Raw genomic sequence first — 109,691 nt, 5'->3', positions numbered from 1 at the left:
AGTCAATGAGTACCAATTGTAATACTTGATAGTCAACTTCAGCAGGCAATTGATGTCCTCTACTATGATGTTGTTTCAACTTGAAAATCCAGTATACCTTGCATATCCCAGGAATACCTCAGACAGCAGGTGAAGAGAAAGGTCAAGAAGATTAGCCAGTTTAATCAATGGGGACCTGAACAGAACACCACCAAATAAGATGTCTTTGATTGTTGAATCTGAGGTATTCTTGCTTGCTCACTGCCTCAGATATAGTGCCCAAGTGATCAAACCATGATATTGTCCATGGTAATATGAAGTTTCAGTTAAAATAGTCAGTCATCTCAGAAAACCTAATATCTGCTATTCAAATCTTGAATGATAATCATGGGTCAAATTTCATTTTTGTTGATCAAGTATAGGAACAAGTGTGTAATGTGGGGATTTATGAGCATGTCAGGTTTGCAGTGTCCACCATCCACAAGCTATCAATGTATGAACTCTACTTTTTATCATTCCATTCCAATAGGTGCTTTCAAACTAGGAAAAAGTTGAAATGTTCACAAGAAAAAATGTGAACTGTGTAATTGCAATACATCTGATACATCGCTGTAGTGCAATCACAAAGTTCGACTTTGTATTTGGAGGGGGCCTCCCAGGGCCTCCCTCCTCCTCCCTCGTAGGGCTTCACAATTTTGAAGGAGCAAAAAAGCATGTAATGAAAAACTGTGATTGCACTACAGTCTTGTATCACATGTATTGTAATTACACAGTTGACGATTTTTCTCGTGAAAATTTCGACTTTTTCCTAGTTTGAAAGCACCTAATGTAAGCTCAGTTGATAAACTCACTACCTAAAAGGGACTACAGAATCTGACTTTCTGCATATCTGGTAGGGTAAGGATTTGAATTCATAAAACATCTGTAAAAATTGATTTTGATCATGGTGTTGGAGTGTTTTATAAAAACATAGGTTTGCCAGATCATTATTCTCAGATGTGATGTGATGCTATCAACTCATGCCCTATTGGATTTCACATCATTGTAAGATAATATCAAGTACTTTCACAGTCATCAAATAATAGTTTCATTTCGAAATGTTGTTGATTTCACTTGCCTGCATATTGCTTTGAGAAACATTATGGCACAGTAGCAAGAACCAGCATGAAATGAAACTAGATTATAAAACACACACTCTTGACTTGGGGAAACTAGTAGTACATTGTTTGAGGTCACTGAAAATTCTTTCTTCTTGATTTGAAAATCAAAATTCATACCACATAAATCAACATATGATCAAGTTGATTGTATCCAGACATTTGTTTTTCTTAAATTCTTTTCAATTCATTCAATCCTACCCTTCTATGTAATCCATGTTTTGTATTTCCCTAAAAAAACGTTCACCATCAGGATGGTATTGTATCTCTCTGGCTTATCTTATTGTGTAAGAAACCACCCATTCCAAGCACCCAACTTTGCATCTGTAAGATTTTCACTTCAAATCCCCCCTTTGAAGGTGTATGGTATAACTGACATACATGATCTGATTTGTAAACCATCCATCTCTTAGTTTTTGAACATTCACATCATCAACTGAAAGTTATGTTGAAGTGTTCAATCGACTTGAACAAGTGCATTATAATGAACAGAAGAGTAAATACAAGTGTAATGTTATAAGACACATTAGAAATGACATCATACGTGAAATTGAAGAATGACATCATTTAATCACCCCAATGTAATCAAATCAACGAGTACTTATAACTCACATTGCTTAATTCATCTTACTTCTCTTTTCCCCATCTTTGGGAAGAGAAGTAAGTAACATTTCACTTTTTAATAAATCTTCAATCGAGTTAACTGTTGTCTTAATTTCAATTTCAATTTTTCTCATATAGATCTACATCTCTTAGTTTTCTCCAGAGATCAGCTATCAAATAGTGATAGCTTAACTAATCTATCTGAACCTTTGTATAGGTACCAAATTGTTCTTTTCATCTCTTTCAATCTTACCTCTAAGTTTCTAATCTTTGTTGTTGTGGTTATAGGTCAGAGTTATCCTTTATAAGTTTTGTCGGTGGTTGTGATCTAAGTGCTGAAGCGCACGCTTTCAGGTGAATACAATTATTATCTTTGGGAAGAGAAATCTTCATCTCTTAGTTTTCTCCAGAGATCAGCTATCAAATAGTGATAGCTTAACTAATCTATCTGAACCTTTGTATAGGTCAGAGTTATCCTTTATAAGTTTTGTCGGTGGTTGTGATCTAAGTGCTGAAGCACACGCTTTCAGATCATTTGTTACTAGTGATTCCAAGACATTCTTGAGTTATCTTTCCATAACTCTTCTGGAAATGATTATTTTTTGCTTTACAATCTGATTGAAGAAAACTACCTAACTTATCCCAATTTAGCAATCAATTTCAACAATCTTTGGGATTGAAGAAATGAGATGGTCAATATATACAGTCGATTTCAGAAAGCTTGGAAACTTTTGCCCGCCAAACTTGAGCAAATTGGCGCGGAATTCTTTCCAAGCTTTGTGAAATTGACTGTAGATCTATTTTTTTCAGAAAGCAACAACACAGCAAGCTGATAATCACAAGATCATGACAACCTAGTGTGATAAAACCTTGGTTCTACTAACATGGCTCACTCTGACCTATGACTATATACAACATTGAAGTGTTATGAAAACCCCAAACATTTGATTTGACCACACTTTCATGCATGTTGATTCATTCATCACATTTCTTGCGTGTTGAGGATCAAGGGTTTACTTACATTTAACCTGAGCTATTCTAGATCTTCAAAGTAGAGTTAATCATTTAAATGCCCACCAGAAAGTCTTCATGAACTCAACTCAATTTCGATTTGAAAGAAACTTTTTGCTAGGGGATCCACACATTAATGTGCTGTAGCAAATAAGCTGCAAGAGTCATCTGATACATTCATTGCCCTGCTTTGTTTGAAATTTTTTAATCCTATCTGACTCTCAGATGAGGATCTATTCCTGCCCAGTGCCATACATATAAGAAGTATATATATAGACTGATAGCAAGGGGCTTGTTGGGATCACACATCACATAGAACACATCTTTGGGAAGATCTCTTTTGGATTGTCTCGCGGGATTTGTCCAACGATTCAAAAGCCGTCAGTTTCACAACTCTGGAGGAGATTCGATGATTTTTGTCACCGAAGATTTCCAAGACCCTTAATGCTTCAAGATCGCTCATGGAGTGGGTCGTTCTTGAAAGGTTTCTCAAAACGATCATCTACCTGTCATGACTGGTATGTGAAGTGGGTTGCTGAGCAACAGGAATTCATTTGACACATATACAACACCGAAAATGAAGAAATGACCGAAACAGAGCAAGATAAACTGAGTTTTAGTTTCTTTTTCATGAATGGACTGATCGCTTTGGAGATACATAGATTCTTGCCCATTGTGGACATGAAATTGATCTGTTCTGGTGATAGAATTCATGATCCGTGGTGTTGGTTACAACGAGCTGAGTAACTGCCTGCCAAGATTAAAAGTTTGATCTTTGAGAGTCCGAAACAAATGGTCATTGTAGTCGTAAGTATGGATGATGAGGATTTGTAAGTTGAAGTGATGAGATGATTTGTTTGTTTGTCATCTTGAGACGAAGGTTCTAGTTTGTTCGATCGATGAGACGTAAAAGCTCGGGATGAAAAGCAAGTTAAAAATCTTACAGTTGAGGTTTCAGCGGAGATGATCAAACGTGAGACATTGAGTGGCTCGAGGGCTTGGGTTTTTCTGAGAAAATGGACAAAAGAGTTTAGTCTGATTGAAATTAAGTCTAAATTAGGTAAAAAACCCTAGGATTAAGCTGGTAAAAGACTTCAAATTCTAAACTCAGCCACTAGCTTTTCCCATTGAACCGTTTTGTGTCTTTTGAATTTGAGATTCGTTTGACAACACAGCCGCTGCTCATCCAGTTTACCATTTTTAAAAAAAAAACCTCAATCAACTTCAACTCAACTCAACTCGTCAGTCTCAATCAAAATTCACTTTTTAAACTCGAATCCTTTCTTGACTGCTGATTCCCTTTTTCTGACAACTTCTACTCACTTCACTCTCCTTTTTCACATTTCTCATCCTTTTTCACATTTCAAGTTCAACCGTTCATCATACATCCTGAAGTCAGTTCATCTTCTACTCAACTCATCAAATCAATCACTCACATCTCTCTCTGTTTTTTCCTTTCATCTCTTTTCAGGAAATCGGGTTCAAATGGAAATTTTAAAACCGAAAAATCAATCTAGTCTTGGCGCCAGTATCGGATCTGCCCTCAGCGGAGCAGCCGGTACCGATGGCGCCATCCTCAACTCCAACCCTCGATCTGCTGATATCACCATCCTCAATGAAAAAACTGAGTCGTTGACTACGTTGGACGACGGGGCACGGTATTTGCCCTAACGTCGATTTTGAAAAAATGCGTAAGTGATCCATTCAGACCCAAACAATGACTTTTTCCTTATATCTGAGTACTCATCTTTTCAATGTTTTTTTTTCTTTTTCTTTTATCCTTAGCTCCCGATCTGGGAGGTCGCGACCGACATGTGAGAGATGTCACCGCGCCTTTTTTCCAAAATCCTAGTCGTACCCTTTTTGTCAATTTTCCAGTTTCGTCACCTATTACCCCCGACTCGACCCCACCCAATAGTCATTCGCTCCTCCAAATGAAGTCTAATTCAACCAGTCCTTCGGTTGAAGATATCGGCCTTAATATGTTTAATTCGCAATCTGTTCATTCTATTCATGCCAACATCACCTCGACCCCAATGCTTTCTCCTAGTCCAAGTTCCGATAGTTTCTCATTTGATTCGATGGTCTCAAGCTGTCCGGATTCCAAATCACTTGATCATGTGTTCCCATACGGTTTGAAGGAAGTCGAAGGTATCCATAACATCACGGCTACCCTTCCTGGTGGTCTTCAAGGTGTATTGGTCGATAAGAACTCTGGAACTCGATCGATTTACATCTTTGGTCTCAATGCTCCTTCAATGTCTAAACAATGTGTCAAGGCTCTCTTGGTGGAGATCCTCGATCTTGCTGACGAGAAACTTGAAGCAGATGAAGTGATTGTCGTACTTGATAAACATCAATCTGGAATGAGAGAGTTATTACAAGGCTTGTTATATGTTGGTGGAAATGTGATTCGTAATCAGGAGGATCCCGTTGCTGACTCGGTGGTATTGATTGGAATTGAACTTTGATCCATTCTTTGAGTTCATCTTATTCCTTTTTTTCAATTCAAGAGGGGTATCGGTTTCGATTCTTTTTTTTTTCTTTTTTCTACAAAAAAAAATATCAAAAAATCCAAAAAAAAATTACAGCTTCTTTTCTCCCTTTTTTGTTTGTGCTTTTTCTCTTCTTTTGAAATCTCATATGTAAGTCAATCCCAAATCATATGTGCTCCTCAGTAAAGAAGGATTTGTTTTTTTTCGTTCATCATCGATCCTGATCATTAGCCAGTTACATTCTCTATAAGATCTTGACTTGTTACCTGTTTCGAAACATATGAGATTGTAACTTTTGATGAATGAGTTTTTACTTTCCTTGGCTTTTATGCATGCTTTTGATGAGCAAGATAGGATCCTTTGATCTTGTGATTCTGCATCCTTTTTTAACTATGAAATATGATTACCTTTGTTTGTGTCCAGTTAACTTGTTAGGATTCACAGGGAGACGAATTCAGTGGTCATCAGTAGGATGAGTACAGCTATTCTAGAAAGTCGTGTCATGGTGACACTTTTCGAAGCTTTTTTCCCCCGGCGCCACAGGCGCGTACAGGCGATGCGCAGCGCAGCGGGCTGAACAACCCGTCAGCACCAAACCCCGTCACAGACCAGGCATCGGCCCCCATCAACCCATCAAAAAAAAAATTCTGCCGCATGGAAAAATTTTCGCCCAGACCATTCGTCACACCACCTGTCCAACAGTTCGTTCTTCTTCCTTTTAATCCATCAAACTCAAACCTTTGTTCTGACTCTTCCACATCCCTCTTCTAGCAATGCGAGGCCCACAACGTGGTCCATATGAAGTTAGTATCAAGGTGCTGGCGGTGCAGCACCTCCGCGCAGGGAAAACAATCGATCAAGTCCGACGTCTCTTGATCTCCCCTGTCAGCCGGCAAACAATCTCTCGTTGGCACTCCTTGTACCGCCGTACTTATGCAGTAATTCGTAATCCTGAAGATTACGAGCGCATCGGAAGAAAAACCGCTTTGAATGACGAAGATAGAGATTTTATGTTGGAGTTACTAGCCGGCAATCCTGCTTTGTACTTGGACGAGTATCGCCATGCAGTTTATCGACGCACCGGCGAATGGGTCTCGTTACAAACAATTGCGAGTGATCTGAAGGATCGACTCCACCTCACCGTCAAGAAAGCTCGAACCGTGCACCCTAACCAGAGTCCTTCCAAGAGAGCGAGGTATCTACATGCAGTAGGAGCTTTGAACCCCAACATGCTTGTTTTCCTAGGTCAATGTGTTTTTCACTTATTTTAAATTGGGGTTTATATTGTGAACGCATAGCTGACTTTGAACATGATCCATCCAGACGAGTGCTCAGTTCAGGAGAGACATCTCGGCAGGCAGTTTGGACGCGCTAGACGAGGGGAACGGACCACCCAAATCCCTTGGAGTCGTGGGGGCAAACGGTTCTCACTCCTACCGGCGATTTTCAAAGGCGGCGTATTAGCTCTGGACTGCCAAGAAGGAAGCTACCTGCGTAGAGATTTCGAGGGGTTCCTCAAACACCGTTTGGTAAGCTTACTTTGAGTTCGATTTTCCCTCATCTCGCTTATATTTATTGACTGGTCAACCGCATAGTTTCCGTTGATGAATTCATACCCCGAGGCCAACTCTGTCTTAGTGATGGACAATGCAAGGATCCACCACGGGTGCCGTATTGACAAACTTGCGGCAGAAAGAGGAATCCGAATTTTGTACCTCCCACCTTACTCGCCAGCTTTCAATCCGATCGAGAATGCTTTCAGCGTGCTCAAATCCTACTTTTGACGCACCCAAATCCTCATCCAAACCGCGGCTGAAGATAAAGAGGATGTCATCATGGATGTTACTTGGAACTTGTTCACAGGTGCCCTCATGCACAAGTTATATGCCGTATGTGGCTATTGGATTTAGGGGTTGATCTTTGATTATCATGAAATTGCTTGTAGCCAAACTCTTTTGCTTTGTTTATTTCGCCTTTCATGTTGAATATGAAGAATTATGATCCGATCAAAAAGACTTACAGTGAGCAAACCCCAGTGACAAATTTTATTGCCTCAATAATGAGATGATTAACTATCGTATATAGACTTTTCCAAACCCAAAAAGATCTTTGTAAAGTGGCAAGTGAACAAAATTGTACAAAAAAAAATTCCATTCCCAAAGACATGAGAAATAAAGAACCAAAGATATTTTTGATATGCTGCAAAAGACTTAGGGAAAAAAAAATCCTTCTCTATAACGCGCTGAGATATGAACACAAAGGTTTTGGGCAGAGGCATTAAGTCGGCCAAGAAACTCACAAGGGGACATGGTCAAGAGGCACGTGTGTTGAGGGCTTTCAATTTTATAACCGAGATGGGATCAAGATTACTTTGGACATCAAAACGCTCAAACAATTGGTAGCGATCACAAAGATTGACTTGAACATCAAACCACACAACCAATAAATAAATAAACAAGAAATTTAAGTAGATATCAAAACAGAGAAACCAGACGCCAGAAACATATCATCTTTTTAGGGGGAACATTGTTTTTTGGATAGCGTTAACAAACATTGAAAATGAAACTTTAAAAATATGATCGAGTGGCGAAAAGGATATCAAGTGGTATCTCATCAGGATTTGAGATAATGGTTAAATTTCGGAACAGCCTTGTGAAGGTCATCGGCGTGAGCAAAGGCGATCCCCATACTTCGAAAGCTATCAAAATTGTAAGTTTGGCGGTCCAAAAGTCTATTAAACGAGTCAATACCTTGATCAGACAAAATGTCGCGAGTCTTCTTCTTGTTGGCGTCTATGCCCGCGAAGATGAGGAACTCTTCAAAGTGCGGGTTCCCTGGAGGCGGGGACAATCGAAGGGCCTCAGGTGGGTCTTGGAGAGGAGGTGGTGGAGGTGGTGGAGGGTGGAACGTTGCCGGCGCGGGGACTGGCTGATTGGGTTGAGAGGGGGGGTAAGCAGCTGAAGGAAATGGTTGACCGTAATAGTTGTGGTGGACGACGGTTCCAGAACTGGTACCGGGCTGAGGTGGTCCTGATAAACCGAGAAGAAGGTTCTTTTCCTTCTCGTAGTCAGCCACAGGAAACCAACGGAATTCCGGTCGCTTCGTCGGAGGGTTGACTTCATCAACCCCAGGTACCTCGTCAGCCTGTTAAGTGGATGGAGCAGGATGAGTAAAGACTTATGAATGATAAAATAACATGAAAAAGATAAGAAAGACATTCACTTACCCAATCATTCGCCCATGTCCGGATGCGCGCAGTGTTGAGAATCATACAAAGGTCATGATCTTTTGGATTGATAAGGCGTCCGATGTTTTCTCCAGCTTTGAAGTCCTTTGAAAACCGTGTGAACAACTTTTCATTGTAATGTTCGCCGAGGTTCAAGATGCGGGACTAATTGAGAAAATTAGTCCCGTTAGCTTGACTACAAGAAGGAAAATAGGATTCTGGTTACTTACACCTACCAAGGCGTCCGATTCAGGGTGAGGATCCGCATCTGAAGAAGGAGCCTTAGCTGCGTTCTTTTGGAAGTTTCGATTGGCGTTTGCAGTAAGCTTGGGATTCTCGTGTAAGATCTTGCACCCCATGACCGTGCTGCTAGGAACCGAATACGCAAGGGCCAAGAATTCGCTGCAAGAATCTTCATCTTCAATGGCCATTTTGACAGCCTTATGTTGACGAGAACCGTGGATAAACCCTTGAATTTCGAGAGTCTGGTCAGGGTCACACCACGCTGATTTAAGAGAGTCAGACACCCAGGGACGATTCTTGGCGCAGGTTTGAAATAATTTGAGCTTGAAAACGACAAAGGGAATGTTTTCATGAGTAATGACGAGTTTATTGGCGATCTTCGGGCTGAAATTCTCGTATTTGGGAACTGTGGACTTGAACCGGCTAGGTCGGGAGGCGCCAGACTTCTTGCGTTTCTTACTGTTAGAAGGTTCAGGTTTGGGTGGAACTACAGGGTTCCAAAAATTAAACAAAACTTGCAAGGTACGATTTCTGTCGGGCATCGAATCGTTGTCGTCGCTAGGTTGTGCGTCAGTATCAACATCTTCATAATCAGTGTCCGCATCGGGAGTCCCAATTGGACCCACTTCGGCAACCGAGCCGGTGCGAAAAAAATCAAAAGATTCTACAAAGTTCAACGGGTCAATTTTACGATGCCGAGTTTGATAGAGAGAAAGGGATTGAGAGCAGTGTGATAGAGAGAAAACTATTGAGAGAAAAAGCTCTCACCATTGCCTTCATCCGGATCTTCACGGTCCAGGTCAGCCACAGTGGCTGCCCTCTTCGTCGAGGATCTCGTCTTGGTGAGGGAGTTGGTTGCGGTTGACAGGGTGGAGGCAACAGTGGATGGGGTCTTTTGAGGGGAGTCAAAGATTAGAGGGTTTATGTGGGGGTTAATGGCGGAAATCGATGAAGATTGGGAACTAGAGGCAGAGGGGGGAGCTGGAGCATCGTTCCACTTGGCGATCAAAGACGGCGTGATTAAAGATTTTAGTTGATTAGAGCGTTTTAAAGGGTCCTTGACGGGCGACGTCAGCGGAGATTTTCCATTGTTTGTGAATGGAGCAATCGGTCCACCAGAACTGGGGAAAACTAAACCACTCCTAGGTAATGTCGGTGTGGATGTTTGGGCACCCATCCTACACAAAACAAAGAAACTTCAGTTACGTCTTTTTTTTGGGGTCCGAAAGCTGAGGTAGATCCCATACTCACCGAGGTCCACCAACACCCATGAGGGCTTGTGAATAGGTGCGATTACGTAGAGTACGGGACAGGACATCGATTCGGCCATCGGATGACCTGTAAACAAATCCATGTGAGTGGAAATGGCCAATTGAAGAGGAAAAAATGAAGCATTGGCAGGAAAGCAAAAAAAAACAAACGAAGGGATGTGGGAAGAATTTTTCTTATTGTTGACCATGCTGCCAGTAGTGATTGAAAACAACCTGTGTTTTTTGACTTTGATTGGTTTGTTAATTGGCTTATTGGAGGGGGAACAGGTCGGGGACGTCGTCATTTTATAGGTGCCTGGGGTTCGGCCTACTCGTGGTTGAAGTTTGCAATCGGTTGGCTTTGCTTGAAAGGTGCGGTGGGTGAATCAATGGTCGACCAAACATTGGAAAGCCGAACGGCGTTCGAATGTTTGGTTTGGGGTCGATATATCGCTGGCTGGGATTGGATCGATGTCTTGCTGAGCTAGTCGGTGGGTCATTGAACAGTGGCAGCACACACCGACAAACAAACCCACCGAATCGGTACCATGATGGCTTCGGATTCAGCCGGTTATTCATTTCAGGCTGCCCATTCGAGCTATGCTGCGCTCCGCGTCAGCTATATTTGGCCTGTATTTTGGGGGAAAAAATCCAAAAAAAGTGCCACCATGACACGACTTTCTATGAGTGGTCATGAAGCGAGATTCAAGCAAGTGGACAATTCAACATCAAGTTTTTTGGTACAATGACAGATCAGAGGTCCAGAGTCTTTGATCCATACTGTCACTGTGGTTTGAGTAGTGATGCTAAGTACAATTCACTTGGTTTGAATCACTTTTTTTATTGAAGTTGATTTTATTCTAATCCACAATTCAAGAAGTGGCCAATTTGAAAAGAATCTCCAAGATTCATCTTTTCCCAATTGTTATGAATTGTTGACTTGGTGTGATTGATTTTTGTGAAAGTATCCGACTCGAACTTGATCTTGAATGCTCGGGTCGAATTCGATACCATCCAAGTTAAGCTGAGGAAGTTGAAGAAAGTAAATCAGATGAGCAGCGATGAGATCCAAGACCAATGAACCATTGCAAACGAACTACTCAATCAATCCTCAATCAACATCAATCCAAACTAAATACTCTCTCATCTCACTTTCAATCAAACCATCAACTTCAAAATGCTATCAAATCAATCAAACTCGCTAAAAGTTCATCAAACTGTCCTTGGAAACCACCTTTCGAATCTGCCATCATCTTCATCACTCATCAATTACCAAAATCAATCTCAGAATTCTCAAAATCATCAAAGATCATCACTCCAATCGGTCCATTAAAATCTAATCAACTTTCATTTCAAGAACTTATCTCATTAGAACTTGATTTATACAAACTTCAACAACCATCAGATCCAACCCTACTTTCTCCTACTCACCGACTACAAATCATTTTATCAAGTTGGCAACTCTTACATCATTATCTTGGGATCTGTGATTCTCTTGGTCAACCCAATCTGATTTCAATCAATCAAGCTATCCGAAGATTCTTGAAACCGATTCATCTTCACCTTGCTTCAATCTCACATCATCAGTTTAATTCATTTCCATCACAATCACATTCTCCAACTAGGATCTCAAATTATCTTCATAACTATCTTCAACATTATGCTATCCTTCACGATCGTCATCATTTCAATCTCCAATCTCTTAATCTACACAAATCCATCTTGGTTCAATATTTACTTATTGCTCTGGAGATCAATCATAAGCCATTGAACCATCAACTCTTGAAAGTCTTGGAGACTCCAAACCTTTCTTTCGATCTCAAAACATTCATTCATCTTTGGAAAGTTCTTCTTAACACCTCGCCTTATCCTTCTTCACCTTTACTAGACTGGTTCATCCATCATCTTCCATCTAATCCATCCTTACATCAAAAACCGAACCGAACTATCTCAAGATTATTTGCTTCGAGTTTAGGAATCTTACTCAATACGCTTCGTAACTCATTTCGAAAGCATCAAATAACAGACCAAGATTTCTACCTCAGATTAAACGAAATGTTAAATACAATCCGTTCAAGTTCGATTCAATCTCCAGAAATCTCACATCGAAGAATCCAAATCTTATGTTTACTTCCAGAAACAAACAAACTCTCTACTGAAGATCTACAGTATGATGATCCGTACTTAATGTCCACTTTATTTAGGACATGCAAAATAGATGAAATCGAATCTGTTCTTAAGTCTACTAACCAACAAGTTGATCATCAAGAAGACCAAAGAAGATCATTGGATTTGATGAGAGTCATTGCACGGTCCCAGGGATATTTAGTACACAAGAACCGGATCGATCGACAAGTTTCGTTGATGTCTTCTTCGATTGAGACTTCTGAAGTTGATGATCCAGGTTTGATTCTTTCCTTATCACAAGTCTTGGTTGAGAAACTCAAATTATCATCAGAAGATGAAGGAGCGTCAGATGAACAGATGATTCAAGACTTGGATCAACTCTTGGCACTTTCGATGCCGTCTTCTGATACTTTACATGGAGGTGTAGTAGAAAAGAACCGATTGGATCATCGAAAATCACAAGGACTCGGAATCTACATCCACTGTATACTTTCCAAACCTGAATCTAAATCAGGATTTCCGAAAGTCTTAAAGGTTTTAGAAACATGTGATCCTAAACTCTTACAACCCAACTTATTAAAAGACGTGATTACTTACCACCTTAAATTCTCAAATGATTACTCAACCCATCTTAAATTACTTGAAGTCTTGAAACCTTGTTCGATTCATTTAACCTTCAAATCGATCTTTCCCAACGACTTATCCCTCTTAATCCTAAACAAAACCTTCCAAAACTTAACATCTCCCTTACCAACAACTTGTAGTTTTTTAGAAATCCAAAACAGATTACAAGATTTTTGTTACTTTTTGAATGCTTTTGGGTATCCTATTAGAAGGTTTAGAGGTCAAAAGTTATTAAGATTGGTTTTTTTGTCTTTGAGAAGAGTTTCGGTTGAATTGGATTCAAGTCAATGGAATCGATTAGAAAGACTTGTGAAACGAATTCAAGAAAATCAATTGATTGGAACCCTTCAAACTGTTCGTCATTTTTTCCTCAATCCAATTCAATCTGAAACTTTTATTTCATAAAATCTAATTCTTTTTTTGTTTTTTTTTCATGTGTAGGAAGAAGAAATCAAACAGAAAAGTATTGAAGAAGAAGTTCAAAAAGGATTTGAAATGTATAAAGAACAATCATTGGTTTATGCTTTAGCTACTCTTCTTTCTGATAAACTTTCTGGATGGTTTAAGGTTCATGAAACAGAAAGAATCGGTTTACAAAAAGAAAAAAAAGAAGCACAAGAAGTAGAAGAAGAAGTAGTAGTAGAAGAAGGAGGAAGAGTTGTAGTAAGTAGTCAGAAAGTCAAATAATCAAGTTTTTTGGTTTGTAGATTATTGGTTGTTGTTTGGTTGAGAAACTAGAAATTGGTCATATGTTTGTTGAGACGGTGGTCTTTTTTTCTTGAGGTATTATTATTTTTATAAATCATTGAAATTCATTTTGGATTACATACTAGCATTTATGCTATCTTGTTTCTCCAATGATGTGGCAATGAAATTTTGGAGTAAGTCGAGATCTTTAGCTTGACAACAGATATCGACTGTATATAAATCCATAGATCAGTTTATTACAAGACCTGGATTGAAAGGGGTTTGAGTTATTCCCTGAAGACTCGAAAATCAACTCCAACGGTGATCTGTGAAGAAATTATTAGTTTCTTAAGGCCTGCGAATGTGGTTCATTGTGCTGTGGGCGGCTTATGAGGTAGACCGTAGCACAAAGGTAAGAGAGAGAAGTGAACAGAGAGCACTTCATATGATAAACACATCGCTGGTACATAGCCTTGAATTGCATTCACTAAAACAATGCTCTGCAGAACATGGCACAATGATTTCCAAACATATTGATATCATGGTGTTTGATTACTAAGTATGATAATAAACTAATAACCATACTTAGTATTAGGAATAAATGTTTACAGTATCTTGAGATGAATCAAGAAAAAATCATGGGATAGGTAAATGAAGAAAAAGATTCAACTGGATGGATTTCAAGTAGATTGCTCTTTTTGAATCCAATCCAACTGTAAAATGATTACGAAAGAGTTTATTAGTACATTATTTTATGTATACATATTCGAAAGAAAGTTCTCGAACTTACCCAAGATCCTTTGTAGTTTTTAACACTTTATTATGTAGTTGAAATGAAAAATGAAAATGAAACCAAATCAAATCAAAAGGTCAGTTAGATTGACATTAAAGAGATTGATTTCAATCAAAACCAAAACGAAAAAAAGAATAACAAACTTTTTAAATCCTTTAAGTTTAGCAATTTCCATAGCAGTATGAGATCTATGACCAGATCTACAATAAAAGATAATCTTTTGATTCGAATTAGGTTTAGGAAACCCATTAAATTTAATAAACTCATCTGAATGTAATTCTAATGATTTTTCTAATGAAGATAATGGTAAGTTTACTGATGATGGTATGTTTCCTTGTACTACTTCTTCAATTTCTCTTACATCTAAATCATATCAATTTATCAATATAGAAATAAGTTTTTGATTTTTTGGGGGGAGGGGGAGATTAGGATCTGATTGACTGACCGATTAATAAAACATCCTAGAGATTCATTTGATTAGACATTTGGTTCTGATGATGATGGTTTGAATGATCTGAATTGGATGACTTACATCACTAGGAGTTAACGTTAATGGTTTCAACTCTCGATAATTGATAATTGAACTTTGATCCTTTGATTCAGATTGATAAATACAATTCGTACTCATAAACGTTCTTACATTCATCATATCTCTTGAAAAGGTTCGAGGTTTAGAGATTCGGAATCCGGATTGCAGAGTACTTGACTTGGTGAGTGGTTTGATTGATGAGAGTTGGCGGAAGGGTGTAGTGATTGATCGGGAAGTGAACATTGTGATTGATTGAATGGTTAAGATCGATTGAGCTTTTCTTCTTGTTAAATGATGATGTCAGTGGAAGTGGCGTTTAATTTGGAAAGATGAATCATTGCCGGGTAATGTTTTGCAGTGACTACCCGGGTAAGCACGAGCTAAGACCGATTCGGGACCGCATACATTCACAAACACATCAAGTGCACAGCTCAAATATCAGGATTCACAGGTGAATTACTTTCACACTCACTAGCACAACAAACTACTCATAAAGGTTATGAAGGTCTATTTAAACATTTTATCTAGGGGTGTAAGTAGTATATTGACCTTACTGGAAATCCATCACTAGAAGGCAAGAAGCAATAGAGACCAATAGTCCAAGCTTTCTGTATAAAAGATATGATTCATAATTATGAAAGAGAAACCTTGAGGTCAAGACCAACTTGAGTGAAAGCACATAGTGGTGAGAAATCATGCAAATCATATATATCTGAACAAATGTGATCATCATCATGTTAGGTGATGCCAATGGAAACAGTCTGAGATATGCTTTGCCAAGTTTATAAGTGTATTATGAGTAAGATTTGTGAGCCTTACAACCTTAATTTACATGAAATGTGAAGAAAAGGCCTAGGCAGTGAAGATTGATTAGGCTTCATGAAATTGTCTGATGTGAGATTTTGGTGTTAAACTCATACAAACCTCATAGATAAAATTTAAACATGTGAGTTTGTTTTTACAGGGAAAACTTGATGTTTGATACTTGAAGTTGAAAAGAAATAATGCAGATAATGATCTACACAACAACCTGGACAGATGGGTTGATGAAGAGTTTTAGTAATAAACTTGAATGAAGACAAACTGGCAGAATGAGATTTTACGCCTGACCTGCAACTGAGCAGGCAATGAACATGATAGGAAAGAAAGGTAATCTATCACACTAAGATGAGTACTGTCTGGTGATGATGAAAAAAGAGAGAGAGAAATAAAAAGACCTACTCTTAACCTTCCAGTCCCACACAGTAAGGGAGGGACCTGGAGCTCAAGAGAGAGCAGGTATATAAGTCAGAATTGTGCACAATAATGAGCAACAGACAAAATCAACTGACTGCTGGCACACATTCAAGATAAGCAAGTTGATACAACCAGGAAACTAGCACTAATACTGATGACTAAAACAGGAAAATGATAAAACAAGAGAAATACACACAACACCGAGACAGCTAATCTACCCGTAGCTGATAGCGCAAGATAGTGTAGCTAGAAACATGCCGCAAAGCTACAGCTAGCAGGAATTAGCATGAATGAATCCCAGCTACCCTACGCAGAGTCCCAGAAAATCTCCAGCTAACCAAATTTTGGCCCTGTAGCGTAGTGTAGAGGCACAAAACTCAGCTACAGTAGCTCGTAGTGTAGTGTAACTTGACAAGTTACACTATCATAAAGGTCAGATCTGTGTTAACTGCATACAGTTACGCTACATACAAAATGCATGGTAGCGTGTTGTAGCGTAGCTGTCTCAGCGTTGATACACAACTACCATCACCATTATGTGGCCAACCACCTTCATGTTAGTCTAGCCATGATGAACTTGACCTAATTTCATAACACAGCTTTAACATAACAAATGTTATGGATGTAATCTATGTGACAGTGATTGATATTACATCATAGTATGTAGTTTGCTAACTTTCTCTTCACTGTAACAATATTCTTATAACATTATTAGCATTAGTTATTGATATACTGTTAGTTGTTGTTAGACTGGATTGGTTTCTCTCTTCTTCACCTTTCCAATATTGTCTAATTGTTTCTTTCAGGTAAGCTCACTAAATGCAATTGACCTTTCCAATATTGTCTAATTGTTTCTTTCAGAGTGAATCCTTCTCATCAACAAACTTTACCATAACAGAAGTAGATTCATTTTTACTAATAGTTGGTGAAAAAAAACACAATAAGTGTGTTTCCTGTTGTTTAAATTTTTGGGTGTGATTCAGAATCTCTTTGATACACCCATATTGTAAGAACCTGAAAAGTGAACTGGGTGAAAGGTGTCTAGCTGCTTATGAATAGATTGCAACATGAGGAACCAAGCACAAGGCCCTCTCCCATCCTCAAGAGTCGAGTCAGACTCAGTACAAGCATACATGGTATATAAGGCTCATAACACATATTCTGTGGGTATTTTTGATTGAAACAATATTAATGGTGGTTTTTAAACTTGATCAAATCAATTTTGACGTCTGAATAATGGAGTGAGAAATTCCAAATATATATTAGTCAGTTGGTAGAGGTATAGCTTTGAGGGACTAGACCCATGGAGAATGATTGTGAGTCATTTCACACATCAGGGGTATTACTTCTGGGACACCTCCAATTTTTTTTGGATGTCACTTGTTGACCTTTCTTGATAGCTTTGAGAGCCCCACATGCCCCCGTTCCTGTTGCATTGCTTCTGTCTTGCCAGAAACACCTCTTAGCCCAGCAGTTAAATGCTGTTGTGACTTGTCTCACTCTTCAGTCTACCCAATTCATCCCACCTCATATGAATCAATGTGGTTACATCAAATCAGAATGAACATTGAACAATCAATATCAATTGGAATTGAACAATTGATTGAAATTGAAGTTGAACAAGCAATTGAAATTGAAGTTGAACAAGCAATTGAAATGAACAATCAGCTAGGATTGAAGAATAATCAAAATGGCACACTCAACTCCTGCAGCTTTCTGTCTCATCTTTTAAGAATGATTTGTCTTTGTACTTTGAAGTTAACAAACAATTGGTTGAGATTGAACAATTGATTGAACTTGCACATTTGAGTGAACTTGAACAATCAATCAAAATTCAACCATCAATCAAGATTCAACAATTAACTCCTTTGACTCCCCTATCTCATCTTTTAAGAATAATTGTTCTTGTATTTTTCTCTATCCAAATTCACAGATGTCTTGTTGAAATGAAACAAGACTGCTTTTTTTGATACATCAGAAAGAAGAACTTGTTTGTATAATCAAAATCACCTTTGAAGTTTTTATCTGTTACTCGCAAAAGACAAAAATGTTGTACACAAAAATGATCAGAATTAAATTTGGTGCTAGATAGATATTAGAGAAACACAAGGTAAATCTGAGAATGAGCACTCAAAGTTTCCCACATATATGGGGTGATGATTGGTGATACAAAGGCAGAAGGACAGGAGCTAAAAGTACAAGTCAAGATTGGCAGGCGGGTGTTGAGTATGATGGTGTAGTGTTGAAGGTGTTGATCAAATTGATGCAAAGTGATGGGACATTTGAGAAGTTATGAATATACAGAGGCAGATTTTTCTGGAGTCCAGATGAGTCCAGATGCCCAAAAACATTTTGGAGGTCTCCCAGAAGTTCCTGGATGTCACCTCTGGACACTTCTGGGACACATCTCTGGAGTTTTGAATACCACTATTATTGGTGTTACTTAGCTTCTACTGATAGGTGAGCTACTTTCCCAACAATAATAGCGTGAACAATTACGGTACTCAAAGTTGTGTATACTTTGCTGTGCATAGTTTTCTTTTCTTTTTTCACAACTTCACACAACCAGGGAAAACTATGTTTTTGGCTTAAAAGTACATATCTTTGAGCTTCAATCAAGAAACATACTTTTTCCAAGTTGTTTGTAGTTGCAAAAAAACACAAAAAAACTATGCACAGCAAAGTATACACAACTTTGAGTACCGTTAATTATAACAATCATAGTACCAACACTTGCACCCCTAATGTGCCCTCTTTATTATACACACCACCAAATTGTCAATACAACTACCCTTGTTACAATTTATTGCTGATGGAGCTCACTAATTACATGCTCCCACCACCTCCCCCTAGCAAGTCCAATTCCCATTGGACCTGTTTACGCTACAGCAAGAACTGCAATGTTATGCTCCTCAACCCTCTATCCCTCCCCCAACAACTGTGCTGTCACCTACACTCAAAATGACCCCTTTGTTAGTTACTAAATCCCAGATTGCTGGTCTTTTTTGCAAACCGTGTTGTGCACAGCCACATCCACTTCAAATAATTATGCATCCTTTAACCCTAACCCCAACAAGCTTTCCCTGTTGACAATTCAATGCAACACCTGGCACCCCACAGGAACAGTCTCCTTTTTTCCAACCCTTGTATGTATGACAGCAGCCCATTCACCCAAAACACATCAGCAGTATTACTGCCCTTGAGGCTTCATGGATATCATGATATCTCTGTAGTGCTGCCTTCAATCTGCAGGCTACGCCACACGGTAATGTCAGTGACCCAGCCTGTTCCAGTTTCCAATGTTTCCAATGTTTGCCAGCGGCTTTGGCAGATCATAATCAATGGAGCCAAGCAACACAAATTACTCCATCAACAACAGAGCCATCTTCCTGACCAAGGAGGCCCTTGATGGCCTTGATGTGGTATTTGACTCCAAGCAGGAGCACCTAACTGAATTTCACAAGATCCTTTGGCACATTCACTCCCAATCACATTTCAACAACCCCTCTGATATGCTCAATAATCACAGCCCTCAGCACCTTGCCAAGATACACACTGGGGCCAACAAAACTCTTGTCCCACCTCAGGCTCAGGGTCTTCAACAGCACCAAGAAACCTGCAAAGCAGCAGCAAGTATAGGTTGATGCCTTCCAAAAAAGTGGTTCATTTCTTGCCAATTGAAAATTTGCAAGGCCATGAGTACAGCTCTCAACATATTTTAAAGAACTTCTGGTGGTCACTGGAGCTCTATGTTCATTCATGTCTTCTTGCTCTAACACTTTCATTTGTTTCTCTGTTGTCTGTACTCTTTGAACCTTACAAAGTGTTCTCCCTCTCCTCCCTGAAAGCAGTCATCAAAAATACTTATCATTCCCCTGATTCATTTAGAGTTCTTTACTTACAAGATTCAATTCCAGTTGTCATGTGCTAAATTTCCTCAGTTCACCTCTTATACAATTTTTTTGCATTCCCACAAGTCTTGATTTTCAATCAACACTCTTCTATTTGGGGCTTTCTGGCACGGTTTTGAAGATATTCCCAGAGCTTGTGGAGGTACAGAATAGTCCATTCAATAGAGAGGTTGGAATCACAGGTGCATAATAAATTTTCATACGTCTGACAGGTGATGGGTGGTATTACCAGGTCACCCAGCATTTGGGAGCTGATGCCTCAGAAGGGAAAGTGAAAAGAATTTTCACATCTCCTTCACTGCACTCCTTCAACTCACAGATGCACTTGAGATTTCTGTCATGTTTTCACTTGGCTGCTCTCATTCTCTTATTTCTGATAATGGAACATCTTTTTAAACACCTGCTTGCCATCCCAGGGTTGAGGAGTCATTCCTCCTCAGGGGTTATAAATCCTAGCAAGAATATCATTCCTCACAGTTACTAGATAACCTTTGCCCCCCCACCCCACACATAGTAGGATGTTGGCCTTTGTAAGGGTTATGTCTTGCTGTGGTTGGGCCTAGGAGATACCTATGTATATGAGAGACACCTACTTCATTGATACTGCTCTACAGATGAATGGACGAACTTTTTCCCTTTTGGTCATCTTTTCATTTACAGCGCTGATGCGCGGCCCGAGCTGCAGACCCGCCAATGCGCGGGTGTGATTAACGGGGATTAAGACCCCGGGCACAAAGCTATAGCCCGAGGGAGATCTCTTTCTGGATGCGTATATTTCCGGTATCTGCCGTCATCTCTACGTTGAGTTCTGGGGTCAAGTATAACGGCGTGCGGATTGGAGGTACAGGATGATTTGGAAGGTAACCAGGGGTTTGTGGTTATGAGCAAGAGATGATTTCATTTGTTGAATATGTACAGCAAGATTGAGGAAAGAGCGGTTAAAAGTTTCAAGGAGTTGATTAAGCAAGATTGAGCACCGATGGGATTGAAACCAGAGTAATTCTCACCAGGGGGTAACCGACCTTGGGCTTGTGAGCATGGATGGATATACAACACATGTAGCAGGGCGTGAGTGATTTGAAGAGAGGGAGTTGGAAGAACGTGTTGGGTTGGGCAGGTTTGAATGAAAAGTCGATGTTGAATGAACGATCGATGAATTAACCACTAACTTACCATCACTTAAACAAGAACATAACTACAAATTAGTCAATTCACTTTGAAGAGCTTTATGTGTATCAAAGGTCAGGTTTAAAAGAGACACTCACTTTCAGTATCTTCCTAGGATGGTATCACCACTTTTAATCTACAAATTTTCAAATAAAAAATAAATAAAATAAAATAATTTAAGATAAAAAGTCATTTGCTTGATTTCCTAATTAGATAAGCAAAACCATCATCATCATCATCAATCTGTTTACCATCAATTCATCAAATCGAATCAAGTCAACAAGAACAACCAATCCACTTTCTCACTTCTCAAAATACTAAACTACACTTCACTTCTCATTCATCATCCATCGCCATCATCATCATGTCTAATTCAACTGCCAAGGTGATGACCACTATCAGATCAAATGTTAAACGAATCATTCCTCAATCTTCATCTGATGAGGATGATACTCCTATTCATCTGGTCAGTCTCTTATTCGTCATCTAATCAAAACCAATCATTCATTCTCATGCTAGATCTCTTTGTCTTTCTAGGCTAAGCGAAACAAACCTACAACTAACAATTCAGATTTCCATTCTGATCAACATAATCAACCCATCTCAACTAAAATCAATTTATCAAAACCACCAAATTCAATCATATCTCAATTACCTTCAAAACTACCATCACATCAACAAACTGAAGAAAGTGATAGCGAAGAAGATTTACCGATTGCAAACACTCAACCAAAAAAACGTACAAGTAAAACTTCAAATGAGTCTATCGATGGTAGTAGTACTCTTACCACTAATACAGATTCAACTAAAACCAATTTAAAAACTCAAGATGAATCGGATTTATCTGAAGATGAACCAATCATGAAACAAAAATTACCATCCTTTAAGAAAATCAATCAAACTACTCAACCTTCTAGACGATCTATTTCAAATTCAAAGAAAATCAAACGTGAACCTTCTTCTGGGGCTTCTTCTGACGATGATGCACCAATTGTCAGTAAAGCAATGCCTACTAAGAAACCTAGATTGAGTAAATCTATCCAACCAAAGTTTGTTCATTGATTCATCTATGTTGTCTTGACTTCATTTCAGACAAACCCTATGTTGACCGAATCTATCTTTTTACAGGATCGAAGAACCTGATATAAAACCAGTGATAGCTACTAAACCGAGATCAGCCGCCAAGTCGAAAAAGAGCAAAGATATAAAACCTAAGGTTGAAGATTTAGATTCAGTGGCACCTATCCCATTGGCCGACAAAAAACCTATCAAAGCTAAAGCAAAGGCTAAACCCAATACAACAGCCAGTGCCTCTACTAACGCAGATTCTAAGCCTAACAAGAAGGGGGCAAAAGTCAAAAAGGAAGAAGAACAGAAAGGGTATGCTACCAAATCTTTACTTATGTTGTTTCAAACGAGCTGGCTAAGTAAGACTGATATCCTCTGTATCTGATTTGAAAGTACTGACGAAGAGGCTGAAGACGCAGAGTATAAATGGTGGGAACAAACCAAAGATGATGACACCAAGAAATGGGATACATTACAAGTAGGTCTCGAACGCAATCGTATCACATCATTGGATTATCAACTCATTCAGTGAAATTCCTTTGATCAGCATAACGGAGTTCTTTTCCCTCCTGAATATGTACCATTACCGAAACATGTGAAGATGAAATATGAAGGCAAGAGCGTAGATTTACCGCCCGAATCGGAAGAAGTCGCTGGATTTTTTGGTGCAATGCTTAATTCAGATCACTGTCAGAAGCCTACGTTTTGTCAAAACTTTTTCAATGATTTCCTCGAGGTTCTCGCACTTCATCCTCCTGTAAGTCTTTTTGCATTGGTTTTCATATGGTTTTTTGTTCTGTTCTGATGTGTGTTTAACCCAATAGAGAGATCGAACAAAAATCACTTCGTTTGAAAAATGTGATTTTACACCAATCTTTGAATATTACGATGCCGAAAGGGAACGTAAAAAGAGTTTATCAAAAGAAGAGAAGACGAAATTAAAGAAAGAAAAAGATGAACTTGAGAAACAGTTTCAATTTTGTTTATTAGATGGTCGTCAAGAGAAAGTAGGGAATTTCAGAGTTGAACCTCCTTCTTTGTTCAGAGGTAGAGGTGAACATCCTAAAACAGGTCGATTGAAGGTTTGTTTCCTTTTGACTTGAAACTTCAAAAGTGAAGAAAGAGATGACTAAATATGATTGATTCCATCTTGAATAGAAACGGATCTATGCTGAAGACATCACAATCAATTGCAGTAAAGATGCACCCATACCTATTCCACCAGCTGGTCATCAGTGGGGATCGGTAGTACATCTTGATAAAGCGAGTTGGCTAGCGATGTGGAAAGAAAACATCAATGGTCAGTCGTCAATCTTTGATCCATAAAGTCATTGAAATCGAAATTCACATCTTCCACCTTTCATTTGCATGACGGGAATTGACTTGAACGGGAATAGGCGCATTCAAATACGTCTTCCTAGCACCTGGCTCTTCACTCAAAGGTCAATCTGATATGAAGAAATTTGAGAAAGCTCGACAACTGAAACTCCATATCGAACGGATCCGAGCCGATTACCGACAAGAATTAGAAGATAAAGTTATGGCTACAAGACAAAGAGCAACAGCAATGTATCTAATTGATGTTTTAGCACTTAGAGCTGGTAATGAGAAAGGAGATGATGAAGCGGATACAGTTGGTTGTTGTAGTTTGAGATATGAACATCTCACACTTGAACCTCCTTCGACTGTTACCTTTGATTTCTTGGGTAAAGATTCAATTCGATTTTTTAATACGGTTCAGGTTGATGAAGCCGTCTTCAAGAATTTGAGGATTTTCAAAAAGGAACCTAAAGCGATTGGGGATATGATCTTTGATCGACTCACTGTTTGTTTTCTCGTCCTCATTTCTTCGCTTTCTTACATGAACTCGAAAGCTAACGTGATGTTTTTTTCTGGTGTGCGTTGACTTCAGACTTCCTCACTCAATAAGCATCTTTCAGATTACATGCCAGGTCTAACTGCGAAAGTGTTCCGTACATATAATGCTTCATTCACATTCGAACGTGAATTGGAAAAGAACATGAACGAACTAAAAGTACCAACTTTAGCCGAAAAGATTTATGCTTATAATAAAGCCAATCGACAAGTAGCCGTCTTATGTAACCATCAAAAGAGTGTTAGTAAAGGACATGAAACATCAATGGAAAAAGCGTATGAAAAGATCAAAGCAATGAAATATCAAAGAAGAAGACTAAGGTATCAATTGATATCTAATGAAGGATTTGAGAAGAAGAAACACAAGAGATTTTTAGAGGATGAGAGTGACATCGATGAAGATTGGATGGAAGCACATGAAAAGGATTTAGGATTAAAAGAAATTGAGAAAGTAACTAAGAGTAAGTTGATTTTGGAGGATTTGATAGATGTGTATATAAGCTGATTGGTAAAGGAAAACAAACTAATCTGGTGTTTGTTTGTTTTTCCGAATAGAATTTGAAAAAGATAATTTAGCATTAGAAAAAGCCGAAGAATCTCCTATGGATGAAAGTGAATTAAGATTAAGATTAAAAGAAGCAGAAGCACATGAAGCTATGATTCGAAAAGAAAGAATTAGTAAAAAGATTGAATCAGTCAAAAGTAAACCGATTGATCAAATCATTTTAGCTATTGAAAAGATTGATACTAGAATTGAAGCTGCTAAAACGGCTTGTAAAGATAAAGATGAAGGAAAAGAAACTAGTTTGGGTACTTCTAAGATGAATTATATCGGTTTGTTTTGTTTCTGTTTGGGTCTTTTTTGGTTTTTGATTTTCAGATACTGATTTGATCATTGGGTTTTCTTCTTCTTGTAGATCCTAGATTGACTTATGCTTGGTGTCAGAGGAATGATGTACCTGTTGAAAGGATGTTTGCTAAAACTGTAGGTAGAGCATAGAGCTTTTCAAACTGAACAGAAATTGAGTGGTAGTAAACTTTTGACGACTTTTAAACTGATCCATTTTCTTCGTTTTTTTGTATCTTTACACTTGTTTAATCTCTTTGTTCAGTTACGTGAAAAGTAAGTCTTTCTCGATATCTGTTCATTTAGTTGATGTGGATCTTTAATTTGAATAGAAAACTGACTTTTGAAATGTTTTGGGGTTTTACTTTTTTATTAGGTTTACTTGGGCAGCTTCTACTCCAGGAGATTGGAAGTTTTAGAGAGTTTTACTAGCAGTAGTAGAAGAAGAAGAGATATAGTTTTGAGATGATTTTTATACGTAAATATCTGGTTTTTGGTTTGATTTAATTTTTGGTTTGTTTCAAAGGGTGATTATAGTTTTTTTTCTCTTTTTCCTTTTTAATTGATACTTTTCTTGAGATTTAGAAGGGAGGAAAGGTGTGGAGAAGAGGATCTCGATCTGTTGATTTGGGTTTGCGTCTGTGTCTGTGTGTGGGGGGGGGGTTTCTTTTGAATGAATGATAAAAAAACACTCACTTGATGAGAAGAAACAGAATTTAGGTTACATTACTGATTACTAATGAGATCCATCAATCAAGAAGAAAGGCAAGATTGATTGATTGATTGATTCTATTGGTTGTGTTCTTTGTATTTTTAATTATCATTTTGTGTGTGTTTTTTTTTGTGTTTTTTTTTCTTTTTCTAAGAGAAAGTTTTTTGAAGACTTTTTTGTTTGGAATTCATTTGATTACAAAAAGGATTGGATTTTCTTGCGTGACATTTTAGAACTCCTGTGGGCTTAAATGTAAGTTTCATTATAGGATACGAATGTGTATGCCGCGAGGGTTTTATTTACACACTTTTATCATGAGGCTCAAGCATACAACATATGAAGGTATTTATAAGCAAAGTGAGACATTGTGATATAAGAAAAAACCAAGAGGATGAGATAAATTTAAGCAGAAGAATCACAAGAATGTGAGCAGGAGGGGAAGGGAGAGTAATTGAGATTGGATCACAATGGAAAGAATAGGGGGAAAAAATGATCTCACTTTTAGGGCGAAAGGTGATAAAAGATCTAGATGAGCTCACTGTCATCTATGCAATAATGATAAAGAGAAAGTACGCACTCATATATCCCATCTAGTTGATATGTATTAGGAGATGTACAGACTTGCTCAATTCTGTATCTCCACTAGAATAATGAACAACACAGTCTCATAGAGTAGTTTGATAGCTTTTCTGATTTGACTTTTTTCCCGCTACGATTCTACTTAAAATCAAAATTCAGGGGGGAGGTGAAGATTCAATGAGGCTCAAAAGTTTGGATGTATTTTGATATCTTGTTCAACTTGATAACGTGATCTTAAAGAACAGTTTTTTTTCGTTGTTGTCTATATCCTTATGATGGCTTAATATTTCTCATCTTTTTCAAAGTTAAAGTATCAAGTCTGATGAAATTTGAAGAAGTTTGGGGTGTGACTCAAGATTCCAGAAGTTCAAGAGAAAAATAAATCTGACATCTTGTTTTTGTGTCGTAAAACAGCATGCATATTAGGGGGGCTCAAGTCAAAAAATTTTACTACTTTTAGAGCATCCACTATCATGATGGTGATTTATCGTAAGTTTTGCGTTCCTGACCGCGAAATTTAATCACGCGTGTTTTACCTAAGTTGGTAACCGCATGAAATCCACTACGGATTGATGTAGTGTCTGATTTAACTACGATAAATCACTGTGAATCAACCAGATCCACAGTGGTTTGATTTTGCAATGATTTATCATATCTTTCTCACAAATCCCATCCGAAAAACCATCCATCAGATGCCCACTACAAGTTCCTTGAAGAGACACATCGACTGTCTTTTGAAGTCTTCAAACCACAATGATGAGGAACATCAAGAATTTGAGCAACTTGTCTAGAAATCTTGTTTTATAGGCTTCACACACCACCTTCACCATTTCAGACTCAATTCCAAACAGATTGAGCTCGAGCTCAGCCTACTCAGCAATTGACTATTGTGCACCTCAATTCTTAAGGTGTCTCGCAAAAGATTAAGATATAGGGTGATGTTGTGATTGAAATCGATTCAATTCAAAGTGCAATGTTCCGAGATGTGATATCTCGAAGTTGAGATTTGAGGATGAAGTTTGAAATTTGAAGTTCAAAAGTGAGGTTTTGATGTTTGAAGTTTGAGAAATGAAGTTTCATATGCAGTTTGAAGTTTTGGGAACAGTAGTTTCGACTTGATTTCCTACGATAAATCAAGTCGTAGGCTTGCGTAGATTTGAACACACGGAGAGCAAGATTTGATGCAGTCGTACGGACCGCAAGTCTAAAACAGGTCCATAGTGGACCTGTGTATAATTTAGCGTTAAAGTTACGATAAATCACTTGGTTACCGCACCCATAGTGGATGCTCTTATCGTAAATAACTTTTCCCAATTTCATAAAATTTACGCAAAATTTTATGAATTTGGGAAATGTTATACAACATCCCAAATTTTTTTAAGCAGCAAATTTGCGTACATTTACTGCTCAGAAGGAGATCCGAAAGAAATTTTTTGGTCCTTTTTTACAAATTGGGAAAAGTTTTTACAGCACGGTACCGTAATAAACTTTCCCCGATTTTTTAAGAAAAGGCCGCAAATTTTTTGACTTGAGCCCCCTTATTGTGTAAAAGATGAAGAAAAAGTCTGACAACTGTTACAATGAATACAAGTATTGAAAGTTGCTAAAGAGAAGAATTTTATTTGTCCATTGTCTATGAGAAAAATTGAGAGTTTGAGAAAAGGAAAATATAAATCAATCAAGTAATCGTGATTATCAGATTCATCATATCATTGTCATTTCTTTTTTCGTTATTCCATTTTGAAATTCAGTTAAAATTACAATGGAGCATTTTGAGGTGATTGACCATGAAGGTTGTCACTAAAATTTTGGTCAAGAAATCACATAATAAATGTGTAAGAACGACGAAGGGTTTCTTGATCTTTAGAAAGGTAAAGATGAAAATTTAACTTACAAATCCCAAGTGAAAGTTGAACTTATTAGCAAGTTTTGACTTTCTTCTTCAGTTGGAGAAAATTTATCGAATAACTTTGAATGATTAAAAATAACTCTAGTTAGCATCAATTAACCCAAAAGATCACTTCATCATCAACAGCATTATGAAGCTTACATCCTTTGTCATCCAGATTTGGAAGCATCCCACCTCTGGTTGCCTGGTCCAGAAATTACAGCCATCTAACACTGGAGCATATTGAACAGTTTCGGGTTGATTTTGACGTTGGATGTAACTAAAAGTTAATGAAAGAAAATCAGTTTGTGATCATCTTGCTAGTAAGTTTATACATTCCGAGTAGGCGGAATGGAATTTTGTTACTTACACTTGCTTTCCACAGTTACCAGTCGCAGCACTGAAGTGATTCCACATGGTCAATATTGAATCAAGAAGAGTCTACTGCAGCCGTAGGTAAAAGATATAAGAGCTCACCCGTTTAACCATCCGGCTGTCTGAGGGTCTGATCCATCGACCCAGTTTGATCCAGACCATAGACATACACCTATCACATTGAAAAACATATTCTTGGCTCAATATCCAGTTTGTGTAAAATTTGTCAATTCAAAGATTGAAGCTCACCTGACGTGGTGTCAGTGTTGTAGGGACCTGAAGTTTCAAAGGAGTAAAAATCAGCATGTATATCCTTCTCCTTGCGTACCTCTTGGGAAATCAGTCTTATAGACACTTACCGCAGATCTTTCGTTTCGAGTTAAAGTTATATGGAAAGCAATGGGTTAGTATACCCTTTCATCGAGATATCCTTCCACTATATATTTCGACTTACCCCATCTCCGCCATTTATGCTAAGTGACTAGAGTTGCAGAGAAAAGATTCAAAGTGTCAGAGGATTGATTAGATGAAAATTTTCGTATATCTGATAAATCACTCACTCCATTGGTACTATCATAGCGACGTCCAAGTCGTCTTCTTGAGGGTCGAGTTTCAAACTGATTGATGAGAAAATCAATGATATAGAGTGCGAGTTCTATCAGATGACATTAATCCTTTTATTGAGAATTGTAAACCAATCTACTCACAGTTCCAATATAGTTTGCTGTATTTCCAGAAGTGGTATTACTGCTACACGGTCGGTCAGTAGAGGTTTGGACGCAACCATCTTTCTCAAGGAAATAATTATAACATAGTGTGTGATTCATGACTTGATGGGTGAGTGTTTGATTCACTTCGACGGTCGTCGTGAGGTTGCTAGCCTCCCAATCTGAGAAACTGGCGTTGATGACTGTCGTACTGCATAATGCGTTATTACTGACGTCTTGAACCGAATCGTTCCCGTAGGTGATTTCATAACTGGTTACATTGACTGCTGTGTCGTTCATGTTGGCGGCCACGCATGTGCCCTGTAGGGAGGTGTTGTTGCCAGCATCAGCAGGTGAGGTGTTTTGAGCGGTAGTATCATCATTCGACCAGTTGTTGGCGCTGTCATCGACCGCAACGCTATCGGTGGTGGTTTCAGTGCTGACAGACTGAGCTACTGAAGTGGTCTGGTTGGCTTGCGCGGGTATGCTCTCAGGAGAAAGTGAGGTGTAGTTGGCAGCGTCAGCAGGTAAGGTGGTGGTGGCATCATCAGCCGACGAGATGTTGTGAGCTCTGACTACAACTAAAGATAGGAAAAGATAACTGCTGAGTGCGAGGTACTTCATATTGTTGTAAAATAGGAATTTTGAAGACAAAATAGAACAAATGATGTTAGGAAGGTCGTAAGCGAGAGGAAAGATGGGTGAAGAGGATTGCATCAAGGCAGTCTAGCTGCCTCTTTTTATGCCTTTCCATTCTTTCATCTTTCATTTGATTCCATGAATTGCATCCAAACTTCGGCTGGAGATATCGTGACCAAATAAATACTTCATAGAGCCAGCTTTACAACATTTCATCATCCAATCGCAAAAATTCAACCCAAAATAAAAGTAAAAAATCAATCCTTGAGGCGGTGCTGAATAGAAGACTCAACATGGATGAGATGTTATCTCGCATTGAAGCTTGGCGTCTTGGCTCACCATCATCAAGGATATGATGATCAAGTAGAATTCTTGCTTGCGGAGCCTTTCTTTCAATACTCGGGTTAACATTTCTCGGTCCCGCTCTCTGACTTGATTGATGTTCCCCTCTTAATATTTTGTATTATTCTCCTCACATAACTCATAATACCAATACCCGAATCATGCGATCGGATGCCACGGCATCTTATTCATTCACGGCCCAAGATAGGAGGGATTCGTCATAAGATAAACAAAGCTTCGGAGAAGGATTAAAAATATAAATATCCTATAGATCCTAGCCAAATATTAATTCCTCGAAAGGCCGCGTACAACAAGAGTGAGTCGGCTGGATCGAAAAGCACAGCCACATGCACTGCATCCGATTCCAGATCCTGCCAATGTAGAAATTTGGATTCTGATTCATAATCCAAACGATTAGACCACAAGATATTTTGAGGGCCAAGACATGACAAACGCCATCAGTGATAATCCGTCTTCCTCGTCATGTAGGGATAGGTATATGACGGCTACCTCAGTCACGGCGGTATCCTTGATATATCAGACTGAAAGCTTCAATTTTGTGATGCGCGTCTGTGTTGTTGATAAAAAGTTGAGAAGTGAAAGGAAAAAGTGAAGAAGCTTCCAATAAGGCTGTCTACTAAATATCTCTTCTTCTCCTTCATATTGTTTCGTCATCAGGACTCAGCCGGATCAATTTTGAACCCATTGGTTTGTTTCCAGAATCGTCCCAGATTGAGACATCATGACTGGAGCTCCCGCCTATTCTGCTTTGCAAGGATTTAGATTCTGCATTGTGACTTTAACTTGTACTAGCTTGTACTGCGGGGAGAAATTCTACTTCTGTAAAGATCCTCCAGCTTTTGTTCTTCCCAGAATCCCAACGCGAAGACATCAACCGAGCACTGGGCGCTGTATGCGTGTATGGACTGCATGTCCGATGCGCGTCGCTGTGGATATTGGTGCGGGATCCGATACGTGCAAGCCCAAATGACGGGGCCGCTGAATGAATACAGTGTCAAGTCATGTAATCCATTTGCGAGTATCACATCTGTCCGCAGCCAACCGCTCCCACCCTGACGGACTTCGAACCCTAATCCCACTCGCGCGCCATTTTGCCATCAACAATCCGCCCTCGACGACGTTCATCGACCTCAAGACTCGCAAGGCAACACAACTTTCTTCATATTTCCGAAAATGGCAGACCGAGCTGAACGTGGTGGTGAACGTGGTGGTGACCGTGGTGGATTTGGCCGTGGTCGTGGTGGCCGAGGTGGTCCTCGTCGTGGTCCTCGTCGGGGTGCCAAGAGGGACGAAGAGAAGGAGTGGTGAGCGCTCTTTTCGATGTCCAGCCGTTCATCCAGCACTTCTGGCCTAGTATTTATGCTGATAAATCAAATGAATCGGTCGGTGTGAAAATTTTCCAGGGTCCCTGTCACCAAACTTGGCCGACTTGTAAAGGATGGCAAAATCAAATCTATTGAAGAAATCTACCTCTTTTCGCTTCCGGTCAAGGAGTACCAGATCATTGATATCCTTCTCCCTAACCTCAAAGGTGGTTTGGTCTCCTCGCTCACCTTATGAAAGTATATTGACCCATTTTGGTTTTCGAATTCAGATGAAGTCATGAAGATCATGCCTGTCCAGAAACAAACCCGAGCCGGTCAACGAACCCGTTTCAAAGCCTTTGTAGCCATCGGTGACTCTGATGGACACTTGGGTCTCGGTGTCAAGTGCGCCAAGGAAGTGGCCACTGCCATTCGAGGTGCCATCATGATTGCTAAGCTCTCTATCATCCCTGTCCGACGTGGATACTGGGGTGCCAAGCTTGGAGAGCCCCACACCGTTCCTTGCAAGGTTCAAGGAAAGACTGCCTCCGTTTACGTCAAGCTTGTCCCTGCTCCTCGAGGTACCGGGATCGTTGCTGCTCCCGCAAGCAAGCGTCTTCTTCAATTGGCTGGTGTCCAGGATGTCTACACTCAATCCCGAGGAAACACCTCGACAATGGGCAATTTCCTCAAGGCGACCTACGCTGCGGTACGCCACCTATTATTTCGAGTTTGGTTAATGTCGCTGTCTGATTTGTCCTGGGTCCGCATGTAGATCACTGCCACCTACGCCATTCTTACACCCGACATGTGGCAACAAATTCCCCCACCTCCTCAGCCCTTCGAGGAGTTCTCCACTCATTTACAGTCAGTGCTATCTTTTTTGTCAATGTCTGTCAAGCTTGTGGAACTCATCTGTCCTTTGTTTTAATCTGTGAACAGAATGACTGCTGGAAAGAAAACCTATTAAGCAACTCACTATTGATCTAGAGTAGGGGTAGTAGGGGAGCTTTGTAGTATGCGCTGTGCAATGTCAACTATTTTCGCGACAAGCCATCGGAGTTCAGTTTCATGCTGACGGCTTGCACCTGCTCACTTCCCTCGAGCGTGTCTGTTGCCCATCCAGAAGTTCTTCACATTGTGTTTGCCACTTCCTTATTTAAGTTTTGCATCGTAATTGCTATACCAGATCATGAGAGTGATGAGTTAAGAATCTAATTGTGCCTTTGCTGAATCTTATGTGTTGGAGTGATGCCCAAGCTTTAACAGCTCATTGGGGCTTGTGTTAAGCCAGACACAATGCGTGGCTTATAACCAACTTCACTAAGCCCACCTTCGAGGCGTACCGAAAGCACACAAGAAGGGCGTATGCCTGAAGGAGACATACAAGTATTTAGCATGATTCCATTTCACAAAGTTACCGCCAAAAAGCAACTGGGTCAACCGGGTTTTATTGAGACCGGATCAACTTTGAGAGCCCCTATTTTTTGCTTGGGAAAAGCATTACATCTGCCCAGTGTTATTGACCTACTTGTATCTCGACAAATCCTTGTCGACTCTCGTTGTACCACTATTTCCTTATTCGTACTTTGTAGAGAGATGGTGGAGTTGGTAGAACCATACCCGCCGCTTCGCGGCACTAGCAACTATATACGCTTGGGGAGAATCGCGAATATCTCGTATATCCTGATCCACAATATGCTCAAAGCAAAGAGCAAAGACTTTCAAGGATTCTAGTCAGCGAGTAGCCCTAGGTCTCTTTGTTCAGCGCACGTAGAGACTTTTTGATCGTCCGGAACAGGAAAGAGATTGTACGCTTCCATGGCCTGACAATGAAGCATGATCTTCATACTTAACGTCATCGGACTCGATCAACCTATCTTAAACCGTATGCTGACACCGCCCAATGTGAAGCTCTATGACTCCATGGGCTTCCGAGTTATCTGACCAGATCACAGATGTTCAAGGTGGGTATTACCTTGTATCATGAGGTTTTCTGGAGGAGGCGCGTTGAAAACACTGAGTCGGGATATGAATCAGTTCGAAATTGGAAATAGCGATGATTAGGCACGAGATCCCAGACATCAAATGCGATATGAAAAACTAGGAACGAAGCCGCTTTTGTCCAACTTCAACACAACACTCACACAATTCTCTTGACCGTCATCATCTTGCGTTCTTGCGTTTCCATAGATCCTCATCTGTGTTCCAACCAAATCAAGTCATCTACTTGTCTCAGCGTGTCATGTTCGTGGCGCGTGAGGGCACCTTTCCAGATAAGTCAAAGCAGACAATCTCAAGGTTAATATGCCTTCCTCTCGAAATCCTCGAACAGATCGTCAAGCACGTTCACCACATATCAGTCATCGAAAATAAAGGAATTCATGGCCTATGGTCACAACGCAAGTCGCAGCTGGCATTCGTGCCAATTGACAAAAGATCTCAAAGGTATATCATGCAGTTGGATAATCGAGTCCCAATCCTCAACAGTCTTCAGAGTTTGAGTGTGGTCAACAGGTGTCTTCATGATCTTTGCTGTCGGTTATTGTGGGAAGTGAGTGGTTTCTCAGACGTAGAATGTCATTGCATGGAAATTGAAACCTTACTTCCCTGCAGACTTTGCGCTTTCCAACGCGTTTGCCCATTCCAATCACGCTGTGGATCAATGAACTCCTTCCAAAGCACGGTTTCCGAATCCGGTCGCTATCACTTACATTATCAACTCGATTTCTCAAAACACCTCACAACGACCCATTTCGTCACAACATCCATTATGATAACACTGCATTGCGCAAGGAAGGTGTATGTCGAAAACATCTTGAGTCTTGCAATTGTTTTGTTAGGGAGATGCTGTCCCCGAAGAGTGTCATGGGATTGCTAGACCAATGCCACGGAAACCTTTCAGATTTGGACATTATCTTCTCTGCAGAGCTTGAGAACCGTCTAGAGAATCTGAACAGCCGCATGCACGGATTGCAACTTTTCTTTGCACGATTAACTCCGGTGATGTCGAGACTCAGCGGACTTCGACATCTAGGACTGCGAAATATTCACTTTGCCTCATTCAATGATGAAGTTCTCTCTCAAATGTTTTCAGGCTTGTCTTTGCTCGAATCATTCTCTGCGTCAGATCTTCCCACTTGGTTCGTCGATCACAACAAGCATCCAAATCACACGGGTGAACCATTATCACGACTGAAAAATCTATTGCGACTTCAATTCCACCAAGTTTCGGCAGTTGATGAGTCGTATTGTCATCACTCTTGGCCGAAGGTCATCACCGAACTACATCTTGAGGGATGTTCCAACGTCAACCCTACTGTAGGACATCAACTCATCCATCGCATTGCGCCAAATTTAACACGACTTCGTCTCGACTTTTGTAATTCTGTCGAAGACTTTGATTTTGGGTCTAACTGGCAGGAAAAGCTTCAATTCCAACTTCCGCATCTCACTGATTTAAACATACAACCATATGAACACGACTACCTTACCTGTTTCCAGGAATGCCAAAATCTTCAACGATTGAAATGTGATTTGGTTGCAAAGGGGCAGTGGAAATACATTTCTCATCTTGTGTGCGTGTCAACTTGGCCAAAACTAGATAAAATTGATCTATACGGATTGGATATCTACGAATCTGACGACCAGCTTCTTGATGATGATGGAATTGATTATCACCAAGATTTGATACGCGAATTCTGTGATCAGGCTGGGATTGTCAATTGCGTCTGGATCTGAGCACAGTTACCTCACCTGCTCACTGAGCGTACTTCTCAACCACACTTAGACTGAATCTCATCGACACTTTCAACTTTAGAAGCTTTGTGAATAAAAAGAAAGCATCTACAAATTTCTTTCAACGGCGACTTTGATGCCATGGAAACAGAGAAGGTTCCGGTTTAGAATTTATGCTTTTCTTCAGAAATCAAATTTAAAACGCTGGCTCATGGATTTGGTTTCTTTGAATGTCCCGCAATTTTGATCAAGCTTCATCATAAAACTTTTCACCTTAATACTCCTGGGGGTGGCTTCAACTGTATCATCCAAGCATCAAACTGTGTGTACCTACTTTCACATTGTTCTACATAAAAAAATCAAAAGTACAAAGTTTTCCTACTTTATGACCATGTCTTTGTTTATATTGTAAGATTCTTTGACTACTCGTGTTTTTTGTAATCACACAGGCTTTGATTTAGAATTATTTTATATTGCATTCTGTCCTTCATCATTTGAAAGTGATATAAACTATGACATTGTATCTTCTTCTCTCTGTAAATTGTACTCTACTTTTTTCGCTGTTCTCATTGTTGTACAAGACACTTCTTTTCTTCCTTATAAGTCTGTAATCTGTTTGTCTTCAAACTTGGCACCATTCAATGAAACATTATCTTTTGATGGTTTTTTTTATTCTGAAGCCTTTTATCAGCTTAAAGGTCTCAAGCTGTCATCAATGAGAATTTATTGGGAACAAATATGTTCCACAATGAATCCCTTTAGATACTACAAATGTGCTGCAATGGCTCAAAGCTATCTTCATTGGAAGGTAGTCAATTCAGATGTTTCTGGTCTCTCACACTGTGACTAGTTTCACAAGTGCAATCTGGGATGCACCCGTAATCAACCTACCTTGCTCCAAACTTGGTCAAATATGTAGAGGAATGATGAATGAGTTGTTGGATCAAGAAACATGTGAGTCAATTGATGTCCGGTTCCAAAGAGGAGGCAGTCTAGACTCTGTAATAAAATCCAGACCAGTTTATGGAACCCAAAAACTATGGATAATCTTGGAGTTTTTTTGCAGAAGGCAAGACAGGAGCACTTTTATTTCATATGATTCAAGAAGAATGAGAGGGGAAAGAAAACAGGTTGGGCTGGACTAGTGTTTTGGAGTGTGCTGCACTACATGTATGCAGAGCTTGCTGAAGAGCCCTCCCACAAGCTTTTGATTCCTTGGCATCTTTGTGCCTGAGGTAATTTGGAGTAAATCAGAGTATGATGGACAAGGAGGTACCTCAGCCTCAGAGTGCTCTGGAGCAGAACTGTTAGTGTTGATGTTGTGTTTTTTGACCACTGCAAAGATTTCTTCCAGACTCCAGGTCTTGAGGCCATTGGCATGCTCATTGGTAGGATTTAGAAGATCCAAAGCAGACATCATATTTTTTATGAACAATTTTCAATGCTGTACAAGCTCTTGAATATCCTGCTCAAGGTCTCTCAGCAGATAGATGGGTCTGTACCAAGATCAAAGTTTTGAATTTCAGTTGGATTGTTGTCCTCTAGCAAGCTATTGGGCGGAGAAAGGTGAAAAATCTGTAGAAAGAATGTTTGTTGGTTGATGAGGTGAGTTTTTGACAATGAGTGTGGAACTGCTGACCTAATTAAGTCCCTCTTGGTGAGTGAGTCTGCAACTCCAAGAGAGGGACTTATATGTTGTCCACAAAGTTTGGCACAGGAGCCAGAATAGTTTGGCTGGAGAGTTTTTCCACCCGCTATATCTCACTACCTTACAAATATCCTCTTGTACAAAGAAAAGTCTTGGTAATCTTCTTCTTCTGCACATGTCCATCTAATTCATTTTTAGTTTTCTTCTATTCCTGCAGATGTAATATGCTTCAAACTTTTGAGAATCTCACAGATTTTTCCAAGCTGTCAGTGGGTTACAGAGGGCAGTCTGGAATGTTGCAGAAAAATCTTTTTTTCAAGTCTCTTGCTTAACACTTTCCTGATAAAATTGCAAGGATTGAAGGCACCATCATGTGTAGAAGCAGCAGATGAGGAAAAGTTCTTTTAGTGCAACAGGATATTTGTTTGTACAATATTGAGATATAGCAGTTGAAAAAATCCCCAGCCAAAATTGTCTGGCCCCTATGCCAAATTTTGTGGATAAGATATAAGTCCCTCTCTTCCAGGCTCACTCGCCAAGAGGGACTTAGTTAGGTTAGGTGGCACTGTTGGAGTCTGAGGGCTTTAAAGAGGTTTGCTGATGTGTCTCCAGAGTCTATGGTGCAGTATTTGATTTTTTTCTGCGGGAAACCATGTTTTTTTGTCTCTGGTTTTCAAGAAAAAGCTATGGGTGTTTGACCCATCCCCCCCACACAAAAAATATGGAGACAAAAACCCATGAGAGGGAAGAGTATGGCTTATGACTGGGTTATGGGTTATATGATATATCACAGTCAACTGTTACTGCAGTGTAATAGGGAACACTTGAGGATCGTGGTTTTTATCCTGATAAATTCTGATATTGTGATACTGATAAATTTATGATAAATACATGATACAGATACGTACAGTCCCCCCGTTAAAAACATTAGCATAAGCATATGTACAATACATATTGTTACAGGCCATCGCGTCAGAAACCTTAGCCTTAGGTAGGCACGTGCGCATGTCACACAGATGTCATACCATCCATCCAAAACGGAATCCCTTTGTCAATCCATCGTTTCATCTCATCAGCAGCACCACCACGAAAAAATTTTACCACCCAGCACGCGACACGAAAAAACCCTGCCTACACCAACACCACCCCCACCCGCCTCTTAACGATGGACACATCAAATCGACCATCCCTGACAAATTTCCACTCGGCAGTATACTCAGAACAATTTCCTTTTATTTCGTTCAACTTGAGCCCTCACGCTCATAATACTCATTATCTTTCAACGTTTGCCCAACGGTCTAGGTTCGAACGGCCGTTATCCCGCACACTCCCTCACCATCATCGGCACTATCTCCATTCTAATTCTAATCTCGAAACTCATTCAGTTTCGTTCGTTACCCAAACGTTTACCTCCTCTTTTTTGGTTTAGACATTGACATTGACATTTAACATCTCATTTAATACGCAGAACAGTCAACATCCGTTAAACTTCTGTGTCCATTCGTGATGGTTGTTTCCCATCTAATAAAAGCTGATTACCAATTTGTGACCCCAGGATACCTTCCTGACCCCGGTTACAAAAAGGCAGTAGGGATCTACTGTCCAAAGTGTTCCGCTCAATTAAGATACCTTCCTCCAAAGGCTGACACATGGTTCATAGGAGTAAGCCGCCAAATATATAGATTCGCTTTGATTAAAAGATAGATTGACCTGATCATTATGACCCTCATTCACCCATCACAGTGCCCTAATGACCTAAATCACAACACGCGCATCTGGCGATGTGATCAATTCAATCACAAACGAACGCTCATCAATCTGGGCATCCCACGGCCCATCCTATCGACTGAAAAAGACTGGGGTCCACGTATGTCACCTGAAGGTCATATTCTTCCACCACTCCCACCACGTGAAAAACGCCCTTCCCCCCAACGTCAACCTCACGTTCCATTAGTCGAATTCTTCCAACCGCAACCCCTTGACCACCCCTTTCAAGGACGCGCAATCCAAGGAGGCATGCTCTCCCCATCAACCTGGTCACACCCCGTGGAGATTCCGACTACCTCATCTTTTGCGACGCCGGCGGAAGTGTTTACCGGTGCTCAATCAAATGCGTCGACATCCGGACCCCACCTCAGTGCGCCGCCCGTACCTTGTCAGAGAGGTCTGCAGGGCCCTGTCCCCAAGGGCCACCGCAAAATCGCCAACAAGAAGTGTCGATTCCAATTATGTCAGGCCGTAGGTTCACCATGGTCTATTTCTTTGATTTCTCACAATCCTGAAGCACATCTCCTCGACTGACACACCCTCAACTTTTCCCTCCAGTGTTGCAATAAGTACGGCGTAGGACAGTGTCGTGCTCATCCTTGGGCAGGGGCGGATGGCCACCAACCCCATTCGATGGCTTCTGCTGGTGCAACGACTACCACCTCACTGGCCAACCAATCAAACAAACGAGCTCGCGTCAATGAGCCCCGTATTCATCAATGGGCCCAATCACAGAACTCATTAGGGCGCCGACTGGACTTAGATGGTGTGATATCACTCCATAAAAATAGACTAGATCAATATCAACCTCCTAAGCAGGATAACTATGATGAAGAGAAGATGGTAACTGTCTACGTGTGGCTAAACGTAACCCGTCAACATCTCACTTCAACCCCGTCTTCCCAAGCTCACCTCATTTTGATCTGCCCTAAACAGGAAACCACACCGGAGGTCATCACGGCGTATTTTACAGACTGGCCAAAAGCTCGTCTGGAAGAATCCGCGTTGTTGATTCAGGCGGTGGTGGGGGAAGTTGGCACCAAATGGAACCGTGCGATCAGCTTGTGGGACGAAGCCATCAATGCTTGGGTGACTCTCAATTCCATCTATATATTCTGAAGCCACCCACTGATCACATTTGTACGTTTTTGCCTGGCGATCACACGTCTCTTCAGCGCGAGATCCCTGTGGATTACCCACATTATTATCCCCCGGGGAACCGATCCATTGTCGTTCGACTTGCGAAGGTCAATCCTCTGACGCCAGGACTACCACAAAGTCGCCCTCACGTACCGCACATGGCACACGTCGATGTTAACGTCACACCCACCTCCACCTCGAAAACAATGCAGCCAGTCCCGTCAACCCCCAAACAATCAATGACCAGCTCATCGCCCACCGGAGCTTCTGCTATCGTTGGGAAATCTTTGGATATCAATTCGACGTTGGGCACACCTATAACCTCCCCCACGCTGATCACCCCTGCTTCACCAGTGGTGTCCAGCCCATCTAAGCTGTGGATTGACCTCACTCGGTCACCCGAGTCGCCTGGTGCCAATGACACACCGTTAGCCTCCAATTGCAGTACAAACTTGAACGTCAAACGTGAAACGTTGGACGACCAAGTTTCCAAAGGATCCAATCTGGTAGTGGGCCAGGATCCTTCTTCCGGGGTACAAGGGGTGACACCGGCGAGTACCACCGTAAGCAAATTGTCAGCCTCTCGGGTTGACACGTCCAGTCTGTAACTGTGTTTGCTTTATAGTTGCAGGAACCTCCTTCGACCACGGTGCAATCAAACGTTAGCCCAAACGCTGGGGTCTCTAATAAGGCTGGAGGATGGCCTTCAAAATCAATACCAGTTTTGACTCTGCTTGCGTGGTATAACGAGGCAAAAACGGGTGACATACTATCGGCGTGGAACAAGCGCTTTGAGCAGGAATGGAAGATGGTACCTCCGACTATCTACAGGTATCGTCTTTGGATCAACGAAGTAGGTTACGACCGATTTTGCGCAGAATATAAATCGCAGCCCAAAGCCACTGTTGGCCACGCTCGCGTTCGATTCAGGGAAGAGTTCAACAAGGTAGCAGGAGTGGGGAAGGCCGATAATGGGGAAATGGTTGCCGCTGTCTAATTCCAGATTGTAATAAGATTGCTAACCTAACTGGTCATATTTTCATTCTACACCAATACCATCTTTTACTTCTTTGTGTTACCTGTGTGGTATCCTTTGGTTTTTTCAAAAGTGATTATCCTGTTTTCCGACCGACAATTCTTAATATCCCCCCCAGATCAATCCAGATCAATTCTGGCGTTTGTCCACTCTCGAAAAACGTTCAGCATGATCTCGAAAAATCACAAATAAATGAGATAGTGTTCTACTTACTGGTGCTCTTATGAATGATGGTTGGATCCATTGATGTAGATGTCATGGATCCTTTCTTTTTGTGCGTTGTTTTTCATTGATATTTGTTTTGATGTATTCTACGAAACAAATATCAAAGGAATTTGATATTGATCATACCACAACAGACATATGATTTGCATTACGACCAAATTCCCTATTGGACTGACTCATACGTAAATCACTCCCACATTACATTGGTTCACATCTACAAATATAACAAATATATTTTGTTATATTAACTTAATATAATTTTTATATTATATTAACCAACATGTAAAATATATGTAATTATAATTACATATATCCACTTTTCACAACAATGGCTTGTTTTTCAAGGACATTAAAAAACATCAAGACATTTGTGTTTGAACATTACATTGGTTCAGATTGGTTCTATTTGTGTATTAACTAACAAAATGGATACTGCACCACATTTGTCTGAACATATTGAATATATATAACCAAGTTTATATAACCAAGTTATTAACAAAAGTGAAGGGTATTAATTACATATATCTGCATCCTTTTCACAATGTCTTTTTGCATTTGAATGTAATTACATTCCATTGGACCGTGGAATGAAACCTTGTAAGTAAGTGATGTGATCAATATACATAACTGTTTGTATATTGATCATAATATATATATACAAACAGTTAGACTAAAAAATAAGGGTATCAATTACATTCCTCATGACATGAGTGCTTTTCACAATGCCTTATGGTCTTCAAAGTTATATGTTTTTGACCTATTTCTTCAACTATCAAATGCCTTTGCCTTTAGGAAGAGACTTTGTAATTGCATTAGTCATAATTTCATTAATTGAATGGTATGTCATATACTTACTGTATCCTTCTCACATTGCCTTATCCTTTTTTCCAAAGAGCTTTTAATTTCATTGATAACAGTACACATTTTGTTTGATCTCTCTTATCATATATATCTGTTATCTTACCAAAAATGAGGGGGGGGGAATGACCTCTATCCTACTGAATGTTTTTCAGAATGCCTTGCCTGTGTGTTTTTGTGTGTTTTCTATGCTTGGTATTTGATATACCATTACTCACAATCTGTGTCATCTCCCAACAAACATTACATTTGTATTTGACTGACTCATAGTCTTGCCATGATGAAAGGCCATTACCCTCCAACTTTACATTTGTGTTTGACTGACTGATCTCACGGCCAAAGAAACCTTAATTTCATGTTTTAACATTTGTTTTGACTGACTCATAGTCTAGTCTTCCCATGCTGAAAGGCCATTACTCTCCAGCTTTACATTTGTGTTTGTTTGACTGACTGATCTCACAGCAAGGAAACTTAATTTCATGTTTTTACATTTGTTTTGACTGACTCATAGTCTTCCCATGCTGAAAGGCCATTACTCTCCAGCTTTACATTTGTGTTTGTTTGACTGACTGATCTCACGTAATGAAAACTATGAGTCAGTCAAAGACGTGTTTGACTGCCTCATGAAAGGCCTCTACTCTATACCCTACAATTTAGTTATATTAACAAAATTGAAGGGTATTAATTACATATATTGTACTGCCATGTGGTACTTACTACCATTCCAATGAATCGTTGTCAAAGCTTGCCATGTCGGCTTCATTGTGGTTGCATCTCCATTCACCACGATGAAGCCGGGACCAGTGAGGCTCATGCATGGATATGTTACCTTTATTGTCCCGGCCAAGGAAGGTAATCTACACAATTTTTTCCTATTTTTACCAACCAGTTTTGACCAACACTAGTCACGGTAAATGTAAATGGTTGATGAATGGGCAAATCAAAGAGAAGGGAACATCAATGCCACACTGAAGGTTCGGGAGGTAGGTAGGACTCACTACAAAAGGATACGCTGGTTGGTGTGTCCTATCTCCCTCAGTATCCTCGGTTGACCATACGTCTTTCAATCTTCTCGATCATAGACATTTTTCCCAAGTGCAACCAATCCCCAAAACTCTGCATTCCAGTGTACCTACCTCGCAACTTCCTACACCCCAATGATTGAGCTACATATGTCATCTGGGCTTCCTTTACGATTCAGTAGTATATTTTGGACCAACGCCGAAGTACAACTTGGCGATAGATACGCATATTTCCAAAGCGACGTCATCATCAATGAGAACGGAAACGGACCTCAAGGTATCAGCGTGAAAATTGCTGCCCGGAGGGATCAGACTGAATTACAACCACGTCACGCTTACCGAATTGATGGCCCAGTCGCGGTCTGGGGTCCTCATAACAAGCCGATCCTCATGGAGGACTTTCAAAACACTATTGAAATCAACCATGCTGAAGTCCGCCCCAACTGTTTGGCCAACAAAGTGTTGGCGCAAGGTCTCGGTCGCATAGTAGAATGGTCTAGGAGGGAAACGAGTGGACTTCCCATTGAAGTCATCAAGGTTTTGCATCGATGTTGGAATTCTACGGTGAGCATTCAATCCCACCAGTATTTTTAATACTACGATACTTATCCAATGCAATCTATCTCCAGCGAACGCAGCGCGTTGATTTCCACGCAAACTACTTGCTGAACACCAACATCACCTCGAAATTCACCATGGATGCACTGAATGTAGGCAACTTGATCAGTTTGCGTGGACGTGTTGTGTCTTTTATAGATATCCACCACATATGGGAGATAGAGGTAAGCCATTTACTGAGCGTTTAGAAAGATCATGCTCAACTGACTCACCCCTGTAACAGGCTACGGAGATACCACTCATTCTGACCTTCCCAAGAATAATTGAGGATGACATGTAGATAGATAGTTGGGCCGCTTGACTTGAAAAACTTTACTTGAGTCAAGCGCTCATAAGTCATAACTCAGTGGTGACCTATGTACAAATTGTAGATAGAGAATATGTATATATGGTCGGAAAGACGTGTAAACAATTTGTATTATAAAACCCTTTGAAAACGGTGGAAAACGGTGTTGTGAGGTGTTGTTAGTCGTGCCGAGATCTATCATCTGTGGCCATTTGATTATGTATCTGTTTATCTATCCGTTTGGCAAAAGGGAAAGCCTATTGCCATGTCCTTTGGCCATGTCGATAGGCTTTTCCTTTTGCAACTGTTGGCTGTTGGTTGATTTGCTGGGTATTTCAAATGAGATCAATATGGTTGATCTCATTTGACTCTCAGCGAAGTGACACCACCGCCCGGGGGGGACAGATAACTCGTTATCTTTGGGTGATGGTTGGTTGACAATTACATGAACATGTTATTTATTGAGTGATGTGAGGTGATTGTTTAGACACCTGTTTGGTTAGCTTGAACCAGTTATGATACTGGTTGACATCCTCGGGTATGGTCCCAAATCATTGACGACTAATCACATTTGATTTCACATGACAACAAACCGTGACACAATACTTCGTGTCACGCATAAAACATAACATAACCATTGTTGACCCTCACATATTTTTTATTTAAATTCTGTAATGTGAAAACAATTCTGAAAATCACAGAGAAACCACACGGCGACGAGATAGCATGGAAGAGGAAAGACATCATTGTACAGTAGATGAATCGAATTTACTGGAGACGACTTCACTTTATGAGAAGGACCAATGAGACAATCTGATGATGCACAAGGACGTAGATCAACACACTACCTTACGTGCAATTGTAAAGGACAGTTTGGGCAGAGACCCACTACTTTATATGATGCGATGAAACCATGATGTATTCGTATGTTTCCTTCGAGTGGAACGGTGTCATCATTGCGATTTGAATGAATAGTTGTTGCATGCAGTGGAGAGGGAGGAAAACGAATGAACAATCATTTACGTCGCACTCAAATCAACAAAGTGCACCGGTAATATACAAAGACACATCACTAACCTGTGCTATAAGATCCCATTCCAGGTCGTTTCTTCAGCTTCCGTAAAAGCCAAGAGTTCCTCAAAGCAACCATTTCTTCTAAAAAAAATTATACTTGATGGAGTGCATGCTTCTGCACATCAACGCAAAACCACCATACCATATGTTGGTGAGTTCTGCCGCCGATGCGTTAAAGACCCACTTGCCATCCTCTTGAATATTGGGGAAAAGTCGGGGGTTGGTGAAGCGCTGACAAAACTCATTGCTCCCCGCATGGGAGCGATGGTGGAACGGGTCCACAGGAATCACTGTCCGTTTGAATCGGTCACAATCGACAGCGCCATGATAAATATGCTCGGTCAAGCGACACGCATTATCATAAAACACGACCTCGGGGATTCCTTGAGGAAACGTGTCTTCCAAAAACGCCTATACATAGTGGCAACACATAAAGCATCAGTATCTATCCAGGCAACTTTAAAATGAAATTCAAGAATAACATAGAAATACTTACTTTTACCGCGCTGACAGACTCAGAGTGATAGAATGTTCTTCGTGCCAAGATTATCCCACACGGCCCCACTATGAGTTGGTCGTTATGTGTCCGCATTCGGGACAGAGAAACTTTCTTTTTTTCTTGGGACTCGCCACCGTCCCGCGCACCCTCGTGTGCCCGATTGGACTCGTCGGCTTCTTGGAGGCTTGCCAAGTTGTCGAACTCGCCTGTTTCTGCATTGAGATGCACTGTTGCATCCGAAGGAAGGTTCGAACCCGGGCGATTCAGGATGGCCGTTAAGGAAAAGTTACCTTGAACTCGGGCTTCAAACTCTTGCATTGCTTTGATGTGAGGTTCCTTGTTACACGTCTTGGCTCCAGGTTCACATAATGACCAGCATGATTGAACTTGACATCGATTGCCGAGGAGCTTGGAATGTACTGCACAAAAACGGTCATTGATATTTTCAAGACGTTTGGTACAAGGGCCTTCGGGTGGCGGAAGTCCTGCTGTATGAGCCAGCTCTGCGAGCTGGTCGGTTGTTGCACTGCAGCGGTAATGTCCTATTGTGAGACCATCCGTCACGACCGCGCGGATGCCTGAAATAGTCTTCATGAGGAGATATCCGAAATCGAAATGAATGAGATCATTCTCACCTAACAATATCTCTTCGCCAGTTGCTGGATCGGTTCCACCAGATTGAATGCGTACACAACGAGAGCAATAATGGTCTCGGTCTCGGGTCCCCTCAACCGCCAGAAGGTCGAGATGCTCGCGCATAGCATCTTCGAAACGTAGATGATCGGTGCCACTCGCGCTGACCGTGAGCTGCTTACCCCGTCGGTCTGCGTGGTCTAGGAGGGATTGCAAGTCCAGCCCATCGCCACAAACAGCCTCAGACATGGCGGCGGTGAAAGCTTGATTGTCGACAAATTGAGGTATTGCTGAGTCATCCACGAACGTCCTGTTGTACCAGTTTACTAGATTGAAATGGGATACGCTACGTTGATGACATATCAGTTGAAACCACTAGATGAGGCACGTGAAGCAGGAGAGAACTTACTGGGCTAGAAACTGGATGCCACGTAACATACTGTGCAATTTCCGGGTCATATAGTAATGACAGTGCACATGAAGTAGATCCGGATCACGCCCCTCTTCCAACCGGTAGTAGCAACGAAGACCGTCCCGGGTGTAGTAGCTGGGGCAATATTGGATGCCACATTTGGGTTCTGGGGATTCAATAAGTCAGACCGAGATGATAGAACACAGCGAGATCATAGATGTCAGTGGGAGGACAGATGTCAGCGGGAGGATAGATGTCAGCAAAATGATAGAGCACTGTGAAATTTTCGTAATTAATCAGTTTTGCCTTGTTACTTTCGACTGCTTTAGTCCAAACTGATATTTTCTCGTTACGACCAAACCCTTACTTTATTTCAATATTAACTGACCTAACATGGACTTAACTGCGACTAAATGATGATATGAAATGACGCACCCAGAGTGGCTTGTCAATGGTGATGGATATTAAAATGGACTATGGTATTAGGGATTGTAGCGTTGAATGCGTGTTTGAGAATTTGTATGACTGTATAAGACTTATGTATAAATAGTAGTCTTCTAAGCATTGTATTTTTGTTTTCTCACTCACTCATCTCGCTATATCTTCTTTCGTCCATTTTATTCTTTTTCTTCCATCGACTTCCACACTATTCAGGTGTGTTTCAAGCTTGTTGTTAACTAAGTCCAACAAAGCTATATATTAACACCAGCGCTTTTAGGTCTGCATCATGTTATTTCTCTAGTTTCTATTTTCTTTTTCTATTTTGAATGAAATATGACTCACTCATCTCGCTATATCTTCTTTTGTCCATTTTATTCTTTTTCTTCCATCGACTTCCACACTATTCAGGTGTGTTTCAAGCTTGTTGTTAACTAAGTCCAACAAAGCTATATATTAACACCAGCGCTTTTAGGTGTGTTTCAAGCTTGTTGTTAACTAAGTCCAACAAAGCTATATATTAACACCAGCGCTTTTAGGTTTTTGCCACTTTCTGCCCCTCACAGATTTAGGAGCATACGAAAGAAATAACATAGGCGATCATCAAGAACTTACCTGGGCATCTTAAAATGGTGGTCTCAGCTGAGTGTACGCCGTCGGAGTCGAACACATAGGCATTCAGGCGAGAGTGGGTGTGTAGCTTGCTTTTTTGTGGGCAGACAACACAGTTGGAAACCGGGGGACACAGGTAACGTTTGACGACTTTGGATTGGAGGCCAAGTTCCCGGATGCAGGCGGTGGGATTGATACGCAATGAGGGTAAAATGTAGAAGGCCAAGCTCCAGAGGTTGTGAATGAAGTGGTGAGGAAAACTAGGTTGTAGCGCAGCGAGTAAGAAGTTGGCAACAGGTAGGCGGTGAGGTCTCAGTCGGAGGGATTGTCCAGCTGAGTGCTGGAGTTCCGACGCAAGCGTCATGAAGCGGACAAAGTCGGCTACCGTGAGGGTGGTACTCAGTTGAGGCGTGGTCCTGGTGAGATGGCTTATAAACTCGGTTAGCAGCATAATATGAGGGGATGTAAAGAAGTGTTGAACGAGGGTTGAGGGTTGAGTGATGTGATGGTATGGTAAGGTGAGTTACAGTAGAGGGTATGTGCGGTTGGGTCAGGTGGCTCTGGGGTCGCGTCGCGAGGCGTGACGGGTGACACCTGAAGGGGTAGTTGTGCCCACAAGTTGACCACGAGGTGTACTGAAGGGAATCACCTTATGGACAATCGGTGTATGCTTAGGGCACGTTTGGTAGCGCTTTTTGTAGGGAGTTTATTGGAATAAACTCCCTTGAAATTTGGAAAAAACGCTGTTCAAAAAAAGTCGTTTGGCAGCGATTACGGTACCCAAAAGAAACTCCTTCCCTGTCCTCAAAGGAGTTTAAAAGGTACGTTTTGAAAACCGCAAAAAGGGAGTTTTTCCACTCGTAAAACTCCTTTTCGAACTTGGTCAAATTTCATTTCAACACTCTTCAACCCACCTTGACGTCAACAAAATCATACTCTGGCTCCTCGACGTCAACCACCTCTCAACGGTTTTCATCACTCTTCTCCCACTTCCAACATCCACCTTCTTCCTTTTTGTTTGTTGTTCGATCTCGACTTTCGACCCTCCTTGTTCATATCATGCCTCGAGCCAAGAAAGATCCGAACGCTCCAAAAGTCGCGAGAGCAGTCTGGACCGATTCCAAGATTTGTTTTATACTCAACGAGTTTTTAACTGAAAAAGAGGATGGTAACATGATTGGTGGCAACTGGAAACCCGTGGCTTACACCAATGTTCACGAGAGATACACTCTTGCGTATCCAGAAGACAAGGTGAATAGAGAACAAATCAAAAATTTATACACCACAGTCAGTTGTTTGTCTTGATATCAAATTCAAAATCGACTCATCATTTTAATCAAAGTTCTTTTATTTTTTCTTCGGCTATCGATCTAGAGCAAGAGTTCTTATACTGGAATGAAAAAAGTCAAAATGACCTCTGGAGTTGGATGGGTTGGTGGCAAGATCGACATGCCAAATGAATGGTGGGAGAACGTAGGCAAGGTCAGTTGTTTTGCCTGCTATTCTTCTTGAGATTGTCTCGGCTGACCGTGTTTTGATTTTCTTAGAAAGACAAGGACGCGATGAAGCTTCGAAACAATTCATTCGACTACTACGAAGAAATGGATGCAATGCTTCATGGATCTAAACCGGCTGGGGCTTTACGTACTGGCACAAGTTCTGGTACACGAGTTGAGGCAGAGAATAACGAGGAAGAGGAAATTGAAATTATAGATCATGATAATTTAGAAGAAAGCAAAGAAGAAAGCAGATATGATGAAGTAGATGCACAAGGATTGACCCAAGCCAAAAGAGACCTCGATGATCTTCCAGATTCAGATGAAGAAGTTTCAACTGAAAAAGGCAAAGGTAAAGCAATCGTATCAGGTTGCTATATTTTCGATTTTTCGATATTTTCTACTTTTCAATCGATATACAAGTCTAACTGACTATACCATTGTTATTGATGGAACAGACTCACAAAACCTCGATCTTCCAACTCCAAAGAACCCTACCACCGTCTCTACTATCAGAAAAGAAGGTACCAAGCCTTTGACTTCAAAATCTACCCCTGTTTCGAACATCAAGAAGAAAATGCCGGCTCGCGAGGTCAAACCAGTCACACTGGCAACTGTGATTGCTTCGGCTTCCGATAACTTGGCTATCAAGGCTCAAGAGAAGGCAGATCGCTCTGCTCAGCTCAATTCAGCCATAACCGAAGCAGCTCGCATCAAGGCCGACAAGCTTCCAAACTTACAGAAGGCTCTGGAACTCTTCAACCCCGCCAGCGAAGATCAATTTCCCAACTTAGACGACCGATTAATTTCGATTGATGTCATATCACAGGAGGCTAAAGCGGCTGTCTTTGGTGGTCTAGATCCAAAGATGCGCTGGGTTTGGCTCAAAGCACAGGTGAATGTTATCAAGGAGGCTAGGGAAAAAAATCAAGGATCATCTTAAAAAAATATGTATCATTACTCAAAAATAATTACTACAATGCAAATTTTAATTCAGACTCAAAAGAGAGCAGTTTTTTTTATATTTTGTACAAGAATCAAATAAACACTATATCAAATTTTCTTTTGGATGAAATTATCAACTATTATGAATGTTTTATCAATGATACTAGATACATTTTTGCTGATGAAATTGTTGACCATATGAATGTCTTATCGATGATACTAAATACAGTTTTGCTGAATGAAATAATAATACAAATTGAGTTATATATGTTTTTCTGATATTTTTTTGTTTGTCTGGTGAGAAATAAAATCAACATAAAAGGTTGATATAGTCAGTATGTTGTATTGGAGAGAATCGAAAATTTGACTTACTACATGTAAAGCTATTTCAATCAGTGATGATTTCTGTGAGCTTGATAATGAGCCCACATCCTCATCACAATCTCATCTCTAAACGCATTTGCAGCACCTCAATCATTCCTTACCGCAGGAACAAAATTGTCTTGAGCTTGACGGATCCATGCCCGATCTCGCTCACGTTGTTCTTCATCAAATTCTCCAAAGAATTGATCTTCACCACCTCGCATGATGAGGTTGTGAAGAACAGCGAGTGCCACTACAAGACTTCCTTGTCAATGTAATGGAAATCTTCGCATTAGGACTAGAATCACAAATCGTATCTTCCAGACTCCGAAGTCTCGTTCGATGATCATTCTCAGTTGAGAATGGCGATAATTGAACAATTCTTGGTAATTTTGTGGTGCGGTTTGGCCTCGAGCCCACTCTTGAATGTGGTAGCGAAATCCACGGTATGGTGTTAAGATACCATTACCGTTGGCGTAGGCAGCATCACCAAGATAGAAGCGTCCTAGGATGGGAAACAGTCCTAAGTGATATATATATATAAGTTGAAGAAAATGAAAGACTCACCCTCTGGTATAACAAAGGCACCATCGTGTCTTGCGGCATATAGTACGTCAGGATCAGAAGTACTACCTTCAAAACCGGCGAGTACGAAAGAAAACGTGAGATCGAAATTGCAGGCCGCCAGAACATTCTGGCTCAGATCACCCTTTCGATCACGGTAGGGAGCTTGGTCGGCGACTGGAGCTCTCACAGGAATGTGAGTCCCATCGAGGGCACCAACACACCCATCAAAGAAAGGTGAGTACCTCGTACTTTTGGAGATTTCATCTGGGATCGGCGTATCAGGCCCTGGTTGAACGATGATTTCATCTTTCAGGCTTTCAAGAATATCGAGTACTTTGTTATAATATCTTGAAATAGTTTCGCCGGAGTGTGGCCATCGCTCAGCAGCCGTAGCGTTGGTAGAGGTGTTACCAACTATGTACAGGAATATCATCACCTGCTCGTTGGCAGAGATGTGGATAGTGTCTTCGAGGTGGGGTCCAAGGATCTTCATGACACCTTTGAACGTGGCTTTGTCCATTCGACAAACTTGTCGAAACCTTCCCGGATGACCATTCAACAACTCTCGCTCGTAGAGAAATCCTCGAAGAGCGGAGTCGTGATACGGTCTCCTTGGCAGAGCTCTTCGAGCCACGCGGTTCCGAGCGTGCTCAAGTAGTAGATTGAGGAGCTCATCGTCGCTGTCCTCATCAGACGAGGACAGCCATTCCGGTCTGAAGTCTCCAGATGAATCTGTATCGGACATCGGTGGTGAATCCAGATGAATACAGTTGGTGAGATGTGACGTGCGAGAAGATGTGAGAAGTGGTAAACAGGGTTTGAATGAAAGTTCAACCAAACAAGTTTTTTTCGAATGTACTCAAAACGGAGTTTTTTTTGAAAAAGCTCGATTTTGCACAAAAGCTCCTTCGCCCCGGGGCAATGTACCCGGGGGTAATTGGGGTTTATTTTAAAAATCGCTACCAAACGTGCCCTTAGAGCATCCACAGTGGTGGGCTCCAAATTGGGGCTCCAAATCGAGCGAATTCAAATTTGGTGGGGCCCCAAATCAATCCGGATGCAGTCGTTCGGACTTCAAAAGTGTAGATTCTATGTGTTTACACACACTTTGAGATCGGTACGCGTGGGCTTACATGTGTGAGGTATGGGATTGAACAAGTGCGGGAATTTGGAGCCCGGCTTTTTGTTGCCAAATATGTAGCCCAAAGCTCGAAATTTGAAGCCGGCTACAAAAAAATTTGGCGATGGGGACTGCCATTGCACCAAAAAATTGGGGCTCAGTCACCAAATTTGGCGATAGCCCCGATTTGGAGCCCACCACTGTGGATGCTCTTAGGTGGTAAAGGACTTGACCAGTTTACGTCGAGAGATTACATGTGTGGGTCATTGGGGCAAACCCATGACGCATGCGTTTTGGAAGGTTTATCAGAATTATCAGGGTTATCACAAACTTATCAGCCAAACCACGATCCTGCAGTCTACCCGTGTAATATGTATGTCTTGTTGTTTTATTACTGTAGCTTGTGTGACATGTAAGTAAACCTGATAAATGTGCGCATACAGTTGAAATGTTGAAGTCAAGTCTGATTGCGATTTGATTGAAGACCTCTTTGCATTCTCAAGAAGATGGATTGGTTACTTAAAACCGTTCAACCTTCATCATCAAGCTCATCTCAACCATTCCAATCTACTTCAGATGTATAGTAAGTCTTCTCAAGTACATATCTCTTCCATTCCATTCACCAATCTTACAAATTAATTTCACCACCTTGCGATTTACCTCACTCTAGTTCTACTGTCCTTCAAGCGATCTCTCCTCATGGTAAGCGTTATAAATCAGTCATCAGACCTCTTCTTCAACCTTTGCTGATTTATCTTGATACTTTGTTTAGAACACCTCAAATTGGCTACTCTCGTCACGGCTCCTGGTCCAGCTCCTGCCATTCTAGCAATCGTCTCCAATGTTGATTCCGATCACGAGCAGGCTTGGTCTGTTTACCACTTGATTGCTCTCTCAATAGAGATGAAAATGACCAATCCTCTTAACACAACTTGCATACTTGTCATCATTGTCCAGTATCTTGCTGCTTTCGCCCTCTCCGCCCGCCTCTCTTCTAGCCGCTGTACCAGTTCTGACCAGTTTCCAAGTCACTCTTACCGAACGCCCTCCCCCAACTCCTGCGTCACGAGAGAGTACCGAGCCCAACACTGGAAACGGTTAGCTTCGACTCTCACTGGCCGTGACATTTACTTCCCGCTCAAATCTTGTCAAACCGACCTGACAGTCATTTACTCTCAACCGACCAGTGTTACACTGTCGACTCAGTGTCCGTGGTGATCAGTTGATAGAGGTCGAGGTAGCTAGTGCGGATGGTCGACAGGCGCTACGTGATGCGATTGTTGAACTTCGTAGGCTGGCCATCGTTGCCGGTCAGTCACCAATGTTTTTGTGTCCAACTTTTGATGCACCAATCTAATTAGGTTATCCACATAAAACTCAATTATCTCACTCGTAAAACAGAAACTGCTGGTCTTGTTGATGCTGAAAATTTGGAGGACTGGGTCGAACGTTATTTGGGGTCACGCGGCACGTCAAAATCAAACACCAAAGCTGTCAACGCATTGGCCCGCCTTCTCACAGAGCCAGGTACAGTAAATAGAATACCTCGATCATCGGATTTTGTGACTTCGCGGCTAACTAATAACATCGCTGCCTATAGCTCAAAAATCCCCTGTCGAGACCAAAGACGATGATTGGCCGGAGTGGCGACGAAATTGGATTCGGGAACGGCTTCGTGAGCGGGAGGGAGAATATGCTTCTCGGCGAACAATCAGGTCTGCTCCTCTTTCTGCCCTTGTAAGCTCGTATGATCATCTGGGTTTACTGATAATTTATAACCTTGCTTCATCACATATCCCTTCAGAGTACGCATTGGAACGTGGAATGTTTATGGGAAAATGCCAGCAGAGAGCTTAGGAAAATGGCTTGTGGCTGACGATGCACCCGCTCAGCTTTATGTGGTGTGGTCAGTTTTCCCCATGCATACTTTCAGACGAGACACAAGCTGATAGCTCAGTCGGTAGCCTGCAGGAAATTGACGACAGTTCTGAAGCTTACATCCGACATCGGCCCGAGCGGGAGCAACGATGGACAGAAGTGATTGAACGTTCTCTCGTTAGCGTTGGGCCGGTGGTCAAGCTCGCGAGTCAACAATTAGTTGGCCTGCTCATTCTAGTCTTCGGCACTGCAGATATCGCAAGTCATGTAACAGATGTCAAAACCACATATCTTGGCACTGGAACACTCGGTATGGGGAACAAGGGTGCTACGGCTGTTAAACTCAGGTTAATAAGATTTCCCTACTCTTTCCCCTTGGACATTCTGTTGCAGATCAATTTTACTGATCCCTTCATCTACGCCTCGCTGTTAATTGATACCGATTTGGACTTATTGTTTCGAAATTTGCGCTTGACACCTTGAAATGAAAAAGATACTGCGATACCTACCTTACATTTGTTAATTGTCACCTGGCCGCTTTCCAGGCTGAAATTGAAGCTCGGAACCGAGACTACAGCGAGATTTGCCGGCGGCTCACGTTTTCGACATATACAAAGACTGAAGGATCCCACAAATGGTCAAAGAAAATGAGCATACCTCGACTACATTTCGTTCCTGGCTCTGATAATACCTCTCCCTCTCCTCTATCAGACATTTTCCGGACGGGGTGAGCTTCTCTGACTCGATTTTGTGTGTACATTTGGGACTCATAAGAATCGTAATCTTGAAAATACGAGGAGTACGAAACTGATCATCTTGTCTTACGGTTTATCTTGCCTTGATTTTCTCTTGGACCTCAAAGCCATCTATTCTGGGCAGGGTAGGGGCTTATCACTATCTTCTATGATACGAGTTTGTGCAAGAAGGAGCTGATGAGGTATCTGTGCTGGCTTTTCAAAGAGATTTGAATTACCGGATTGATCTCACCTACAGCGCTGCAAAAGCCTTGATAGATTCAGGTCAAATTGATAGATTGTTGGCTTCTGATCAACTCAGAGGTCAGATGGAAGCTGGAAAAGTGTTTGAAGGATTCGAAGAGGCTAAGATTACATTTAGACCTACTTATAAGTTCGATGTTGGGACGTCTACATACGATACTAGGTAAGCGAATGTAGATTGTGATTTTCGTAGAGGCAGAAACATCACCGAACATACAGCATGATACTGACTAGCCCAATCGCGATATCTTGATTATAAACAAAAAAGTGAGAAACAACGAATTCCTTCTTTTACAGATCGGATTCTATATCTCCCAGGTCGGACAAATGATGTAGAAGTGTTGAGTTACAACAGTGATGAAGGTCCGAAGATGAGTGATCATAAACCAGTAGGAGCTACAATGATGGTAGGAATCTATGAAATTGATACGAATATCTTATCACAAGTAGAAGGAGAGATGGAAAGAGAATTAGATGGAATGGAAAATGAAAGGATGCCAGATATAGGAATTGAACCTGAAGGACCGATTGAATTAGGTAGAGTTGTTGCACAAACTGGAGTGACTATTATGATTTCTAATCGTAGGAAGTTTGAAGTTTCTTGGAGATTAGTACCTAAGCTGGGAGATAATGAAGTTTGTAAAGAATGGTTAAAGATTAGTCAGGTGACGGGTATCTTGAGACCAGGTAAGAGGATCAGCAAGTTATATTCAATTGAATTTGACTCACTTTTGCTGATTTACGGATTCTTTGGATGTAAATAGATGAACAACATGCAGTTCATTTCGTATTAGATATGAGAGCTATAGAAGAAAGATCAGAAGAGATCAGACGTGAACAAAGTAGAATAGGAGGACTTGGCTTAGATTCCGAGATTTTGTCAGAACGTGCAATAAGAGAAACAGAAGGAGAAGGAGAAGGAGAAGTTGCTCAACAAGAATTAGATCCTAAAGTGATTCAAGATGTAATTGTTCTGTCTGTAGATGGTGGTAGAGATATTTTTATTCCTGTGAATGTAAGGATTTAATTTTGTTTTTTGGACTTTTTGATTTTTATGTTTGGGTGTGTAAAGAGAGAGGGATGGTTGGAGCAAGTGAGATAAGAGTTAGGTTGATGGTTTGGAAGCAGAGGACATTTAACTTTCGATTGCTGGTTTAGTTTGCTGCATCATACTTGACCAAAAGTTGTGTCATTATTGACTATCTGATTTAGTTTTTATTGCATGATCACCCCAAAAAGATAAGCAAAGACTATCTTTGATCATACAAAGATCTCTTAAATGCGTATTATGTTAGTAAGATTTTTACTTCTCTTTAGAGGATGTTTTCCTTGAATACATGGCTAACTCATATTCAGAATTCACCTCAGTATGTATAAAGGAATTTGATCAATCTAATCCATGAGAATTGTGTGATTTATATACTCTTTTGGGTGGGCTGTCAATCTGAACCTTTGTTGCTACCATCTGATTATGCTCAACTGATAAGCTCACAATCACATGAAGGGAAATAGCATTAGGTGAATTAAATATGTCACTTGATCCAATTCAAATCCCTATTCATGTACCAAAATTTTGATATTTTTTTCCAGTGTCTTTTGCACTACTCATGATAAGAATTCAATATGGAGGTATTTGAATATGATTAGTATTTTGATGTTTATGAGATGGATTTTTTTAAAAATCTTGCATGAATTATTATTGATGTCCTTGTTATTGAATTCAGATGATTAGATGTTTTCATTTTCCTTATTTATTTTGGAAAAGAAAGCAAATTTATAGAGAACAGAGAAATTTTTTTAGCATTGAATCAAGTTTTCGATGAAGAGGAATTGGATTTGTATCATAAAGAATATCATTAGTTGTGCATAAGTTTTGAATTTACAACATCGAAATGGTGATTTGAGCTTCAGCAAATGATGTTTTGACTTGAAAATATAGGGGAAAGTGGTCTTTATATATATATATTTATGACGGGCAAGAGCAAGAAACCAAACATCCTACATTTGCCTTTTTTTAAGCATGGTGGTTGGGTTGTAAGCTCATTTGTGGGTGTCAGATGACTTATCCGCGGGCTGCGAGTCAAGCAGAAGCTTTGGTTCATATCAACTTCTACTGTTGGTCAGCCGCTGACTTCAGCCTCACTTGTTACAATAATCTCGCTTTGCAAAATAGATCCAACCAGGGTTTCAAGTGAGAAAAAATTGCGACTGGTGAGAAGTTGTCCGTTGATCTCTGGCCATGGTACAGTAAAAACATATGACTACTGACTCTAGATACAATATGTACATAACCTTACCAGAGGAATACGATCCAAAAAAGTCAACCATAGCGTCCATCATGATATTTTAGTGAGCGTAAATTTTTCAAAAAGAGAGGTGGATAAATTTTATTGTATGTTAGGCCATTGAATGCTTCAAATCAAAAGTTACAGCATGATCTCTTGATACGGTTTCGGATGAGCATTCTCGCTGCCTGCTATCAAGATGACCCGAATCTGTGTTTCGCATGTGCGATGATGCACAAGATTTTTGATTCGAAAGCAATAGTCCAGAGTGAAGATTGTGGACTAGCATCGTTCTGAAGCACCAAAGGGATTCGAGTCAGTTATTATTCTGTTTCTTTAGAACTGATTGAAGCTCAGCTTACATATTCCCTGCGATGACAAAGGGACCATGAAGACCCTAAATAACGTGAGATCCGTGAGTGCAAGCTCTTTTGTTCAAGGAAATCCCGATATCACCTACTAATTTTGTGACAAGGAGCCAGTCCTTGTAGCGCAGTGAGGCATCTTTTATATAGCCGACCTGGAAGACACGGTGTGCAGTTTCAAGAGAAAATCAATTTACCACGTGCAATCATACGGTTTGATTGAACTTCAGCAGCTTACTTGCCAGCCAAGTATCGGGAGATGCACTAGGATACCCACGACACTGAGAAGTGCATGATATACCAGCATGTTCCGCTTTTTCCGATTTATCTCACGAGCGCTGATCAGTTTTTCTTCATGATCTTCAGCAGAAAGACCTGGAATCGACTCGAGCCCCTCTCCCGCTAATCTCCGTTTGTATAGCCCTCTAAGTGAGAAGTTGAAGAGTGGGAAGTAAAACTGAGAGTTGCCTCTCATAAGACCTGGATCCAGTTTGGCTTGTACAACGAGAGCTTGGACTCACCACACATATTCCCATGATTATTATGAAATAAGTGAAAACAGCTATGCGGATATGTTCAATCATTGAATTCTTCAAAGGGAGAAGATGAACTGTGGGCTTTTGGAAGAACTCGATGATCGAAACACATGAAGAACGTTCTTACAAAGAGGGCAGGCGCCTGTTGCGCCGGAATCAGCGCTTGCATGATTTGGGCTGGACTGTAATTTTGAGAAGAGTAGGAGGCAGAAGCTTTGAAGAGTGAGTCGATAATCGGCCTGAGGATTCGCGTAGCCGCCACATAGTCTGCGTTGGCTTTGATGTATGCCACCAAAACGATTGCTAAAGGGAACAGTGAAGATACCAGGTGAGAAAAGATCCCAAGGATTTGCACCGGAGGACGCCGAGCACTTTGAAGGAGCTTACGAATAGGTACCACGGTCAGGGAAAACAACATGATGTTCATCCCCCAACAAAGAGCCACAGGCAGCTTATTTCTTTTCTGCGATGACTCTATCACGAGCGATGCGGCTTGACAAGCGCAGACCCAAAATAGACCTAAAACGCCCTCCATGGTTAGCGTTGGCGATCAGAGAATTCATGTCGAAAACTCTTAGAGAAGTACACTGCTGACCGCTGCAAGCACAACATTTGGGCTTCAGCCTCGACATTCACTACGATCCATATCTATATTGGAGAGCTTACTAGGAACAATCGAGGATCACTAAGAATTTGGCTCCAAACAAGATGATCTCCCCGGACTGATCGTGATAGCCGGCCAGGATGATCTCATCAAAGATCAAGTCCGCCATGGTAACTATCTTCAAAAAACTCATTAAAAGGTTAAAAGGTGAGCCCAAAGGTTATGTGAGATCTGGACAAAGACTCCAGGCTACTGACGCAGGCTATAGACGAAGTAACCAACGGCGCAGATACTTAACAAATCGATGCGAACCAACCCCACTGATGGAGTAGATATGTAAGTCAATCGACTGCGGTTCATGGCATCGATAAAACAGTGCGATAGGACTTCGACTCTTAAGACTCACATTGATTGATAGAAAAGGTGCGAAACGACTTAGTTTTGATGCGAATATAGATAAGGCGACAAGACTGACAGCACATCCTTCAAAAGGCCAAAACAAAAAGAGGACATGAAAGCCGAGACGAGTGAGCTTTTTGGTATGTTCGGCGAGAGTCTAAATGAAAAAAATTACAGAAAAAAACCTATGAGGATGCATCGCTGTACCCATTGTGCCCATCGTGGTATTGGGACAGGCTGACAAATTAGGTAGAAGGGTTGGAAGTCCTCGAAAATAAGTATCAGCTCCTAGAGACCAAACATCTGTCTCGAGCTCTTGATAAACGTTACGCTCTACTTACTTGAATGCTTGCTTTGAGGAAGTCAGCTATGACGAGAAATGGGTTTGCATCGGCTGGCATCTTAGCCAACAAGTGTAATACGTCATCAGCTCCAGAAGTTGACATTGTGAATATGTCTTAATCGAAGGAGCTTAAGATGAAAGAAGATGAGAAGAAACAAGTGATATTCCGATCACGAACGGGTACAGTAGGTTGAAGGTGAGTTATAAGTCCAGGCCTTGATTCCATGTGCATTAAGCTGAGCGTTGTCATCTCATACTGGCAACAAAGACTCACTATACAAATCAACCTTTATCTCAATCGCCGAGAGATTTCTAATAACTTGGACCTATGTAAGCAATTTGAATCAGTGGTCATGGCTGTTGCGTCCGAGTGAGAGCAGTCCTGATTTAATTCACCTTCCAAGATCTTTTGATCAAAATGTCAGCTTGAGCACTACAATTCTCAACTACATAAGCAATGAGCGCTGTCAGAAGTTTTCATTTAGCTCAACTCACGTCTTACTCTCGTGATATGACGGTAATGAAAAATTGGCGGAGATAGGCTTCAGGGAGAGTACGATTATATAATCTCTGATACACTCAACCGGCTATCATCATAATCCCAGCAGAAAGTATCACGCAACCAAATGGTCGAATGCTGTGAACAACGGCAATCAAACTCAAACCAACAATCAACACAAGATTGATCAGACCACTCGGCATTCATTTGATTCATGCTTGGGTCCAAGTGGATGCCATTCCATCATGAATTTTGATCAATGTGGAACGTCTCTTACACGGCCCTTGTCTTTGATATGCAGTGTGTTTTTCTTGGCTGTATCCAATTGAAAACTACACCAAGATTACTAGACTGCATGCGAGACATTGTTTGATTTTGTGATTACAACTTACAATCACATGAGGATATATTGAAAGGTAGGATAAAACCTTAGAGCACCCACTATGGGTGCGTTAACGAGGTGATTTAGCGTTACCGTAACGCTAAAATCCAGACAGGTCCACTACGGACCTGTTTTAGACATGCAGTCCGTACTGCTGCGTTAAATCTTGCACCCCGCGTGCTCAGATCTACGCAAGCCTACGACTTGATTTATCGTACGATAATCGGTCAACAACTGCCTTTTCCAAAACATCAAATCCCAAACTCCACAATTCAAGACTTCAAATCTCAACGTTCAGACCTCAACACCTCAACTTCAAAGTTCAAACTTGAAAACTTATATAGTTTCCGAGCACGTTGAGTGCAGTCTTGATAAGTCTCGATCAATTCAGATTTGAGTGCGAGGAAGCGGAGGTGGTATGTGAGGTTTATCAAACAAGAAGTCAAGACTAGTTGATGTTATTATTGTTGTTCCTATTGCTATTTGAAGACTTCTGAGATAATTGATCTTTGGGAAAAGATTATGAGGAATGTGATGATTCATTTCAAGATCATACCACTGTGGATCTGGTTGACTCACAGTGATTTATCGTTGGTAAATCAGGTCGTAAAGCAGCTCATAGTGGTTTTTATGCGTTTACTAATTTAGTTGTTACACGCATGATTAAATTTCGCGGTCGGGACCGCAAAATTTACGATAAAACACGCCCACCATAGTGGGTGCTCTTACCACCACAAAGAAAAAGCTGGAATCACTTTGGTATATGATCAAGCAAGAAAAAGATGGTGAAATACAAGGGATATATATGTGTGGAAAAGCGAGGCACAGGGTAATATACAATAGACATTAGCACTCCGTCCACGGTTTTGTTAACCGCGTGTCTTCATGTCAAGGTTTGTTGTTTTGAATGCTCTGAAGAGTCGGCTGCACTGATTCAAAGTTGAAAACCTTGCTGGGCACTCGACAACAGGCTCGCATCTGAAATTTCCATGGAGGAAGAGTATTTGTTTGTTTCCAGCCATAGTGCAATATCTAGATTCTGGGCTAGCAGTATCCTGTGCGTTTTTGTGTTAGGGGCTTCAATAAGTATAAAAGCTTGTCTTTGTACTATTGAGGCCCCCCAACTTCTAAGGCACCCTGCACTGGTACAGTGCACCATCAGGATTTCCTTGAGTCTACTTTCACTACTTGGTATTTGTCCAGGGCTCATGTATTGGAAGGATGATTTGTATTGACTGAGAACCTTGGGAGATGTTTGCTTCATTGTAAGAAATGATTTCACATTGCTACTTCAAGATTACCACCTGCTTCAAGAAGGAAAACACACTCCTTACTTTACCTGGAGTCACCTTATCAATCTCCACCATGACATTGAACAAGAGTGATGAAAATCCTAACTTTGAATCTTCTGAAGACGTGTAATACAATATGAATCCAGATGAAGAAGTAAATGCTTTCCCTGTTGACAATGTCTTGGATTTGGGTTCTGAAGATGGTGAGGATGGCCCTATTCCTGATGTGGCTTGTGTGGTTTGTAAAGGAAGTAATTTATCTTTTTTTCACTTACAACACCTGTTTTTTCTACTAGAACTCCTTGATATTTTCATTCAGGTCAAAAAGTTCAATGCTTTGTGTATAAGGGGCTCTGAAAGACAATGGCAATGAGAGTTCATTGCCAAGGGCAAGCAAATGGACTACAAGTGAAGGGTCACTTCTATATATCTGGGTAGGGTGTGTGTTCAAATATCAACACTGACTACCTCAAAAATCTCGGCAATGCATGTGGCCTAAGTAATATCACCTCTTCCAATCTTACTCATCTATCTTAGTGCTTACATCTTCTGAATTCAGACTTTAGGTGGTAGATGCATTTCTTCTCAGAGACTGAACAGCTTGGTATTATCAGGGATTACACATATCATACACCATGTCTGTGTGGTGTTTGCTTGTCAACAAGTGCACACGAGTCGCATTTGTGCCTCAAAGGCAGTCTGTGTGCGCTCCTTATTAGGCAACTGCCACAAGGAAGCGGTGATAAGTGCTGATCAATAGGATCTGATCAAGGAAATGGTCAAGATAGATCCAGATACTTCATTTTTTTTCTTGACATTCTCATTTTCTTCCAATATTCTTGTTTTCTTTTGATTTTGTCTTTTTTTAGAAACTTTCTTATCCTTTTGTAGACTTTGCACCATGTCTTTGTAGGTATTATTCTATGCTACCAAGCAGATGGAGGGCAACACATCAAGTGGTTGTATTCTACTTGCCAAATACTCTTGAATAGTTCTTGAGCTCAATAATTTTGTTGATGCCTGTGAGGACCCAGATCTACCGGTTGTGTCAATGTGGAAGAAGATTGAAGGGACTGACTCCATCATTATATTGACAATCTTCAATCCTTGGTTCTGAATCTGGTTCTTTGATCTCAACTACCCTGAAGAGGCTGTTCAAGCCAAGAAGCTTTTTCAACATGTCTTTGATGACACTCTGGCTCAATGGCCCAAAGACCCTATCATCTTGAACTCAGATCACATTGATGCTCTTAACCCACATCCACTTCCATTTCACATCACCTCATCTGTTCCCAATTTGAAATGTTTACCACACAAGTGACCACTCCACCAGCTGACAAACACTGGGAGGCACATTTTGATTATATCAAATGTCCCCATCTGTTGCTTGCAGTTCAACATGAGTTGGATTGGTGGAGGGTATGTTCAACGGTTACTCTTTCATGTCTCTTTACAAATCTTATCTCTAATTGTGGTACTAATTATAGGAGCATGAGACAGATCTCCCAGTACTTGCATCCATTGCTTGCAATAACCTTGGATTACCAGGTACCTCTTGCCCTTGCAAGAGTACATTCTTGTCCACATCCAATATTGTGGTCCCTAGTAGTGCTTCTTTAACGGCAAAGGCAATTTCAATGCTGGTTGCTATACAAGAGTGGTTAAAGGCAAATATTACCCTTTCAGGTAAATTTTCTAAAGCTGTGGCTTACCTGCAAGCTTAAAATGCTTTTAGAACCAAGGCTAGAAAGTGATTTCAATTCTTTTCCTTTTTTCTTTTCCCTTACCTTTCAATAACTCAAAAAAGAATACAAAAAAACTTGTACTGTGTGTTCTCCCCAACGGATCAAAAAAAAACCACAAATAAATTTGTTTTCTACTGTTTAATAATTAAAATAACTCCAAAAAAGGTTGCGTGTGGTTTTTTCTATCTTGTGTTTTTCCTTTTCTTTCATATTTGATTAATCCTCACTCTACAGCCAATCATAGAAGGCCTGAGTAATCAAAACACGGCTTTAAGCAAAAATTCACAAAAAAAACTTCTTATGTAACCGCGCTTTGAGCCACTATCCTTGGTGAGATTCGCCCATAGCGGAGCGGAGTGGAACACACATCGCTTTGAAAACCTTTGAAAACCCATAGCGTCTTGAAAAAAATAGCGTAGCGATTGGCCTTTTCTCATAGCGCCCAAATGCTACGCTCGTGGATGTAGGGAATATAGCGGAGCGCCGTTGGCATTATTGGAGATACCCTTCAATCAACATACATTTTTAAAACCCATGTTTCCTTTTGTTCAACATGACATGAGAATTGAATGGTTTAAGATTTCTAGATAAGATATACATGCATACGCTTGATATTTGGATATACATTTATGCAGCAGCTTGGTTACTCTTCTTACTCTGAGTACCCTGCACATCAAGCCAATCTTTTTGCACTTCAATAGAGCTTGTTCTGGCGGAATTGACTCCCCTTCTGACTTCGGGTACCCTGTACATCAAGACAATCTTCTTGCACTTCAATAGAGCTTGTTCTGGAGGAATCAACTCTCAAACTATCAAATCCAGGAATGATGAAATAATCTTCAAAGGACACACAGTCTCGTATGATCAAGTACCAATCTATCTCAATTATATTCACATTCATTCACATAGACCACTCAAGGCTATGAGTATTTAAATTTGATTTCCTTCTTCTCTTATGCTAACATTTATCAGCTTTGAATCCACAGCCAAGATTTGAGCACCTATTGTAAAAATCTTGAACTTACTCCTCTTGTTCTCTAGAAGACTCATCTTCTATCATTTTTACCAACAAAAGACAAAACAAAACGAAGCAAACTCTCTCTTTCTTTATCAGCTATTATGATTTTTCAATTCAACTTGGAAGAAAGTGTTATGTAGTCATATTAAATAGTCATTCAACTATTCCTGTTCTTTGATCATCTTAAACCAAATACTTACACTCACATCAATGCCCTCATATATCTTTTAAAAAGATGTATAACATTTTACAAAATGGAACTATTTAGGAATAGGGAAATCAAACAAAGGGCTGCTTAGGTCACTCCAAAGGTCATCTGTCACACTGATATCTTTCATGAAGGCATGCAGCAGTCCCAGTATGAAAACAGATCAGTTTGGGGTTATAAAATGATTTCTCTTAAGTGTTATTTGTAAGCTCACGCTGAAGGTAATTTTGTGTTACGTATGTGGCTTAATGTGAACTTTCAATTTGGTTGGTGTTGAATTTTAATTTGGGTGGATCGACAACTTACTCGATCACTTGCCAGCTGACTTATTTCCAGAAAGGGTTCAACTTGATATATCAAAGTTCCTGGGTAAGGGCATATGGAGAAACTTGGCAAGAACGAATATGATTTTGTCAAATTGAGGTGTTTCTAGATAGATGTTATAATCGATTTGTGACCTATCAGCTTGAGATACTTGAAAATACATTCGAGACGTTGACCAGTGATGAGACTTGTTCATCGGTTGGACCGAAGAGTATGTAGAGTATATTGAGAAGTAGATTGAATTTGGAAATTGTTGATTGACTTTGAAAATGAAGAAGCAGCCTTTTTAGGATAATAGCTTGGAAGTGACTCGAATGGACCTGTTCCTGAAAGTTGAACATCGTTGTTGTACTTTTTGCATAGCTTAAGTCTACATAAGTAGATTAAGTATTGAGCTGTATTTGACTTAACAACATTCAACTTTAATTCTCTCTTTAGTGTGAACTGAACTTCTCTGCCTTCACAGCGTTTTGATTCCCCAGACAGTCAACAAGAAAAAATAAAACTCATCCAACTCATTCTCAACAAACTAACCAACTACTGCTACATAGTATCATCAACAAGAAAACTATTCAAATCGAACTTCAATCAATCAATCAAATCAAATCAAATCAAATCAAATCAGATCAAATCAATCACACAAACAAATCAGGAGACTATTTAAACTTATCATCATCAATTCAGCTGGTCATCATTCTCATCCGGGACTCGCCTTAATCGGCTATTCCTTCCTGAATCTAGGATCTTGATTATCTAAGCATCATCATGGCTGCTACCACCAGCGTCAGTCACCATCGATCTAGTCAATCAAATTCAAACGGAACTTCTCATCTCGCCATTCATCATTCCAATAATAATCCTAATCATTCAAACAAACCTCATCACCTTCATCATTCAATTCAATCTACTTCTCCATCAATCCAAAATGGACTTCATCCTCATCCTCATCAACACTCAAAATCGCAGTCTCAGAATGGTACCATCTTACAATCCAACGGAACCTGCCCGCCACCTTCAAATACATCCAATCGACCCTCAAAGTCTATCAAGGGAAAAGGGAAAGCTGATTGTGAAAGTTTGCCTCAAAAACTTCCATCACATCCTCTTCCAGTCCCACCTCCGTTACCACCGCCTTGTCTTGAAAACATAACCGATGATGAAAAACTTCGAAAAATCGCAGAATTGGATGAAAAAGAGCTAGGGCGGCATTGGGGTCCTCATCTCATTCCACTTCAAATAGTCATTCAACGTACAATTGCTCAAGTCTTTCGAGAACTACAACTAGTGGCTGAGACGTCAGTTCACATCTTTCAATCTTCATTCAAATTAATTCGGAGTCACCTGCCTTTTTTCTATAAGACCTACATGTGACAAGGCTGATCATTGACCTTGATTGTCGCGTATCTCTTCAACCATTCACACCATTCATTCAACAGATCGCCTTCATTAGATGACTTTGAGCGCAAGAAAAGGGTGATCGATTTCGTTATTCATAGTCGTCGGCAGATTATCAAGCTGTTAGTTCTCGTCAAATGGTCGGCGAACGCGGGACCAACTCACAAAATCATGGTGCGTGTTATCTCATCAACAGTGCCTCACGCGCTCAGGATACCACTCTCGATTCAGCAACAGCTGCATATTTATTTCACGTGAACTTTCCTATTGACAATTGCGATGATTTTTTTTGTCGAACATGGATCTGTCTTGTTCCGCTTTTAGAGTATCGTCGGCTTTCTACAAAGGCAAAATCAACAGTTTCAACGGACAGTTGAGATCCTCAAAGCTTCCAAAAATAGTTTCTATTCTGCCAGGTTCGCACTTTACCGCTAATCTAATTCAACTCCAGCCGAAGATCACATCACTCACACTTATATTTGGCTATCGGGCTGATGTCAATCTACTAGAATGAAGAATTTTGATATCTCAACATCATTGCAAGTCCTGACTCAAGGATATCCAAATCTCCCCGAAAGCTTGCTGGAGCGATTCTCGACTAAACCGCGTTTAAAGAACTCAGAAGTAGCTCGACTGATGCACAATCTGGACAATGCTATTCGGTTTCGGTTAGGTGCCACGCGTGAAGTGCTACCAAAAGAATTTCGGTCCTATACCATTGGTAAGTGACTCAGTCCTGTTAAGAGTGGGAGATTTTATTGATCGACTCTTCATCTCCATACGCGCAATCAGCGAATGGCAGGGTCACATTTAGAGTCAAAAATATGTTTGAATGTAGTGCAACTCTCAGTGGAGGACAAGCCGACGCTATATGGTACCTTTTACACGTCAAGTTTCTCTTCAAGGTTCTCAACCCTCACGGTAGAGGTAAAGGCATTTTTGGTTTACCACTTGCGTGTAGTTATCTTTGTCCCTAATCCCTTCCCAACTCTTCTTGACGCACAGAATTCCCGACCACAATATATGGAGACGCCAAGCAACACATCATTGAAGCGGCCAATCACGGCATGGCTCACCGTTGTCTTCCAACACAGGCAGATCCTGACCCCAAACCGCCTGCAAGACCACTGATGAGGCTCTTTGCTTTCTTGCGTTCGTCTTTTTAACAATACTCTCTCATCGTGGACTATCACTCATTCCGAATGTATCACAATCTTGGCTTACTCATTATATCCTTTCTACAGGCGAACTAAGCTTAAATTATCAACTTGAATCTCTACATTACCAGGCATCTCAACTAGAGAGGACAGCCTGGTGTCCGCATACCAGACTGTTCATGCCCCCTGACAGAAGTAGTTTGACAATACATTACTGGTCGTACGTTGATCATCGCGACTGACAATCAGCTCTTTTGGACATGTATTGATCTCTTTTCATTGCTACAGTTACGCAAGACCACCACCAAAAATCGTGTTGCGTGTTGGTCAGCAACGTCCCAAGAAACCTCCTCCCGTTGCGCAGGGCTCAATTACTATCAGGCGGAAAACCGAAAAGCAGGGTGTGACCAAGACTCGGATCAGTGATTTTCTGAAAGGCTATCCGTTGATGGAGAAGAAGCAGTCGGACAACGAAGACGATGATGGTGATCACGGTGCAAGTTATACCAAGCGTCTACAGGTTGTTTGGGTTCCATTCGAAATATCTCAGCTGTCAATCCCACCGCCACCCCCGCCTCCCACAGCAAACCAAACACGGATACCACCCCCGGTTGTCCATAAACCACCTACGATTACTCCCCAGATTTTGGAAAGTCTACTGATTGAACCTAACAACGGTATATTATTCAAACCTGACGGCAAGGGCGGACTTGAGCTCGAGGTCGAGTATACTGAGCTTGATCTAGAGCATATCATCTTAAAGGCAGTACGAGCACAAATGGATTGTATGCTACGGCGGGCGTACCTTCAGCTGGTTGCGATGCCAACACCGGAATGGCATCCATCCCTCAGTCCTTTGTTGCCTTACTTCCCATCAGTGACCCCGATTCAGTTCGAGCCTTTCCCAACTCCGCGCCAGGCGTTTCACATCCCTTCCAGCTCTCCATTATGTCCTCAAGTTAAAGCGATTCGAGTTGCATTGCATGGTCGACATGTCATCAAGGTCACTCTTGATAAATATTCAGGTCGATTCAAGATTTTGCCTGTGTTGGTAGACCGCATTAGTGATTTTAAAGACAAGATGGATGGTGATTTGGTGGTGATTGGTGAAAAGGAGTTCGTCTCGGCAGACTACAGCTCGTGTTCTCGTAGGATCAATATAAATCCCCCAGGGATGAAGAACCTTTTGATCTACCTGAAATCACAAGTGAGTCAATGATAAATTATGATATAGAGATCCAAATCATTTAACCTGTCTATCCAAATCAGGTTCTATTGGAACAAGTCGAAGATAAAGGCATACGGATGGGTTTGCGAGCTTTTCGTGATATGCCAGTCCAATGGCGTGAATTGATTATACATTCACCTCGTGGAATGAATCGAAACGTACCACCACCAATCTATCATCATATCTTTCCTATGATCACCTACTTTGATCTACCTGGATTTCCGGATTATTATTTGACAATCTTGGTTAAAGAGACTGGATTTCAATGTTCATTGTCACTTCTTCGAAGTGTTGATGGTAAAAGGAATTTAACAGTTCAAGATAATGTTGAAATCCTTGTACCTACATTTGACGAAAATGAATTAGAAGAAGATGAAGATGGTATCAAGGCACAGATTGATGACAAGTATGTAGTTTTTAATTTTCATACTTTGATCAGGTTCTGATCGAAGTCTTATTGTGGTCATTTGTTTTTGTAGATTCGTTCTCTCGCGTCGTCAGTTGAAATATATCCATCACCAGTCCATGTAAGTCATTACAAACTCTTCATCAATCTTATCTTGATTGGTTTGAGTCTCCTTCAACGTACTGATCAAAGTCATTTTTTTCAAAATTACAGGGTACAAGCAGCTATTCATTCAATTTGTAAACAATTACATACAACTAAAGTGCCATTCAGAAGAATCTTACCAATTCCTATTAAGATGATGAGAAAATATGGACCATTGAAATTACATCCATCATCACAACCTATTGGATTATTAATGTTACCTACTCAAACTTGTTTTAAAGCTGGTTTACTTGATTATCTTCATCCTAATTTTGCTATCCGCGTTAGTGTTACACCTCCTAAAGGAATTAAACTTAGTGGGATAAAGGTAAAGTTTAATGTTCTTCTGAGGATTTTTTGTCTTTGATTGATTTGAAGACTGATGAAATCTCTACCCACACCCTTTGTGGTTACCTCTCGATGATAATAGATTGAAATTCAAGTAAGATTTCAAGATAAATATTTACATTCAAAAGTGATTAGTAAATTTTTAAATGAAACGATTCAAACCGAAGAATTTCTTTCGAAATATAAATCATTAGATGAAGAAGGAAATGAGTTAAGGATTGAAGAAGAAGATCAAAAAGAATTTAAATTTTTCGAAAAGGATTTAATTTTAAAATTCACGTGTCGAAAGATTCATACTTGTTGGCATGAATATTTGAAATTGATTGAACAACTTTAATTGATCAAAAAATAATCGAATTAAAGAACCAAAGAACCAAGAACAGAGGAAGAAAGAAAGGCAGAAACAGCTTTTTTTGAAATTTTGGAAACTCGATATTTGGTATCACTATCACAACTATTACAACTATTACAACTATTCCTTTTGAACTTATCCTACTACATATGAATTATTCAATCATTCTTTGTTGGGAGGTTTTTTTTTGAATTTCTCGAGTTTATAAAAATTCAAATTTAAGTAGTAATTCGATTCTTTATCAAATCTTTTTTTTACATTTTTTTTTCGATAAGAAAAAAAATGGTATAAATAAATATAAATAGAATATTCCTTCTTCTTCTTCTTTTATAAAACTTTTATCTTTTTTTCTTTTCAATCACAAAACTTTTCTTTCATTTTACTTTTTTTGTGTGAAGAAAAAGATTTGAGAAAAAAAAAATCACACTTTACTTTTTTTTTTAATTTGGGCATCATTAACTTTTTTGTTTTCGTTTTTTTGTTTTTACTTAATTAGTAATTTGTTTCTTTTGTTTCTTCGTTTTGTTTTTTGTTGGGTATATATATACATATAAATATAAAGAAGTTGAGTGTGTGTTATGTGTGTGTGTGTGTTTGTGTGATATACATAGTACTACTTATTTCTTACCTTTAAGAGGGCTTTTTTTCTCAAGTACTTTCAGTGAAATAAATAAATTAAAAAAATTATCCTTATGTACTCAAGTTTTTATATGAGATTCAGAAATGAGAAATATATATAAAAAAGGTGAGGGAAGTTGGATTCTTGAGTTGGTTCAACTTCTAGAGGCTATTTAGAATGAACAAGATGAGAGTCTGAGCTTTTTTGGAACTTTGTTTTTATCAAGGAATAAATAGATTTGTGCATTCATAAAGTATGATGTCTGGTTCATCTTTTTATTCCGAGGTGGACCTGATCACCTCAGAGTCATCACCTCTTGTGAGAATCTGAAGTCAAAATCCGGAAGTCAAAATTGAACATTTCGCTTCACATACACCACATCACACAAATGGAATAGATTATCACCAAGAATAAAGAAAGTATATGCGTTACAAGGATCTTTAAATACTAAACTCATCCAGCTACATCCCCAGATACTTGTGGCATATCAACTACCGATGGTGCTGCACATTGTCTCAAGTGATCAGACCTACAAGAAAAAAATTCACGTGAATCAATATCTAAGAAAATAAAAATACAAGAAAAGATGAGCTAATACTACTCACGTCAAGGCTGTCTCACTGAAACTCATGAAGATTAAAACATGAAGAATGACAGCATATAGTAGGAATATATTTCGGGCCACTCGATTACCTAGAACAAAGTTGGCAACATGTAGTACAAGCTTATCCAGTGGATTTAGAGCTTGTAGGGCACCCATCCGTTCCTAATTCATCACATTTCAAGAATTCAAGTCCAAGTTTAAAATGTGGAAGGCCAGACATATATACATATTATCAGTAAGAGAATTGATCAAAGAAAGGGGAGAATGATAAAAAACTAACCCTTCCTCGGAATTTTTCAAATGGATTCATATGTTCCTCATAAATCCCCCTATACTTACTCAACTCTTCATCCTTTCTACTTACTGCACTAGGTAAGGTATTATTCGTAAGTCTAGAACCAGATGGACCAGTGATGATCGATCCAGAAACACTATCATCTCTATAACTTTGTAAATATCTAACTTTTTCATATAATTTCAAATTATCGGATTGTAAACTTTTCATTTCATTTCTAGTTGAGGTGATAATGTCAAATTGTTTTCTTAACTCTTCTTCGAGTTCTGAGTTTCTTTGTCGAAATCGATCACGTTGACTGGTGATGATCGGGAGGATCGACGTTTCAGCTGATAGTTTCATGTCATTTCCTGATGTGGTGGGGCCGGCGGTAGATTTGCCTTTGGAATCTTGACTTGATTCGGTTGTAGAGCCATCAACATTAAATCCTTTGGTGTCTTGTCTAAGGCCGAGGTTGAGGCCTTCTAATACATCAGTTCTAGACTGTGAGTTGAGTGCAGATGAGGATGATCCGGTATGAGCTCCGTTGAGTCTATGCTGGCTCGACGAAGTCTGAATCTTGACCAGATCATTTTCCAACTTATCATTCAATATCTTCGTTTGTTCCAATTCTTCTCTCAGGTTATCAGCTTCAATAGCATTCTTACGAGAGGTGGTTAAAAGTTCATCATGCATGACCCTCAGCGTTGTAAGATCGTCCTGTAATTTTCGGTTCTTACCCATGAGCAAGTTTTCCAAGGATTTGGTTTTTTGTTTGTTTGCTTTATCAGCATTTGGATTTGGCATCTTGATAGAAAGATTAAATGAAGATGATCCAGGGCTTGAATCACCATAACCAAAGTTTTCATCTTCCTCCTCAAGATCCAATGAAGCAAATTCAACAAACTACATATAGGATAGGATCAAATTCAATTTTAGACTTTTGATAATAAGCAAATTCAAAATACTGACTTTGATAATCTCTAACTCTCGCTTAATTTCATCATAGTCAGCATATTGCGCTGTCTTTGTCCGTAGGGTCGAAATTTCGTCTTCGAGCTTCTTAATACGTTTAGTAAACTCAGTCTCTTGTTGAACTTTTTCTTCCTTAGTTTGAGATATGATTTGTTTTTGAGTTTCCAAGGTAGATAACAATCTAGTGGCTTCTGTTTGAAGTTCCGTGATCTGACTTTCCAGTGATCGAATTCTGAGATCCATCATATAAACTGAGTAAGCTCAAAAGTAACCAACATTTTGAAAAAGACCAGATGTGCAATGACTTCTTGACCCACCGCTCTTGTCCCTCACTTCCACTTCGAACTACTTCAATCTCAGCTCTAAGTTTCTCATTCCTTCGTTCAACTTCTTCTACTCTTCTTTGAGAACGTTCCAAGTCAGCCTCGACCATCTCGATCTCTACACGTCTTGAGACTGTCTCAAACTCTCGTCGTGAAAAATCATCTAGAATCTTAGCCTGATTCGATTCGTCACTTGTTCGAAGGTCTGTTAATTGTCGCTTGGTGAGGTCTAATTGTTTAGACAAATCCTTTTCTCGTTGTTGGAAATTGAGTATCCTTTCACCATAAACTGCGGTTAATTCTGCTTCTTTACTTGAGACTTGAGTCTTGACCATTTCTTCCATCTTACTTTCTAATCTTTCTGTCTTCTCTACCTGTTTTTGTAATTCTTTATCAACCTTTTCAGATTCAGCTAGTTGTGTTTTTAGGGAACTGATTTCCTGTTTGGCTCTCGCTAGTTCGGATTCTAGTAGCTTAGCTTCTGTTGCTCGAACGGTCTGGTCAACAGCTGCGTCCAGTATGGGATATGGGTCGGGTGCCTCAGCCAAGAGTTTGTAAATGTTCAGAAAGGCTGATTCGGATGTTTTGGATCGCTTAGTGAGTGCATCGATTTCAGACTGATATGCTGATTGAAATCATAAAGTGATGGATCAGGAAAGCAAAATATGTGATCAGTTATGAGAGTTCTAACGAAGCTAATAAACGGCTTACCCTTCAAAAGACCTTTAAATGCTCCCACTTTTTCCTCATCCGAAATCTTTTTAAATTCTATCCCAAAATTCATAATCATCATAATCATTAGATATCATACTGTGTTTGAGTGGTCATTAAGATTGACACACCCATCGGTAAATTTCAAATCTGATGTTTGAAAAATTGTACAATAAGAATGATCGAAGATAGTTTGAGCATACCTCGAGTTTGCTCTGCTAATTTTTTACGTCCCATTAAACTATCCTTTTGATTTTCAACTATCTCTAGTCCTGATGCATCTAGTGTTTTTTGAAGTGTGGTAAGATTGATATCTGCGAAATGAAGGTTTCATTTCTGGATTAGCTTTCGTAGATTCAGATTGAGATTGAAAGAAAGGTGCTTGCCTCTCCAGATTGCTAAAGCTTGAGAGAAACCAGTGCCATCTGACAGAGGTGATGTCATCTTGGCCAGGTGTCAGACCTAATCTCAATGTTTGGTTTTTGATTGTGCAGCAGTCTTGATATCACTTTGAAGATTGAGCGTTTGGGGATATAGTATAGCCAGCTGATAAATTGAAGTTTTCTTGATATTCTTTGAGAACGATCTTGATGATGGAGGCGATGATGAATGCTCTGATGAAGTGAAGGTCTGAAGAATTGAAATATGTGGATTCAACAATTCCCCGGACGATTCTACTTGGGTCGGATACTTCCATTACCCGGGAGCTCTAGTCCGGCCCTGCTTTAGCCCTTGAGGCTGAGCTGTGGACATCTTGACATTTGTAAATACGGCTGCCGCCAAGAAAACTTTCTCATCGCACATCGCCTCTCCAGAGGCCAGACTCCAACCACTCACATTCATTTTGCATTCAAGATGCCTCCCAAAAGAAAACTCAAGCAGTCGGACGAAGGAAACTCTGAGTCAGCAGACCATTCGAAAAATCCGGCCCCACCAACCTATCGTATCTCACGTTCACGATCTAGAAATCCAAAGGATCAGGAACCTCCTGATTTGAATGCATTACCATCCACAAGTGATCTACCCAGCAAGAAATTAAAAGCTTCGACATCAAAAAAATCCCAAACAATCAAGACTTCGACAGAAGAGCATCAAGTTTCTATCAAACTCCTAACACAGCTCTCTGACCCAAGTTTTTATGAACAGGCCCTACTTTTAAAACAGAAGGGTGATCGAAAGCTACTAGATCTCGATGTTCAACTAACAAGCGATAAAGACAAAGAATTAGATTCGGAATGGGCTTTAAAGACCAAACTTGAAACTGTTTTACGATGGAAATTGCTAAGAGGAAAGTTTCGACCTACGTTGCCATCACTTGTAAATAGCAATTCTGAAGATCTAGTAGCAAGTGTGATAGATGAAGCGGTGAAGAAGTTGATAGATTGTAAGAGTGTTGAAGATGCATTGACTTCTGGTGCTATTGAGACGATGTGTAAGCTTAAAGGTATTGGTCCTGCAACTGCTTCAGGTATGTTGTAGTTTCTTTGCATTTTCTACGGGAGTCCATAGGCACAAAATGAAACTGATCACTTGAAACTTAATTTCTTTGGAAATTCTTGAACAGCTTTTCTCTCATTTGTGAGACCCAAATTGATTCCATTCATGTCAGATGAATCAGCAGAGTATTTACAATCTGATATTGGACCAGTCAAGTACACATTACCATACTATAAAAATTATGCAAGATCAATGGAAACAAAAGTTGATCAGCTCAATGAACAAAGTAAACAAACTGGGATGTGGGATGTTACACTTGCTGAAAGGACTTTTTGGACTTTGAAGGTATTGAAGATTGGCCTGGATCCAAGTGAGTGGGACAAGATTGTTGAGCAAAGTGATTCCATTTGAAATAGTGATTACCTTGTGGACCTGAAGGTTTGGGAAGGGGTTGCCCAATTGAGTAATTTCCTTTCATTTTTGTCTCCTTTTACTTTGTCATCATTTTGACCATGTTAGACCTGTTATCAAGGGGTATACTCAAAGTTAAAAACTGTATCCTTCAATTACCTTGGTGGGGCATTGGCTATGCTGTCATTATGTGGGAGCTATCTTTGTTGTTGTGTTTGTACTGTACTCCAATCTGGCTTGAAACTAGTTCCTGACAATATGCAGTTAAGGTGTGTTCACATAAGCAATTTCTGGTGAGAAATCACATTCTGTAAAATTTAAAGTGTCTATTTGGTGGTACATCTTTCATTTTGGTGTTAAAGCATTCACAGAATGTGATTTCTGGTCAGAAATTCCTTAAGTGAATGTGCCCTTAGGCCGCGTTCACTTAAGCGATTTCTGTTGAAATTTCACATTCTGTAATGCGCAGAAATCACATTCTGTGAAACGCGTTTGATATCTTATTTACAAGCATTCTAGAACTTACAGAATGCTTGTAAAATGCGATTTTTCATCACATTTCAAGAATCCAGTCCAAGTCGATTCTTCTACATAGAAATCACGTTCTGTGATTTCTTTTGACCCTTTTCATTCAAACCTGTTTTCCAAAATCGGCCAAAATCGGACAAGTCCCCTTCTATCGCACGGGTCTTCTGAAATTTGTGACAAGTCCCACTATAACGTACAAATCACAAACTTCTTTCACCATCACCATCATCTGGATTCCACTCAACTCAACCAAAACTCAATGCCTCGATCTGAAGATAGCAGTGACGATGAAGTGGTCATCGAGCGAGCAAAAGAAAACAAATCGAAGTCAAAATCGAAATTGAAATCAAAACCAAAATCAAAACCGAAATCGAAATCAACATCAAAACCAGCCTCTCTTGGCAAGTCGATCAAAGTCAAAGACAAGAACAAAGATGAAGGTAGTAAGGATGAAGATGATAATAAGGAAGAAGAGGAGGGTGGTGGTGCTATATGGACTCAACAAGAAACTTTATATCTCATCGACGAGTTCAAACATCAAACCGACTTAGGAAAAGGGAATGATGGTGGCCTCAAGCACGAAGGCTGGACGCAGGTATTGACCAATTATAACGATAGATTCAAAGTCAAGGTACCTTTGTCCAGATTAAAAAATCGAATTCAGAAGGTATGGATCGTTCTTTACCTTTACCTTCATCTGTTCCTTTCCTTTTCTGGCTACCCTTCCTTTCCAAGTGGTGCAGCTCTGACAGGATTCAGGCTGCTCAAAACCACATCTGGGTCGATTTGGGGATTGACAGGATTCAAGCCCAAATCGACTTGTCTTTCTTATCATCCACTTACTCCTCTCTTTCTTCAAAATCGAGTTTGTGGTCTTTGTACTCACATTTCTCTTGCTTCATTGGTTTTATTTGATTCATTTTATACATAGTTAAAGAAGACTTATAAGGCTTTTGACAAGATCATTGGATCATCTGGTGCTCCTGGAACTGACACGGTCACTGGCGAGGTCAACGCTGATAAGGAATGGTGGTTTAACTGGATCGAAAAGGTCAGCAACTCAATTTCAATCAACCTTCACATATATACATAGTTGATTGAGGTGATGTCTGTATGATAGGAAGGGAACAACGATGCAAAACCAATCCGCAAAGGTGGTTTTCCAGCATATGAAGCCACATCACGAATCATGCCAGAGAAGAGCTTACGAGCCAATTGTAATGACGGTTTTGGAACTCAAAGCAAGAAGAAAAAAGTCGTCTCCCCGAAAAGCGATGATTCAGATGGGAATGAAGAAGGTATATTCTATTGCCTCATCTGAATACAATCTACATTACTCTGAACTAACTAATCTATTGTTTCAACTGTGTTATATCCCATCAGAAAAAGGTTCAAAAGGAGATCGATCTGAATCTCACAGCTCTGATCCAACAAAGGATTCCGACATTGAGGAAATACAACGTCATAAGCCACCTCCTTCAAAAAAGAAAAAGAGTGGTGTAAGATACCTTCCTTTTCTTTTCTTTTCTTTCTATTCTTTTTTTTCCTGTTCAATCGTTTAGATCGTTTGATTCTTTTTTATTTTTATCTTTTTTTTGTTTCATTCACCTTAACAAGAGAGCAAGAACTAGCAGGGTGTCTGCCAATGGTCTCACAGCCGCTGAATGTGCTCTCGACGACAGTGCTAGTGACGAGGACGAGACTCCAGAAAGACGATTCGTACGCAGCAAAAGGAGCCCAGTCAATTCAGGACCCTCGACTTCAACTGCCAAGCGTTCACGTACTACAGGACCAAAATTAGTAGCTGACTCAATAAATCAAGCGGCTGAGAGAGTTATGGGATTTGAGGAGAAGAATGAAAGTGATAAGCTTGCTATTGCCAGAATTAAATCAGACCAACACCCAATGCGACAAGAAGCAATGAGTATATTCAATAAGGAATGTGGCAAGGAATTAAAACCTCAACACATTATACAAGTAGTTAATGAATTAAAAAAAGATGATACTGCTTCCTTTTTCTTTCATATGCATAAAGCTTATAGGTGGGACTGGTTGAAGAGTGAAGCTGGCATATTAGAAGAGTACAAAGAGGTTCAAGAGGGGGGTGAAGGCGACTGATGATCTCATTGTATCTTCATCTCTTTCTTTTATTTCTTTTATTTAACCTATTTCATGTTTTGTATCTTAGCGCTCACGTGTTATATAACAAAACATATGTATTAACGCAATTGAACAGTTTTATTTTCATTTTAAATTTGATACAAAAGTAAGGAATACAATGATAAGAGCACAACAATAATGATCTACACTTGCCTACGCGCCACTGGTGCATCAACAAAATCTCTGAACATCCACTCGGCAAGGTGTTCCCTATGTTCAGAAGCCTGGGTTCGTTCATTAGGATTAGGCTCAACCCAGTCAGGTTTGCCATCACCTGCCATTCTCATCTCCAAACGCTCCTTCAACATGTATTCATAGTAAAACTCATCCTCGCCTGATTCAATCCGGATGATATTGTTTAGGACACAGCAAGCCATCACGATCCTCACTTGAGTCTTGTAGGGGTAAGATGGCATGACAGCTAGTATTGGAAATCTCATTTTTGAGACGCCAAAGATACGTTCAATTACAATTTGTAGTGCGGAATGTCGGTGATTGTAGAGTTCCTTGGCATTTTGTGGTGTTAAATTAGAATTCTTCCATTCTTTGAGGTGGTATCGTACAGATCGATATGGTGTCATAAATCCTGGTACATTGGCATATCCAGCGTCCGCAAGATAGAACCGATCTGAATCAAACAAACGGGTCAATATGCATCACCATTCCATTCTGAGAACAACTCACCAGTTGGAACAACAAATCTTCGTTCTTCCAATGCTCGGTGAAGGACACGTGCATCCGCATGGGACCCTTCTAAGCCAGCGTACACAAAGGTAAACATCATGTTAAAAGAACACCCTGCTAAGACATTTTGGGTGAGTAATCCCTTTCGGTTTCGATGGGCTGGATGTCGATTGGCAGGAACAATGCAAGGAATGTGGGTGCCATCAATAGCACCCACACATTTGTCGAAGTAAGGTGTGAAGCGAGGATTATTTCTAATTTCTCTAGGACATATCTCCCCTCCGGTAGGTTGAACGATGTAGATGGATTGAAGGGAGGCAATGGCGTAGCAGACGTTATTAAAGTATTTGCTGATGGTGTGACCGGACCGTTGAAAGCGCTCTCCAGCGACTCGATTAGAACCAGAGTTGCCAACAATATATAGAAAGATCATGACTTGTTCTTCAATTGATACACTCCTCTTGCGGTGGACAAAAAGCTTGCCTTCAAGAGCTTTCATCAAGCCCTTGAAGGCAAGCTTATCCATTCGACATAACTCTCGAAATCGAACGTCGCTGCCTTCGAGGATTTCCTGCGTATACTGATTTCCTCGAAGCTTGGATGTTCTACAGGGTTTTTTATGGGTGGTTATTGAAGCTAGGTAGTCTGTTCCGACTTTGATGATGACCTTGAGAATTTCTATTGCAGGTCGAAAGGATATCGATGAGGCATCAGAGTTAGAACTTGAAGAACTCGACATCATGGGCACTTGGAAGGGATGGTTTGGAGGATTAAAAGCTCAAAGGCTTTCTTCATTGCAATGCTCAAAACCGTTGTGAATTTAAAGAGTTCAAAACCGTTCTTAATGGTAATCAAATCAAACGCGTCCTGATCTGTTTTTTCACACTTTTTTGAAAAGCATCAAATTTCATTTTTTTTTACGAAAATCACTTTTCTACATGTAGAAAAGTGGACACCCAGAACGCAATTTCATGAAATCCGGCTTAAGTGAACGCGGCCTTAGTGTATGCAAAATCTAAAAACTAAAAAGATACAATCCCGACTCGCCATCTTCGGTACCCCTGGCCCCACTTCCCTCCCCGGTCCGTTTCCGTTATACACTCATTCTAGATGCCCACTATATATTATGTTCCTTTTGCCTCATGTCGACTTTTTCGATTTTTCATGCAAAAGTCATTTTTGATTTGCTTGCATGTATTCCACATGCCCACTATATGTATTCGCTTTCAAGTTATGTCAACTTTTACGACTTACATTTGTACATTTGAATTGAGCATTCCTGTTCAAATTTGTACATTTGAATCGAGCATTCCTGTTCAAAAAGACTCGATTGTTAGTATTCTTTTGACTCACAAGTTTCGTCATGTGCGTTGCTTTGTTTTCACCATCCGTCAGATTTTATGTTCTTTGTTCTCGAAACAAACGGTGTTATGCGTGATATTGCTTTTGCCTCATGTTGCCTTTAATGCATAAGTCTTTTGCTTGCATGTTTCAATGTCTTTTGAAAAGCTTCATCTTTGCTTTCTTTTACACTATTGAATAGGCCGTCCATGTTCAACAAAATTTGATTGTTAGTACTCTTTTGACTCACAACTATTGTCATGTGGTACATTTTATGTTCTTTGATGTTGAAACAAACGGATACCATGCTTTTACACATCTGATGTCTTGCTTTTTTCCTGCTTGCGTGTTGCGTGGTATACTGCTTTCTTAGCATATATGGTTGCTTTTGCGTCAACGAAAATTTATATAAGGCTGATCTAATTTTCCCTTTTCTTACCCTCCCCAATCATTTGCACACTTTCTTTGCTCAACTTTCTTTCCCCCTTCATATTTTTATGCAACTCAATCATCCCTTAAATTGCGTATTCAAACCCATATACTCCTTTTGCCGAGTCACATTACCCGTTGAACTTTGTTCATTTGACAATCTTATTTCCCAAGCCGCAACGTCCATTAGTCCAATTCCTAATTACATTGTTTTCCATTTACAAGTTCCTTGGTGTTTTTTCTTCCCTTCATTTGACTATGACTAAGTCGTATCCGACAGAGCGGATTGCATCTCCTTAAATTTTTGTTCATTCAATTATTTCTCATGTAAACTCGGTGATAATCCTTTTGATGGAGTTGAAACCACATCTCAAATCGAATTTTTGTTCATTTAATTATTTGTCATGTAAAGTTGGTTATAATCCTTTTGATGGAGTTGCAACCACATCTCAAATCGAGTTGTTTGCCTTGGCTAAAATTATTGTTCGGTGCACTTCCCGAAAATCAATCTATTTAGCATCTAATTACATCAGTATTGTTATCAACCTTGCATTTGAACACAAATTCTTTGTACCGTGGACTCAAAAACGGTGCGACCTCTTGCCCTGATCTTGCTGCACCCAACTTGTTATGTAATGAAATGAGCATGTCAAATTTGACCAAAATCAAAGCGGTGTGATTTGAATTGAATGGAAAACACCCAATTGTTACCCAGCGCGGACGTAGCAATTTTTGAGGACATATTTCATAGGGATATATATAACTCCGAGAAAGACAAACACATCTTTAGCAATGAAACTTCGCGTTTGTCAGTGATGCGAAGACCGATGGTGGGCAGTGTCTCCTGTGACTCACTTAACTAGCTATGACCGAAGGTATTGGAACCGCCAAGGTTGGTCAATGGCTGTATTCTGGAATTACTTCAGGCGACCTTTGACGAGTGCTTTTTAAATGCAAAGCATCCTACTCTGATGTTGACGCATCAATTACCATTTCCGGAGAGTACTCTATGACAAACATATTCAAGTTGTTGTACTTGATGGTCTCCTTGAATCCGACTTATATTACTTACCTCATCTCATCATTCACACCCACTTACCATAATCTACACTTTGACTATCAATTTTCATAAATTACATCACTTTATTTAGGCTTGGAATGCCCACAATTATTCGAGGTCCTATCTCATGGTCGGAATCAGCGTTGAAAGAGGCTTTGAAGGACAAACTTGAATCGAATATTGGACACTGCGATGCGGTTTGCGAAGATTGCAAAGCCCTTCACTGGCCAGCTGAGCGAACTAAAGCTTTACAAGGAACAAAGACACATAAATATGGGCCCTGCTGTCAAGGCAGAAAAGTAATGCTACCGGAACACTACTTTCCTCAGAAGCCAGTTACTGACGTGATTAAGTGGCTTCTAACCTCCGCTGATGCAGGTTAGTTGGACTTTGAAGTTTCCAAGACTGTAGATTCAGTACTGATTTGTGTTATACAAAGATGCCGCGGGTGCGCGACGCCGAATCAGAGACTACAACAATGCGCTAAGCTTTACATCCATGGAGGCAAAAGGACAAGACCGGGACGTCACGGGCCCCAAAGGGGTATTTACCTTTCGATTGAATGGGCGTTTACATCATCGGCTTGGTTCCGCATTACCTGTGAACAAAAACAACCCGTGTTTTGCTCAAATTTATACGGTTGGAGATGGAGGAACCCAAGAAGCACAAATGAGACAAAAACACCACAGAGTAAAATTGAATAATGAACTTTTACTCAAATTGCAAGCAGCCATTAATGATAGTAACGCCTATGCTAAATTGCTCAAAAACGCAAATGAAATTTTGTTGAACAACCCTGGTAGCAAGTTGGTGATTAAATGTGTTAAACCGGGGAAAAGGATAATTTGAAGCGTTACAATTTGCCGACCGTTGACGAGATAGGAATGGTAATTTGCAGCCCAGTTATTGCTGGGTGGAAAAACGGCCCATTTTGCGTTCAAAATCCCCTTCAAAACAAATCAAAAATCGGTGTGTAGACTCTCTGGCCGGGACGAAGTTAGTCAAACCTTGAAGACAACAAAACTTATAGTCTGGGATGAAGTATCAATGCAACATCGGAACTGCATTCAGTGTGTAGACAGAAGTCTTAAACATTTACTCAACAACTCAAAACCATTTGGCGGTATCTCCGTGATATTTTCCAGTGACTTCCGTCAAACGATCCCAATTGAAACCAGGGGTTACTTTAGATGGCCAATTAGACATTTCTCTAAAAGCAACTGATATCTGGAAGAAAATTGAAAAACTTGAATTGAAGAAGAATGTTAGGTTGTTAGGGTCTGGAGAATCTATAAGCATGGAGGCGGTGAGCTTTTCGAATTGGTTATTGAAATTAGGGTCCGGTGAATTGCAGACCCAGTCCGAGGAAATTGTGAGCATAGATCGAGTTAATGTAAACATTGTTTCTCCTGGGGTGGAAATCGACCTACACGTCGTAGACTGGTTATATGATGGGTTATCAACAATGGTCAGGCAATTGGATTGGGAGGAAACAGCAACATACTTTTCAGATCGAATGCTGATCACGCCTCTCAACAAAACAGTGCGAGTTGTCAATTGCATCATGAGTGACCGCATTGGCGGTGAGATCCTCACGTCAACCTCAGTCGATATCGTGGACAAACAATGTTTTGACCCTATTGGCCAAGAGTACCTGAATACTGTATCGTTGAATAATTTCCCCGAACACAAAATTAACTTGCGACAAGGATTACCGGTAATTTTACTCAGGAACTTGAACATGGGCGACAGGCTTTGTAACGGTATGAGACTGATAATCTTGGAAACTTCTGAACGAGTCTTGCAATGTCGAGTAATTTCTGGCCCAAAAAAAGGGCAAATTGTCTTCCTGCCCAAGATATGGTTGATACACGAACCAGATGAATCATTTTCAATAAAATTTACCAGACAGCAGTTCCCCATTGCTGAAGCGTTTTGTCTCACAATAAACAAGGCTCAAGGTCAATCTTTGAATAGAGTTGGTGTTTTGTTGCCCAGCCCTGTCTTTTCTCATGGCCAATTGTATGTAGCTTTGTCTTGGTGTCGTTCCTTGGACAATATGTGGGTTTCATTAGGGACAAATCTGAGAATGGACAAGACGCAGAACGTGGTTCTTAAGGCTGCTTTGTTGGCTTAAAAGTAAGTTTCATGGATTTCATTGAGAACATTGATCTGGATGTCGAGCTGACATTTGTGAATATTCTAGGAATTAACAATTCGAATTAAAGACCTTGAAGTGATCTTGAAAAACATGGAGAGATATTCTTTGGGTGGGTTTCATGGGGACTGAGATAATGGTGATCTAGCCCAAACCAAGACAAGTATCACCTGGTGCGAACTTTTATATAATGAGGTTGATGTTGAGTTGTATATGGAATGTCCAATATTGTAAAACAAAACTTGGTTTTCATCGTCTCATCTGTTTGCATAGATCGCTTCTCATTCAATTTTAATGCACGCGAGTTGAAATAAAAACAGTCTCTACTGAGATGAGTCTTTTTGAAACACCGTGCTCCAATACTCAAAGATGATGGCGTAGTTCTTGAAAGGGATCCAAGACCCGCGAATCATATCAATCTGTGACTCGTGGGTGAGTCATCGTCATCTGCTGCAACCTTTATGTAATGAGGTCCCTATTAGGTTGTATATAGAATGTGCGATACTATTATTTGAAACTTGTCTTTGTATTGGGCCATTTTTTGGGTCAAACGTCGCTTATCTCAAGTATAAAGCGCAACAATTGGAATGAAAACAAGCCTTGCCCGTATACGTCCTTCTGAAGAACCGCTCTCCATTGCCCAAAAAAGGAGTCTCAACTTTTAAGAAAGTTTAGATGCCGCGAATCGCATTATTCTATGATTTCTGTTGGAGTCAATTAATGAGGTGTATTGAGGGTGACTTATCATCGGAAAACAGGCCAAATATACATGAGACGGTGCAGAAATTGGAAATCATCGTCCAGAATCGTCAGCATTATGATTTATATAGGCTTAAAAATTACCTGACAGATCATACATTTCCTTTGTTTTAGGGTCGCGGTAACAAATCTCGGGGATTTTGTTCAGTTGGTAGAAAGGGCATCTTGCTTGCCTTACACTGCTCAAAACGTGAACCGTATATGGGTGAACGGAATGAAAGCTGAGGAATCCGCCGAGGTGCAGACATTCAATGTTTTCCAAACATAATGCATGTGGTTAATGCAGCAAGATAAGAACTGTTGTACAAATGTCAAAATAGGAGCGTTTGATTGTGACCTATGTTATTCCTATACAGCTGTATTCATTGCTTTTTATCAAACAGTGCAATGGCAGTGGTACATAGTTGTATAGTGTTTAGGTACATTGTCTCATTTGAGTTGCCTTGGCTTGACATAAAATAAATAGGGGACAAGAAGATCTCCAGTGAATAACATACCGTTGGCGTAGTATGTTTTATATGGAAGCCTCCTTGAAATGAACGGTCAGGGTAATAACCAGGTGGCCAGGTGCGGGCATGCCCGCCCGTTCTCTAGTCATCTAAAAAGAACCAGTTGCCAACTTGGAACCTCATATTGTCTAAAAGCTCTGGCCAGTTAGCATATCTTTGCATTTGGCTGGGGTCAGAAAAGATGTAACAGGCCAACTAGCTGGCTCTCAGACCCCCCAACCACTTGTTTTTGACTCGATGCTTCAACCCAAACACTTTCCCCCTGCACAAGAAAACATTTGCTAGAGAGGGACTTATATCTGTCAAATTTGGTGTGTGAGCTGAAAATTTTTGGTTGGAGAGTTCTGCAACTCATCATACAATCTCATTATTTCACCAATAGATAGAGGTTCTGCCAAGAAAACCACAAGGTCTAGCTTGGCCTGCATATACTTATTTAACTCAAAATGTATTGTTCCATATCATTGCAGAGGCTGGGTATGAGTGCCTGATCAACTTTGCTGCTGTCCAACTTTGCAAAGTTTCAGAGTGCTGGGGCTGGCAACGGGATTTCACAAATACGTTTTCTTCCAGTTTTTGAAGCTCTCCTGTTGGCAATGAAGAGTCTCAGACAGACAGGAGCACCACTATGTGCATGGTGTACGCTAAGAGGGAATTCAAGGGTTTTCTTGGGCCAAAAGGCTAGTTATGAGCAGTATGATGTGTTACAAAGTTTACTAAAGGTCTACAGCCAAATAATTCTGTCACATACATCAAATTATGTGGATAATTCATCTGTTCCTCTCTTGCTGATAATCACTTGCTCACTGACCAAGGAAGACTTGTTTGGTTCAGGTGTCAACCTAATTCTTGCCATTTGTGCCATTTGTGCCATTTGTCTTGAATCTCTCACTTACATGCTATGGTTTTGGGAAGAAATTGTTCTTGGTTTTGCTCAAGGGTTGTTTTGAACAAGTGAAACAGATTGATGATGATTTTGGTAAGTTTTCTCAGGGGTCTGCCTAGTGTATTTACCTGCCTACTCCCCGGACATGAACCCTACTGAGTGTGCTTTCCACAGCATGAAAGCACAATTGCACCGGGAAGAATTGAGGTTTGAACAAGAAGACAAGGGAGAATACCTCCTCCTCCTTGCTGCAAAGGTGATGACCCAGCCACTTTTACAGCCTCTCATTGCATACTGTGCTCATGCCACTGCTCTCTACTGGGAAGAATACAACAATCAAGTTGAGGAGTAATTCCTTTACATCTACTTTTCTTGGTCTTGGATCTTGCTCTGTTGTGATAGCTATGATGAGTAAAATTTCATTCTTTGTTTCAAAAATTAGATCTTTTGTTTCAAACTTTTGTCCTTGTTGATGGTTATGATTGGTGTCTCTATCAAATAATTATGATATAATATTTGCAAAAAAACCCATCATATTCTCAAGTGCCTTTGTGATGTTGTGAGAATATATTTTGTGAGATCATGAGAGAGAGAGACTTCAAAGTTTCTTGGCTCATATTGTCAACGGCCTTGGTGAGATCACAAGGTCCTTGTTTGTAAGAGTAGCATTCATAGCTATCTTCACTCTTTCTTTGGAGGCTTTGGTTTCCATCACGCTTGGCTGCAAGTTGGTGGTTTAATGGAGGTCAAACCACTAACTCACAGCCCAGGGCAATCAAAACCAAAGCCATGGGACTGGCAACCTTTATAGGTTAACTCACATTGGGGGCCAACTCCAATAGAAAGGGACACATTTGGATCTTTTGGGCAAACTCATTGTCATTTGTGGATAAAGACATGATGTGAAGTCATCAATAAATTTCATAGGTGCTCATTAAAAGCAGGCTCATTCTAGCTGCATTCATCAAGGCATAAACCACAGCATGGGGCTTTGATAGGGGTGGTGTTAAACAACCATAAGACACAGATAGAATAAAAGATCAATTGTTGTTCAACTATCACATTTTTGAAAGTAAAGAATGTCTGCGCAAGAATTGTTCATCATCTTCACGCTGTTGACAGCGTTTGGTGCATTCTGCAGCTTTGGCATCTTGAAGGACATAGAATGCGCGAGCTTGGGCTTGGAGTTCCATCACAGTGTCATAGATGATATCTGGTCCCCATGAGGCTATGGTCTTAGCACTTAAACCCTTGGTGGATAAGAACCAATGGAAGGATTTGATCCTGTGACTAGACAACTAAGATAAAAATGCAAAATGGAAGGGACGGAGGGTACAATTTTTTTTATTTGATTTCAAACTTGTTGAGAAAGGTTAAGAAGGAATTTGATAGCTGAAAACTGTTGATAATCAATATGAATGAACAAATGAGATAAACAACTTTGTAAAAGACACAAGAGAAAGAAATACAACATCAATCGTTTTTATGAAAAAGGTAAAGTTTCTGCTCCTGATTCCTGTAAGTCAAAACACATTCTAATGACCATTATCACAGATGCTGAGTTCACGATCGACTCAATTCATTGAACCATTGAGACTTTTGTCGTATCCCTTTTCATCAGGAAACAAAGAATAGTATCAAATCAGCACTGTTGAATACAATAGGGGGTTTCAAGTTGAGATTTTTTTTGTGTATCTTTCAAAAATTTGGGAAGTTTTTTGTAAAAAAAATTATGCATATTTTACAACAACAGGCAAGTTGTTGTAGCATAAAAATACGTAAAAAAAGTCAACTTGAAACCCCCTAATCAATCAAATCTCATGTTCAGATAAAAATCATATGTACCAAGATTTCTATGATAAGTTAGTTTGCTGAAGCAAGAAGATATATGTAACACAAAAACACAGATAAAGAAACCTTTATTAGGGGGTTTCAAGTTCAATTTTTTTTTGCGTAATTTTTTTAAATTCAGACAAGTTGTTTGTAAAAAAAATCTTTGTCAAACAACGTCTTTTTAATTTGGGATACCTAAAAAGGTGTCCTGCTGTAAAAAATTTACACATATTTTACAACCACAGGCAAGTTGATGTAGCATAAAAATACGCAAAAAAAACCCAACTTGAAACCCCCTATTAGGGGGGCTCAAGTCAAAATATTTTACTACTTTTATGGTAGAAAACTTTTCCCAATTGCATAAAATTTACACAAAATTTTATGCAATTGGGAAAAGTTATACGACATCCCAAATTTTTTTGAGCAGCAAATTTACGCAAATTTGCGTAAATCTGCTGCTCAGAAGGAGATCCGAAAGAAATTTTTACGGCCCTTTTTTACGAATTGGGAAAAGTTTTTACAGCACGGTACCGTAAAAAACTTTCCCCAATTTTTTAAGAAAAGGCCGAATTTTTTTTTGACTTGAGCCCCCATATTATTAATTGAACACAAAGAACATCTTTAAAGTTTCAAAGGAGCTTTCATCATTTTTTCCCTTTCATCCGTCTCTCAGAGTCTCGCATTTCTTTGTGGTACATTTGTGGGATCAGTTGGTCATAATGATTTATCGTTGATAAATTACACGGTAAACCACTCCATAGTGAATTTCATGCGGTAACTGATTTAGTTGTTACACACATGATTAATTTTTGCGGCAAAAATTACAAGTGGGTGCTCTAACCAGCAGCAAAGAATGGAAAAAAATCTTCAAAAAGAACAGAAAATGGAACCATCTGCTTATCATTCCATCTACCTCTTTATTAGGGGGTGTCAAGTTCAATTTTTTTACGGTAAAAACTGTAAAAAACTTTCCCGACGTAGCATAAATTTACGCAAAATTTACGAAAACGGGAAAGTTTTATCTATCCCGTTCTCGCATAAACGTAAACAGAGAAGTTTACAACATAGCTTTGAAGACTTAAATTTGACCTTTTCACTCTTGGAAAGAGGTGTGCTTGATAGTGGATGCAAGGACAACCTTGCATCCTCTTACCAGCAGTTGTCTCATTACCGTGTGGAAGATCGAGGCGAAAAAGTAAAAAAGCCTTGATCGTGGTTTACAAGCGATGATAAACACTCGGGAAAGTTTTTTTACAGTTAAAACATAAAAATTTTCCCGTCTCATAGTTTTTTTGTTGTAAAAATTCAAACTTGACACCCCTTATTGTTTTGATTATCATGATAAGTAAACCAATCACTGTGACTCCTGACCAGAAAATATCATAAAATATTTTGGTATATTTTATCGATGTCGTTGCATTGCTAGCGGTGACAGCGATCTTCGGTCGTCTCGATGTTGAAGTGGCTCGATCAGCCCCAGGTGACTCGCATGGTTGTGGTTACCGAAGCCGAGATGCGAGGTCTCCGCCACTCGTTTTGAGTTTTCAGTTTTGAGTTCTCAGTTTTCAGCTTTTTGATTTTCGACCCCGTTTTCGATTCCGACCTCGCTGCAGAACCTTTCACAACCCAGAATGCATCACACCAATGACCACAGCACTCTTGCAACCATGTGAAGACACATGTATCACACTCTCCATCTAAATCGAGCGAAACCTTTGGTCAAAAAGTTTTATTTTCATCTTCATTTGATTGGTTCTTCCTCTGTATTTGTCTACATTCTATATATATATCACCTCTGTGTACTGTATAACGGCTTTCATAACAGGAGTTATTGTGTAAACCTAAGCAGTTATGAACAGGAAAGTCGTGCATTTTGTTTCATTTCATTTCAGATTACATCACATCACATTTACATATACAAGTACACACCACTCACGCATAGGTGAGTCGGCCCAAGACGATTGCTGAATACTGATCACCACCTCACCGACATTCTAGCAACCGATCACCTCAGAATCACCTCATCAACATGCTTACCACCTACTCCTCACAATCACCTTATGACACGACGGCACAAGCAACTGCTTTCCAAATGAATTCAACAACCCGGCGCCAAGTAGAAGAACCCGTATTGAGGAATTCGATCAAGACACCGAAGAAGCGAAGTTCTTCAAAGACCCGATGAAACGATTTATCAAAGGCCTTCCCAACCACACTCCCAGTAATCATTGAAATGATGATGATTCAAAACAACAATTTCAGCAATATTTGTTCAAATAACCATCAAAATGTCACTGATCAACTTGATCACAAGTACGATGTCCGGTATGGTGAATTTATGACACCCTATGAACTCTTGTAAAAGTCTTTGTCACAAATGAATGTTCTGTACAACATCTATCCAAATCATCTGGGAATGGTGATGTGTTTTTTCTTGGCTGTTGAATCCTATTTTCATCTCATTTATGAATTACTAATGCTTTTGTTCTCGACTTGTAGTCGAAGGGCAAAAGTTCTTAGAAGACATCAGACTATTCATACAAGTTTTAAGTTTGGTCTAAGTCTTGGCAATCCTTCTAAAAAATCTTCCAAACCCATACTCCAGTCTCATCACCGGGTTTATTTTGTAACAAACTTAAATCAAGATTCCAAACTTGTCCTGCTGTTGTAACTGTTCCTTCTTATTGAAGGTTGTCAATCAATTCTAATAAATATTTACCTGCTTTTTCACCCAAGAGTCTGATTTGTGATATTTATGTATTGTGTAACAATGATTCTATACTTGATGTTTGAAGAACTGTTTTTGTATTTGTTTTTTTGTAGTATGAACATGGTTTTACAAGCATCTAGAATCAAGTTGAATAGAAAAACAAGTCTCAGTTCAAGTGAAATGATATGCTTTTGAGCAGGTACATAAAGACAAGTTTTGAGCGGCAAATAGCCGTGCAGGGGAGTGCGCATGTGTGTTTGAACACTTAACAGTGGGTCAACCGTCAAGTGTCATCAAATATTGTGGAAGAGCAAAGATTGCGTAGCAATTTTACATCACAATGAAGTCTTCCAGACTCCTATGCAGGAAGTCATGGGCAAATTCAAATCCAAGCTTTAAATAGGTGTGCAGGAGATTGTGTGTGGTTTTTTGACCACTTTAACTTGGATCAAATGATAACATACTTTGTCATTTGGAAGCCTAAACATTACTTATCAATTTGATACCCCTATGATCTCTTTTGGCCACCTGTGGAGGAAGTTATGAGTAATTTTGAATCTGAGCGGTAAATAGGTGTGCGGGAGATCATGTGTGGGCATTTGGCCTTATAAAATTGGGTCAAGTAATACCATTTGTTATGATATGTAAGACTAAAGATTTATTATCAGGGTGATACACTTATGAACTCCTTTGGACACCTATGGACAAAGAAAGGGGAATTGCCAATCAGAGCGGTAAATAGCTGCGCAGGGAGATTGTGTGTGGGTATACACAGTCTGATGGGTGGCAGAAAGGTCTCAATAAGATATTTTCCGAAAGCCCCAGACTTACTGAAAAAACCATTACCATAACCAATGTATTCAGATATCATTTGGAAGAGTCATAAACAATTATAGTATTCCGCAAACAGTGACAAAGTAGTGTCAGTGACTTGCTATTTAACAGGGCTGTGATTATATATAAATATTACGAATGTTGTCCAAATATGTTGGTGATGGTATCAATTTTATCAGTGAGGTTGAGGCTTTCATAAAATACCATCTTAACACTATATTTCCGCCCACAACAAATTATCTCAATGCATGGTCACTTCTGACACACCAATGACTCGCTGTTTACCAAAATCAGTGATTAGTTGTGACTTGTACAAATATTATCCAGATGTGTTGGTGATGCTATCAATTTTGCCAGTCGAAGTAGGGCTTTTAGAAAATACTATCTTGACAATAAATTGCCACTCAGAAAAATTCATCTCACTGCATGTTCACTTTGGGATGAACTAATGACTCGCTGTTCATAGAACAACCGGTCATTATTTATGACTTTTACAAATTTTATACAAACACATTGGCAATGGTATTATTTTGTTAAGTAAGGCTGGGGCTTTTAGAAAATACATTATTGATACCTTTCTCCCACCCATCAGACCATGTATACCCACACACAATCTTCCCACAAAGCTTTTTACTGCTCAAATTCAAACTTACCCATCACTTCCTCCATAGGTGTCCAAAATAGTTCATAGGTGTATCAAACTGATAAGAAGTCTTTAGGCTTCCATATCACAACAAATGGTATCACTTGACCCAATTTTATAGGGCCAAACACCCACACATAATCTCCTGCACACCTATTTACCGCTCAGATTCGAAATTACTCATAAATTCCTTCACAGGTGGCCAAAAGATACCACAGGTGTATAAAATTGGCGAGAAATTTCTGTTCTTCCATACGAGAAAATTTGATGACACTTGGCCCACTTTATGGGGTTGATCAAAACTAACCTCAGCCCTAAGGATATCAATCCACAAAGCGAACTCAACCTTCTGAAAGGATTCCTGTTGTGATTTTGAAGAACCGGACATTTCAGTTAGAACATGCATTTGATTTTTCTTGAACTTTTGTTCAAAAAACTCGAAGGATGAAGTAAATTTTGGAATGATTCAATTGATCAAGCAAACAAATGCTTTATTTTAATGCATCCGATTCAATCTTATGTTTGTGAATTGCATAATCATTAAGGGGTATCAAGTTCAAATTTTTACAGCAAAAAAACTATGAGACGGGAAAGTTTTTATGTTTTAACTGTAAAAAAAGTTTCCCGAGTTTTTATCATCGCTTGTAAACCACGAGCAAGGCTTTTTTACGTTTTCGCCTCGATCTTCCACACGGTAATGACAAAACTGCTGGTAAGAGGATGCAAGGTTGTCCTTGCATCCACTATCAAGCACACCTCTTTCCAAGAGTGAAACGGTCAAATTTAAGTCTTCAAAGCTATGTTGTAAACTTATCTGTTTACGTTTATGCAAGAACGGGATAGATAAAACTTTCCCGTTCTCGTAAATTTTGCGTAAATTTGTGCTACGACGGGAAAGTTTTTTACGGTTTTTACCGTAAAAAAGTTGAACTTGACACCCCTTATTTGTACTTTATTGATGGGCTAATCCAAAAATCCAACACCACTGACCTCTTGAACTAGCTTACTTATATGATGTCATGAGGTAGATGCCTGGAGTTTATGTTTTAATCACTCGATTCGATTCAACAAAAATTATAATTGAATCCAGATCATCAACTTATAATTGCATCAGGTTTGATTTCGTCTGCTTTTTACAGAGCTTCAATGCCTTAGACTTAACATAAATAATCAAAGCATACTTTTGATTTTAGAGCGTCACTGGAACCTGCTAAATTAGTGGATCATCTTTTGTATTCAAACAAAGAATCGAAATTTTTTAGAGATCAGTTTGCTATGATTCAATTTTCAGTTGTTTGAACTAAAAAGTTTGTTAGATTTGGCCGTGAATAATTGGCTAATGATCATTTGTTCATGAAATTCCAACAAATTGATCAAACTCAAAAACCCAGTTGGTGATGATATAAGATCGCTCTATTTCAGAGTTCAAGATGATATTGGTACTTTTGATTCTTTTCCACAGCTCAAATGACTTGACAACCTTCAACAAGAGTAGGAAAATCAACAAGTCAATTAAATGTAACTCAAGAACAAAATTCAACTAAAAGAATAATGTCTTCATTTAGACCCCTTCCCTACCACTACGGGAAGCTGAATAGATTCACCATAATCAACATCATCCTACTCATGATTAAGTTGATCTTTTAAATCTTGATGATTCTTGAAGTGAATCTTGAGATTTTCCTTGCTTGAATTATTACTCGGAGTGTGATTGGAAACAAATCGTCTCCCGGCGTCTACTTCTTTGAGAAACTTTGCTTCATCGGCTTCTCGACCAGGTTTCTTGATACGATTTTGTCCACTCGACTCCAGGTTGTTAGATTCGTTTTAATTCTGTAATGTCGCTTCGGTTGTTGTGTCATATGGTCAGTATGTGGAATTGGTGGCTAGAATGTCGGTGAGGTGGTGATCAGTATTCAGCAATCGTCTTGGGCCAACTCACCTATGCGTGAGTGGTGTGTACTTGTATATGTAAATGTGATGTGATGTAATCTGAAATGAAATGAAACGAAATGCACGACTTTCCTGTTCATAACTGCTTAGGCCCCGTTTGGGAGCGGTGACAAAGTGTAATGTACTGCAAAAGTGTACTGCATTTTTTGCTAAAAAGCATGGCCCGATTGAGAAAAAATAAAACAGAAGTAGACCCAGAATTTCGCCGCAGTCGTCACAACGCAGCAGAGAGAAAAATTTTGGGGGTGCTGTGGGCTGTGGTGCAAGGTCCCTTCCATTCCATCCGTTTTATTCCCCTGCTGCCACCAAAAAAAAATTCATACTCTCCAAATCCCCATCAGTCACTTTGTTTTTGTCATTACACTCAACTACGGCCCTCGCTGCTTCTCGCACCTTGGAAACGTGTCTATTCATGGCGGACAATGGATTTCCAATCTCTGTAAGAAAAAAGTTACACTTTATCACTACAATTCCTCCCATTTCTCTCTTCAGAGCATTTCATTCGACTTACTGATAATCCCAAATATCTTCTCTGGGTATCCTTCTCCAATACCCACCACCATAGTGTCCCGAGTTGAACACTCAAGTTTGGATTCAAGGTGTCAAAGTTTGATGTATGGAGATCACAAGTTTTATTCACTAGGTCAAATCCGGTCAAACGGATCATACGTTGTGTTAAAGTTTTTACACTGTTCCTCCGATGTTGATAACGAGCGTTTGTTAACAAATGAAATTAAGGAATGATAAAGCTTTTATGGAGCTAACTACTGTGCTAATCTGAGAAAAAGGGCAGGTTGAATGAGATGTATCTTACATATCAGATATTCAAAATGTGCGTCAGCTTTCAAGGTGATTGAGATCATCAATATCATTGATTAGTTATGAAGAATATCAAAACCAGCCAATTCCCAATTGATTCTCCTATGACTCATGAGAAAATCCTATGATCGCGAGTTGAGAACGATCTCAACTCTCTTATGAGGACGATAAAACGTAGATCAATGGGTTTGAAGTCATCCAAACCCACAGAAATTGTCTATGATGCTCTTATGAACAAGATCGAGCTTGTGTCATCCAAACCCATTCAATTTGTCTATGGTCCTATGAACAAGATGAAAAACGATCTCAGATTTCTCGAAGACATTCAAAATCCAAAGATTGACTGGTTTTGCTCGATCAAAACCAATCGACCTTCCTGTGTGTCTATGGAAGAGATTGGGAACAAATATCTCAGCTCCTGATGTAATCTAGAGACTGTTTTTTTAACAAGATCAAAGCCGATTGATTTGCTCGTGATCTTATGAAAACAATTGAAACGATCTCAATTTTCACATCAATCTTATCTAGAATCCCTTGATTCTAATTCCTATACAATGACAATCTTCTCTAAGTACAATTCATCTATTATAGACAATCTAGCTCGTTAATTCAGCTGTAAGGGCTTATGAGCTGCCTTCCGGATCCGTTCAACTGGATTTGAATTTTGACCTAGACAATGAAATGTGTGATCTCCGGACATCAAACTTCAATGCATACTTCAAATTCGATAGGGTTCAGCTCGGGACGGTTTGGTGGTAGGTATTGGAGAAGGATACCTAGAGATGATATTAGGGATTATCAGTAAGTTGAATGAAATGCACTGGAGAGAGGAATGGGTCGAATTGAAGCAATCAAGTTTATCTTTTTGCTTACAGAGATCAGCAATCATTTTCCCACAATGGATGAGGCGTTGGTTGAGTTTAGTGAGCAAAACAAAGTCATCGACAGGGATTTGAAGAATACGAAAAATTATTGGTGGCAGTGGGGTAATTAAAAGGAAGAAACGGATGAGAGCTCAAGTGCACCCTAAAACTTTTTTCTCTCTGCTGCGTTGTGACTGCTGCGGTGAAATTTGTTTTTATTTTTTCTCAATCGGGCCAAGCTTTTTAGCAAAAGTAATATATAGAATGTAGACAAATACAGAGGAAGAACCAATCAAATGAAGATGAAAATAAAACTTTTTGACCAAAGGATTCGCTCGATTTAGATGGAGAGTGTGATACATGTGTCTTCACATGGTTGCAAGAGTGCTGTGGTCATTGGTGTGATGCGTTCTGGGTTGTGAAAGGTTCTGCAGCGAGGTCGGAATCGAAAACGGGGTCGAAAATCAAAAAGCTGAAAACTGAGAACTCAAAACTGAAAACTCAAAACGAGTGGCGGAGACCTCGCGTCTCGGCTTCGGTATTGTGGCGTCAAGGAACCTGTATCACGCACATACGCAAGATTGGATAACTTCGTTTCTCTCCCCGAGACGTTCAGCGAATTGGACCACTGCATTCCTTGCGTCATCAAAAGCCCCGGTCGTCTACTCCAAGTGGTGAAGAATTTCTTGCACTGAACGGCATATCCTAGTTTCACGAGCTTCGACTACAACCCATCGTTTCCTCAGATTTGTCTTGATTCTTGGCTACAGCGTTGGGTTCTTCGGTCACTATCATCCGGGGAAAATTGTTCAACGAGCTTGACCAGCCTGGCTCTTCCATTTAGGTCTTGCCTCGCCCCTTTTCCCGTACAGGCAGGCTACCCAACACATAACCAAAGCGATCATTCACCCAGAAGATAAAGTACATCCTGGCGCACGTCTAGTTACCAGAATATTTTCATTAAAAATTTCTCGACTTTCCTTCAAGTTCTTCGCATTCGCCTCACCGACTGCACACTTCATTACCTCAAGAAAAGTAATCTCTCAAGTTATTGTCGTGCTCTCTTGCGCTCTAAACTTATCACGAGATATCGAATAATTCATTGAATTTTCCGCGGACTTATCACGGCCGGGAATATCGAGAATAACCCTTGCGGCCTGGAGCTCCTGTCGGAAGCCTGTTCTCACAACCTTTAATCTCATCAGTTGCTTGGCGATTAAAAGTCTAGCTACACCGTCAGTTACCAACATAATCGACTCATCGCTCCACCACAGCAGACCCAATCACTTCGAAGACTCATGGCCTCCACTGCGTCTCACCCCCAAATTGCGCCGCCTAGAGCGTCGCAAGCTTCTCAAAACCTCCCGTCAGTCACCTTCCCCGCCGGCTCTGCCGCTAGTGAAGCTAGAGCGTATTCAACATCAGGATCGGATCAGTCAGTGACAACACCTCCGTCATCTATATATCCATCGCCATCCCCTCACGCCACTCCTGATACATCCCCCAGCTCTGCAAAGTCTGTCGAGAAGAAGAAAAAATCCCTTTTGCGACCGTTTTCAAGCACCTCTCGTCAGTCTGAAACCAACCCTGAACATACCCCGGAGAACGCAAGACCACTTTCGGTCTCTCAAAGAGCTAGACGTACCTTGAGCATCAATTCGCCTTTCCAACGTTTCAAATCCCTCGGCCCCACCTCAAAGCCAAGCGGAATACCGGCCTCCACTCCCGAAGTTCGTTCTGCGTCAAACCCCTCGACACAACGAGATGTGGATTCCACTCATTCATCCCAAGGAACCATATCCAAAGGCATTCGCAGTGTCGCTCGCTCTGTCAAAAAGTCACTCCATCAGCTTGATCGCCCTCTCATTCTGCGTAATGAGCGCAAACCTCATTCTGCCGATCAATTAAACGTTGCCAGGCCCTCATCTCAAGCCCTTTCGACATCAAGCACTGTGCAATCAGTCGCCCCACAGGCATCCAACGCATTGCAATCCAATTTGCCTTCGGAAACCAACACTTCCTCTGCCTTAAGAACGCGAACCAAGTCCGAATCTCACATTGCTCGATCCCGCCCCGAAAGCTTACCACTTGCAAAATCTATTTCACATCAGTCCAAGAAAAAAAACAGGATGTCAGCTCTTGAACCAAGCCATGCCGCCATTCCGACCTTTGGCTCTTTGCCCCAGGCGGCTGCCATACTCGCTAGGCCTCCGCCAGATCCTACGACTTTCTTAGCAATCATACCAGGGCAAGGTCCGCCATCCAACGTATCACTACTGTCCCCTTTTCAACGCGAAGATATGCGAGGGGCTCCCCTTACCGGTGGTTCTGCGAACACGTCGATCTTCCCACATAGTATTCAGGCCCAAGCTCCTATAAGCCCTCGTCCCTCTACTCTAGACTTGGACGAAGATACTGGGTTCACTTTCATTCGCTCATCCGAACCTGAGGCTGTGACCACTGCAGGAAATGCTAGCAATGTTCCAGGATCGGTGGTACGCAAGTCTTCATACAACGAAACAGACTCAATACGGAGGGTACCATCCAACCTGGAAGACTTCACGGGTGCTGATTGGAGTCAGCTCGTTGATGAATCAATTTGTTATCCCAACATAGGCACTCGTCATCGTCCAATCTTTGCCTCGAGTCGAAGCCCCAGCAATTTCACCAGTGATTTTCCCCGTGATACGTCCAGTTCTTCAATATTTGAACCTATTCATCCTACCGCTTTGAGCAAGTCTTGCAGTGATACGGATATCCGATCATATGATGTACCGAATTTTCTGGCGACTGGGCTTGATCAGTTCAATGGCAGATCATCGTCAGAATCAGTCAAACTTCCTTCTACAAACCGTGATTATCACAAGTCGGTTTCAAAATCATCAAATCGCCATGCTAACGTCAGTCAAGTCCAACTTATCATTTAGCCTCTTTTCACTGACACATTCCTCCTTATCATATACAGCGTCACACAGTTGTGGCTTTCCACGGAAGATTAATGTAAGTACCTTCTTGTTATTCTTCAGGTGCCTCTCCAAGGATCAACCTGAATGCAGATTAGAACTGACTTTCTGTTTCAACGTGCTTCAGACGACGTGAACGTGATCCAAGTCAACCGCCAGCTTCTTCCTCTCAAATGGCTGTACGCCATCGCTCTTCCGGCATTCTGACCCACCACGGTGTCCACAAGCACCTCAGGTCTTCGGAATCAGTTGGACTTTTTCACGTCCGTTCCGCTCATCGTTCGGCACTAAGATCAAAACGCCAAGTCCGAAAGTCTTCCCCATCTGTCAAGCGTCGCCGAGTGGTAGACGACATCGTCGCTGCTGAAGTGCCTACAAGTGGCCTATTCGACATGAGTAAAGTCTTACCTAGCGTGTTATTCGCCTTGGCCGCGGCGGTTGTAGTAGCTAGTATGGCGTAAGCTTATTCCAACACAGCTTTCGGGACGATTGGTGTAAGAATCTTGTCAATAAACGCTAATATTCTTCCACCCTATCATAGTTCGAAGCCATCCTGGAGTTGGTTTAGACGATAAAAGTTTTTGATTTGAGAAAAGATTCTTTTTAAGAATTTCTTTATATTTGCTTGATTTTTCTTCTTATATTCTGTATCTCTCATTTTATTCAATCTTGTAGACATAACCTTTTTTTGTTAAAAAAAGTTGAGATTTTTCATATCATCAAAAAAAACTTGTCAGTCTTGTTTTTCCCATCTCTGATCTTATATCAAAAAAATGTAACAACATTTTCCGTTTGCAATTCAGTCTTTCAACCTTTTTTTTGGATTAAATGTACATAGCATGTTTGGATTGACATTATACATATATACGTTCAAATATATAGAATCATCTTTGCAAGGCCACTTGTTTTTGAGTCATCATCTTGGTTTATTTCCTTGAGTGGGCTCTGCACAAATTACCCAATAGCCCAATGGCCAAAGTCTGATATACTCACAGGGTAGTAAATGTTTGCTTCATATCAAAAATCCCATTGAGTGAATTCAAGGACCAAGTTAAGAAAAAACAATGAAGGTTTGTGCAAATCAATAAGTAACATTCAAATGCACTCACAGGGTAGTAAATCTTTGCTTCATATCAAAAATCCCATTGAGTGAATTCAAGGACCAAGTTAAGAATAAACTCGATGTTTGTGCAAAACAATAAGTAAAATTCAGATGCCAGAAGAGTAAAGTTATTTCAACCACCATGAGAATACATGAAGTACTCAAGCCTCAAGTGTGACTGGAACTAACAAAGGTTCAACATATAAGATGTGGCAGAGAATGCATGTCACCTTGTAAGAAAATTACCAAGCAAGTTTTACCATTAGTATCCCCCAATCAGATAAGAGGAACATGATCACAGAACACATCCCTTAGCACCATCAATATTAGGACTTTCAATCATAGAAGTTAACACTCTGGGGTAAGTCAGGCTTTAGGGAAACTCATGTGGAAAACCATTTTTTAGGAATGGGAAAGATCTACAAACCAATCATGATAGTATTTGTTTGAGAATCTATTTGTCCACAACACTATAACTTCACTAGAGTTTCATCCAAGCTTGAAATATACTGTATATACTTTTCAACTTTTTTACTTACACACAAAGATAAAAATCCAAAGAACATAGAGTATGTAGAAGAAAACTTGACTCAGAAAAAAAACAACTCAATTTCTAAAATCAAAGAATTCTTATCAATTTACTATAAATTCAAGAAATGTCACAAAAAAAACCAATAAACCGTTATATTATTTTTATCTCTAAATAAAAAAGAAAAAAAAAATGAATTATTATTTAACACCAAAAACAATATAAATACAAGATAAATTGAAGATGATCAATTGATTTAGTCATTCATCCTTACAAATGCTTTTTTTTTCTCTTCCTTACAAAAAAAAATCTATTCAACTTCAAAAAAACCCTTTTTTTCAAAAAGAATATAAAAAATATTTTTTTATTATTCCAATTTTCTAAAAATCCAAAAAAAAAATCCAAAAAAAATATGCCTAGAAAGTGATTTTATAAAAAAGGTAAAATAAAGAAACTCAAAAACATGTTATGATGATGATCAAATACAAAATTGATTTTTTTATGTAAAAGAAAGAAATAATAATTACAAATATAAACAAATTTCCAAAAAGAAAAAAAGTTTTCTTAACAGTTCCATAAACCTAAATCCCAAAATCCAATCCATCATTCTTAAAAGATCCCAAACCATCTGATTTATTTTCCTTTTTATCTTGATAATTTAACTTTTTTTTTCATTTCCTACTAGCTTGTGAAGCTTCATCCAATAAATCATTCCAAAACCCCCACCCCAATCCACTCTTTGACTTTTTCAAACCTTTATTTCTTTGATGATTTTGACTATTACTTTGAAGAGTAATAGGTTCATCACTTTCAGACCACAAGATTTCATTTAATTCTAATCTTTCTTTATGATTTGGTTTTGATTGATGATTTGAAACAGATGATGATGAAGAAGAAGAAACAAGTGGTTCAAGGTTCAAGAATCCATTCAAGATCGTTCCAAACTTCGTGCTCGTTCCTTCTTCTAAAAATTTTAATCTTTTGTCTAATGGTGGTGGTACTCCTGGTCTGACTGTTGTCCATTTTGATGAACTGGCTAGATTGTGGGCTCCAGAAACGTTGGGATATCCATTACTCTCATTCGATGATCTGTCTGTTACGGAACCGAACAGAATCAGTCATCCTCATAAGAAAGGTCATCAAGAGACATCTAGTGACTTACTTCTTGGATGAGATTCAGCTTGAGGATAAGCACCATCGATTCCAGTGAGTCCTCCTCGATTAGAAACACTTGGAAGTGCTCCTCTCACTTGAAACAATTGAGCCGCTGCTCTTTTCTTTTCCAGACCAGGTGAGATTTGGGATGGATCGATAGAAGATGTTTCGTAATCCAATTGAAGTCTACCAACTTGTTTACGAGGTGAATTATGGATCTGAGTTAGTGTATTCGAACTGGTCCGATGTGTGGTGGTAGGTCGAATCATAGGATCAGGTGTGGTGTTATGACGAGCAGGTGATGAAAGATGATTAGGAACTTGAGCTGATCGATTGTTCGTCGTTGCAGATCGTTGACGAAGGGTAGAGTGAGCTGGAAGATTAGGGGTCAGGTTCAGAGCGAGGTTATTGAGAGGTTGATTTGAAAGAAGGGTCGTTGAATCTTGTTCAGATGATCCAGATGGGTCATATGATTTACGTGGGTTAGGTGAATTGGCATTAGATGTAAAGAAACCTAGCTCATGAGCTGGTACTCGTTCTAAAGTGGCTATTACTTTAGGTTGACCATTACTAATATGTGAGCCAGATTGAGAAGGAGGTGAGATAGTATTAGAAATCGAAGTCAGCACTCCTGGGTTTCTTGCATGTGGAATACCTTCATCTAACGGAGGAGGAGGTGAAGGTAATTCAGAAATCGGATAAGCAAAATTGGTCCCAGTCAAATAATTTGACACTTCATCTTGATTTTCTAAAGAGTTGGTCGGTTTACCAAAAGCCGAAAGTTTATCAAAACTTGTTCGGTTAGGACTTAAACCTGCTTCACTACTCGTTCCAACACTTGCACTCATTTCTAAACTGATCCGACTACCATTCTGTTGTTGATGATTGAAAAACCATTGATTAGAACTAACTTGTCGTGATGGATTAGATGTGATTCCGGATTGATTGATCCAAGAATTGGTTCCAACTTGTGAATTTGATTTTCGATGATGCATTAATCTTGGAGATGATGAACGACTTGAAGAAGGTGATTGTTCCCAAATTAAAACTTTTCCACTATCTTCTTCAATTTCTATCTTCTTGGAAGGTGGTAAGTTACATAACTCGAGAGGTATTCTGAGAGTGTCCTTTAAGCTTAATGGATCTGAGGCCCACATCCCGTTTGCTTTCCTTAGAGCAGACAGCTACTCAGACAAAAGCCATATAAGATGATTAGTCATGATATGGTCACTGGTGATGAAATTAGATAGATTAGCGATAGGTACTGACAGAGATCCCATAACTGAGTGCAATCCCAGCGATTGTATCGTGTTTTTCAACTGAATGAATCAAGACATCCTTGGCACCTTTTATCCGATTAAGATTGTCTGCCAATGGTGTTGCTTTACCTTTACCTTTATCAAGTTGATCTGAATGTTGAATGAGTTGAGGTTCATCCAAATCAAGTAAGTCATTAGAAGGTTTAGATTGCGAAGAGCTGGCACGATGAGTTGAATGACGAGTTCGAGGATGAAGGTTACTAGTTGAACGGTCTTTGAATGATCCAAACCACATTCCAGTAGCATTTCGAGATGGTTGAGATTGTGAAGGGTTTGATGATTGATCGGTTCTAGTTAATCTTTTAAGAGTAGGTCGAGTTGCATCCATAAGATCTGGTGATGATGGTTGTAGATTCTTGGTGATCGAATCTTCGTAAGGAAGTTGATGGATCAGATTAGTTTGAATTGAAGAAGAAGATGCTGAAGAAGAAGATGAATTGTTGCTAATGTTAAGTGTGAGTGGATGAGAGGTTGAGTTTGATTGAGTTGAAGTAGACTGAATGGTAGTAGTGGCTGAGTTAGGGGTTGGTAGTCTGATTGAATGACGATGATCCGTTTCCAATGAATTGAATGAGATTGGATTGCTGAGCTGAAGTGATTGATTGGTGGTAGTGGTAGTGTTAGTTTGATTAGAATTGCCATGAGAAGTTGAGTTAGTCCAAGGATCATGAAGACTTGAAGATGAAGCTGAAGAAGAACTGAAGGTCATCTTTAGGAAGGATTGGTTAAAGTCTATTTGATTGGGGAGAGATGCGGTATCAGTCTTTCTCTGAGACTACCTGAGAGAAGCAGTGAGACATACAGGTATAGTTCAATCCCGGTCTGTGTGGCGCGTTTTTTTTCGCATGGCGCTTCCTTCTCTTTATAAGCCTTCCACCAACTACAGAACATCTAGACATCCATTGGTCAATTTCATTGGTCAAAAATAATACATACAAAAGACGATCGAGTTGATAAAATGCAAAATGAGATGTCTTGAAAAGCAGAAGTTGGAAGCATTTTAGGTTGGTTGAAAAGAAGTGATATCGAGTCCTTTTCGTGAAGATTATACATACAAAGAGACAGTTTGAAAAGATGGCGACTGAGTCGTTTTTGAAGAAATCAAGACAACGCAACAGATAGAAACCTCTTACATCAAAGTATCTCGCTCCGATGACAATGCATTGTTTTTCTTGTATTGGTTTTGCTTGCTACTTTCATTCAAAGTAGCTTGTTCCAATAACATTTTGTTGTTTTGTAAGTTGCTTCATTATCAATACTTTGATATGTAAGTGGTTGTAGCGATAGAACCCCCTTGACAATGTTTCAGGGGGATTGGAGTGAGTCTGAAGGTATAGATATAAGGTGCACATGGATGACTCGACAAAGGTTCTTGATTCTTGATGAGGTTATCGAAGTGTTAACAGCTTCTTTGAAGTCTTAATGATGAATTTGTTCAAGTCTTCATACATATGTACCAGTTGCCACCAGCCTGTACAGACAGTGTACAAAAAGCCACCATCCGGTTTACTTTTTTGTTTGTCTCAGGATAGTCTCAGAGCGAGTTAGTCTCAGAAAAAGACTGATACGGTTAAAGTCTATTTGATTGTATCAACCAACTTCAACTTCAACTTCATACATTTCAAATTCCAATTCAATTTCATTATATTCATCATCATCATCAAACAACCCACTCATCATATCAATCAAAACATTGGCATTCATCACACCATCACACTTGGAATGTAAAACAAGATTTAACACACATACTCAATTATAGTCATCTAATTATCAAGCAAGTTAATCATCATGCCTAGAAAACAGAATCAGTATATACAATATTCAGGAATAGAGTCACAAGTTCAATAAATCATTGCTTCCAAAATATCCAGTCACCTGAGTCATTGAGTGGAATCAAGATCAATACAATCCTTGCTTCAATCCAAGTCACTTCAAAAGAACTGGTCCTTGGCTTCTGATCCCCTCAATCATAAACCCTTTCACATGCAAAACTCTGTACTAAGACAAATCTACTGACTTACGGTACTCAAAACAACCAGGTCCGAGCTACCTTTGTCCGAAACCTACTTACATACATTTCATTTTTGCGGGGACAAGAGAAACTAGGATTTTCCCACCTGGTTTCTCGTTTTGAGGAGCCCTTCGCCATCTACCACTCCTCAACAACATGCCTCGTGTAGGCACCCGAGCCCAGCTGATATCCGATCTCGTGAAATCATCGCTTCATCTCTTATCGGTCATCAATCTCACATACCAGTCGCCTTTGTACTTACCTCTACAAGCGTTTCTTCACTTTGAATTGATGAAATCTGGCACCTTATTACTGCTTGAAAACTCTCAAGAATCAGTCACTATCTCAATGATCACCTTAGTCGGAGCACTCAAAACTTACCTGAATGGATGCTTGAACCTTCAAGAGGCCGAATCGAATCAAGTGGCCTTACGTGAACACTGTTTCCGGATTGGTGTGATACTTGGAGAAGCCCTCGAACAGACTGATAGAATACGTTACTTTGAAGATTGACTCTATGAAAACAGGAAGGACCTGCAACAAATACGTTTCACTGCGGTCTTCAATGGAAGCGATAGGAATTTTATGAAATATGTAAGTGTTTGAAGGTTCTTACCAGTTTGATTGATATGTGTCACTCACTGATCATTCAACATCATTGCTACCTACCATAGGCTCGAATGTCGAAAGAAATTTTTTTTTGCCTTGTACCTTTGATTAGTGAAGACCTCGTGTTTCATAACGGCTCATCGCGGCCTCAATTACCGGTTGAGTGGCAACTGCTTGTGACATTATGCCAGCTAGGATTAAGTGGGAATGGTGGTAGTGCTTACATGATCGGACAGATGTTTGGGCTAAGTGGTGAGTAGGTGAATTAAATTGGGTTCTCTTCTGGTACAATATCTGATGTCCTGATGTTTCAGAGGGCAGTGTACATAATTTTACATCAAGATGTTTCGAGGCCCTTTTGAAATTGGAAAGCCAGTACGTCTACTGGCCTGACGCAGAAGAACGAACGATTATCAAGAAAGAAATTGGTGCAAGGTCCTTTTTTAAAGATTGCGTTGGATTCATAGACGGAACACTCATTCCTCTGGCCGTGGCTCCTCTCAAAAATCCAGAGGACTTCTGGACTCGCAAATTCATGTACGCACTCAATTTGATGCTCGTTTGTGATCACAATGCTCGTATCATCTATGCGTTGCACGGTTGGTGTGGCAGTTCACATGACCAGCGTGTTTTTTCATCAACTCAGGTAAGTAAAACAGGTGTTTCGCATATCCAGCAAGAATCTTACTGATTGGTTATTGATTTGTTATGTCAGATTGCTCAACAACCCGATCAATTTTTCTCCGAGGGCGAGTACCTGTTAGCCGATTCGGGTTACACATGTACCCAGAACGTTATTCCAACATTCAAAAGCCCCCGTACCTATGGATTAGATCTATTGAAAAAGGAATTCAACACCGCACTCAGTGAGCAACGCGTGGTCAGTGAACACGGCAATGGCATGCTCAAATTGTGATTCCAATCTCTACGGGACATGCGACTCATCTTAAAGGATGCACGAACCGCTACGCATGCTGTCAACTGGATTCGTGTCGCGTGTCTCCTGCATAACTTCACGCTGAAGAATAGGGACAGCTGGAAACCGGAACAGCCTGCTGATATTAATGATGATGACCCACCTCAAGATGATCTACCTGTCAATTATGATCATAATGCATCTTATGCAAGAAGAAACGAATTATTGCATGAGTTCAGAAGATGGCAGTCGCGCAATAATTCGCAAGGGTAAAAGCAATCTTATCTTTTTGTAACCAAAGTTTTGATCGATTTTGTGGTTCAGTTATAATCAAATTAAAAAATTTAGTGCAAGCAAGTGTTTCATTGTTATTTAGGTAGCTATTAAAAAAATCAGTAAAAGTTTTTTGATATGAATTTATTTGATGTTGTTTGGTAAATTGAAATAAAAAAAAAGTTGGTGATTTTCTTCAGAGATTTGAATTTGCCGAGTATTCGAAAGATTTTTTTCAGAGATTTGAATTTGCCGAGTTTTCGAAAAAAGAAAGTTGGTGATTCTCTTCTGAGATTTGAACTTGCCGAGACGATCAGATCTCTACCAAGCCTCAAAACTTGATAAAGATCTGATCCAAGTTATTTTGATGACTTGGAAAAACTTTTCAAGTCTAAAATCTTGATAAAGATCTGCTCCGAGTATTTCAATTACTTGGTTGGCACTTGGTGTTCATCAATAGTTCTCAGCAAATTATTTGGAAGCACTCCTTGTATTTCTTACGACCAGCAGACAAACAAAGAATCACACATAAGTTGCGCACACATTTAGATATCAGGCCTAGAACCAAATTTTGGAAGTCTTGCACAAAAACAACTGGTTTAACACTTGCGCACACAAATTGATATTAGAGTATAATTATATTATAAGATATATTGAAAATTTTAGTAATAGTCGCGCAAACAAATGGCGATTAAAGGCCAGCGGCCATCTCATCTGCAAGCTTCATCGCCTCTTCTTTAGACATTCCTGCCAAGATAAGCTGAGTCACCCATTGAATCTTTTCGCGCGCCATAGTGAGTTTGTCAACCGATGATGGACCCTGTTTGAGTGCTTCGACCGCGGCTCTTTCAGCTTTAAGTTCGCGATCAAGCTTGAGCAGGCTCAACTCAGCCTGCTTGGTTACAAGCTGCTCGTCTAAGGCCCTTTTTTTGGCAACGGCTTCAGGAGAGAGTTCGCCATCATTGCCTCGCTTGTCATTTCTAGCTGGCAAGCCGTCCAATCGAGATCCAAGGAAAGAGATGAAGGCTTGAGTCGAGGTGGCCATTTGGTCTTTCAGATCCTGGTGGTCACTGGCGTCCTTCTTTCGGTCTCCAGTAAGTTCTTTTAAGTCTGACATGGTAGGCAAGGATGATCGGACTGATTTAGTTATATCATTCTTCTTGGAGGTAGATGGTCTTTGAGGAGTCTCGCTAGCAGGTTGTTTAAAGACAGCAGGGGGCATCGGTCGAGTGTGGCTACTACTGGAAATACTGATGCTCGATGGGCGTTTGAGCATGGGTGGCAGAATATCTTCTGGATCAGGTGTTTGCAAGGAAGGATCAGGAGAGGGCGATCGGCTGATGGGGGGGGGTCGCGTTCCAAGATTCATCAAAAGCCATGGACTCGGTCAAAGTGAGAGAATAGTCAGTTGACTCGGTTTTGTTTGGGGTAGGCTGGGCACTCGGAGCGTTGGCTGTGGTGGGATTCAATTGGGCAGAGTGAAACACCTCGGCAGTAGCTAGTGGTTCGTTTCCAGGACGGTCACCCATGAGCGGTTCAAGCTCTTCGTAAAACCGACATAACCGTTTCAACATTTCTGACACGGAGTAGGAGAAGACGTTAGTATAGGTGAATCATAAAACACATAAACAAAAACCTTACCGTTGGTTGTACTGGCAGCCTTCGATCTGATGGCATCACCGGTATCATCATCGTACTCTACTTCAGGATTGGCTTGTAAGTCATTGATATCATCCTCGGCCTGCGCCAAGATCCCAGCTCTGGTCTGTTTACGCCACCCTTGAGCGGTTCGAAACTTGGTTTTGAAAAGTTCAATCTAGGTGGGAAGATTTGACTGTCAGAAACGGGAAATTTGAGAAGAAGATTAACAAAAGCCGTACCTGCTGCTTGCAGCCCTTCCAGGTACGAGCAATAAAACCCTTCGCCACGAGATACTTGGCACATCTCTCGGAGCACTCTTTCTTACTTGGAATGCCTGCTCGGTATGCAGAGTAATTGGTCGAGATCATATCAGAAGCATTCATACACATCCAAATCACATCTTCTGGACCGTCTTGATCGCCCCAAGTAAGTCCCAACCATTGAACGATGCCTTCAAGTGAATTTTTACCCTCCTTGTTGAGATCTTTAAGCCACGAAACCTGTCTCTGTCTCATAACTGCTGCGTGGTGAGGTGGATTCGCGCTGGGATCATCCGTAGTTGGTTTGGTCCGACGACTGCCACGTTTGGGAACCGGATCCGAAGGAGACTTGGAAGTCATTTGAACCGTTGGAGCGTGAGGCTGGGTAGATGGTGAGAGAGAAGAGTTACCAGAGGACTGGCGAGAGATTGGAGACCTGAATAGCGGGTAGGGAGAGTGGAGACCCGAAGAGCGGGGTGGGAAATCAAGCTTACAAACTAGGTGCTGGCGTGTATGTTCAAAAAAAACCTATTTCAGCAGAGACATAGAATGATCTAGAAAGTAGGTTTTGGACAAAGGTAGCTCGGACCTGGTTGTTTTGAGTACCGTAACTGTTGAAGGAATCCTGACAAAAAGCATATTGTAAGACTTTGATGGAGCTTCTGGTCATTGATCTAGGAAAAAATAATGACAATATGAGGAATTGTAAAGCTTTGATGTGTGTTTTACACAGGACTCTAACAATTTATTGGCTTTTATTATCACATATCACACTTAGTGTACATCTGGTATTGTGTTGAGAACAACAATCTAATATATAAAAATATAGAACAGGCCCGCATGAGTTCGGGTCTCTCATTTTATCCGTCAGTCGGGTCCCTTTGCTTATGTGAGGCTCCAGTTGCTTTTGCCTGTCCCATTAGTTTTCTTTTGATATCCAGTTTTTGTTGCGGACTCCACTCAATACACAGTCGCTTTTATTCCTTTTGCTACTTTTTTATAGCAGCTTGCGCATTTGGCCTTTTGTTTACTCATTCTTTTGATATTGAGTAACTACATAGCATGTAATGTGCATTAACTTAAGTCGATCTTTGTTATCATCCACTGTATATGTATGCCATGCTTCCTAATGTACTTACCTTTTGTTTGCAGTTCTTGTGATTTTGCAATGTGCTGGGTGCTTTTTGATTTGGTACTGGACAAGATGTTGGCCCACATCTTTGTCTATAAAAGATGCTCTCATATCCCTCGTCCAGAACAAGTCAAAATCAAAATTCACCAATATCACCTTTGAAATCATATCCTGCTAAATTTTCCATCTTCTTTCTATCACCAAACCTTGATCCACATTCTTCCAAACCCCTGAACCCTACTTCAACATCTTTATCCTCTGCTCTTCAATATCACCTCATTTGCGCTTTATCTTGTGTATAGATACCATTTTCTAACCTGGTAGTTTGTATTCATCTCCTAATGTCGACTATTGTTTTGGCTCCATCAAAAGTGAAAGCTGTGAATGATACACCTGCTTGAAACCTATAAAGATATTTGCTTTTACTTATCTTCCTTAGTAATCTCATTTTCATACTTAA

The 109,691-nt window shown here is 40.2% G+C and overlaps 20 protein-coding genes across 20 annotated transcripts; 13 read left to right on the top strand and 7 right to left on the bottom strand.

Moving 5' to 3' along the window:
- Positions 1 to 3,884: 3,884 nt before the first annotated feature.
- MELLADRAFT_71684 (uncharacterized protein) lies at positions 3,885 to 5,670 on the top strand (the record flags this gene model as incomplete). Its single annotated transcript, XM_007409342.1, has 4 exons — positions 3,885 to 3,995; positions 4,123 to 4,144; positions 4,222 to 4,441; positions 4,536 to 5,670. The coding sequence occupies 2 exons, from the start codon at positions 4,438 to 4,440 to the stop codon at positions 5,219 to 5,221; spliced, it is 690 nt and encodes a 229-aa protein (XP_007409404.1).
- Positions 5,671 to 9,459: 3,789 nt separating this feature from the next.
- On the bottom strand, positions 9,460 to 9,891 carry MELLADRAFT_62586 (uncharacterized protein; the record flags this gene model as incomplete). Its single annotated transcript, XM_007409151.1, has 1 exon — positions 9,460 to 9,891. The coding sequence occupies one exon, from the start codon at positions 9,889 to 9,891 to the stop codon at positions 9,460 to 9,462; it is 432 nt and encodes a 143-aa protein (XP_007409213.1).
- A 1,132-nt stretch (positions 9,892 to 11,023) lies between these two features.
- Positions 11,024 to 11,759, top strand: MELLADRAFT_71683 (uncharacterized protein; the record flags this gene model as incomplete). The annotated part of the gene is made up of 1 exon (XM_007409343.1): positions 11,024 to 11,759. A coding segment is annotated over one exon (717 nt), but the record flags the coding sequence as incomplete, so codon positions are not given.
- Positions 11,760 to 13,770: 2,011 nt separating this feature from the next.
- On the bottom strand, positions 13,771 to 14,967 carry MELLADRAFT_105823 (uncharacterized protein; the record flags this gene model as incomplete). Its single annotated transcript, XM_007409150.1, has 5 exons — positions 13,771 to 13,902; positions 14,193 to 14,217; positions 14,339 to 14,558; positions 14,641 to 14,656; positions 14,728 to 14,967. 5 exons carry the CDS (start codon positions 14,965 to 14,967, stop codon positions 13,771 to 13,773), a joined length of 633 nt encoding a protein of 210 aa, XP_007409212.1.
- Positions 14,968 to 21,269: 6,302 nt separating this feature from the next.
- Positions 21,270 to 25,247, top strand: MELLADRAFT_116253 (uncharacterized protein; the record flags this gene model as incomplete). Its single annotated transcript, XM_007409344.1, has 13 exons — positions 21,270 to 21,504; positions 21,576 to 22,087; positions 22,167 to 22,418; positions 22,500 to 22,584; positions 22,654 to 22,863; positions 22,931 to 23,188; positions 23,265 to 23,406; positions 23,504 to 23,931; positions 24,019 to 24,442; positions 24,537 to 24,815; positions 24,899 to 24,966; positions 25,094 to 25,104; positions 25,205 to 25,247. The coding sequence occupies 13 exons, from the start codon at positions 21,403 to 21,405 to the stop codon at positions 25,245 to 25,247; spliced, it is 2,814 nt and encodes a 937-aa protein (XP_007409406.1).
- Positions 25,248 to 27,876: 2,629 nt separating this feature from the next.
- On the bottom strand, positions 27,877 to 29,713 carry MELLADRAFT_105821 (uncharacterized protein; the record flags this gene model as incomplete). Its single annotated transcript, XM_007409149.1, has 10 exons — positions 27,877 to 27,919; positions 28,014 to 28,087; positions 28,170 to 28,287; positions 28,378 to 28,407; positions 28,485 to 28,554; positions 28,632 to 28,658; positions 28,742 to 28,748; positions 28,837 to 28,863; positions 28,943 to 28,999; positions 29,090 to 29,713. 10 exons carry the CDS (start codon positions 29,711 to 29,713, stop codon positions 27,877 to 27,879), a joined length of 1,077 nt encoding a protein of 358 aa, XP_007409211.1.
- Positions 29,714 to 31,186: 1,473 nt separating this feature from the next.
- On the top strand, positions 31,187 to 32,375 carry MELLADRAFT_71681 (uncharacterized protein; the record flags this gene model as incomplete). Its single annotated transcript, XM_007409345.1, has 5 exons — positions 31,187 to 31,395; positions 31,495 to 31,622; positions 31,686 to 32,104; positions 32,171 to 32,262; positions 32,338 to 32,375. The coding sequence occupies 5 exons, from the start codon at positions 31,265 to 31,267 to the stop codon at positions 32,363 to 32,365; spliced, it is 798 nt and encodes a 265-aa protein (XP_007409407.1).
- Positions 32,376 to 33,568: 1,193 nt separating this feature from the next.
- On the top strand, positions 33,569 to 35,136 carry MELLADRAFT_77573 (uncharacterized protein; the record flags this gene model as incomplete). Its single annotated transcript, XM_007409346.1, has 2 exons — positions 33,569 to 33,949; positions 34,012 to 35,136. 2 exons carry the CDS (start codon positions 33,641 to 33,643, stop codon positions 35,134 to 35,136), a joined length of 1,434 nt encoding a protein of 477 aa, XP_007409408.1.
- Positions 35,137 to 38,287: 3,151 nt separating this feature from the next.
- Positions 38,288 to 40,685, top strand: MELLADRAFT_85690 (uncharacterized protein; the record flags this gene model as incomplete). The annotated part of the gene is made up of 5 exons (XM_007409347.1): positions 38,288 to 38,443; positions 38,525 to 39,019; positions 39,107 to 39,637; positions 39,724 to 40,251; positions 40,314 to 40,685. 5 exons carry the CDS (start codon positions 38,288 to 38,290, stop codon positions 40,683 to 40,685), a joined length of 2,082 nt encoding a protein of 693 aa, XP_007409409.1.
- A 2,279-nt stretch (positions 40,686 to 42,964) lies between these two features.
- MELLADRAFT_62579 (uncharacterized protein) lies at positions 42,965 to 43,727 on the top strand (the record flags this gene model as incomplete). Its single annotated transcript, XM_007409348.1, has 3 exons — positions 42,965 to 43,393; positions 43,459 to 43,611; positions 43,671 to 43,727. The coding sequence occupies 3 exons, from the start codon at positions 42,965 to 42,967 to the stop codon at positions 43,725 to 43,727; spliced, it is 639 nt and encodes a 212-aa protein (XP_007409410.1).
- Positions 43,728 to 45,751: 2,024 nt separating this feature from the next.
- MELLADRAFT_85689 (uncharacterized protein) lies at positions 45,752 to 46,377 on the bottom strand (the record flags this gene model as incomplete). The annotated part of the gene is made up of 3 exons (XM_007409148.1): positions 45,752 to 45,894; positions 45,942 to 46,285; positions 46,349 to 46,377. The coding sequence occupies 3 exons, from the start codon at positions 46,375 to 46,377 to the stop codon at positions 45,752 to 45,754; spliced, it is 516 nt and encodes a 171-aa protein (XP_007409210.1).
- Positions 46,378 to 48,460: 2,083 nt separating this feature from the next.
- On the top strand, positions 48,461 to 49,840 carry MELLADRAFT_85688 (uncharacterized protein; the record flags this gene model as incomplete). Its single annotated transcript, XM_007409349.1, has 4 exons — positions 48,461 to 48,688; positions 48,776 to 48,883; positions 48,949 to 49,267; positions 49,356 to 49,840. The coding sequence occupies 4 exons, from the start codon at positions 48,461 to 48,463 to the stop codon at positions 49,838 to 49,840; spliced, it is 1,140 nt and encodes a 379-aa protein (XP_007409411.1).
- Positions 49,841 to 52,398: 2,558 nt separating this feature from the next.
- On the top strand, positions 52,399 to 55,795 carry MELLADRAFT_105817 (uncharacterized protein; the record flags this gene model as incomplete). Its single annotated transcript, XM_007409350.1, has 13 exons — positions 52,399 to 52,475; positions 52,563 to 52,594; positions 52,665 to 52,761; positions 52,850 to 52,989; positions 53,080 to 53,202; positions 53,294 to 53,419; positions 53,493 to 53,607; positions 53,697 to 53,798; positions 53,845 to 54,117; positions 54,264 to 54,497; positions 54,764 to 54,931; positions 55,037 to 55,455; positions 55,533 to 55,795. 13 exons carry the CDS (start codon positions 52,399 to 52,401, stop codon positions 55,793 to 55,795), a joined length of 2,169 nt encoding a protein of 722 aa, XP_007409412.1.
- A 1,118-nt stretch (positions 55,796 to 56,913) lies between these two features.
- MELLADRAFT_77572 (uncharacterized protein) lies at positions 56,914 to 59,466 on the bottom strand (the record flags this gene model as incomplete). Its single annotated transcript, XM_007409147.1, has 11 exons — positions 56,914 to 57,346; positions 57,416 to 57,450; positions 57,514 to 57,573; positions 57,657 to 57,928; positions 58,082 to 58,257; positions 58,342 to 58,475; positions 58,621 to 58,732; positions 58,816 to 58,878; positions 58,965 to 59,041; positions 59,133 to 59,194; positions 59,299 to 59,466. The coding sequence occupies 4 exons, from the start codon at positions 57,891 to 57,893 to the stop codon at positions 57,166 to 57,168; spliced, it is 513 nt and encodes a 170-aa protein (XP_007409209.1).
- A 6,067-nt stretch (positions 59,467 to 65,533) lies between these two features.
- Positions 65,534 to 69,533, top strand: MELLADRAFT_85686 (uncharacterized protein; the record flags this gene model as incomplete). The annotated part of the gene is made up of 14 exons (XM_007409351.1): positions 65,534 to 65,551; positions 65,735 to 66,063; positions 66,205 to 66,337; positions 66,395 to 66,417; positions 66,490 to 66,579; positions 66,673 to 66,884; positions 66,956 to 67,090; positions 67,169 to 67,315; positions 67,408 to 67,540; positions 67,609 to 68,527; positions 68,590 to 68,954; positions 69,028 to 69,075; positions 69,168 to 69,426; positions 69,477 to 69,533. The coding sequence occupies 14 exons, from the start codon at positions 65,534 to 65,536 to the stop codon at positions 69,531 to 69,533; spliced, it is 2,868 nt and encodes a 955-aa protein (XP_007409413.1).
- Positions 69,534 to 70,745: 1,212 nt separating this feature from the next.
- On the bottom strand, positions 70,746 to 73,886 carry MELLADRAFT_43151 (uncharacterized protein; the record flags this gene model as incomplete). The annotated part of the gene is made up of 9 exons (XM_007409146.1): positions 70,746 to 70,946; positions 71,023 to 71,183; positions 71,302 to 71,758; positions 71,864 to 72,201; positions 72,268 to 72,502; positions 72,588 to 73,218; positions 73,305 to 73,361; positions 73,508 to 73,618; positions 73,691 to 73,886. 9 exons carry the CDS (start codon positions 73,746 to 73,748, stop codon positions 70,871 to 70,873), a joined length of 2,124 nt encoding a protein of 707 aa, XP_007409208.1.
- Positions 73,887 to 74,159: 273 nt separating this feature from the next.
- MELLADRAFT_35481 (uncharacterized protein) lies at positions 74,160 to 75,152 on the top strand (the record flags this gene model as incomplete). Its single annotated transcript, XM_007409352.1, has 2 exons — positions 74,160 to 74,772; positions 74,869 to 75,152. The coding sequence occupies 2 exons, from the start codon at positions 74,160 to 74,162 to the stop codon at positions 75,150 to 75,152; spliced, it is 897 nt and encodes a 298-aa protein (XP_007409414.1).
- Positions 75,153 to 81,452: 6,300 nt separating this feature from the next.
- MELLADRAFT_62572 (uncharacterized protein) lies at positions 81,453 to 82,203 on the top strand (the record flags this gene model as incomplete). The annotated part of the gene is made up of 2 exons (XM_007409353.1): positions 81,453 to 81,732; positions 81,794 to 82,203. 2 exons carry the CDS (start codon positions 81,453 to 81,455, stop codon positions 82,201 to 82,203), a joined length of 690 nt encoding a protein of 229 aa, XP_007409415.1.
- A 14,416-nt stretch (positions 82,204 to 96,619) lies between these two features.
- MELLADRAFT_62571 (uncharacterized protein) lies at positions 96,620 to 98,745 on the top strand (the record flags this gene model as incomplete). Its single annotated transcript, XM_007409354.1, has 3 exons — positions 96,620 to 98,221; positions 98,287 to 98,321; positions 98,412 to 98,745. The coding sequence occupies 3 exons, from the start codon at positions 96,620 to 96,622 to the stop codon at positions 98,743 to 98,745; spliced, it is 1,971 nt and encodes a 656-aa protein (XP_007409416.1).
- Positions 98,746 to 100,273: 1,528 nt separating this feature from the next.
- Positions 100,274 to 103,098, bottom strand: MELLADRAFT_77569 (uncharacterized protein; the record flags this gene model as incomplete). Its single annotated transcript, XM_007409145.1, has 4 exons — positions 100,274 to 100,325; positions 100,363 to 101,008; positions 101,078 to 102,254; positions 102,340 to 103,098. 3 exons carry the CDS (start codon positions 103,096 to 103,098, stop codon positions 100,587 to 100,589), a joined length of 2,358 nt encoding a protein of 785 aa, XP_007409207.1.
- Positions 103,099 to 109,691: the final 6,593 nt, after the last annotated feature.

Source organism: Melampsora larici-populina (assembly GCF_000204055.1).
Source record: "Melampsora larici-populina 98AG31 unplaced genomic scaffold MELLAscaffold_15, whole genome shotgun sequence".
In the NCBI taxonomy this organism is placed as follows: domain Eukaryota; kingdom Fungi; phylum Basidiomycota; class Pucciniomycetes; order Pucciniales; family Melampsoraceae; genus Melampsora; species Melampsora laricis-populina.
This window is presented reverse-complemented; position numbering and strand designations above follow the sequence as displayed.